General features: G+C 40.8%; 2 protein-coding genes across 6 annotated transcripts; one reads left to right on the forward strand and one right to left on the reverse strand.

Annotated features, from left to right (window-relative positions):
• The first annotated feature begins 12369 nt into the window (after nt 1-12369).
• LOC135511686 (lens fiber membrane intrinsic protein-like) lies at nt 12370-18038 on the forward strand. Its single transcript, XM_064933167.1, has 4 exons — nt 12370-12547; nt 14847-14987; nt 15812-15946; nt 17977-18038. The coding sequence occupies exons 1-4, from the start codon at nt 12370-12372 to the stop codon at nt 18036-18038; spliced, it is 516 nt and encodes a 171-aa protein (XP_064789239.1).
• Nucleotides 18039-20233: 2195 nt separating this feature from the next.
• LOC135512542 (GRAM domain-containing protein 2B-like) lies at nt 20234-87257 on the reverse strand. Of its 5 annotated transcripts, none has more exons than XM_064934673.1 (12): nt 87138-87257; nt 28121-28255; nt 27780-27840; nt 27584-27656; nt 27206-27309; nt 26681-26779; nt 26263-26403; nt 25991-26075; nt 25355-25435; nt 25022-25121; nt 22215-22322; nt 20234-21671 (listed from the first exon to the last, which is right to left on the reverse strand). In XM_064934673.1, the coding sequence occupies exons 1-12, from the start codon at nt 87221-87223 to the stop codon at nt 21632-21634; spliced, it is 1113 nt and encodes a 370-aa protein (XP_064790745.1). In that variant the 5' UTR covers nt 87224-87257; the 3' UTR covers nt 20234-21631. The 5 variants fall into 5 exon arrangements, with proteins under 5 accessions (XP_064790745.1, XP_064790743.1, XP_064790747.1 ...); XM_064934671.1 differs by lacking the exon at nt 87138-87257 and adding an exon at nt 41779-42006; XM_064934675.1 differs by lacking the exon at nt 87138-87257 and adding an exon at nt 35936-36187.
• Between the last annotated feature and the right edge of the window lie 36253 nt (nt 87258-123510).

Genomic DNA, 123510 nt, shown 5'->3' on the forward strand with positions numbered 1-123510 from the left:
GTGTTCTGGAGGGCAGGCATTCGGCATCAAAGCTGGGAGTGAGATACTAAAAAACAGCTTCTATCTCAAGGTGATGCGTTGGGCAGACTGTACCAGTGGTTGCGGACAGTTTCCGTACAAGGCAATGATACAGCCCGACAGGATGTTCTCAATTGTGCATGTGTTAAAGTTTGAGGGTCTTAGGGGCCAAGTCAAATTTCTTCAGTCTCCTGAGGTTGAAGAGGCGCTGTTACGCCTTCTTCACCACACTGTCTGTATGGGTGGACCATTTCAGATTGTCAGTGATGTGTACGCCAAGGAACTTGGCTGAACTCCACTGCGGTACCATCAAAGTGGATAGGGTGGGGTCCTCCCTCTGCGATCAGCTCCTTTGTTTTGTTGACGTTGAAAGAGCGGTTATTTTCCTGGCACCACTCTGCCAGGGCCCTCACCTCCTCCCCGTAGGCTGTCTCATCATTGTTGGTAATCAGGCCTACGACTGTTATGTCATCTGCAAACTTGATGATTGAGTTGGAGGTACGTAGTCATGGGTGAACAGGGAGTACAGGAGGGTGCTGAGCACGCACCCTTGTGGGCCCCCTGTGTTGAGGATTAGCAAAGTGGCGTTGTTTCCTACCTTCACCACCTGGAGGAGGCCCATCAGGATGTTCAGGACCCAGTTGCACAGGGCGGTGTTCATACCCAGGGCCCCAAGCTTAATGATAAGGCTGAGCTGTAGTTAATGAACAGCATTCTTACATAGGTATTCCTCTTGTCCAAATGACATAGGGCAGTGCGATGGCGATTGCATCGTCTGTTGATCTATTGGGGTGGTAAGCAAATTGAAGTGGGTCTAGGGTGTCAGGTAAAGTAGAGGTGATATGAACCTTAACTAGCCTCTCGAAGCACTTCATGATGACAGAAGTGTGTGTTACGTGGCGATATGGACATTGGTCAAGTGTATGTAGACGGGAAGAGTATCAAATGCCAGTGGAGGTTAGATGTTGCAATTGTAGTGAGGAACATGTGCCTGAATTCACGGATTGCCCTGTTAGGGTGAAGGAGACAGGTGGCAAGAGTAAGGGCTCTCCAGTGTGTCTCCTACCTGGAGGTATTGAGAAGAGTCAGAGGAGCGAGTGGAGCTGAAGAAGTCATGGTAGTGGAGCTCACATCAGTGAATGTTTCTCCGCAACTGAGGGATGGTCATAAACTGCACAGCACAAATGGAGAAGAAATCGGAGAAAATTGCAGTAGGGCACTTTTTGGGACTCACTGAGTTCACAGCCGAGGCATTGCAAGAAATCATGTCAAAGGATGTTCCGCCCTCACAGGCCCTTAGCCTGTGAGGGATGTGACTTGAATTGTAATGTGACTGATGGAGTGGGATGGGTTTTTTAATGTGTCTATTTTTTTGGTATTTTGGATGATGACGTTTCTTTCCCCCCCTTTTCTACAATGTTTTTTTTTCTTCTATAGTTTACCACCTGTACAATAGGTGGTGGCATGCACCTCTAATGATTGTTTGCAGTCTGTCACAATACCATAGAAGAAGAATTGGTTTAATGTGGGTGTTATGTCAATGTTGCAAACACAGCTGAAAAGACGAGAACATTTAGCTACTCTGCTTCCAAGCATATTTTTTGTTGAATTAATATCGCCAATTAGGAAGTGTACACGTGTGAGACTAAATTTAGAAAGCAAAAAATTGGTTTGCGCCTTAGCCAGGACCTCCACTAGAGGGTTGTGGCTACTTCTTCTTCTAGCTAGAGAAGTAATGATAACTGTACGTGAAAGTCAGAATATTAGGTTATTGAAATGTTTGTGCTATAAATGTTTGTGCTATAGTTTGCTGACTTTGCTGATAGCTACTATATTGAGGAAAAGTGTACTTACTATGCCTGTGATGTGGTTGTCCCACCTAGATGAATGCACTTACTGTAAGTCATTCTGGATAAGAGCGTCTGCTAAATTACTGAAATAAAAAAAAATAAAAAACCATTATTCACCCCTCTTTTTTTTGTCAGAGTCATTCGGGTGAGAAGTAAGGAGTATGGACTTTACCGAGTCTCACAGCGACACAGTGTCCAGCTTTGCTGTTGCAGCGTGGCAGCACATGAGAGGAATGTCAGGCGTGTGCGCTTACTGATCCGTAGAGGCTGCAGTGTGGACAGCAGTGTTGACAGCAGGGACAACCGTGCCTGGAACGTCCTCCAGGAGACTGTATGTGTGCGCCAGCAACTTAAAAGGCTCTGCATAGTCAATCCGACATCTGAAGTGGCCACACAGAATTTACTGCGATGCAGCCTCTGTACATGTCAGGGCGTTCATAATTATTGTGCTAGTGGAGCAGAGCAGAGCTATTGTGAATGTGATAAAGGAATTTATATGTTTAAAGTAATGAATAAAGGATTCCACCCTGAAATCATGTAATTGTATGAAATGTGTTAAGAGTAATAATTCCATAATGTGTGTGACTAGGCCATTGTGTTACTATTTTGCAATATGAGCTGGGTAGAGTTGAGACATTCAAGGCCAACTGAACTGTCAACTTGTGATAACTCTGAAAACTGACAACAACAGGATAGAGCGCCCTTCCAAAGCCCCTCTAATCTAGGGAGGAGAGGAACGGCTAGAAACTGCCAGGCAGGTAGAAAAGTGATAAACTGTGTGTGTGTGTGTGTGTGTGTGTGTGTGTGTGTGTGTGTGTGTGTGTGTGTGTGTGTGTGTGTGTGTGTGTGTGTGTGTGTGTGTGTGTGTGTGTGTGTGTGTGTGTGTGTGTGTGTGTGTGAGTTATAAAATGACTGTGTTTGCATTTTTGACTTCAGAGTACTCTGAACAAAGAACTAACCTATTGCAGACTGGGGGCTTTGTCTAATTCTTCATTAACCAGGGTATTACAAACTTCTGGGAATTGGTCAAAGCTATAGTGATAGTTGAGTTCAACCATTGGAATAAAAATTCTTGTGACAGAAGGAAGTTGTCAAGTAAGTGAGTTTGTGTTTATACAGGACGTACCACCCCCACCTACCATCAACCAATCATGTCAAAGCTATATGGAGCCCTCTGCATCGTTACAAAATTTGAGAGGCGCATAGCGATACGGTACGGAGCTTGATCGAGCCTCTGCATGCCTCCGGAAGCTCTGCAATTGTGTCACACTCTCCTTATGAAGCCTCCGACCACATTTTTGGATCAAGCATAAGTTGGCATTTAGGCTGTCGTTAAGGATTGTGTAAGTGCACCATCTTTCTCTTTCTATGGCTCTTCCTCAATTGTGAAAGCCAACCTAATGATGAGCAAAGTTGACGACTCACTAAATTATTCTGCTGCTCTGTCGTTCGCTATGTACTTTAAAGCACACAGGTAGGATTGTCAAATCTTTGCCTGCCGACGGAATTTTGCCTGCCGTTCCTAGGTGAGACAAAAAGCAGAACTACAATAGTCCCAGTATGTAAAATTATGTTGACAAGATGTTCCATCAGCAAGGGCATTGAAAATGAAACGTGGTTGGGTCTTTCAGCATGACAATGATCCCAAACACACCGCCCAGGCAACGAAGGAGTGACTTCGTAAGAAGTATTTCAAGGTCCTGGAGTGGCCTAGCCAGTCTCCAGATCTCAATCCCATAGAAAATCTTTGGAGGGAGTTGAAAGTCCGTGTTGCCCAGCAACAGCCCCAAACATCACTGTAGAGGAGATCTGCATGGAGGAATGGGCCAAAATACCAGCAACAGTGTGTAAAAACCTTGTGAAGACTTACAGAAAACGTTTGACCTCTGTCATTGCCAACAAAGGGTATATAACAAAGTATTGAGATAAACTTTTGTTATTGACCAAATACTTATTTTCCACCATAATGTGCAAATAAATTCATAAAAAAATCCTACAATGTGATTTTCTGGAATTTTTTTCTTCTCATTTTGTCTGTCATAGTTGAAGTGTACCTGTGATGAAAATTACAGGCCTCTCTCATCTTTTTAAGTGGGAGAACTTGCACAATTGGTGGCTGACTAAATACTTTTTTGCCCCACTGTATGTATGTATATATGTGTGTGTATATATATATATATATTTTACATTAGTTATCGAAGAGACAGAATCATTAGATATTTTCTTTTGGTACTGTCCATATGTAGCTTGTTTTTGGACACAGGTCTAGGAATGACTGAAGAAGTGCAACATTTTCCTAGAACTAACTCTGCAGACTACTAGGTGATTTGAAATGTCAGACAGTCGATCAATAATATAATAATACTTTTTGAAAACATTTTTATCTTTAATTTAATCTGTAGAAACTATGAGAATAGAAAGTTTCACACCTTTTGTGAAACAGCACAATTAAGTATATGGCAAATAGAAATAAAAATGGACAGTGTTGGTGGATAGATGGGAGGTATTACATGGAGTTGAAGGGTGAGATTTAAAAACATCAAGATAACTAATGTAAAATGTGCTGTGTCCCGTAAATTGTATATGGATTAAGAACTTTTGTGAAACAGCACAGTTAAATATATACGGCAGAGTAGAAAATTAAACTGGATGATCTTCGGAGATGGATGGGAAGGGTTGATGGTAGCTGAAAGATGGGATTAAAAACAAACAAAGGATAATTGTTGAAAGGTGCATTGTGTCCCTTAAATGTATTTAGCATGTATAAACTGGAATTAGAAGCCTAAGTGTTGTTGTCCATTAGTTTATTTGAATTAGGAGAGGGGTGGGTAGGGTTAGGGGAAAATAATTCAGAAAAATATATTTAAAAATACATATGTGTGTATGTATATACAGTACCAGTCAAAAGTTTGGACACACCTACTCATTCAAGGGTTTTTCTTTATTTTCTACATTGTAGAATAATAATAACACACATGGAATCATGTCGTAACCAAAGAAGTGTTAAAGAAATCAAAATATATTTTATATTCTTCAAATAGCCACCCTTTGCTTGATGACAGCTTTGCACACTAATGGCATTCTCTCAACCACCTTCATGAGGAATGTTTTTTAAAAGTCTTGAAGGAGTTCCCACATATGCTGAGCACTTGTTGGCTGCTTTTCCTTCACTCTGCGGTCCAACCCATCCCAAACCATCTCAATTGGATTGAGGTCATCTGATGCAGCACTCCATTACACTCCTTCTTGGTAAAATAGCCCTTACACAGTCGGGAAGTGTGTTTTGGTTCATTGTCCGTTGGCGTATCACTGCGGAATACTGTGGTAGCCATGCTGGTTAACTGTGCCTTGAATTCTAAATAAATGTCACCAGCAAATCACCCCCACACCATCACACCTCCTCGTCCATGCTTCACGGTGGGAACCACACATGCGGGGATCCGTTCATCTACTCTGTGTCTCACAGAACCAAAAATTTCTAATTTGGACTCATCAGGCCAAGGACAGATTTCCACAGTTGGTCTAATGTCCATTGCTCGTGTTTCGCCCCTGATTTATTACATTGCCATGATTATTGCTGAATAAATTTCTCACCTTTGCTGGCATAAATTTCTTTAGGAATGTAGTGAAGGTAAAAGACAGTAAAGATACCCCTTAAAAACGACTTAAGTAAAACCTACTTTAAAGTACTAAAGTACTTTACACCACTGCTTTCAAACAATTTAAAAAGGCCTAAATGCAGCATCCCACACTTCTATGAAAGGACGAATTGTTGTTCAATATTTTGTTAATCAATATATAGAAACACAATCTCCTGCCTTGGTATAGGCTATGATGTAGTGCTCAGCAATACTGTAGTCTACCCATACTGTCAACTATTTTAAATAGGCTACCGTCTATTTACATTTGAGCATACTTGACTATTTAATGGATGAATGGTAATATTTGTTGTCTAGTAGCGGGAATAAACCTGTCAGAAAAGGAGAGATGTACTGGAATATGATTATTAAAAAATAAAATAAACGTGAGGTTATATGCTGCTCCTTACCAATGGCAAATGCACCTGTTTTATCATTAGACCAATGTCTTAATGTTTATTAGCCTGCCCTTATTATAATTCCCATGCATCAAACACCTCCATTTCCCCCTAAATGATATTGATGCCTTAGTTCAATGGTGCCACCTGTCAATGATTTGAGGGACGATTGAAATGTTTGGATAATCCAGATATGTTTACAATTGTAAGATATGTAGATATAACACATTCTGACTACTGATCATAATCAGTTATTCTACATGTACCAGTCTAAAAATGAAGGCACAATCAGAATGTGGACGAGATCTGGGCCCGTATCCACAAAGTGTCTCATAAGGAGTGCTGATCTAGGAACTGTTCATATGATCCAAAAGGCTAAACTGATCCTAGAGCAGCACTCCTAGATTATTTGTGGATACGGGCCCAGGACACATGTTAGGACCAGGTATAAACAGGGCAATGAACTCCAGCTCAAGCTGATGATTAGTGACAGATGACAAAGCTTGCTTGTTTAGCAGAAAGTTAGAAAAAAGTGCATGTCGCAGAGTCTTGTATCAACAGAAACCATGAGCCCTCGTGGCAGTTTGAGTCACTCATCCACCTTAGTCTATTCATGGTGACATGAAGATCAGTGGAACTGACTCATCTCACACACAATACAAATGTACTGTCCATTACAGTGAGAAACAGAAATGTATCTTCTGCTAATTTCTCAGCCCCCGATAGCACACATCACATACATAGTTGAGAGGAGCAGATGGTCAAGCCACAGTGCATATACACTGAACAAAAATATAAACACAACATGTAAACTGTTGATTCCATGTTTCATGAGCTGAAATAAAAGATCCCTGATATTGTCCATACTCACAAAAAGCTTATTTCTCTCAAATGTTGTGCACACATTTTTTTACATCCCTGTTAGTGAGCATTTCTCATTTGCCAAGATAATCCATCCACCTGACAGGTGTGGCGTGTCAAGAAGCTGATTTAAAAAGTAGGGTCATTACACACATGAACCTTGTGCTGGGGACAAAAGGCCACTCATGTTTCAGCAAGATAATGCATGGCCCCACGTCACAGGGATCTGTACACAATTCCTGGAAGTTAAAAATGTCTCAGTTCTTCCATGGCCTGCATATACACCAGTCATGTCACCCATTGACCGGTTTGGGATGCTCTGGATCGACGTGTACGGCAGCATGTTCCAGTTCCCGCTATTGAAGAGGATTGGGACAACATTCCACAGCCACAATGAACATTCGGATCAACTTTATGCTAAGGAGATGTGGCGCGCTGCATGAGGCAAATGGTAGTCACACCAAATACTGACTGGTTTTCCGATCCACGCCCCTACGTTTTTTAAAGGTACACTACATGACCAAAAGTATGTGGACACCTGATTGTCAAACATCTCAAATTATGGGCATTGATATGGAGTTAGTACCCCCTTTAATGCTATAACAGCCTCCACTCTTCTGGGAAGGCTTTCTACTAGATGTTGGAACATTGCTGCGGGGACTTGCTTCAATTCAGCCACTAGAGCATTAGTGAGGTCAAGCACTGATGTTGGGCAATTAGGCCTGGCACGCAGTTGGCGTTCCAATTCATACCAACGGCATTCGATGGGGTTGAGGTCAGGGCTCTGTGCAGGCCTGTCAAGTACTTCCACACCGATATCAACAAACCATTTCTGTATGTACCTCGCTTTGTGCACGGGGACATTATCATGCTGAGACAGGAAAGGGCCTCCCCAAAAACTGTTACCACAAAGTTGGAAGCACAGAATCGTCTAGAATGTCATTGTATGCTGTAGCATTGAGATTTCCCTTCATTGGAACTAATGGGCCTAGCCCGAACCATGAAAAACAGCCCCAGACCATTATTCCTCCTCCACCAAATTTTACAGTTGGCACTATGCATTCGGGCAGGTAGCATTCTCCTGGCATCCGCCAAACCCAGATTCATCCGTCGGACTGCCAGATGGTAAAGCGTGATTCATCACTCCAGAGAACATGTTTCCACTGCTGCAGAGTCCAATGGCGGCGAGCTTTACGCCACTCCAGTCGACGATCTTAGGCTTGTGTGCGGCTGTTCGGCCTTGGAAACCCATTTCATGAAGCACCCGACGAACAGTTCTTGTGCTGACGTTGCTTCCAGAGGCAGTTTGTAACTCGGTAGTGAGTGTTGCAACTGAAGACAGACGATTTATACAAGCTTCAGCACTCAGCGGTCCCGTTTTTGAGGCTGAACTGTTGTTGCCCCTAGATGTTTTCACTTTACAATACCAGCACTTACCGTTGACCTGGGCAGCTCTAGCAGGGCAGAAATTTGACAAACTGACTTGTTGGAAAGGCGGCATCCTATGATGGTGCCACATTGTCACTGAGCTCTTCAGTAAGGCCATTCTACTGCCAATGTTTGTCTATGGAGATTGCATGGATATGTGCTCAATTTTACATACCTGTCAGCAATGGGTGTGGCTTAAAAAGCCAAATCAATTAATTTGAAGTGTCCACACACACGAAAATATATATATATATATATATATATAGTGTATCTGTTACCAACAGATGCATATCTGTATTGCCAGTTATGTGAAATCCATAGATTAGGGCCAAATGAATTTATTTAAGTTGACTGATTTCCTTATGATCTGTGACTCAGTAAAATCATTGAAATTGTTTAATGTTGCATTCATATTTTTGTTCAGTATAGATTGAAACAGCATAGTTGTAGAAACCTCATAGCAGCAATTAAAATCCAACAAGGTGCTTCAGTACACAACAGAAATGAATAAGGAATTTTGGTCGTTCTACGGAAGCTCATATTCCTCTCAAGGGAAGCTCGACAAGCAAAAGCTGGAACGCTTTTTGACAAACTTAAAACTACTTAATTTATCAGAAAAGGACAAAGCAATGCTAGAACAACCCATTGAGTTACAGGAGATCTTACTAGAGGTGTTCAAAGACTCCAACATGTCTTCAACACTTCCGCCCTCGATGCACATAGTCATTATTGCTTTAAATTCACAAGACCAGGACCTCTTGCTCCAGGCAACTATACCCAATTTCTCTCCTCCCCTCTGATAAGGTGCTGGCTAAAGTACTTTCTAGTAGACTGTCTAAGGTAGTGGGTATTATCATTAACCCGGACCAGTCTGGGTTCATACTACAAAGATTTTGTATCGACAAATTTCGACGACTGGTCAACCTACAGTAGCCTATGCAGGACAACTTCTCCAAGTATTGCTCTCTCTATCGATGCCAAAAAGGCTTTTGATGGTGTTGAATGGGAATATTTGATGTAGATAAACATATTTTGATTTTGTAATCATTGTATTTAATGGATTAAGACTTTATATGATGCCACTTCTGCCTCTGTTAACAGCCTCCTCTCAGAGCCCTTCGAGCTTCAACGTGGGACCAGTTTAGGTTGCACATTGAGTCCACTAAATCAAAACCAAATTTTATTTGTCACTTGCGCCAAATACAACAGGTAGACCTTACAGTGAAATGCTTACTTACAAGCCCTTAAACAACAATGCAGTCAAGGGGGAAAAATGTATGGAGCAACAATATAATAACAGTAGCGAGGCTATATACAGGAGGTTCTGGTGCAGTCAATGTGCAGGGGGTCACGGGTTAGTCGCGGTGATATGTACATGTAAGTGGAGGTAAAGTGACTATATATGGATAATAAACAGAGTAGCAGCAGCGTAAAAATGGGGGGTGGGTTGGGGACAATGCAAATAGTACGGGTAGCCATTTACATTTACATATTTACATTTAAGTCATTTAGCAGACGCTCTTATCCAGAGCGACTTACAAATTAGCCATTTGTTTTACTGTTCAAGAGTTTCATGGCTTGGGGGTAGAAGCTGTTAAAAAGCCAAATAAAATAAACTATATATTCAAAATAAAGCAGCAGTGCAGCGCCCCTGGATGGACAGCATGTTCTGATCTCACTCTTAGAATATACTATATTATTAGCCATGCTCCATGTAGAATATGGTACCCTCTACAAAAGTGTTCCTCAGTTCAATGATTAGGCCAGGATTCAATACAACCGCAGTCACTGCGGTCTTAAAGGCAATGTTCCAGCATTCACGGAGATCACGTTCACAGTTAATGCTGCATATGTTGGGTTGGACATTGCCTTTATTAAAAGCCACATTGCCTGTTACCAGTGAGCGGACTTAATCCCTGTTTTACTCAATTTAGCTTGATGTTCAGAACACTGCAGATAGAAATACGCAACTCTCTACTCCACATGATATAGTCCATTTTATGCATTACATTTAGATCTGCAATACTCTGAGCTGCTTTGCATCCTAGCATTACTGCAGAACTGCAGGTGATGGACCATGGCAGGCATAAACCCAATTCATATTCTAACTGGGATATTCTCTGCATTGTCTGTTGGGGCAGTTGAGCCCTCCAAGAGCTACCCTAGTGACCAGAGGGTTACCAATGACTAGTGCAGGGTTAGCCAAATCCGGTCCCGAAGAGCTTCCTGTTGTTCCAAGTGCTCAATCCAGCCCTGTTATAACAAACCAGGTTAAATTATTCCATATGAAACTGTCAATCAGTGTTACTATAGGGCTGGACCCTGGACCAGTGATTGACCATGTACTGTACAGCATGACATGCTGACCCTGGATGGTACCCACTACCCACCATGGCGGTAAGGACATGGTGAACCCAGCCCTGGCATGGCTGAATCCGGGTGGTGTTGTGGTCCTCTATCCACAAAAGAGTCCCGCGACGCCGAGGGCTGCCTGCCAGGGCAACTCAGCCACTCTCTAAGAGGAAGGCAGAATAGGTAAGGAGGAAGAGGCCATGAGTGAAGGTGTAAGAAATGCAGATGGAGAGAGCAAGCAAGTGTACAGCTTAGAGGGAGAGAGTGGAGGCAACGGAGTAATGGTGCACGATAGAGGGAGTGAACGAGAGCGAGAGAAGGGGATTACCATCATTCACGTTGCACTCGATCATTCCAACTATTGTACAGGCAGACAATGGGGGCCATGGGTAGAGGGTTTAAAAAGGATAGACTCACACAGACAGCAAACCACCCAGCAGAGACAGCAACCAACAGGTATCTGCAAACTTTCCTTTTTTTCTTTTTTACTTGGATACAAAAATGGACTATATACAAAAACACATAGCAACAAGAATGAGGGAACTGCTCTTTGGAGAAAACTCACTTCATATCTTTGGTCTGTTATTTAAGTTATTTCAATCAATAGAACAAATATAGAGTATAAATGGGCCAGTTAACATTTGATTTAGCTTTTGGTCTTCGGATGCATTGAGGCTGCTGCAGGAATTCAAATGGCAACTATGGAATATTGTACCCTTTTTCACCATCGTGCTGCTCCGAACGGCTTGGATATTTCTTCACCATCGTGCTGCCCTGAACGGCTTGGATATTTCTTCACACCAGATCTTTTCACATTGCCCTTCCAGCAGGGTTCAAAGCAGCATATGGTGGATGGTTTGGTTCGGCTCAGTAGTTTGGAAAGGGTATTGGTACCCCATCACGCTGGTCACAGAGCAACATGCTGACAGATCTATTGCTCAGCATTAGAAGATTAGTTGTGATGCACTGGGGGAATTAGTTGGAAACAATGGTTTGAAATCAGCCTGTTCAGCACTCTCATTGACATGCAGTCATTTTGGTTAAGTGCTTTGTTTGGTTTGGTAAAATGTGCAGGTTTTTGCTTTTGTTCTTGGTAGCTCTTGATCAGATAGGTGGAAATATGCATTCAATAATGTTTAAATTACATTTTAATGGATTAGAAATGGAGTTAACTTGAGCAATCTTTTTTGCAAAGACTCTTTGCATGGTGACGAGGAGGGCAGTTGTTGTTAGTGTGCTTATATTTGGGTAGGTGTCACAACCACATACCATTAAAACTTGATGCGTCCTCTCTAAAGCCTAAAGGTGTTAGGGTTGACTTCCAAATGAAGGCCCTGCTTGAACTTCAAAAATGCATCCTTCCTTCAGTTCTTCCTTCAAGCCTAATCACAGATTAGACTAAACTGCTTTCGCCTATGAAAGTATGTCAGATAAGACCCAAGTAAAGATGCATTTCATAAAATTGAGCTCAAGCCTGTTTGCAATGCCACTGTTGTAATGTTCACCCCAACACATGTCCACCCGTGCCCCCCCCCAGCGTTTTTGTTGTTGTTACTTCCTCACCCAGTCTTCTATCCAATATATGCCATAAGTTTAAAGCGTGGTTCTTTCCTTCTGATCTGTTCGACAAACAGGTGGTAAAAACTCAACACATGGTACACTTTTTAAAAGTAACAAATGTTATCCTCCACTTCGAGATGATTTTGTTCAAGCTTGTATTGGTTAGAGTGATATAGTGATGAACTCTTTCAAATCTTCATTTATTTTTTCTCAAAACAGTTGCGGTGCATTTAGGAGGATTGTGCTATCCCAGGCTTCTCCTTGATGCTGTACACTTTAGCAGGAGGGGGCACACTCTGTGGTGTGGCCGCCCTCGTGCTCCTCATAGTCTCCACTGCAACCGACTTCTGGATGCAGTACCGCTATTCAGGCGCCTCGGCCAACCAGGGCCTCTGGAGGTTTTGCATCAATCACAAGTGCCATGCCCACACCATCACTGTGGGTGAGTAGTACAATCTACCTTTCACTAATAATGTAGGATCCACTATGAATTTCTTACTTTGAGGGGATTTTGGCATGCAAATAAGAGCATGCTACCTGGGGTCCATTGATTCTCAGTGCTTTTTTGTTGTCAATGCTAATGTGGCTAAGGCAGATAGTGGCTATGGTTATTTATAAGCTGGGTGGTTTTGAGCCCTGAATGCTGATTGGTTGACAGCCATGGAATATGAGACCGCATACCACTGGTATGACAAAACATTCATTTTTACTGCTCTAATTATGTTGGAAACCAGTTTATAATTGCAATAAGGCACCTTGGGAATTTGTGGTATATTCCCAATATACCACGGCTAAGTGCCGTGTCCAGGCACTCCGCGTTGCTTCGTGCCTATGAACAGTTCTTTGCCGTGGTATATTGGACGTATACCACATCTCCTCAGGCCTTATTGCTTAAATATACATTATTTATCTAGGCCCATAAACTACTTTCAAGGTAAGGAACCCACAAGTCATTTTGTTTTTTTGGTGAACTACCCCTTTAACCTCAACTCTTGTGATCAAGAGTCTGTTTTTGGCCTAACCACTAAAACTGACCCTGAACGATAACGATTATGAATAGCCTATAGAGATACTGTAAGGCGAGTCAAATTATAGTTACATAAAACTACTAACTATTTGGATTTTTTGAATCACACATAACTACAATACACATGTTGGCCTACATACCAACCTATAAATAAAAAACACTTTTGATAGCTACGAAGGAGATTTCTTAACAATGCTAATATACTAAAGTATTCAGACCCCTTGGCTTTTGACATTTTGTTACTTTACAGCCTTATTATAAAATGGAATTAAATAGTTTCCCCCTCAGTCTACACACAATACCCCATAATGACAAAGCAAAAATAGGTTTAGAAATATGTGAATGTATTAAAAAAAGTGAAATATCACATAATCACATGCAATAATCAGACCCTTTACTCAGTACTTTGATGAAGCACATTTAGCTGCGATTACAGCCTTGAGGCTTCTTGGGTATGATGCCAGAAGCTTGGCACACCTGTATTTGAGGAGTTTCTCACATTCTTCTCTGCAGGTCCTTTCAATCTCTTGTCAGGTTGGATGGGGAGCGTCGCTACACAGCTATTTTCAGGTTTCTCCAGAGATGTTCGATCGGGTTCAAGTCCGGGCTCTGGCTGGGCAACTCAAGGACATTGAGTCTTGTCCCAAAGCCACTCCTGCATTGTCTTGGCTGCGTGCTTAGGGGTTGTTGTCCTGTTGGAAGGTGAACCTTAGCCACAGTATAGGGTCTTTAGTGCTCTGAAGCAGGTTTTCATCAAGGATCTCTGTACTTTGCTCCGTTTATATTTCCCTCAATCCTGACTAGTCTTCCTGCCACTGAAAAACATCCCCACAGCAGGATGCTGCCACCACCATGCTTCACCGTAGGGATGGTGCCAGGTTTCCTCCAGACGGTTTCATCAGACCAGAGAATCTTGTTTCTCATGGTCAGAGTCCTTTGGGTGCCTATTGGCAAACTCCAAGCAGGCTGTCATGTGCCTTTTACTGAGGAGTGGCTTCTGTCTGGCCATTCTACTACAAAAGGCCTGATTGGTGGAGTGTTACAGAGATGGTTGTCCTTCTGGAAGGTTCTCCCATCTCCACAGAGAAACTCTTGAGCTCTGTCAGTGACCATCGGGTTCTTGCTCACCTCCCTGACCAAGTCTTTCTCCCCCGATTGCTCAGTTTGGCCAGGCGGCCAGCTCTGGTTCCAAACTTCTTCCATTTAAGAAATGGTGGGGGCCACTATGTTCTTGGGGACCTTCAATGCTGCAAAAATGTTTTTTTGTACCCTACCCTAGATCTGTGCGTCGACAATCCTGTCTCGGAGCTCTACAGACAATTCCTTAGACCTCATGGCTTGGTTTTTGCTCTGACATGCACTGTCAACTGTAGGACCTTATACAAACAGGTGTGCCTTTCCAAATCATGCACAATCAAATGAATTTACCACAGGTGGACTCCAAGTTGTAGAAACGTCTCAAGGATGATCAATGGAATGCACCGGAGCTCAATTTCAAGTCTCATAGCAAAGGGTCTGAATACTTATGTAAATAAGATATATTTGCTTAAAAATATAAACCTGTTTTTGCTTTGTCATTATAGGGTGTGTAGAAGGATGAGGAAAATAATTACATCTATTTTAGAATAAGGCTGTAATGTAACAAAATGTGGAATGTCGAGGGGTCTGAATACTTTTCGAATGCACTGTATATGACGTTGTCCTCTCTGCACAGCCTTCTGGGATGCGACGAGGGCCTTCATGCTGCTGGCCGTGCTGAGCTGCTTCGCTGGTGTGGTGCTGGGCCTGAGTGCCTTCGCCAATGGCACCAAGAGCAGGAGGGTCCGGATGGGGGGCATCGCTCTGCTCCTCTCAGGTAAACACCAGGGGCCATATTCATAAAGCGTTGCAGAGTAGGAGTGCTGATATAGGATCTGTTTTGGATTTTAGATCACAATGAATAACATTACATGGACATGGGGGACCTGATCCTAGATCAGCACCTACTCAGATGCTTTATGGATACCGGCCCATATGTGAAGACAGGAAAGGAGAAAGCATGGAAGGCCAAGTGGGGGTTTGCCTTGATCTGTCCAGTTCCTTCAAGGAGAAGACACCAGTTTACACAATGGAAGTAGAAAGTATGGGATAGCGGACCAGTCAGGAAAAAATATATAGTGGGAAGAACAAGAATTTGATAACCTGCAAAAGTCGGCAGTGTTTCCTACTTACAAAGCATGTAGAGGTCTGGAATTTTTATCATAGGTACACTTCAACTGTGAGTGACGGAATCTAAAACAAAAATCCAGAAAATCACCTTGTATGATTTTTAAGTAATTAATTTGCATTTTATTGCATGACATAAGTATTTGAAAACATCAGAAAAGCAGAACTTAATATTTGGTACAGAAACCTGTGTTTGCAATTACAGAGATCATACGTTTCCTGTAGTTCTTGACCAGGTTTGCACACACTGCAGCAGTTGAGTGTACCTATGATAAAAAATGCAGGAAAACCTGCAAAATCGGCAGAGTATCAAATACTTGTTCTCCCCACTGTATATATAATAAATCAGGAATGACATTTTGTAGAATTGTATAGACTTGAACAAACATCAACATTATTTAAAAAAAACTTCTGTCTTGGCCACATCGACATGTTTCTCTCTTTTGCCCCACCACATTTTCTTTCATCCCTCAGGTTTTCTTGCTCTGTTAGCTCTGGCCATCTACACGGGCGTGACTGTCAACTTTTTTGGCAAGCGCTTCCTTGATTGGCGTTTCTCCTGGTCCTACATCTTAGGTTGGGTGGCCATCATCTTAACGTTCGTTGCTGGTAAACTCCTCTAATAAACCCTTTGGTCTTTAAAGGGATAGTTTGAGATTAAAAAACCCTCTGGAGTCTAAGCGGGGTGGGGGGCTAACATGGAATTGTTTTAAGTTGGTCATACCAAGAATCATTTAGCTGTTTGATTTGGAGTTTTCGGACCCCTTAACTTATCAAATTGTTTATTTTATTTGGCCTTACTGCTATTAGCCCATAGAAACGCCAGTGGTGGAAAAAGTACCCAATTGTCATACATGAGTAAAAGTAAAGCTACCTTAACAGAAAATGACAAGTAAATGTAAAAAAAAAAAAAAAACAGTAAAATACCACTTGAGTAAAAGTCATGTTTTAAATAGACTTAAGTATCAAAAGTAAATGTAATTGCAAGAAATAAAAGTATAAATCATCCCATTCTTTATATTAACCAAACTGCACAATTTTCTTGTTAACTTTTTATGGATACCATGGGCACACTCAGACATAATTTACAAACAAATGTGTTTAGTGGGTCTGCAAGATCAGAGGCAGTAGGGATGACCAGGGACGTTCTTTTGATAAGTGCGTGAATTGGACCATTTATGTCCTGCTAAGCATTCGAAATGTAACAAGTACTTCTGGGTGTCAGGAAGTAAAAGTTGTCAAAAATATAAAATGGTAAAGTAATGTACAAATACCCCCAAACAACTACTTAAGTAAACTTTACACTATTGAGCAATGCATTGAATAACAGCTTTGTACATGCATAATCAGATGGTCCCCAAAAACATTTTAAAGGAAGTTTGTTCGAGATCTGAGATATAAGATCAGGATTTTTTTGCGTAATTTACATGCATTTACCCTTTATTTTAGGCACAAAACTATATTCATATATACTTCCATTAATTTTATCTGGTACCGTCTACCTCTTCCTAGGGCAAAACAACCGATAAGTATGTGTTAGTGTGTAGCCCAAATGGTTCAGACGTTACAGACAGATGTTGCAGATCGGAAGTACGGACTTAGAAGAGTCCCGTGTTTGTGAAAGTCTCACCTTTCCATATAGGGGTCATAATAGTTTGTGGGCCACACTGTCCAGACGTTTGTGAGAAGACTGATTTTCGGGACATCTCATGGTCTGACAACACAGCTCTAGCTCTGCAACATTTCACCGCCGATGTGGAGGGTGACGTCGGCGGATGCAGTGGATTGAGACGCAGCCCATGCAACAACATGATGCAACACATGCAAAAAAAAAAAAAAAAAAAAAAAGCTCTAGCTTAAACTGCTGGATTTTGATCTGGATATCTTTGTTATTATGGAAATTGGATTTCTCAGAACCGCAGACAGACTCTAGGGGGTTAAGCACTTTTTTCTACTTGCAGTTTAAAGTATGTTGAAGTTAGCTTCCAGTAGCTGCTCCTATAAACTTCGTCATTGCACCAATGCTAGTTAACAGTGGCTCCAGAAACTACCTTCAAACCGCACGCAGCCAGAAAAATGGTATCCATGTGTTCAAACTTTAATCTCAAACTATCCCTTTGGTGTTTAAGATGTAAAAAAAACCAAAAAAAAACAGCTACATTACAAGCTGGTTGAGAGAATGCCAAGTGTGTAAATCTGTCAACAAGGCAAAGGGTGATGACACTTTTTTGGTTACTAAATGATTCCATGTCTTCTATTATGTAGAAAAATAGTTTTTTTTTTAAACGTTTTTTTATTTAAAAAAAACTTGAATGAGTAGGTTTCCAAACGTTTGACTGGTACTGTACAATCTGGTGTTACTGTTGTAGTGAGGTTAGGATCAGCTGCAATCCATTGATTAGCAACACTCACGATCCTTCAACGTACATACTGTACATCTTCTGTGGTTAGGATGGATCCAACTTTTGCCACCAATGGACAGTGCTGTAGATATTTTGTCTAGGTACCATGGGTTAGCTGGGTTGCAACTAGCTTTTCAGGCTGTCCAAATTCAGACTTTAAAAGTCCCTCTCAGCACAGGCTCTTTGAAACTATTCCATGTTGTGACTCATCCATTTCATTGTTGCTTGATCTTTCAGGTGTGTTCCAACTCTGTGCCTACCAGAAGAACATTTCCGAACCTAACATTCAAGAAAGCTAAATGGAGCACATATTTTACTTGCACAAAACATAACGATCAACCTCTAGCCTTTAGCATTACCATTGATAGCAATGTGACCACAAGGGAAACTACCAGTGTCCTTTGGCAAAATCTACTGAACAGAATAAATAGGAATATTTGACTGTGGCCTGGTCTCTTTACTTCATTGCTTATACATATCTGTTCATCTGTTTTCCGGGTAAATGGACAATGAATTCACCTTCCAGGTCACAGAGTGACATCCATAAACACGATAAACATAAACAACTTACAGACAGTAAGGCCTCTGAAAAACACCAAAAGAAAGATGCCCAGGGTCCCTGCTTATCTGCGTGAACGTGCCTTAGGCATGCTGCAAGGAGGCATGAGAACTGCAGATGTGGCCAGGGTAATAAATTGCATCGCCCGTACTGTGAGAGGCCTAAGACAGCGCTACAGGGAGACAAGACGGACAGCTGATCATCCTCGCAGTGTCGAACCACGTGTAACACCAGCACAGGATCAGTATATCCAAACATCACACCTGCGGGACAGGTACAGGATGGCAACAACTGCCCGAGTTACACCAGGAACGCACAATCCCATCAGTGCTCAGACTGTCCACAATAGGCTGAGAGGCTGGACTGAGGGCCTGCTGTAAGGCAGGCCCTCACCAGACATCAACGGCAACATCGCCTATGGGCACAAACCCACCGTCGCTGGACCAGACAGGACTGGCAAAAAGTGCTCTTCACTGACGAGTCACAGTTGTGTCTCACCAGGGGTGATGGTCGGCTTTGCGTTTATCGTTGAAGGAATGCGTGTTACACCGAGGCCTGTACTCTGGAGTGTGATCGATTTGGAGGTTTAGGGTCTGTCATGGTCTGGGGTGGTGTGTCACAGCATCATCGGACAGTGCTTGTCATCGCAGGCAATCTCAACGCTGTGCGTTACAGGGAAGACATCCACCTCCTTCATGTGGTACCCCTCCTGCAGGCTAATCCTGGCATGACAATGCCACCAGCCATACTGCTTGTGATTTGCTGCAAGACAGGAATGTCAGTGTTCTGCCATGGCCAGCGAAGAGCCCGGATCACAATCCCATTGAGCACATCTGGGACCTGTTGGATTGGAGGGCGAGGGTTAGGGCCATTCCCCCCCCAGAAATGTCCAGGAACTTGCTGGTGCCTTGGTGGAAGAGTGGGGTAACATCTCACAGCAAGAACTGGCATTCTGGTGCAGTCCATGAGGAGATGCACTGCAGTACTTAATGCAGCTGGTGGCCACACCAGATACTCAGTTACTTTTGATTTTGCACCCCTCTTTGTTCAGGGACACATTCAATTTCTGTTAGTCACATGTCTGTTGTTGAATCTTATGTTCATACAAATTTTTACATGTTAAGTTTGCTAAAAAATTAACGCAGTTGAGTGAGTATGTTTCTTTTTTGCTGAGTTTATAACAAACATTGTATAGATGACAAATATGATATGCATGTAACTCTGTGCAACATTTGATTTATTTGTTTAACAATACCAAAACAAAATCTCACAGAGACAAATACTTTGAATTATACAGAATGCAAATAAATACATATGACCATAGAATTAAGGACATTACAATAATTTACACCACTTCAATAGTGCAAAACCACACATACGGCACTCTTCATTGAGATTCTTGCATTGTATCCGTTTGAAGAAGTGTGCTGACTCCTGGTGGGGAAGTACAGGAACTGACAGTACTGCTTTATGGCATGTAGTTGAGCCCAACACCTGACTACAACTACCCAATGATTAGGACATAAGACGTCACTTCAACGCATTTAATGTCTCATCAATAGAGGAAGTGTTTCAATTTAATGGATTTTCTTTCTCATGTTTTTCGACCAATCATCCCATGTCACGAGAGAAGTTCAAACAAATCAGAGACTGACATATTGCAAAGTTCAAAGTGATGCTCAATGAAAAGTAGAGAACATTATCGCTCCGATGGACAAAGTAAATGGCGAAAGAAAAGCAGGGAACCTGAAACTGTGGCAGGTTGCCCCCACCCCTGAGAAGAACAAAAGGCCTTAGCGCCATAAAATACTAAAGAACAAACACCTGCTTCCCCACCATCTGTCGAATGTGATGTCTTTGGATTGACAGGTTCCCAACTTTTAAAGTGCGCTTGCTCGCTCACGAGCCATTCTTTTTGCTTTATTTTTTAAAACAAAAATAAAAAATAAAATAAAAAAACTACAGGTTTGCCAATACATCTTTTTGCCTGCATGTTTTTTTTTGCATTTTGAAATAAATTCTCGACCACATTTATTTCCTTCGTTGGAAATAGGACCTCCGTAACATCGCTTGATTAAAGTGTGCATAATATATCAGTGAAGTATCTGATGTTCCAGACACATGCAATATACACAATACATTATGGCGCTTCTTAATCTAAATAGCCATTGAACAGTCCTGAAACAGCCGAACCGGTAGGAACAAGCGTTTAGTCATTGACAGGCCTGTTGAGAACAGAGGTTTGATTCTTTGCTTTTACACAACATCAGTTCATTCTATACAGTACAGAAGTCATCAGATATTAATCTGAACAAGAATAGTATTGGTATATCAAAAAATACTTTGATGATCAAAGTAATAATAAAATAAAAAAAGTTTAACATTTCTACGGCTACAAACGCGACAACACTCAACCTGATCGTACTTTTTTTTGTGCATTGAAGATGCGTACATCCAGTGAGACTGGAGGGAGTGGCCTCCAAAAGCATTGATCATTAAAACTGGTTTAAATCATGCGAATGCCAGACTAAATACTGCTGATCTTTAAAAGAGAGGAGAGACCTTCAGGAGATAAGCTCAAAATGGCTGCTCGGCTGGCTGATCCGTGGAAGACAAGATAATTCATTGTTATCATTATGGCTGATTACCAGGAGAATCATTCAAGAGTACCCTCAGATGGCTTAGTAGTGAAAGATTAAATACAGATAGACTGAACACCGTGATGAAATGCTGAGATAGGAGGTAAAGAATACAATTTATCTCTGTGTACTCATGCCAAAGACGTGCATCTTTGGTTCTGCATAGCACTTGTACCTTACGGTAGGTGTTAAAAAATATATAAAAAGAAGCAGCAAAACGTTAAGACTACACTCAATTTGACTAGTCTGCACAGACCACATGCTCATGAAGACAATACAGATTGGAAGCGCACGCGCACGTTTCAAAGTTCTCTTGGAAATCAGAGAAATCGCTTCGTCAATATGATCTGAGAGCAGATGGAGTTGACTACCGCCTCCCTTCAGTTTATTCTGTTTGAGAGTTGGCTTTGGTTCCAAGTCACACAGCAGCTTATTTGTGTGCATATGTGTTGGCTTGGCTCCGCTTGCTGCGAGTTGTGGCTGGCCTGGGTCTAGCTCTCTTAAATATAGCCCTTTGAGTTTACCTGTCTGTGTTTGAACTCATACACTGAGGTGCTCCAAAAGTCCTATATGCAAGAGGACGACGGGCCAACTCTGGAACACTTTCAAAATCGCTCCGAGTTCTTATAGGACAGAATATCTTCAACACGAGAGCTCCAGTTGGCGCTATATTGTCACGTCCTCCAAACATGAGTCAATCTCTCCTCTGGCCAATCATGGTTGTGTCTTTGTACCTAAAAAAAGAGAAAGGAGGCCGTTGAGTATACTACGAGAAAGGTTTGAACACAATACACCCCACGTGATACAAAAAAATTTGGCTTCGAGTCAGCTGAGCTGCACCTCTTATGAGAATTTGAAAGTCACAGCTCTGAAAGGGAGGGAGAGGCAATTTGCATAACCACAAAATATCGTAACTGACATCTTAAAATAATCAGATCTCAGTTACGCCTGTATAGAACAGTCACACACACACAGATGAGGCATGTCTTTCAACGTGCAGAAGCCTGGTCCAAGATCTGTATATGGTTTAGGCAACTCCTCTGAATATAGCTGTCCTGCCATGAGCTAAGATATTCAGAGGAGGGCTAAAAACCCATCAGGATCTGTTGGCACGCAATGAAAATGGTTGTTGTTCTTACGTTCATACATCCAAGGATGAGTTTAAATTAAGCAATTGTGGACAAGGCTTGCTTGAGACATGACATGGTTGCTGGTTGTCCCACGGTTGTGACCTGTTATGTGGAGGTTGTATTATGGTTGTTTTGAGGTTGTCATACCTGCTCTGTAGGGAGAATTCAGGGAGGGCGCCCAGAGAGGTCAACTGCTCCTCCAGAGCCACGATACGGAGGCCGATGTACCCGGATGATAGCAGCAGTAGTACCACCCTAAACACAAACAATGTTTAGTCACACCCGCATATGCAGCTTAAATTAAAACTCACGGTAAATATTGTCCAGCATCAAACAAAGTTTGGAACAGTCGGACGCAGGCGCAGTATGCAACGTGGGTTTTGTTTTGTTTGAAAACATGGCGGAAGCCAGTGACAGCGCTCAGGAGATTTTTCAGTCTTCTAAGAGACCCAAATCTGAAGTGTGGTCGTATTTTGGATTTTACAAGAGTGCTGAGGGAAACTTAAATCGAAGATGGTCACACTGTCTGCAGAGCATGCAAAAATAAATATTGCTGCGAAAGGGGGTAACACTTCAAATCTTGAGTCATCTTCGTGACCACCACCCAATAGCGAATGCAAGGTAAGTACACTTTTATCTCAATGCATGATGTGGGGACTTCAGAATTGGGGGGGGGGGGGGGGTCATTGTCTAGCCAACTTGCCGCTTAGCTTGTCAATAATGTAAACAAGCTTTCAGTGTTACCTACTCTTCTAAAAACACTACACGTTGTTTGCGTTGTGTCTGCAGACTATTCGCCCATTGCACATAACACGTTGTAGTTTTAGTCACCCAACCAACATATTTTGTTCATTTCAAAAAATAATCAGTCAGACGTCGACTTGGTTGTAAGTGCTCCAACAGGAGAAACACTATAGACTCCTATACAAGCCTCCTGTATAAATACTCATTGTATTTATGTAAATTGTGCATGGGATCATTGCATATACTCAAATGCAACACAGAAGATTGTGTGTGTAAGTGAATAATAATAATTATAATGTAACACCAATAATACATTTGCTGTTCCCTTGTTTACAGTGGGCGTGCAGCAGGTAAACCCAGTGATGCTACTGGTCCCTCATCTACAGTTGTGACAGACACTCGAGCAAGCGCTTGAAAAAGGCAGGCTGCTTATGCACCCGCATCCAAAAATGCTCGAGACCTCAGTGCAGATCTTTCATATTACATTGCAAAGGACATGATGCCATTTCAAATTGAGAGGCCTGGCTTTCTGAGGCTGTCATGAGGCACGGCAACCTTTATGAAAAGTGAGTGCTGCTAATTTTATTTGTTTATTTATTTGATTTGCTTACTTTAAAAAAAGGTTGTGTTCATTTAAACCTGCACCGGGGAAACTTTTACCTCATGGCCACATGGTGCCATCTTTAATTGTTAATGTTTATGCACACAAAAAATGCATAGTGCTGCTAATTTTACATTTGTTGGTTTTCAATATAAAACTTGGTGAAATGATTTCAGTGTGTGTCAGTACATTCTGATAATTTCCAACGCATTTTAACAATACCCTGATATGAAATGTTCATATCTGCAGAGCATGTTCTACCTGCAGAGCATAAGCCTAGAAACGCATTGAATAACAAATCACTAAATGGAACAGAATCCCAAAAACATTCTAAGGAAGTTTGTTCTGCCGTGTCTAATTCATTCATATATCTATATCTTACAGATAGAAGATCAGGATTTTTAAATATATTTTAAACTATTTAACCCTTTTTTTGGCACTAAACAGTCTCCTTATATATACACAAAAGTATGTGGACACCCCTTCAAATTAGTAGATCTGTCCATTTCAGCCACACCCGTTGCAGACAGGTGTATAAAAAAATAAAGCACACAGCCATGTAATCTCCATAGACAAACATTGGCAGTAGAATGGCCTTACTGAAGAGCTCAGTGATTTTTAACATGGCACCATCATAGGATGACACCTTACCAACAAGTCAGTTCGTCAAATTTCTGTCCTACTAGAACTGTAAGTGCTGTTAAGTTGAAAAGTCTATGAGAAACAACGGCTCAGCTCACAGAATGGGACCGTCGAGAATTGACGCGTAAAAAATCATCTGTCCTCGGTTGCAACTCTCATTAGAGAGTTCCAAACTGCCCCTGGAAGCAACGTCAGCGGTTCGTCGGGAGCTTCATGAAATGTTTCATGTTTCCATGGTCGAGCAGCTGCACACAAGCCTAAGATCACCATGAGCAATGCCAAGGGTTGCTGGAGTGGTGTAAAGCTCATCGCCATTGGACTCTGGAGCAGTGGAAACACATTCTCTGGAGTGATGAATCACGCTTTGCATAGTGCAAATTGTAAAGTTTGGTGGAGGAATAATGGTCTTGGCGTGCTTTTTATGGTTCGGGCTAGGCCTCTTAGTTCCAGTGAAGGGAAATCTTAACGCTACAGCATATTCTAGACGATTCTGTGCTTACAGCTTGGGGAAGGCCCTTTCCTGTTTCATCATGGCAATGTCCCCGTGCACAAAACGATGTCCGTACAGAAGTGGTTTGTCGAGATCGGTGTGGAAGACCTTTACTGGCCTGCACAGAGCCCTGACAACAAGCCCATTGTAAACGTTTGAACCGCTACAGCCGATTTTGTGAGAACGATTTTTGGGATGTCTCATGGACTGACAAACACCATTCCAGCTCTGTCACCTTTCACTGCATATGCGGAAGTGGGACATAAGCGGATGCGGTGGATTGAGACGCATCCAATGCAAAAAAAAGACATCTTTTGCTTAAACTGACAGATTTTAATGGGTCTTTTTATTATGCAAATTAGATTTGTGGGGCACGGACAATCAACCTTAGGGGGTAAACTGAGCAAATACAGAGTAAGTGTAGAGACAGGAAGTAGGATTCGGTAAATGAGTGTGGAGAGGTTAGAGGTCACTTACAGTATTAGGTAGATGAAGAGGAGCGTGTTGAGGCTGCTGGTCTCTCTGTGGATGAGAAGGGAGCGGGCTTTCTCCGTCACACTCCACACCCACGAGCCACCTGGCCAAGGAGAGAGGGAACGACACGGAGTTGGACGCATGGGTGTAATGGGAAGCTTTATATGCATTTTCCGTCGCCAAATAAAAATCAAGCAATCCCACGACTAACTGTGAAACGACTTGCTCGTCAGTGGCTTGCTGTGATAAAGCTTATTTTTGTACGGTCACGTGTTTCTGTTTGAGTGGGAAAAGGAGACAACCAGACGCGTAGGCCTACGTTGTGTGTGTGTTTACCTGAGACGTTCTCTAAGGAGCCGTCACTCTGCTGCGTGTGCGTGCTCCTATGGCTGGAGCTGCTCCCTTGAGGCACTAGGTCTGAAGAGTAGGAGAAATAACATACACATTAGTCACTAAAAAACATTACCTTGGACTTTGCATGTGGAGGTCAGGCACGTACACAGACAACAGATAACGGTCACGCGTAGCCGACTAAAACTTTGTTAGTCTACACAATGGGGGTACTTTCAGGGTAGGTTGAACAACGCACCATATCCCTTTAACCGAGACAATACACCATTCATTAGGAGAGAGCACTCGCATGTAAAACTATATCAGTCTACACATTAGGGACTACAGGAGAGGTTGAACATAGGGCTTAAGATTAAGCACGCTCAAAAGGAAATTCTCCCTTGAAAGGGATTTTTTAATCTAGGACTTGGCTTACTCTGTGTCCAGGAAACCGGCCCCCAATAAAAATACAATTTGATTTATCGCATGTAGTGAATACAACAGGTGTAGACTTTATTGTGAAATGCTTATTTACGAGCCCTTTCCCAACAACGCAGAGTTAAAAAGTACTAGTCCAGAGTAGACCCTCCAGACTAAAGGCTGATCTTCTTCCAGACTACTATTCCAGTTAGGTTCACTCACCTGTGTGTTGGTTGGGTGGGGGCGAGTCAAGGAATAGCTTGGGGTCTGACCCGTCCAGCTGGTCTAGACTGGACTGACTGGAGTTCTGGGGAGATGGAAAAAGACTGGGTTAAAACCAGCTTCAAAAAGGAGGGCAAAACATCTACAGTAGAAATATGAGGCAGTAACGTTAGGTTATGAAGGGCTGTTGTCGTAACTGCAGTATTTTCACTCAGGGATAAAAAAATAATAATTGAACTTTAGGAGGACAAATACTAGTGATTCTAACTCACCACTAGCTTGCCCTGATCAAAGCTATTGTCCGTAGAAGAGAATAAGGGGCTGCTGTTGGCACTTCCATCCTCCAGTCGAGAACAAACGGACCGCAGGAGCTTGTAGCATGCCTCTCGGTTCCGCAAAGACACAAACAGGTACTAAAAATGCACACAGGAGCGAGAGAGAGACAGTTCAGCTCGGATGCCCTTTCGTCAAACTGGAAAGTACAAGGTTGCAAACCTTTGCCCTTAAAATGAGCCCAGTTATTGAACAGATTAAAATTGTATATATCAGAGGTCAATGGGTGTTATTAAGTAACTCATCGGTTGCCCTCTATTGAAGATTGATAATACAACCACCAGTGTAGATCTTATCATTTGATTAAGGGATGGACTATGCAGTGTCAATGTGATAGGTGAGCAAGTGACCCCTGACCTTTTCCCCCTCGATGGTGCGGATAGACAGGGCGTTGGGCACCAGCAGGGCAGTGTTCTGCTTCTTCACAATGTGCACGCTGGTCACCGGGATAACCAACTGCAGAAACACACAGAGGATCAACAGACCTTCACATTACACTAAGAAAAAGGCTTTTCAAATAATAGTCAAGTCAGTAGATGTACCAAGTAAAATGCATATTAAGAAACTGTAGGGTTGGGCGGTATCCAGGTTTCCATACCATACCCCTACAGACAACGTGGTGCAGGGGTGACCCTAACAGGTATTAATAAAAAAATCTGTCCGTTTTTCTAAAAATGTACCGTACACGGGGTATTGCCCAAACCTAATAAACTGTGTGCTCAACTTAACACATAATTGGGAAAGAAAGCAGAGGTACAGGAATACATTTCTCCGTTAGCTACGAATAGGATGGCCAAACCATCTATTCACAAGTAGGACCAAGTTCAAACCATGTTTTCAACTGAAAAGCCTAGTCGCCAATCAAGGGTCAGGTTTGCTTACCTTGGTGTCCTTGAGCAGCACGGAAGAGTGGAAGCACGCGTGGTGCTCGGTGACATAGAGCCTGCCGTGGTAGGGCACCTCCTTCTGCAGGGCACAGATGTAGGCTGGGGAGAAAGGGAGGACATGAGAATGTTAGTTACTTAAGGCCTTGCAGCGTGATGACACAGCAAGCACAGGCTGTCGGTCTGACGGTGATGGCCGAAAAGGCTGCCAGATATAGTTGTGGCAACACGTGCCGCAGCGTCGCCAAACCATGCTATCGTTTTAACGATTAGCTTACAATGTGTCACAGGTCAGGTATGTGATTTGACTGAGAAGCACGAATAGCTGTTTCCCTGACATGGGTATTTCACCAATAACATTCCAAACGTCACTTACCATGTAGCAAGTCTTCACTCTCCGGAATGTCAGGAAACAGCTTGTGGAATGTTTTGTTGTGCTTTATAAAACTCTGTTGAACAGAAGAAAGAAAGCATGAAACTGAAATGTGACGGTGGTTTGAGAAAGCAAGCGCTTCATTATTTACGTAATATTCATAAACAAGGTTTAAAAAAGTCATCACGAGTGAACGTACACTTTGTGAACCACTGCCTTCAGTCTTCTCAAAACTTCTATCCGCGTCGAACGTCTGAGACCTTTGGAAGACAAAGCATCAGTATGACGTTACGTAAAGTCTGTGGGTTTAGCGAATTCTTGACAGATACTGACAGTCAAACACAGAAGCCTTAGGTGTGACAAATTCACAAAAGAGAAAATAAGTGTGTTTAAGCATCTATGGTAAATCTTGAAATCTGTTGGCTGCGTTTACACAGGCAGCCCATTTGATATCCTTTTTCCAATAATTGGGCAAAATATCTGAATTAGGCTGATGGTGTAAATGCAGCCTACGGTTGCACAGTGCGTCTGTGTGGTTACCTGACGGGGGCTTGTCTGGTGAGGTTTCTGTTCTGCTGGAGCTCCAGTTGGGCCTCCTCCAGACTGAATGCTTTCCTGGTCTTCACCTTCTTGCTCTCCTTCTTCACCAATAGTCCCCCACTCTCCACCGGGTAGCTGGAAGAGAGGAAGAGGGGACGAGAAGGGTTAATTGACAGGGCAAAAACAGATAAACCAAAACACCCATCATTCTTACTGCCACTGAAGTTTGAGGAGATAGACTCGGCCAATGTCGAACCACGTATCGAATATGAATATTATGTAAATAATGAAGCACTGCTTTCCAAACACGCCGTGTAGCCTAATGCTTTCAGAGGGCTGCCTTAAGGATACACCATTCAGATGGATATGAATATCACCACTGGCTCAAAGTCAAACCACCATCAGATTTCAGCCCCTGCGATACAAACAAAATTGCAAAAGGAGTGAAAACCCATTATTTTGTCTTGCTGACACTTGTCACCGTGTATAATTGTGTTATTGACTGTTTGTTTGTTTGTTTATTCCATGTGTAACTGTGTTTTTTGTGTCGCACTGCTTTGCTTTTATCTTGACCAGGTCACAGTTCTAAATGAGAACTTGTTCTTAACTGGCCTACATGGTTAAATAAAGATGAAATAAAAATGTTAAAATAACAGATAGAGGTCTGGTCTAATAAGTGGAATAGAGTAGTATGTAAATGGTAGTTTGTGTGGACTCGCTGCAAACGGAGTACATTTCCTCAACTCGGTTAACTGCAATAAAGGATCAATGAAAAAAATGGACAGTTGGAGGCCATAGGCTTATCTCTATGATTCACAGAAAAGGTGACCATTTGAGTAATCTGCCTTATAGTGACTGTAAAAAACTATCAACGCATCCTGTGACAAGGCTGTAAACAGATAGTAAACCACATGCTTTCTTGGCGATTAACTTACGTTTAGGCCCATCACATATACACTACCGTTCAAAAGTTTGGGGTCACTTAGAAATGTCCTTGTTTTTGAAAGAAAGTCATATTCTCTGTCCATTAAAATAACATCAAATTGATAAGAAATACAGTGTAGACATTGTTAAGGTTGTAAATGACTATTATAGCTGGAAACGGCATATTTTTTATGGAATATCTACATAGGGGTACAGAGAGGCCCATTATCAGCAACCATCACTCCTGTGTTCCAATGGCACGTTGTGTTAGCTAATCCAAGTCTATAATTTTAGAAGGCTAATTGATCATTAGAAGACCCTTTTGCAATTATGTTAGCACAGCTGAACTGTTCTGATTAAAGAAGCAATAAAACGGGCCTTCTTTAGACTAGTTGAGTATCTGGAGCATTTGTGGGTTTGATTACAGGCTCAGAATGGCCAGAAACAAAGAACTTTCTTCTGAAACTCGTCAGTCTATTCTTGTTCTGAGAAATGTAGGCTATTCCATACGAGAAATTGCCAAGAAACGGAAGATCTCGTATAACGCTGTGTTCTACTCCCTTCACAGAACAGTGTAAACTGGCTCTAACCAGAATAGAAAGAGTGCACAACTCAGCAAGAGGACAAGTACATTAGTGTGTCTAGTTTGAGAAACAGACGCCTCACAAGTCCACAACTGGCAACTTAATTAAATAGTACCCGCAAAACACGGGGCTCAACGTCAACAGTGAAGAGGCAGCTCCGGGATGCTGGCCTTCTAGGCGCACACACATGTGATGAGCCTGCTATGGTGTAGATGAAAGCATGAAACATTCAAGCCCATGTCAAAACATACTAGACCAAGTCAAATCCAATAATGGCCATTTCTAGGCTACAAAGTGTAAGACATCATTAGACCTTTCACAGGACAAAAACATGCAACATAAAAGTTTAGATTCATTCTGAACTACAAACACTACACAACAGGACAGTCTCAAACCTAGGTATTTAGCCTATTTGCACAGCTGTTCAAAGGACTTGAACCTGAAAAGCAAATCAACCTGAAAAGCAAATCGACAACCAACTTAGCACAAACTGCTGTTTAAAGTCTTACCCGTTCAGATGCAGTCTCCTTGATGGCCGAAAACTCATACCTGTTCATAGTAAGACCTCCTTATCTGAATAAAAACACACTGTAGCAGCACTGATTTCAATCCATAATTTGCAGCCAGTCAAAACAAAACCCAACCCAAAAACAGTTGAACAAAGGCCTTCAAGTCTGAACCTGCTACTGCATAATGATGGGTGCCGAGTGACTTCTGAACTAGTTCAGCTCAGTATGGCCACATCCTTCCAGTGAAAGCTGATTTGTCTATTATCTAAAAGGAAGTGGTTTCGTGTTGAAATAGTGTGACACGTCATAGTGGGTGACGTAAGGGCACACGCCTTCTGCACTAACAGTCAGCGGAGCAATAAATCCTTTTCCCGTATTTAAAAACATGTCCACAAGCTCAGAGTAGCTCGGCTAGACTGAAATGAAAGATACAGATCCTTTACATATGATCGTAGCTTGAAGACATAATTACATTACAGTGCAGAGAAAGTCTGAGAAGCCCATGTGTGTGGTGATGCCAGAGAGCTGCTCAAACCCAGCCCATCGAGTGTTCTCTGACAGGGAGTAGAGGTTCTAACTTCCTATTCCCCAAGGCTATGGATCCACAACAATACAGATCACATGGTATGCCACTTGATGTTCAACACAAGAATATACAAAATCAACACGTCATCGTTTGCGAAAGCTAGACTTGGGCTCAATGCCAATACCCAACCCAAATAAAGTGAAATGCAGACTTCCTATCAAGGGGTTATCAAAAAGTCCCATAAAGCTCTGCGACCCAAGGCTCTAAAGTTGCTTCAGGAAGATGGCTGACAAAAATGTAAGTTATTATAGCTTCATAACAAATCATGTAAAAATTTTTTTTTTAAATGTACAGCTCAGAGGAATATGTTAATTAACGTAAAGAAAAACGATGCATACATGTCAATTTTCCCAAAATCGCCATTTAACAAGCTAACTAGCTTGCTCTTTGGGCATATGCCATTTGTATGAATTGTAATTAGTTTTTGTTTTAGGGACTGCTGAGCAACCCAGCAAGTCATCTTGTGAAACCCAGAGGATGTAAATAATCTAACTAGTTAGCTAAAGGATTTAATGCTAATTGAATGTCCAATTATGTAAGCTTTCCATGCAGTTCATTAAAAAATATTTCAAACTCAATAACTAGTCATGGTTCTTTATTTGTAGTGATGTTAGAGATTGAAGATATTTGCCAATGCAGGTAACGTAGCAGTAGCTAACTATTTTCATGCTTATTGTGCAGAGGTTAAAAATACCTGTATGCTATGGCTGTGTAGCCAATTGGCATATGGACCTGAAAACATTTGGCATAAATATTAGCCTAGTTCAGAAGAGGGGTTTTAATTGTTCTAACTACAATGCTTCCACTGGTTATGACTGAGTGAAGGAAATGTTAATGTTACATGTCAAACAGCTATGGGATGAAAGTCCTGCTTCAGTACTACTCCACACCGAACCACAGCGAGAAGATGGGTACATTGGTACAGGCACATTGTTGTTTTGCTGTTCATTTGTTGCGCATATAGTAAGTACGTATTTGTTCCATGGGAAATAAGGAAAGCTATTATTGCCACCACTACAGGCATTGTGAAAACAAGGCTCGTCATCATTCAATTGTGGTATTCGTTTGTCCCATTAAGCCCAATTTTGCTCTCCCTACCACTAGTTGTTCCGTTTAAGTGCCACTCCCCCACCGAGGGACACTCGAAGGGGGGGAGGAATTGCACCAGAAGAACAGGCTCATGGTGAACAACTATAGTCAAGGTTTTCCTTAGTTAGTCCACTGTTCTATTTGAGATACTGCTGCAACGCTCGTTAAAAAGACACTGGGATCCATTGCCCCTGGCAACAAAGGCAGGGCCACCCCCTTGACGGATACACACTTCATAAATCTAAGCCAATTTGATTTGTCACATGCACCAAATACAACAGGTGTAGACCTTACAGTGAAATGCTTACTTACAAGCCCTTAACATTTATTTTTCTTAACTGCATTGTTGGTTAAGTAAAAAAATAGGAAAAATAAGAAAGAAAAGTAACAAATAATTAAAGAGCAGCAGTAAAATAACAATAGCGAGGCTATATACAGGGGGGTACCGGTACAGAGTCAATGTGCGGGGGCACCGGTTAGTCGAGGTAATATGTACATGTAGGTAGAGTGACTATGCATGCATAAACAGAACAGCAGCAGCGTAAGAGGGGTAACCATTTGATTAGAAGGTTCTATTTTTTGCCAAAATGGTAATGAATACACAAGCAACATTTCGAACTGGGATATGTTTTACGTTACACCAGCAAGTATAACTATTTGCCAGAGATATTTTTTCAATATTGTATTATATCACATGTGGGAAGCTAAAAAGGCTTGCTATCTTGCTATGTTTTTAGCTAGGCTAAAACCAGCTTGCCAGGCTGCCAGCTAGCCACTACTAGCAAGGGAAGGTGACTTCGCAATCGCCCCCTTGTGAATGGGAGTGAGACCGGCGAGAATATCATGTTACCAAAAGGTGTCTGGTATTCCAAAAATCCCACTCCACCCACGTGCACGCAGCTCAACAGATTAGAGCTTGTAGTAACCTTTACATGATATACATGAGCTGTCACTAATTGTCAACATGCCACTCACTGCTGTACGAAGTTCCAATTAAAACTTGGGCCTGGGATATGTCAGATAGGCCAAGTCTCTTCAGAAATAAGGCGTTGTCTAAAACATCAGTCAAGGACGATTGAGAAATTTAAGCGAAGTTGACTGGATAACTACTTGCATCACTCAAGCTGTGTAAGTTACTTCCCTGGATGCCATTATCTCACTTCGGTTGGCAAAACCTTCAAATAAAACACTTTACAGTTTCAGGAAGCCAGGTTAAAAACGGTTTATTGTTTCTCTTTAGGCTACCAAGTGTCTGGGTATGGAGCATGTTACATACAGGCATTAAAAGTGAGAACATGCATTCCAACCTTTGAGTGAGTCGGGAATGAGAAGGTAACCTAGTTGACTGAGGGCTAACTTACACGTTGGGGAAGTGGGTAATACACGTTGGGGGACTGGGTAATCCAGCTAGTAAACAAGGCCCCCCAGGTACAGGTTCTGTATCAGTAAACAGTCCTATTAGTGTGGAGGGTTAGGTGATACATGTCCCAGTCATACTCACATGACTAAGCCTGGGTGGGGGAGGGGCTGATATAGGAGTATAAAACAATGAAAGCAGGGTAATGGGAGCTCTTGAAAGCCCTGTGAAATTCCATTCCTTCCTTTACATGTTAGTGTGCAGACCATTGGGCCTGGGAATACTTTGAGAAAAACTAACATACAGTGCGTATTTAGACAGATCTATAGCCTGACCAAATGTGTTAATGTAAACAGTTGTCTGCATCTGACCAGATCTTACTCTACATTGAATTTACATTTCTTTCATAATACGCCTGGCATTGGGTTTCACCTCATGGAGGCATGTTTTTGATGGTTAGATCATGCCACTGTGCTTTTCTTTAATGAAGAGAATGAGAATCTGATAGGGCCTGTTCTATCTGTCTGTTACAGAAGAGAGAAAGCATGGGATGGAATGTGTATGCTTAGACTGATGGTAGAACTCGCAGGCCCTGCCACGTAGCACACGAATATGCACAGATGTTGTAGTGTGTGCTTTTGAGCATTGCTTGCCAACCAGTCATACAGTACTGCAGGCTATCAGTTCAGTTTGCTTTCCCAAGTAGCGCAGCGGTCTAACACGGAACCCAAACTGGCTGCGCGTGTGCGCCATCGTGCATGAATGTATTTTGTAACCCCCCACACCAAACGTGATCACGACAAGCAGGTTAAAATATCAAAACAAACTCAACCATTTATTTTAATTTGGGGACAGGTCGAAAAGCATTAAACATGTATGGCAATTTAGCTAGCTAGCTTGCACTTGCTAGATAATTTGTCCTATTTAGCTAGCTAATTAGTCCTGGGATATAAACAGTGAGTTGTATTTTACCTGAAATGCACAAGGTCCTCTACCCCGCCAATTAATCCACACATAAAATGGTCAACCGAATTGTTTCTAGTCATCTCTCCTCCTCCCAGTCCTTTTCCTTCTCTTGACATTAGATTGCGATTGGCAACTTTCATAATTGAAGTGCATTACCGCCACTGAACTCGTTCGTCTTTCAGTCACCCACGTGGGTATAACCAATGAGGAGATGGCACATGGGTACCTGCTTCTATAAACCAATAAGGAGACAGGAGAGGCAGGACTTGCAGCGCGATCTGCCTCACAAATAGAACTGACTTCTATTTTAGCCCTTGGCAACACAGACGACTTTGGTGCGCGCGAGCAGTGTGGGTACAATAATTGAATAATATAGATTTCTAAATGTATTTGCAACGCGAGCGGTGTAGTCAGCCTGTAAGGTACTGCATCTCAGTGATTGAGGCGTCACTACAGACACCCTGGTTCGATTCCAGGCTGCATCACAACCCGGCCGTTATTGAGAGTCCCATAGGGCGGCGCACAATTGGCCCAGCGTCGCCCGGGTTTGGCCGGTGTAGGCTGTCATTGTAAATATGAATTTGCTCTTAACCAACTTGCCTAGTTAAAGGTTAAATTAAAAATTAAATCCATCAGGAAAGAATTCTGGACCATCTCACTGAGTCCACTGTACATGTTACATGGGGCTAGTGAGGCCCTTATCACATTTTTCTAATGCAACTGCACATGAAACGCATGGGAATGACTCAAATTCAAGCAACCAATTTGTCGCATGCTAGAAGTTGTTTAAGGGCAATTGTGGTCTACTGAAGTAATTCACATTGTTAGATGACATTGTTCAAGGCCAATTGCCATTGAGGTCTGTGCCAGTACAGATTACATGTTCACCTTATTGCCAACACCGTCAGCCGATATTAAATCAGCTGGAATGTATTGTATAGACATGTGAATATCTGACAATCATGTCAACTCTAAGCAATAGGCCTAAAAACTTTCTATACTATGGGAATGTTTCTCTCCATTGAAAGGGCTCAAGTTAACACTTGTCCCATCCTTTGTACAAACTCGTACTACTGGAACAAGGTCCGGACCCTTTGTGGCAGTGTCCCCACCTAGACAAACAAGGAAGTCAGTGCCCCAATTATTATTATTATATTTTAGTCTCATATCTGCTGGCATAGCAGAGGCCTTGAACCTTGGCCCACTACCTACGTGCTGAGGAAAGTATCCATTTCTTTTCACCCAACTCAGCTCGCCCAGCACTAGAGACAGATTGAAAAGAAAAGACCGGAACAATACCAGCACATCTGTGACATAAGCCTATACAATCTCTTAGGTTGTAAATCGATAGAGTATGATATGATATCGCTGAATGGTGATAGTAACTTGTCATGTTAATCTGTTCTGACCACAATGTACTGTCTATGAGCACAAGTCCACTGAACAAACAGTGATACCCTCAAGTGGTGGTGAACCTGATAATCGTAGGCTAATAGATTGTCCATTTGATAAGCCTCGCAGACAAACATGGTCATGACTCTTGAGACATTGAGGACGTGCTCTACTGACTCCCTCTGGTAATGGGGTTAGACAGAGACCTTGAATGACTAATCCTGATGGGAGTCAACAGCAGGCTAAAAATCAGCAGTCGATACATTGAGGACGTCTTGACGTCATAGTCACAAATGATTCAGTATTGACATTCACTTAGGCCTAAACCCTAATCACTAAAAAAATAGGCACCGAATAGGCTGTGGACAGGTGCAGATAAAAAGCAGTGGAAAGACACGCTTTCCCTACCTTGCCTCATCCCCTGCCCGAGGAGGATCCGCAGGATCCTGGTTGTTCCACTGGCTCTTCCCCCTCTCCATGACCAGCCAAGCTTGTCCTAACCCGCTTCTTCAGTTGCTACAGAGAGTGCTGGTCTGAACACAAGCAGCGTTTGTGAAAAATAAAGAGTGAGCTTTTTGCACTCCGCTCTGGACCCGGGAGCAATGGCAGGCAGTCAAAAGGGTGTAAAGGTCTTTCTAGCTTTTATTGATGCATTTCAAAAAGTGGAAGGGTTAGAAGAGCAGCAGCACACAGAGTGGGTTTGAAAAAAAATAAAAATAGATGGCTGGGTTCCAAGTGTCACTGTCCCTCACGCTGCGTCATCCTCCGATATTTGGTCAACTGGCATTAGCTTGGAAACAGCTGACAGTGGGAAGAGAACAGTGGGAGGTGGGGGAATAACACCAGCCTCTATTCTCACCACAGGAATAACACCTGCCTCTTCTCAAAAGAGCATGAAATCAACTTCAGAATGCCTGAAGGGAAACGGCTACAAAGTAATGGGTACAATGAGCATGTTAAATGGTTGACTTGTCCTCTTTGTGGAGGTCGTACACAGAACCAAAATACACATGGACAATGGCACCGGTTAAAATTGACACCTTTCAGGGTCATGAGGTCAAATTAACCCCATAGGTTCATCCAATTTCAGTGCAAGGTCAATAGGTTAAATGCACTGTGTTTTACGAGACAATTAGGGTCTTAAAATGTAAATGAGGGGGGACGACAACAACATTGTCCAAATGGCAATGAGGATACAAGGAGAGGTAGTTACTTCGGACTATTGAGAGATGAGTGGGGCTATGGGCCGTGGCTATGACTCAATCTCATCCTCCCACGCCGATGCTTAACAGTCAGTCTGCTCCACGGTTCAGCATGCTCAACACCTCCTGACCAGTCAGATTCCACAGCATAAACCCTTATGCAAATGGCCAGCAGTCTTAAATTAACTCCGTATGTAATTCCACATAAGACACCTATAACACAGGAGGTTACCAAACGGGCTGTGAAAGTGTCAAATGCAAAAGGGTCACTTTTTTTTAGCGTGTGTGGTTCACATTTCTTCAGGGTAATTACATAGGCTAAATAACATTGGCATGATCAAGTGAGTCGTCAAGACTTGGTGGTAGTGTGCAACAAAGACACAGATTTGCTAATGAGCTGACAAGGTCTTCCGCATCATCAGGCCCTTTTGCTGACCACGTCAATTCAATGACATTTGAAATTGAAATCACTTCACTTGCATGGCAAAAGGTGGATTAAAATATAGCAGGTTAAAGACATCCAGTCAACTTTGTACTGTAATGCCACCAAGTAGGCAAGAGGTCGCTACCAGCCACTTCTCTGCTGAAAAACCACAGTCCATTATGTCATGTCTGCACACACATTTTACCTGAGCACGCATTGTATGAGCTTGGACCAACAATAACTCCCTAGCCACTTGATGTCTCCCTTTATCCGCTTCAGGTTTAAAAATCACCGGATAACATTTATTTTTTTACCTTTATTTAACCAGGCAAGTCAGTTAAGAACAAATTCTTATTTTCAATGACGGCCTAGGAACAGTGGGTTAACTGCCTGTTCAGGGGCAGAACGACAGATTTGTACCTTGTCAGCTCGGAGATTTGAACTTGCAACCTTTCGGTTACTAGTCCAACACTAACCACTAGGCTACCCTGCCGCTACCCGGCTACCCTTATAGCGACGGCTATGGTCACATGGGGGTGCGAGGGCTTATCGCGAAAAGCTTGTACCATTGCCATTCCTGAAAGAATCCCGACACCTAAAATACACTTCCTAGTATCAAACAAAACACCCAGCGGATAAGAGGCTGTCGTTGAGATGAGCATATCAGTTTGTACAGACGATGTGCGGCTGGGCACAGGAGTTATGGAACTGGTAGTACACTGTACTCACATTGAGCGGGTGTACAATATCATCAAGTCTGCAAAAGCAGCTGCATTGCATAAGCTAAAGGGCATTAATATGAGTGGACTAGATACCCCTCCTTCTATGGTAAACAGAGAGCAGTGGTGGGGAAACGAGTTACCCACTGGTCAATTCTTGTGTTCCCAACATGGCATTTCAGAGCCCCCGGCTGAGAAATGGATCTTACAGCGCAAGGCAGTAAAAAAACAACTTGTGCTCCTGGGCATGACATTGAGTCGTGCGTCTGTAATGCAAATATCTGTTAATGGATATTATTCTAGGCACACGGCTCTGCACAGAATGTGTGCATCTGCCCTATAACTTCAACCTCAAAATGTTCTAACTTTTACATGTGTTATATTCACATGCAAAGACTGGCTTAATTGTTATGGGCCATGACAAATACATCAGTTCAATGAGGAGTATAGTGTCCGGTTATGAACAGCATGAATGCACCATCTAGTGGACAACAGAAAAAGTTGTACAGCCCAGTCAGTCATGTGAACTGCAGATTTTCTATCGTCCAATCATATCGAGTTTAGTCATATGCAAAGATCAGATGACTAAGGTTGGGCTTTTTGGAGCTTTCGAAAAGAAAGACTTTTCAGTGCTCAGATTAAAAACAAGGGAAAGTACAGACTCCAAAGCTTCCGCACGTAGCCGAAACATACGTTAATATTTTGTACAGGGATTTTTCTGCCATATGAAATCCTTAGGTGGGATTTTTAAATTAATTTTAGGGATGGAAAAAGTGTCAATTTAACCACTAAAACCAGATATAAATGTAGAAAAGACAAATGAACATATCCTTTCAGAACTAACAATCACCAAAATAAATGCTAGTGTCAGGGAGAACTGAACATTAAAAAGAATATTTAGCAGTATTTTATTTTTTGAGCAAAAGAACAACATTAGCCATTGCACAATTCAGAGAATTGTAGAAGATTTGCTTAAAAAACACACAATTTCTCTCAGCTCCATAGAAAATGTGTAGAATTGCAGGAAAGTGGCTTAAATGCTTAAATGTCTCTACACCGCCAAGAGGGGGATCTCAAATTCAGACAGGTTTTTTTCTGGATTGTCTGTCAGCCTATTGTACAAAATAACTCCAAGGCTAACAGCAGAATCCAAAAACAAATCCAATATATCAACACAAGTGAACATCTCAGTAACAATTCAAGTGAATATGCCAAATCAACTATAAGTCCCAGCAATTGGCTAGAACAAAATAAAGTCAGACACTCCAAGTGATTTGGCCTGTGAGGGAGTCGCTTTGCTCTGCAGCAGAGTGGTCAAGAAAAGACAAGTCACCAGAGACTGGGGCCAAACAACAACATGCGGCTTGTGGCGTGTCGCCAGGCCCAGGGCTTGCAGAACAGTGTGCGTTTGTGAGAGTCATGTGGCCCATGAATGCAGGGCTCTCGCCACTTCCTTCACGTTCAGCTGACCGAGACAGAAGGCCTTTCTTCCACCGTTGCCTCATGATAGTTCAACAGTAGGAAATTCCCACCTCCAGGCAGGAAATTCTCACCTGGCTCTCACATGTTGGATTAATTCACCAAGTACAATGTGTATATGAAAAAATAAATAGTTAACCCTAGCCTTAAATCTAGATGATTTCTCACAGCAAAAAGAGTGCAAGCTGATTTGAGTTTATGGTTATGGTTCATGTAAATAGACAACATCCTGGGTAAGCCAGTGTCTACCTTAACGTTCAGATGGTACTGTACAGATTAGTCACATGAACAACAGTGTTTAAAGACTTGTGTATAGTTTGGAGAGACAGCTAGAACTATGAGGAATTCACCAGTCCTCTGAAGTGAAAAGGTTCCCAGGTGAAAAAGGAAAGAACATTTCTGGACTTTGAACAAAGTCTGGGAGAGTGCTCATTAGCACTGTGCTGGGAGGCGACACACATGCCCCTTTAACCATAACCTCAGGCTTAACTATAAACCCCACTCAAGCCTGCAGATGTGGCTCTCTCCCTTTAATTTAAAAAGTTAGACCTACTCCCACTGGCATGCAAAACAGCTGGTAATTTAGGCCTTTCTTGGCCACTGGTTGTGCACTCCTTCCAAATGGACGCCAGCACTGCAGCCCCTCCCTGTCTATTCCTAGCTTCAATGTAGTACTACTAGACTTACAAAACTAGGTTTCCTTCAACAAGCTTCTCTTGTAGACAAGTCCGTACATGTTATCACTGTACATTAACAACCTGAGAGACGACCCCCATTAATGTCACATTCACATACCATAGCTCGCTAAGAGCGGAGGAGATAACAGCCCAGGGCCCATTGGGGGGGGGGAGCACGGTTCCTATTGGATGGGGCTTAAACAGCGATATGTTATGGCCTTTATATAACGAGAGACCCCTGTGGGTGACCCAAGGAGACTAAAAATAGAGTTCTCAAAGAAAACGTGTCCCCGACACGTCTCCTCTGCTGTAACACCGGTCCTGCTGTCTGTGGTTATTCTCAGGCAGGATCATCCCTGCCATTAGGAGGATAAGTAAATAGTAGTCTCCTTCTGACCCACATGGAGGAGCAGGAGGACGATGAGGTAACGCATTTTCATCTGCGAGAGGCAATGATGAGATTAAGAACTGTCCAGAAGAACCCAAGCATTGGAACATGAAATGAGTTTCCATACAATGTAAACAGAGTTTCCATACAGCTCACCACACATCACTTTCAGCTAACTTGGTGGTGTAATGCCAACATTCTGGACCTGTTTTGAATGTAAAGAAAACGCCTTTCCTTGACTGTAAGCATGTGTATACAAAAACATTGCCTGGATGTTTACCTAGTTGTTTTCCGTTACTCATAATTGACACATTTAAGAAAAAAAAATTATATATATTTTTTTAAATAACAGCAACTCTGTGAAATTAATTCCTGATCTGTCTCTGTATCATGACGTCAAAGCATCCTCTAGCTGTAGTACAGGAATACACGTGTCTAAATTGCGACCTAATTACAAAGTGTAACTCCCAAAACTAGCTAGCTAATTTTAGAGGAAGTCCTATGCAATAAAATACATTGTTTAAAATTGCCTTAGGTCAAGCTGTATGCACAATGTTCCTATCAGATCAAGTTGATGGAGCATGCAATTGGCATGCTGACTACAGGAATGTCCAACAGAGCTGTTGCCAGAGAATTCAATGATAATTTCTCTACAATAAGCCACCTCCAACATATTTTAGAGAATCTGGCAGTACATTCAACCGGCCTCACAACCACAGACCACATGTAACGACGCCAGCCAAGGATCTCCACATCCAGCGTCTTCACCCCCAGGAGGGCAAGGGGTGCTAAGGAGCATTTCTGTTAGTAATAATGCACATTTCGAGATTAAAACGAATGCTGATTGGCTGGACATGGCTCCCAAGTGAATGGGCCTATACCTTCCCAGGCCCATGGCTACAAACCCTGCCTAGTCATGTGAAATCCAGTCTAATGCAATTATTTCAATTGACTGATTTCCATCTATGAATGCAACTCAGTAAAATCTTTGAAATTGTTGCGTTTATATTTGTGTAAAGTATAGTTCCCTAGTTGTGCTAGGTTTAACGTTAGCTAGTTCAATTCTAGCATGTTAACGTAGTCCCGCAAGAGTGCACAGGGCGACCCATTACAGTAGCCACCACTCGGAAGAACCTTAACGTCTCTTGCAACACAAGTAATAACTATACAAAGTAATTCAGGGCAAATGCTTAATGCAACAATAGAACGTAACTAATTGTATGTTGTATTGAATTCCAAACGTTGTTTTTTATAAGAAGCGAAAAGCCAGCTAGCCAAGTTAGCATCTCTATTAACACATCCACCCACTGCTAGAGGGCTCGTGGCGTGATAGCGGTTTAGGTAGAGAACAGTTATATTTACCTTTCTTTCATGAAGTGCTTGATTCTAAAGATTGCCTTTTCATCTATTTTTCTTATGAAGGTTTTCAACCTCTCTCTCTTGTTTTCGAGCATTCTTCTTCCAACCGGTGTTCGGGTATAAGACTCGAAACGCCGCTCCACCAGAAATATTGCACGCCGAGTCTCTGGATTTGTTTAGCTTCTGCTTTTTTTTCTTTCTCCAACTCCATCTAGCTATGCTGATAGGGGAAATGAGCTCAAATCGGACGAAGCCTATCGACCAATGGGAGGAGGCAACTTCTTTAAAAAAAAATTATCATGTCAGACCAATTCTCCAATCAAATCACGGTACATGACTCCTCGTCTCCGCCCATTGCCTTTTATGGGACACCAAACCTGCGTCCTTCTGTTAATGGGTTATCAAATCGAGAGGGTGTGGTCCCTCGAGAGTTCGCCAGAGTCTTTGATGCTATTCCATCTGGAACTCTCATGTAGTTCAGAGATGTTACCAGACCTCACCTTCTTGACCTTCCCTCGCTTAATCTAATTGACTCTCCAATCAGAAAAATGTGTTTCTCCTTGCTCTCTCAGAACAACATATCTGTATGTGCTTTAGTTCAAAGGGATATTGCATCTATTCCTTAAGTCACAACTTCCTGGAATACATTTGTCAATAATATCTGTTGTGAAAAAAGTCTGGTTGTTAACAAGGTCAAAGTGGTCTCTTTCAGAATAAACAGTTTTGCATTTATTTTGGCATTGTCTAAATTATGGCAAAGATATTTATAGTTTTATAATTGTTAATATTGTAGCGACCCGCACAGACAGCTGTGTGTTATGTGTTAGGCTAGGAGGTGGTTGTGTTGTACTGACCAGTACCCGGTGTTCGCGGGGTCCGACATGTCAATCAACCTGCTATCTGCCAATCACGGGAATGCCTGGAATGTTCTGATGCCGGGCATCCTGGTGGTTGGCGGAGTGGCGTGGAGGGGGGTTGGGCAGGGGGGTGGAGCATTGGAAGTTAAGACCAGGTTCAGCCTTTGTTCTCTCTCTCTTACGTCTGGGCTTCCCAAGAGAAGGTCACGATTGGCTTGTGGGTTATCTGTCATCTTTTTGGCGTGTGCTACGGCCCAAACAGTAGCCTGTGTAAAGTTGGTTTAATAAACCGTCAATTCGCAAACTCAAGCCTCTGTCTGGACAATTGTTCATTTATGATCTAGTCAGGTCATTACAATATTCTTGATGATTTTTTTTTTTTAATGTGCTGCTCGCATAAAGAAAAACAATTTTACCTCGTGAATCTAATTGTGCAATGGCAAAATGTCACATTCCTACATGTAAATTCACTAATAAAAAAAACACTCTTCCGTGTTTTCTATAAGGAATTTGAGCAGTACATGAAGACCATTCTACATTATTCTAATAAGAAAGCTGATAAAACAATCAATGTGTGTGTATCTTTTAAGGTCATGAATAATCTGTAATTTGTTATATCCCCTAGCATATGTTATCATCGTCTGTTTGTATACTTCTTGTATGTATACTGGTGTTAAAATAAATAAACACATGCTGGCCCTATATCCAGCGATTGTACCAGCGAGGTTGCTTCAATTAATAATTTTAAAAGACAGATGTAGCCTAAATATGACAACATAGAGTATATAGCCTAGAAAACCACACTTTCGCTTATCAGCAATATTGTGCTGCACGTGTTACATTTCATACAATTAAGTACATATATTTGGTTGTTAAAAAAAACAAAAAATGTTTGAAAAAAATATCCTGTCAAGAGGACTGTAATTAAAGGTAGGTAGTAAGTAGACTATTTTATGACTAAGTATGACTTATTACTGCTACTAAGGGCTATGAACCTGGGTTGACCAGCGCTGCTACAGGTTGTTTTTTAATGTACAAATTCCCAAAACATTCAAATACATTCGAGAACATACCTGCCCTACAGTATATTATGTGCATCCTATGTAGACTGGCTTCTGCTTATACATTGTTGTGGATGTTATTTAAGGGCACTACAGTGTATTCCGAAAGTATTCAGACCCCTTCCCTTTTTCCCCCTCCAATTTCTTATGTTACAGCCTTATTCTACAATGGATGAAATATGTTTCCTAATCAATCTACACACAATACGAAAACAGGTTTTTAGACATCTTTGCTAATTTAATACAAATAATTTAATACAAATAAAAAACAGAAATACCTTATTTATATAAGTATTCAGACCCTTTGCTATGAGACTCAAACTTGAGCTCTGGTGCATCCTGTTTCCATTGATCATCCTTGAGATGTTTCTACAACTTTATTGGAGTCCAGCTGTGGTAATTTAAATTGATTGGACATGATTTGGAAAGGCACACACATGTCTATATAAAAGGTCTCACGATTGACAGTGCATGCCAGAGCAAAAACCAAGTCATGAGGTAGAAGGAATTGCCCGTAGAGCGCCGAGACATGAGTGTGTCGAGGCACAGATCTGGGGAAAGGCACCAAAAACATCTGCAACATTGAAGGTCCCCAAGAACGCAGTGGTCTCTATTATTCGTAAGTGGAAGAAGTTTGGAACCACCAAGACTCTTCCTAGGGCTGGCTGCCCGGGCCAAACTGAGCAATCTGGGGAGAAGGGCCATGGTCAGGGAGGTGACCAAGAACCCAATGGTCACTGTGACAGAGCTCCAGAGTTCCTCTGTGGAGATGGGAGAACCTTCCAGAAGGACAAGCATCTCTGCAGCACTCCAGTCTGGCCAGACGGAATCAACTCCTCAGTAAAAGGCACAGGACAGCCCACTTGGATTTTGCCAAAGGGCACCTAAAGGACTGTCAGACCATGAGAAACAAGATTCTCTTGTCTGATGAAACCAAGATTGAACCATTTGGCCTCAATACCAAGCGCTACGTCTGGAGGAAACCTGGCACCATCCCTATGGTGACGCATGTTGGTGGCAGCATCATGCTGTGGGGATGTTTTTCAGCGGCATGGACTGGGAGACTAGTCAGGATTTGAAGGAAAGATGAACAGAGCAAAGTACAGGAGATCATTGATGAAAACCTGCTCCAGAATGCTCAAGACCTCAGACTGGGGTGAAGGTTCACCTTCCAACAGGACAACAACCCTAAGCACACAGCCAAGACAACACAGGAGTGGCTTTGGGACAAGCCCTTGAGTGGCCCAGCCAGAGTCTGGACTTGCATCTCTGGAAAGACCTGAAAATAGCTGTACAGCCATGCTCCCCATCCAATTTTACAGAACTTGAGTAAATCTGCAGAGAGAATGGGAGAAACTCCAAATTTACAGGTGTGCCAAGCTCGTAGCGTCATACCCAAGAAGACTCATGGCTGTAATCGCTGCCAAAGGCGCTTCAACAAAGCACTGAGTAAAGGGTCTGAAAACTTATGTAAATGTGATATTTCATTTTTTTATTTGTAATAAATGTGATTTTTTTCCTCGTTCATTATGGAGTATTGTGTGTAGATTGATGAAAACAATTTAATCTATTTTAGAAAAAGGCTGTAACGTAAAAAAAAGAGAAGATTCAAGGGGTCGTAATACTTTCCAAATGCACTGTATCTAACGGGGGCACAACTTTGACTTGGGACGGGGGAATTATGTCCCCCCCACATTCTCAAATTGCATTTTTATCCTCCCCAGTTTTATTGTTGCAATGTGATACAAAAAGCAGCAACGGTGTGCTTTAGGACCATGCAGACTCCTCTGAGCAGTCGGGTAGGCTGTTTGGAGTGTTCCGCAGACTCAATTTAGGACTGCCTGGACACCACAGAGTGGGCTGACAGGCTGTGCGATGGCAAAGCTTCTGGAAGGCTGGCTGGATCAGCACGGTTGAGTTGAGCATAGTTCAGTGTGTATGTGTGGTGCTTTTTCACCGAGCTGTAAAAGCAAGCATGGCAGAAACTGGCTACTTTTTAGTTGGCTGATGTAGCTGGCAAGGTAACTGCTATTTAACTTTAAAAAATAAATAATTTAATAGTATTTATTTGCAGTGCTGAGCTAGTATTGTAATTGATAAGTAACATTAGCTAATGTCTCACCCCCTCTCGAATGATGTGAATGAAAAATATACTCTTACTAGTAGCTACCACAGCCAGGTCAGTGCTAGCCTCTGTCAGGTATCGATATAAGGTGACTATTATTACTATCTAACAGCTGTTTGTAAAGCAATGTTTTGTACTCTTTCTTTTGTCCCGTAAATGAACTTGACTAGCTTTCACCAGTTGATGTACTGTTAGAGAGCTGGCCAAAAGTTGGCTAACGTTAGCTATTCTTTGCCTCAATCACACTAGACCTGAATCAAAACGATTGATATTCTGATGTTTATTTGTGCAATGTGAGTTTTATTCGTCAGTATGGCAAAATAACGTTATTGATCTGTCAGTTTCCCTAGCTAATTCCCTACTTTTCACACTGATATAGTAATAAACAGCTGTTCGAATCCCTCCCTCTACCACAAGAACTTGTCCCAAACCCAACCGTCCTGCAATGTTATTTTAGGCATGTGAGACGCAGCTCACTTGCCAGCCATGGTGCCAGCAATCTTGCACCCTATAGGCAATATCAAATGCGCAAAAATAACTTAAGAAATAGGTTAAATTACCAGAGATTCTCACATGGCCCTTATATTGTATTACTGCTATTTTTATAGCCTACCTTTTAGGAGTGGGAAGATTCTCACACAGAGAAATATGGGTAATCAATATTTAGGCCTATTTCTAGGCAATGTAGTAAACTGTAGCCTAATCATAGGCTTATTTAGGAAGTACATTTACTCGGAAAAATAACTGCCTCGTGCCTCTCCATCCATGCATAGGCTATAGGCCTACTCTATTTAATTGAGACCACATGCGCACCGGATCTCACAGGTATGGCTACTGATCTGGAAGCAGCACAGCAAGAATGATGACAGCAACAGTTGCTATGCATTGGCCTATAGGATGTAGCCTACCTTTTAGGAGGACGATTTGCAGGCAGAGGCACATACATGGGTAATCAATAGTTATTGACATTTAAAACGCTCACTCAGCATAACCTGTTTGCGTTGTGCTTTTTCCTTTTCAATGATAACATTTTTTGATTGCACTTCAAATCACGTTAGTTGGGCACCCTACACTTTTTTCCATTATCAATATTTGTTTACTGTAAGGGATTTCCTCCTCTTCTTCCGAAGAGGAAAGGCGAGAAGGATCGGAGGACCAATATGCGGCGTGGGAAGTGTCCATGGTTCTTTTAATAAGAAATAGTACACATGAACAATTGAATATAAAACACAATAAACGTGGAATGAAGAAACCCAAACCAGTACCGTGTGGTGAAAAACACAGACACGGAAACAAACACCCACAAACACACAGTGAAACCCAGGCTACCTAAGTATGATTCTCAATCAGAGACAACTAATGACACCTGCCTCTGATTGAGAGCCATACTAGGCCGAAACATAGAAATCTCAAAATCATAGAAAAAAAAACATAGACTGTCCAACCCAAATCACGCCCTGACCATACTAAATAATGACAAAACGAAGGAAATAAAGGTCAGAACGTGACATTTACAGACACTGTAGTAAACTACGGTCTAAATCATTTTAAAGTTAATTTCATATTCAAGTTAACTGTCACTTGATTCTACACTCATGTAGGCAGCCTACTCTATTTCAATGTGACCACACATACTCGGCGAACTTGAACTCTCACCTCTAAATAGGAGAGGTAGGCTACTGAATTCTGCTTGAATAATGCAAAAAAGATGAACTTTTAATGAAAATAGGTAGGTCAAAGTATACAAAGAAGAAAGGAGTGTTTCCAAATTATCTGTAATAACCAAATAAGTCGCCTGCATGCCCGACCCCCCACCAGTCTAGTCAATAAGTCAATTCTCTCCCAATACAATTTACTTCCCAATTCACACCTTTCATTTTTTTTAAACTCCCCCACACCCCCTGCCAGGTTATGTCCCCCCACTTCTAAAGACACAGTGGCGCCTCCACTATCTAGTATGTTTAATCTGTATGTGAGAAGTTCAATAGCTTTAAAAGCATTCACTTATGGTAATGTGTTTCAACATAACAACCTCTAAAACAGTGGCTCCAAAAGCAATTACATGATGCCCTAAAAAAGTGTGGCTAAAAGCAAAGAGAGTCAGCTGCATCGAGTCTTAATAGCTCATGAATTCAAATAATTAATTACAATGGTTATGAATGGATCAAAAAGACTAGTGATTCACAAGACTGCAGAGGCAGTCAAAATGTCAGTTGGTGACTTTTGTCTTTCGACCACAGGATATTTACAGCCACACTGGACTGTGGCCAGTGACCACTGTCCATTGCCCTCCCTTCCCCCACTTCCTGTGAGACAGCAATTGCAGCACCAAATGGTCATGATACACTTTTTCTTCTGACCCATAGCAATTCACAGTACTTGCTATTTCACCCTTATTTCTCAACTTTGCAATCCCTTGAGAGCTTTCCTACAGCCTAATACAGGAAGTCCATCTGTCTCCTTATAAAAATGCTGAGACTTTTCACAAAAACTAGCTATGACTCAAACAGACAGTGAAAAGGTTTTCTTGGCAGGCCAGCTCATATGACTGTATTTAGGAACCATCTCCACGGCCAGCATATAACGTTCTGAGAACCATGTTTCTTACAGCTTGGTGAGAGTGTGGCTGTCCTGTGGTTATTTTACATACAACCTTCCCAACTTTCTGGAAATGGTGCAGGATAGTTGCTTGGCTTTGGATCATTCTCAGCATATTTAAGGACTTGACATTTGATTGTTTTATTGGACATGTTCTAGGATCGTTCTCCAAATAGCTTCACCTTGGGAATGTTCTCAAATGGTTCCCAGAACGTTAAGGAAAAACATTCTTTGGTTATCAAAATGGCTACACCTTGGGAATGTTCTCAAAGTAGCCACCATTTGCCTTGATAACACCATTGCCCAGTAATGGCATTTTCTCAACCAGATTCATGAGGTAGTCACCTGGAATGCTTTTCCAACAGTCTTGAAGGAGTTCTTACATATGCTGAGCACTTGTTGGCTGCTTTTCCTTCACTCTGCGGTCCAACTCATCCCAAACCATCTCAATTGGGTTGAGGTCGGGTGATTGTCGAGGCCAGGTCATATGATGCAGCACTCCATTATTCTTGGTCAAATAGCCCTTACATAGCCTGGAGGTGTGTTTTGGGTTGTTGTCCTGTTGAAAAACAAATGATAGTGGGACTAAGCGCAAACCAGATGGGATGGCGTATTGCTGCAGAATGCTGTGTTAGCCATACTGGTTAACAGTGCCTTGAATTCAAAATAAATCACATACAGTGTCATCAGCAAAGCACCCCCACACCATCACACCTCCTCCTTCATGCTTCACAGTGGGAACCACACATGCAGAGATCATTCGTTCACCTACTCTGCGTCTCACAAAGACATGGTGGTTGGAACCAAAAATCTCAAATTTGGACCCATCAGACCAAGGACAGATTTCCACGGTCAGTCTAATGTCCATTGCTTGTGTTTCTTGGCCTAAGAAAGTCTCTTCTTATTATTGGTGTCCATTAGTGTTTTCTTTGCAGAAATTCAACTATGAAGGCCTGATTCACACAGCCTCCTCTGAACAGTTGATGTTGAAATGTGTCTGTTACTTGAATTTTTTTTGGGCTGCAATCTGAGGTGCAGTTAATTGCCGATTTCTGAGGCTGGTAACTAACACACTTCTCCTCTGCAGCAGAGGTAACTCTGGATCTAATTTGCAATCTTTCCAACTTCAGTTTGAAATGATTGTGTTCCTCTAGCTGTGGTTAGTTACTCTGAACAACAGTGTCCTGACGATTGAGTGCATTTTCTATGACAGGTGAATAAGCTCATTGTTATGGATGTATCCAAATAAATAACTTTCACTTGAAAACAACTTAAACAAATGCAAATGCAGCTACTTTGCTGTTATTCTTGCTGCACTTTTTTTGTTGTTTGAATGTGACTAAGTTAGCCGTGGTTGGCTTGATAGCAAGCAAGGGATAAGAGCGTTGCCAGCCAGTATGGCAGTGGAACATTTAGAATGAACGACTGGGTTGCGTCCATAGATACAGAACAAAAATACTGAACGACTGGGCGGCGTCTCTAGCAACCCTAAATTTGTGTCGGTACTATATATTTTGGAAGGATGAAATGGTATGAATAAATGAATCAAAATAAAGTTCAATGAAAATACATCAATCATTATTTGAATGTGTTGGTAACCCGTTGTATAGTGATAATGCCCTCTAAGCCGGGGTTTGGAGGATATATTGGCACGTTTGCCAGCCGTCGATGAACAACACGTGCCAATATACCCTCCAAACACGGGCTTCTCTGGCATTATCACTTAATTTTTGTATATGCATGCAGCCTCCTCAGTCTTACAGAGACTGGAGTCTGTTTATCATGTTGATTATGCATCCTTGTGCTTTATTACAAATGCCAAGTCACTCACCCACTATTGCACCTTGTAACAAATGGTGGGTTGGACCTCACTTTATATGCGCAGAAAGCTACATTTGTATGTGTTCTACAAAGACTACAAAGACCTTCTGGGTAAACTCCCTCTTTACCTCTGTAGTCTAGTCTCCTTCACCACCAGCAATTACCATACCCGGTCTGCTAGGTGGTTGCTACCTAAAGTCCCCAGGACATTTACAGTATTAGGCAAGACTGCTTTCTCATCTTGTGCACCAGAGGCATGCAATAGTCTTCAATCCATGCTTCATCTAGATACGTTAGTATCACGGAATTAATAAAACAATTTGATAGGAGACTGTTACAGAGGAGTGTAAATGCTTTTTTTAGGCTGGATCATGTATTGTTGTATGTTTTAATTATGTATTGTATTGATTGTTGATGCCTACTTGGCCAAGTCTCCCTTGAAAATGAGACTATGGGTCTCAATAGGCTTTTCATGGTTAAATATAAAATAAAAAGAGAACAGAAGATCATAGGTTTGAATCTCACTGATACAATGTCACAATAAAAATGGTTTGCATGATTAATGCCTAAGCAAATACATTACCATGGGTCCTACTGTTTTGGTGCTTGGGGTATTTTATTTTTTTACACAAAATAAAGGAAGTTATTCAAAGACTTCCAAATAACCTTTACATTTACAGTGGGGCAAAAAACGTGTTTAGTCAGCCACCAATTGTGCAAGTTCTCCCACTTAAACAGATGAGAGAGGACTGAACATTTCATCATAGGTACACTTCAACTATGACAGACAAAATGAGAAAAAAAATCCAGAAAATCACATTGTAGGATTTTGAATGAATGTATTTGCAAATTATGGTGGAAAATAAGTATTTGGTCAATAACAAAAGTGTATCAATACTTTGTTATATACCCTTTGTTGGCAATGACAGAGGTCAAACGTTTTCTGTAAGTCTTCACAAGGTTTTCACACACTGTTGCTGGTATTTTGGCCCATTCCTCCATGCAGATCTCCTCTAGAGCAGTGATGTTTTGGGGCTGTTGCTGGGCAACACGGACTTTCAACTCCCTCCAAAGATTTTCTATAGGGTTGAGATCTGGAGACTGACTAGGCCACTCCAGGACCTTGAAAGGCTTCTTACGAAGCCACTCCTTCGTTGCCCGGGCGGTGTGTTTGGGATCATTGTCATGCTGAAAGACCCAGCCACGTTTCATCTTCAATGCCCTTGCTGATGGTAGGCTTTGTTACTTTGGTCCCAGCTCTCTGCAGGTCATTCACTAGGACCCCCCGTGTGGTTCTGGGATTTTTGCTCACTGTTCTTGTGATCATTTTGACCCCACGGGGTGAGATCTTGCGTGGAGCCCCAGATTGAGGGAGATTATCAGTGGTCTTGTATGTCTTCCATTTCCTAATAATTGCTGCCACAGTTGATTTCTTCAAACCAAGCTGCTTACCTATTGCAGATTCAGTCTTCCCAGGCTGGTGCAGGTCTACAATTTTGTTTCTGGTGTCCTTTGACAGCTCTTTGGTCTTGGCCATAGTGGAGTTTGAAGTGTGACTGTTTGAGGTTGTGGAAGGTGTATTTTATACTGATAACAAGTTCAAACAGGTGCCATTAATACAGGTAAAGAGTGGAGGACAGAGGAGCCTCTTAAAGAAGAAGTTACAGGTCTGTGAGAACCAGAAATCTTGCTTGTTTGTAGGTGACCAAATACTTATTTTCCACCATAATTTGCAAATAAATTCATTAAAAATCCTATAATGTATTTTTCTGGATTTTTTTCTTCTCATTTTGTCTGTCATAGTTGAAGTGTACCTATGATGAAAATTACAGGCCTCTCATCTTATTAAGTGGGATAACTTGCACAATTGGTGGCTGACTAAATACTTTTTTGCCCCACTGTAGTTCTTAGAGTTAAGAAAACGTTCCAACATTTAATGTTATTATTTCATTATCGTCAACTAACCTAAAATATCCATTCTCAGAGTATTAATCGCCCAGTGCAGTCGAAAACATGATTTTCCTGTGTTTTATTTACACTTTTTTTATTTACACCAGCCAGTTCATGAAGTACATCACCCCATTCACCAAAATGGATCGCTCCTAGAGACAGTGAGTCATGTGGCCGTGGCTTATTATATAAAGTAAGCAGGCAGGCATGCAGGCAGGCAGGCATCCAGTTACTGTTCGATTGAACGTTATAACGGGCGAAACGAGTAAACTAAGTGACTCAGAGTGGGATAATCGTCGGCGTCAGGCACACTGAATGCAGTGTCTCAGAAACAGCAGCTCTCCTGAGCTTTTCACACACGACAGTATCTAAGGTTTACCGAGAATGGTGCGACAAACAAAACATCCTGTCAGCGGCAGTCCTGTCGGTGAAAACAGCTAATTGATGAAAGAGGTCGAATCAGAATGGCAAGTATCGTGCACGCTAAAAGGCGGGCTGCAAACAGACAAATAACAATAATGGTGTGGTAATGGTAATAATTATGGTGTGAATAATGGCAGCTCGGAACGCACAACTTGTCGATCCTTGTCACGGATGGGCTATTGCAGCAGACGTCCACCCCGGGTTCCACTCCTATCAGATTAAAATAATAATAAGCGACTCTAGTGGACACACGATGACCAACACTGGACAATTGAGAAGTGGAAAAACATTGCCTGGAACATAACAGCGAGTTCAGTTTACTTAGTGGCCTGCGCAGTCCCCAGACCTCAACCCAATAGAGTATCTTTGGGCTGAGATGGAACGGGCTGTTCACAGCATGAATGTACAGCCGTCAGATCTGCAGCAACTGCGTTATGCCGTCATTTCAGCATGGACCAACATCCCTGCGGAACGTTTCCGACACCTTGTAGAATGCCCCAAATAATTCAGATTGTTCTGAAGGCAAAAGGGGGTCCAATCCTGTACTAGATGGGTGTACCTAATGAAATATATTTCCACACTATGAGGTTGGAATAATACTGTAAAATTGTGAAGATTATGACAATGCTCTTATAATTTAGTGTAACATGCTGACCAGAACGCTCACGTACATCCGCGTGCGCCATCACGCTCATGCTGATTTTATCCTCCCACACCAGACGAGATCAGGAGACGCATGTTGAAATATATAAACAAACTCTGTACCAACTATATTAATTTGGGGACAGGTTGAAAAGCATTAAACATTTAAGGCAATTTAGCCAGCTAGCTTACTGTTGCTAGTTAATTTGTCCTGGGATATAAACATTGGCTTGTTATTTTACCTGAAATGTACAAGGTCCTCTATTCTGACAATTAAACCACAGATAAAAGGGTCAACCTAGTTAGTTTCTAGTAATCTCTCCTCCTTCCGGCTTCTTCTTCTTTGGACTTTATATGGCAGTTGGCAACCAACTTTAAGGTGCATTATCACTACCAACTGGACTGGAGTGTGAACCTCACTTCATCTTTCAATCACCCACGTGGGTATATGCTCAACAAAAAAAACTATGAGGAGATGGGAGAGGCGGGAGTTGCAGCGTTTCAAGCGTCACAAGCGTCACAAATAGAACCAAGTTCTATTTTAGCAGTGTGGGCGCAATGATTGAATAACATGTATGTGTACATTTATTTTTGCAACGCTCACGCATGCAACGCGAGTGGTGTGGCCAGCATGTAAGAGTGGTTTGAAAAGACGACCTGAAATTTCAGCCTGTTTTGATGGGATGGCATTTTGACCTAATTTTGGTAAATTAGACAAAAAGAGTTCCAAAGCTCTCTGCCAAAAACAGATCATTTTTCAGTTTTCCCTTCCCACTCAGACCACTCCTAGACAGTTGTAACTAAATTGTTGTTTGAGAAATTGCTCTTTGCTAAAAAGCTATTTTGTTTCTTTTTGACAATTTTTATGAAAAATAATCACAATAAGGTACTTAAAGATACAATATGCAACTTCTTGGGTGACCTGGCCAAATGCACTTAGAAAGGTGAGTTATTGATCTGCCATTATCATTTAAAGCAAGTCTAAGAAGTGGTAGATTTGTTCTGTGAGCGCTATTTCTATGCTTCCCGTTCTTAAGTTTAGGTTTTGCGTATTTTACTTTTCGGTTTTGTACACCAGCTCCAAGCAGCTGAAAATATTGTATTTTAGGTTATGGAAAATATATTTCATGATTTAGATGGTACTATAATTCTCTATACACGATTACTGCTTGTTCTGTTACATAAACTGAAATCAGGCTAACTTTTAGCGACCAGGAAATGGCGGAGCAATTTATGCATATTGCACCTTTAATTGTTACTCGGAAATTATATAATTGAGACAAAAACGACTGCATTGAGCTTTAAATAAAACCTCCCAGAAAAACTTAAGGAACCAGAGTACAAAATTCTCAGAACTCCCTACAACCTAAAAATAAAGTTAGGTTGTAGGAAGACTAAATGTTCACTTCTGTTCTCATAATGTAAAACAATTTAGAAATCAGTTTTACCAGTCAAGAAACGTATGGCTTCATTCCCACAACCAATGTGAAACCAAAAACACATGTTCCCACAACTTCCGACGAACTAAATGTGCTAGCTGTGTCTTCACATAAGGAACAGAGGAGGCACTGTAGTGCCACATGACACAGCAAACACTCCACACTCTCGCAATCTGGATGTCCGGGTGACAGGAAAACAAAGAGGGTGCCTGCAGTAGAGGATTAAGAAACAAGGCTTATAATAGAGCTGGGAGAGGTTGATGGGGATATGTTGAGGATATTGTGAAAGGGGATATAATGAAAATAAAGATCAGTTTTCATATGGGCGTGGTGGGGATTTTTGATAATTGCTCAGTGGAGTGGGTTCTTATGAAACATGGGGATATATTGTAATTTTCATTACATTTATATTCTTGTTCAGTGTTTTGGGACTTACACATTTGATATCTATTTTTCCTACAGCACCAGTCATATTCTAGTAACCGTCAGGGCACAGTTCATCCCAGGCATTTGATTGGATAGGAACAACTGAGGAACTGTGTTGCACCAACATGATAGAAAACAAAATACCATGGTAATAGCTCTATAAGACTTTGTTAGTATACAATAAACTGTATAGTCTATCAATATTGACCATGTGAGTCATAAAAATTAACATGCTCATATGATTTTTGCCTACGCAAATAATATGCACGATTTCAAGGAGGAAATAGCATGGGCACTCAGAGAAGGCCAATAGTTTTTTGAAAATAATTTAAACATGTACATTACATGACCAAAAGTATGTGGACACCTGCTCATCGAACATCTCATTCCAAAACATGGGCATTAATATGGACTTGGTCCCCCCCTTTGCTGCTATAACAGCCTCCACTCTTCTGGGAAGGCTTTCCACTAGATGTTGGAACATTGCTGCGGGGACTTCCATTCAACCACAAGAGCATTAGTGAGGTTGGGCACTGATGTTGGGCGATTAGGCCTGGCTCGCAGTTGGCGTTCCAATTCATCCCAGATGTTCGATGGGGTTGAGGTCAGGGCTCTGTGCAGGCCAGTCAAGTTCTTCCACTCCAATCTCAAGCCATTTCTGTATGCACCACGCTTTGTGCATGGAGGCATGGTCATGCTTAAACAGGAAAGGGCCTTCCGAAACTGTTGCCACAAAGTTGGAAGCACAGAATCATCTAGAATGTCATTGTATGCTTACTTTAAGACTTCCCTTCACGGGATCTAAGAGGCCTAGCCCGAACCATGAAAGACACCACACCATTGGGGAGGCAGGGTAGCCTAGGGGTTAGAGCATTGGACTATTAACCAAAAGGTTGCAAGTTCTAATCCCCGAGCTGACAAGATACAAAATCTGTCGTTCTGCCCCTGAACAGGCAGTTAACCCACTGTTCCTAGGCTGTTATTGAAAATAAGAATTTGTTCTTAACTGACTTGCCTGGTTAAATAATGGTAAAATAAACATATTATTTGATGGTGTGGAAAGGCACCCATGCAGGTGCCCACAAAGTTGTCAAAGCCACTAGTAAGGGGTTCTAAAAGACAGCCACCATGGATGTCCACTAGGTTACCCTCTGGAAAGAAAAACACACAACAACTTAGGAAGTAAAAATAACATGGAGCAAAACGAACAGGGAAAACTCAGGCTTCTTTCAAACTTAAATAGGTTGCGCTTCAACTCTCAGCTCAGCTGCCGTGAAGCGTAGCTTTCCCCACATCTCTCAAGCTCAAATGGAGCACTGGGCCAGCCACTCTTAAATATCACCTGGGCCAGCACAGGTGAAAAACCGTCCGACCAACGAGATGGACAAGCCAGAACAGGTGCAACAAATACTCACCAACGAAGTGAAACCAATCGGTGTGCCCCATGTGCCACCTCGAAATACAAATAGAAAAAACAAAACCTGTTACAATATGACCCTAAAGGGTCTGACATGTAGTAGTCAATGACATTTCAGATTTATATATGTGTCACGCCCTGACCATAGAGAGCTTTTTATACTCTTTGTTGGTTAGGTCGGGGTGTGACTAGGGTGGGACATCTAGGTGATTATATTTCTATGCTGTTCTGGTATGGTTCGCCAATCAGCTCCAATCAGTTCCCAATCAGCTGTTTATCGTTGTCTCTGATTGGGGATCATGTTTAGGCAGCCATTTCCCCTTTGTGGGATCTTGACTATGTATGCTATGTAGACTATGAGAGCCAGAAATCTTGCTTGTTTGTAGGTGACCAAATACTTATTTTCCACCATAATTTGCAAATAAATTCATTAAAAATCCTACAATGAGATTTTCTATATATTTTTTTCTCATTTTGTCTGTCATAGTTGAAGTGTACCTAAGATGAAAATTACAGGCCTCTCTCATCCTTTTTAAGTGGGAGAACTTGCACAATTGGTGGCTGACTAAATACATTTTTTGCCCCACTGTATAGGACTATTTTTTTGAAATTCTGAAACATAGTTTGACATTTGTTCACTTCGAAATATAACAGCCTCATTTCAGTATTATTAAAAATAGTTTAAAACGAAATGTGTCATACTTGCTTCCGGCATAGTAAAACGGTCTGAGCCTTTGCAACGCTTTGAGGGGGATCTCTCATTTCCCAAATTTCCGGAGCATGAATGCTCAAGATTCTCTGCAGTAAAATATTGGACAGCATTATGGCAATTCTTAGTACAATTAGAATACCTTTCCCAAATACATTGATCTAGAATTTAATTAAATTGTACCTTTATTTAACTAGGCAAGTCAGTTAAGAACAAAATCTTATTTTCAATGATGGCCTAGGAACAGTGGGTTAACTGCCTGTTCAGGGGCAGAACAACAGATTTGTACCTTGTCAGATCAGGGGTTTGAACTTGCAACCTTCCAGTTACAAATCCAACACTCTAACCACTAGGCTACCCTGAATAAGGGGTTGTGTGACGTTGTAAAGGGTCCTCCTCACTATAAACACTTGAAGGCTTGCGTGGTGTTTTAGTTTGCCATTTCCCCTCACCACCAATACTTAGTGGATTGCAGGGCGTTTTAGCCTTTTGCTTCTTAGTGGCATTGGCACAGGTTTTCTGGCACTTCAGAGCAGATTTTAGTCGAGGCTTGGGAAGGCCAAAAAAACAGCAACATGCAAGTGTAAAATAACATCCAGCATTTTTCTACACACAAACACAATATAAACACAATATAGTTTCTACCAAACTTGAAACCAAAATTCTAAATGGAGAGTTTCATACTTGCATCTGCCACAGGAAAATGTTCTGATCCTTTGCAATGATTTTGTGAGGGGTAAATCGCTCAATTAAGAAGAGAGAAGGAGCCTTGAGCCTTCATGCTCCAGGGTTAATCCATGTGAGAGACCAAGATGATTATCTGCAAAAAAAGATTGGACATGTAAATTGTTTTTACAATAATGCATTTCTCAAATACAATGATCCAGAATAAGGAGATCGAAGGGTGTTCCTCACCAGCATTAGGCTACTTGGTGGCTTGTGCTGCATTTGAGCCTTTTTAGCCAAAATCATTGGGTACAGAGCAATAAAAAAGTCAGAGTAATCTTAATAAATGGGGGCATTAATTCATTAAGACATTTAAAAAAATGTCTGTAGGGTGAAAATCCCCAAACATATTTTGCTCGGAGCATTATTTAAATCACCTCCCCTGTCAGATATCTTCATTTTCTCTATGCCACAAAATCTAAAAGGTAGAAATGTCATGTTTTGATCATTAAAATGTACCGCCACTGGATAATCCCTGCCGTTTCACCTAATGTAACTTTTATGTTCACAAATTTTCCGCAGAGAAGGAGAGATTTTGACCTACATAACACAGCCCACATGGACATTTAATCACGTAGATAACATGGGTGGTGGAGCACGTAATAATGTAATTTATTTGGCCAGCTGGGGTTTGTCCTTGTTCCATCACGCTGTAGTGACTCCTGTGGCGGGCCAGGCGCATGCACACTGGTGTTTCCTCCGACACATTGGTGCGGCTGGCTTTTGGGTTAAGCGTGCATTGTGTCAAGAAGCAGCTTGGCGGGACTGTGTTTTGGAGGACACACGGCTCTCGACCTTTGCCTCTCCCGAGACCCTACGGGAGTTGTAGCGATGGGACAGGACAATTGAATATAACGAAAAGGGGGTAAAAAGAAAAATTGTGGATGGGTATAATTTGTATGTTTAAAATGTATAATAGTAACTTCGTGTAATTTTGTATACATTTATTGAAAACAATGTACTTGGGCCGATTCTGGGCAGTCACTCATTTTGAACATAGGCCAAACCCGAAACCCGATTCCAGGCCGATTCAATCAGTTCTGGCTGGGTAGGCCTGCTACGCTATGAAACCACACACTATTGCAGAGACTTTGATGTTAACCGCCGCAAATGATATGGTGAAAACAAGGTGTAGGGAGGCAAAGGCACATCAATACCTTTTGTCAGTTAACACTGTTAATCAAAAAATGTATGCTGTTGCTAGTAATCAAAAGGAAAACTCCCCAGCTTAAGCTCTCCAAATGGATGTTAGCTGTGAGGGCCGAAATGCCCATGCATTGACTTTTGTTGCTATACATGTAGGGGGATGCTATTCACAAGGACATATTGTTGTGTTTCATGATTTCCGAGCATGAAATGTCACAGGCTATGTTCAGTGTGCTGCGTATCTATATTGACGGAAAACAGATTCCATGGGATTGAATGGTGGGCGTTTTGCACAGACGGGTCTCCATCTATGGCGGGAAAGTGGGCATGCCTCTGCATGTGAATGTGTCTCCCTCTGCCACATGGACTCATTGTATGATACATGGAGAGAAACTGGCGGCAAAATAGCTAGCATGGAGAACTCGAAGACATACTGCAGCAGGGTAACTTTGATTGTAAACTACATCAAATCACATGTATTGTGCGCACGCCTGTTCGCAAAACTATGTGGAGATATGGGATCAGAGCATGACGATGTTCTATTTCACACCAAGGCTTGGTGGTTATCGAGGGGGAGTGTTGTAAAGATTTTTTCTCATTGAGAGAGGAACCGTTTTCATTCAAAATGGACGTTAAAAAACAGACTTGGTTGACTTTGTGTAATGAAAAGAAAATGTTTCTCATTGCCTATGTAATAGACATATTTGTGAAAATAATGTCAAAATCAAAATTACAAGTCAGTATCTGGCCTCATTAAGTACTGCAGTGCATCTCCTCCTCATGGACTGTGCCAGATTTGCCAGTTCTTGCTGTGAGATGTCACCCCACTCTTCCACCAAGGCACCAGCAAGTTCACGGATATTTCTGGGGGGGAATGGCCCTAGCCCTCACCCTCCGATCCAACAGGTCCTAGACGTGATCAATGGGATTGAGATCCGGGGCTCTTCGCTGGCCATGGCAGAACACTGACATTCCTGTCTTACAAGAAATCACACACAGAATGAGCAGTATGGCTGGTGACATTGTCATGCTAGAGGGTCATGTCAGGGTGAGCCTGCAGGAAGGGTACCACATGAGGGAGGAGGATGTCTTCCCTGTAATGCACAGCGCTGAGATTGCCTGCAATGACAACAAACTCAGTCCGATGATGCTGTGACACACCGCCCCAGACCATGACGTACCCTCCACTTCCAAATCGATCCTGCTCCAGAGTACAGGCCTCGGTATAAAGCTCATTCCTTTGAAGATAAACGCGAATCCGACCATCACCCCGGTGAGACAAAACCGTGACTCGTCAGTGAAGAGCACTTTTTGCCAGTCCTGTCTGGTGAGGACCTTCCTTACAACAGGCCTATGAGCCCTCAGTACAGCCTCTCTCAGCCTATTGCGGAAAGTCTGAGCACTGATGGAGGGATTGTGCGTTCCTGGTGTAACTCGGGCAGTTGTTGTTGCCATCCTGTACCTGTCCCGCAGGTGTGATGTTTGGATGTACCGATCCTGTGCAGGTATTGTTACACGTGGTCTGCCACTGCGAGGATGATCAGCTGTCTTCCCTGTAGCGCTGTTTTAGGCGTCTCACAGTACGGACATTGCAATTTATTTCCCTGCCCACATCTGCAGTCCGCAGATGAGCAGGGACCCTGGGCATCTTTCTTTTTGTGTTTTTCAGAGTCAGTAGAAAGGCCTCTGTTGTGTCCTAAGATTTCACAACTGTGACCTTAATTGCCTACCGTCTGTAAGCTGTTAGTGTCTTAACGACCATTCTACTGGTGCATGTTCATTAATTGTTTATGGTTCAATGAACAAGCATGGGAAACAATGTTTAAATCTTTTACAATGAAGATCTGTGAAGTTATTTGGATTTTTAAGGATTATCTTTGAAAGACAGGGTCTTGAATAAAAGGATGTTTTTTTTATTTTTATGTTTACATTGCCAAAGCAAGTGAAATAGATAATAAACCAAAGTGAAATAAACACAGTATACAGTGTTGTAGCGATGTACAAATAGTTAAAGTACAAAAGGGAAAATAAATAAACATAAATATAGGTTGTATTTAAAATGGTGTTTGTTCTTCACTGGTTGCGCTTTTCTTGGGGCAACAGGTCACAAATCTTGCTGCTGTGATTGCACACTGTGGTATTTCACCCAATAGAATTTATCAAAATTGGATTTGTTTTCAAAATCTTTGTGGGTCTGTGTAATCTGAGGGAAATATGTGTCTCTAATATGGTCATACATTAGGCAGGAGGTTAGGAAATGCAGCTCAGTTTCCACCTCATTTTGAGGGCAGTGTGCAAATAGCCTGTTTTCTCTTGACAGCCTGGTCTGCCTTCGGCGGCCTTTCTCAATAGCAAGGCTATTGCAATAGCAAGGTCGGTCCATAGTCAAAGATGTCCTTAATTATTTGTCAGTCACGTGTACTTTCTGTTTAGGGCCACATAGCATTCTAGTATGCTCACTTTTTTTGTAAATTCTTTCCAATGTGTCAAGTAATTATCTTTTCGCTTTCTCATGATTTGGTTGGGTCTAATTATGTTGCTGTCCTGGGGCTCTGTTTTTGTGAACAGAGCCCCAGGACCTGCTTGTTATGGAAGGTTTGGAAATCACTTCCTTTTAGGTGGTTGTAGAATTTAACGTCTCTTTTCTGGATTTTGATCATTAGCGGGTATCGGCCTAATTCTAGTCTGCATTCATTATTTGGTGTTTTACGTTGTACACGGAGGATATTTTTTGCAGAAAACTGCATGCAGAGTTTCAATTAGGTGTTTTCCCCATTTTGTAAATTCTTGGTTGGTGAGCGGACCCCAGACTTCACAACCATTAAGGGCAATGGGTTCTGTAACTGATTCAAGTTTTTTTTGCGAGATCCTAGTTGGGTGCTGTAGACGGTTCTAGTGCCCTCGCCAATTCGTTGATATATATGTTGAACAGGGTGGGGCTTACGCTGCATCCCTGTCTCACCTCCTGGCCCTGTGGAAAGAAATGTGTGTTTTTTGCCAATTTTAACTGCACACTTGTTGTTTGTGTACATGGATTTTATTTTATTATGTTGTATATTTGTCAACCAACACCACTTCCCAAAAATGTATATAGCAGGCTCTCATTCCATATTGAGTCAAACTTTTTTGAAATCAACATAGAATGAGAAGACTGCCTTTGTTTTGGTTTGTTTGTTTGTCAATTAGGGTGTGCAGGGTGAATATGTGGTCTGCCGTACAGTAATTTGGTAAAAAGGCAATTTGACATTTGCTCAGAACATTGTTTTCACAGAGGAAATGTACGAATCTGCTGTTAATGATAATGCAGAGGATTTCCCCAAGGCTCCAAATATCGGGAAATATGCCAGAGCTGAGGATGATGTTAAAGAGTTTAGGTATAGCCAATTGGAATTTGTGGTCTCTAAATTTTACAATTTATTTTAGGATACCATCAATCCCACAGGCATTTTTTGGGTTGGGAAGGTTTGTATTTTGTCCTGTAGTTCATTCAATATAATTGGAGAATCCAGTAAGTTCTGGTACTCTTTAATAGTTGATTCTTAGATTTGTATTTGATCATGTATATGTTTTTGTTGTTTGTTCTTTGTTATAGAGGCAAAAAGATTGGAGAAGTGGTTTATCCATATCTCTCTGTTTTGGATATATAACTTTTGTGTTGTTTGTTTAGAGTTTTCCATTTTTCCCAGAAGTGGTTAGATTCTATGGATTCTTCAATTACATTGAGGTTATTTCTGACGTGCTGTTCCTTCTTTTTCGGGAGTGTATTTTTGTATTGTTTTAGTGATTCACCATAGTAAAGGCATAGGCTCAGGTATTCTGGGTCTCTATGTTTTTGGTTGGAAAGGTTTCTCAATTTCTTTCTTAGATTTTTGCATTTTTCACCAAACCATTTGTTGTTAATTTTCATAGGTTGTCTGCTTTAATTTTTTTGATTTGATAGGGAGGCTGAGAGGTCAAATATATTGAACTCTCTGACTTCCGACATCAGTGCGTTCAAGACAACAAGGAACTTGGAAATAAACGTGCTCCGACTGGTAAAAATAGTTTTGGATGGTCATCCAACTCGGAATCTCGGGCCTCTTTCTAGAGCGCCGACTTTCCGACCTGAAGATCACTGACGTCATGATTTGACCTCGTATTTTTCTGGGTTCCCAGTTGTCTTGAAAGCACCATCAGTGCTCTTGTCTGCTTTAAAACCAAAAATCAAATCAATCCAAGTTGGATGTGACAGCAGAGATGAGGTGCGCGCTGTCGACCACGCCCCCTGGCTTTGAGAAGCTCAGAGGTGACATGCATCAAGCACATCCATCTCATAAGTGGTGGTGAAATAAGGTACATTATGTCAGACTCATTTACAATTGACTGTCATAGCCCCACATTAAAAGTATGTGATGGTGAGTTGAGAAGACAATCAGAAAGAAATACTGTTAGAATGTCTTTCAATTGACTGCCATAGCCCCAAATAAAAAAAGTTAACATTGGCTGTTAATTACAGAATTGTTTTCACATGGCTGGGGTTGCGAGAATTTTCAGATATCAAAAATAAGTTTGGGAACACCCATGGGATACCGTATAATCAACAAAAGCCAGAGTCATTTGCTGGTATTTCCTGATTCACGAGGGGGATAGAAGACCATTGTGTCTTCATCCCTGGGGACTTGGGAAAAGCCCAGACATGTCAGGGACCACTGGACATGCTGCATCATACAGTGCCTTGCAAAAGTATTCGGCCCCCTTGAACTTTGCGACCTTTTGCCACATTTCAGGCTTCAAACATAAAGATATAAAACTGTATTTTTTTGTGAAGAATCAACAACAAGTGGGACACAATCATGAAGTGGAACGACATTTATTGGATATTTCAAACTTTTTTAACAAATCAAAAACTGAAAAATTGGGCGTGCAAAATTATTCAGCCCCCTTAAGTTAATACTTTGTAGCGCCACCTTTTGCTGCGATTACAGCTGTAAGTCGCTTGGGGTATGTCTCTATCAGTTTTGCACATCGAGAGACTGAATTTTTTTCCAATTCCTCCTTGCAAAACAGCTCGAGCTCCGTGAGGTTGGATGGAGAGCATTTGTGAACAGCAGTTTTCAGTTCTTTCCACAGATTCTCGATTGGATTCAGGTCTTGACTTTGACTTGGCCATTCTAACACCTGGATATGTTTATTTTTGAACCATTCCATTGTAGATTTTGCTTTATGTTTTGGATCATTGTCTTGTTGGAAGACAAATCTCAGTCCCAGTCTCAGGTCTTTTGCAGACTCCATCAGATTTTCTTCCAGAATGGTCCTGTATTTGGCACCATCCATCTTCCCATCAATTTTAACCATCTTCCCTGTCCCTGCTGAAGAAAAGCAGGCCCAAACCATGATGTTGCCACCACCATGTTTGACAGTGGGTATGGTGTGTTCAGGGTGATGAGCTGTGTTGCTTTTACGCCAAACATAACATTTTGCATTGTTGCCAAAAAGTTCAATTTTGGTTTCATCTGACCAGAGCACCTTCTTCCACATGTTTGGTGTGTCTCCCAGGTGGTGTGTGGCAAACTTTAAACAACACTTTTTATGGATATCTTTAAGAAATGGCTTTCTTCTTGCCACTTCCATAAAGGCCAGATTTGTGCAATATACGACTGATTGTTGTCCTATGGACAGAGTCTCCCACCTCAGCTGTAGATCTCTGCAGTTCATCCAGAATGATCATGGGCCTCTTGGCTGCATCTCTGATCAGTCTTCTCCTTGTATGAGCTGAAAGTTTAGAGGGACGGCCAGGTCTTGGTAGATTTGCAGTGGTCTGATACTCCTTCCATTTCAATATTATCGCTTGCGCAGTGCTCCTTGGAATGTTTAAAGCTTGGGAAATGTTTTGTATCCAAATCCGGCTTTAAACTTCTTCACAACAGTATCTCGGACCTGCCTGGTGTGTTCCTTGTTCTTCATGATGCTCTCTGCGCTTTTAACGGACCTCTGAGACTATCACAGTGCAGGTGCATTTATACGGAGACTTGATTACACACAGGTGGATTGTATTTATCATCATTAGTCATTTCGGTCAACATTGGATCATTCAGAGATCCTCACTGAACTTCTGGAGAGAGTTTGCTGCACTGAAAGTAAAGGGGCTGAATAATTTTGCACGCCCAATTTTTCAGTTTTTGATTTGTTAAAAAACGTTGAAATATCCAATAAATGTCGTTCCACTTCATGATTGTGTCCCACTTGTTGATTCTTCACAAAAAAATACAGTTTTATATCTTTATTTTTGAAGCCTGAAATGTGCTAAAAGGTCGCAAAGTTCAAGGGGGCCGAATACTTTCGCAAGGCACTGTAGTCCCATTATATTTGATTCATCTTTAAATAAGGCAATTAAATGAATCAATTGGATACACCACTAATGACAAAAGAAGTGCTATTCTTGTACCAGTCGGGTGTAGTGGAAACATTAACCAACACACATGCCTCCCGGCGAGGGGGGTTCGAGCCCAGCTTGGCCACCGTCGGTGCCCTTCCTTGCTGAGGCTTTCTTGAGATCTGTCTCCCTCTGTACTGACTATCCAGTCAAAATGTATCCTAAAAAAAGTAGATGACTTGTTTCCTAAATTTAGCGAATATCCTGTGCTTTCGGAAGCATACATAATTTTGCAGGACTGGTTCAAGGTTTTGTGAATAAAATGGAAGGTCTTACTGTGATCTATATTTACACCATAATATACAGTGGCAATAAAAAGTATGTGAACCATTTGGAATTACCTGGATTTCTGCATAAATTGGATCATCAAATTTGATCTGTTATTCATCTAAGTCACAACAATAGACAAACACAGTGTGCTCCCAAGCGCCCAAGTATAAAGTCTCAAATTAGTATGATATATTACACAAAGATGTGCTCAAGATCATGTTCAGAATTGGAAGGACTTTGATCATTTTGACTTTTGATCGAATGTTACGTACTAAAAAAGCAAGATTGAAAATAATTCATTCAACATTTCCAGAACATTCCAGGCCTGATTTCTGAGTGACAGATCCTCAGTTTACTGACCTGTCTTGATAGTAACTGTGAATTAATGCTTTTAACATTGAACAACTCCAATGTGTGGATGAACTTCTAGTAATGTCATAAAAACAGCTGGAAGAACATACAAAATGTCCTTGAGAGAAATCTACTAATCTGGCCTAATGGAGAACCGTTTAGTGGGTCACGGCCGTCTACACTGCAACCTGTTGCTGTCTCAATGCCATCACAGATGACATAAAGATATGGATTATCTAAAGGGAGGTGAGTAGAATTATATAATATAGTTTTAAGAACACATTTGATACTATAATATAGAATTTTACTTTCTTGGGCGGTACAGTTTTTTTGTCTTGTAAATGTTCCTAATAATGCTGTTGTTTGTGTACAGTGGGGCAAAAAAGTATTTAGTCAGCCACCAATTGTGCATGTTCTCCCACTTAAAAAGATGAGAGAGGCCTGTCATTGCCATCAAAGGGTATATAACAAAGTATTAAGATAAACTTTTGTTATTGACCAAATACTAATTTTCCACCATAATTTGCAAATAAATTCATTAAAAATCCTACAATGTGATTTTCTGGATTTTTTTTCTCATTTTGTCTGTCATAGTTGAAGTGTACCTATGATGAAAATTACAGGCCTCTCTCATATTGTTAAGTGGGAGAACTTGCACAATTGGTGGCTGACTAAATACTTTTTTGCCCCACTGTATGTGCTATTATAGTGTGCCGTTTGTTCTCAAGTCTTATGAGCGGGAGTACCCTGAAATGTGATGCAGCCAGTCATGTATAGAACAGAACTATCAATGTGGAGTCACAGTTTCACATGGGTTTTCAAATCAAATCACACGGTTTCATGTGATATTGGTGGTATCCGGGGCAAAGCGTCAGAGGCTCGTGAAGATTAGGTCACGTCTATCTAACTAGTATCACACTATTTAAGTCCCATCTGCTCAATCTGTTTTAATGTATGTGGTTCTAGGCATTTATGTCATTTGTCTAATTGTGGAATATTTAAGTAACTGTCTTGTGTTTCCAGGTATCTAGGAAATAAGACCTATAATTATTTACAATATGAGTGAATTATTTTTCCTTAAAAAAAAGAAGCAGCTTTTATGTGTTGGAATGAAGTGGGCATACCCCAACAACAGAACGATGACGGCGTATACTGGTCATTAAAAATATGAAAGCGTGTAGACCGCTGATTGGCCAGCTCATCCTCTTCAGGAGAATGACTTCATCTTCAGGAGAATGACTTCATCTATGAGGAAATAGCAAGCATTTTGTGAACGGTTTGTTTGAGATACAAGTTTGAGGTGGGATTTTTGAAGTGTTTTTTCTCTCTCCAATTTATGCTTTGACCACAAATACAAGTATAGGATGAGCCAACAACATTATTAACAGAATATTAACTTTTAAAAGTGTCAGCTTGGGTGGCAGGTAGCCTAGTGGTTCAGCCAGTAACCGAAAGGTTGCTGGATTGAATCCACAAGCTGACGAGGTAAAAGTCTGTCGTTCTGCCCATGAACAAGGCAGTTAACCCATTGTTCCCCGGTAGGCCGTCATTGTAAATAACAATTTGTTCTTAAATGACTTGCCTAGTTAAATAAATACAAATCATTTCACTAGAAAGTTCATTTAATGTTGTCTTTTACTCAGTGCTCTTGAATATAAAAAAAAATCCCGGACAAATACATTTTCTGATTCTATTTCTAATTCTAGGCCTTTGGATAGCAAGCTGGCAGCATTTCACATTACAACCTGCAATAAAGTTCTAGTGTCACTTGCCAGACAGGCTTATACCTGTCCTTGAACTAGTGTCGAAGACACTAGGCTAGGGAGAGATACAAGAGTTTAAAGGTAACACATTACCTGCAGGTAGCAAATTCAACATTGAGAGAGATTACAGAAGAGAGGTTATTTATTTTCCCAGAAATTGCATTAAACTAACAGTGTTTTAAGGAGGTAAAAATATAAAACTATGATTCGTTGACCACGAGCTGAATCCAGTGTTTTAGTGCTTGGTTGGAGAAAAGGATTGTCCAGTCCAGACAAGATCACAAAATGTTTTCATGAAGTGCTGTCACTTGACTCTGTTACAACACTGCCCTCTGTTGTTAAGATTGAGATTTTTTCTCCTTACTGAACACAATCCTGTTGTCTCTTGATGTTGATGACTCTACTGAAATTTTATATAGATTCATCTTTAGACTTCATTACATTTTGGGGGTCTATTCTTCAAATGTATTTGATTTTGAGGAATAGGCCTATTTACTATTTTGACGAGCCATATATCCATTCATTTGCACCACTTCATTGCGTTCCATACAGTGGTAGCTGTTTGTTTTATTGTTGAATGAGATGACATGTTTTGAACTATACTGAACTAAAATATAAAGACAACATGTAAAGTGTTTGTCCCATTTTTAATGAGCTGAAATAAAATATACCAGAAATTTTCCATGCGTACAAAAATGTTGTTTTTTTTCTGTCGAATTTTGTGCACAAATTTGTTTACATCCCTCTGAGTGAGCATTTCTCCTTTGCCAAGATAATCCATCCACCTGACAGGTGTGGCATATCAAGAAGATGATTAAACATCATGATCATTACACAGGTGCACCTTGTGCTGGGGACAATTAAAGGCCACTCTAAAATGTGCAGTTTTGTCACACAACACAATGCCACAGATATCTCAAGTTGAGGGAGCCTGCAATTGGCATGCTGACTACAGGTATGTCCAACAGAGCTGTTGCCAGATAATTGAATGTTAATTTCTCGACCATAAGCCGCCTCCAACGTCATTTTGGAGAATTTGGCAGTACATCCAATCGGCTTCAAAACTGCAGACCAAGTGTAATCACGCCAGCCCAGGACCTCCACATCCGGCTTCTTCACCTGCGTGATTGTCTGAGAAGGGTGCTGAGGAGTATTTCTGTATGTAATAACAGTCTTTTGTGGGGAAAACTCATTCTGATTGGCTGGACCTGGCTCCCAAGTGGGTGGGCCTATGCCCTCCCAGGCCCACCCATGGCTGTGCTCCTACCCAGTCATGTGAAATCCATAGATTAGGACCTAATGAATTTTTACCAATTGACTGATTTCCTTCTATGAACTGTAACTCTAACTCTGTAAAATCTTTAAAATAGTTGCATGTTGCATTTATATTTTTGTTCAGTGTACCTTCATGTATTTCCTGCTGACCATTGCTCCTCTCTCTTTTCTCTCTGTGGGCATAGATCCACTTCTGTACTCTGAAGTCCCACAAGGTGGACATGCAGAAGCTGTTGGGTGGTCAGATCGGCCTGGAGGAGTTAATCTTTTCCCATGTCAAGGGGGGAGACCAAAGAGGTGGAGGCCACCAAGACAGGACGCCCTTGGACTGACCATCACTGGCAACGGAGCAGGATATGCTTTCATTAAGTTAAAGACGTACATTTGCAAAAATGATGAGGAAAAACAAACAATTTAATCCATTTTAGAATAAGGCTGTAACGTAACAAAATGTGGAAAAAGTCAAGGGGTCTGAATAGTTTCTGAAGGCACTGTAGATGTGAAAGCCAGAAGGAGGGACTAGAGCAGTGTTCCCCAAACTCGGTCCTCAGGACCCAAGGGGTGCATGTTTTGTTTTTTGCCCTAACACTACAGCGCTGATTCTAATGATCTTATAAAAATATATATTTTTAAAAGTGTCAAAATGATTGGCATTCGTTTTCAATACTCCGGCACCCTCCCCTTGCGAGGGTAATGGCACTGAGCCAGCCTTTTTCTAAAATGTTTTATGAGAATAGAAAACACATTGGGAGGGATCTTAGGGCATTCCTCCATCAGTCTGCGCTTATGGACTACCCTCTTCAGTTCAAACCACATGTTTTCAATGGGGTTCAAGTACAGACTGTGAGATGGTCATTGCAACATTTTTATTTTACGGTCAATTAACGTTTTCTTTGTGGATTTTGATGTATGGTTGGGGTTATTGTCTTGCTAGAAGATCCACTTGTGTCCAACTTTCAGCCTCCTGGCAAAGGCAACCAGGTTTTTGGCTAAAACATCCTGGTACTTGGTAGCGTTCATGATGAGGTTAACCTTAACAAGGTCCCCAGGACCAGTGGAAGCAAAACAATCCCATAACATCAAAGATCCACCACTATATTTTATAGTAGGTATGATGTTCTTTCCTGCAAATGCAACCTTTTTGCGACGCCAAACCCGCCACTGGTTTGCGTGGCCAAAACGCTCTATTTTGTGTCATCTGACCAGTCCAAGTGCCGATGCCATTTAGCAAACTCCAGGAGTTTGCATTTGTTGGTTGCTCTCATTAAAGGCCTTTTTTCTGGCAACCCTTCCAAAGACCCTATTGGCATCAAACTGTAGATTTGGAGAGCTGGTGAGCCAAAGATGTGACCAAGTTTTGTAATTCTCCAACTTTGGCCCTTGGATTTTTATTTTCCTCCAGAACCATCTTCCTCACTGTGCGTGGGGACAAGATACATGTAAAATCCCGTTGTCGAGTGTATTTTTACCTCGTTTCTATACCAGAGTAAAAAAGGAAGCCATGGAAGGCCACAAACAGTTCCTTAAACTGAGATTAATAGAAAAAGGTCAAATGTTACAGCAGATTTAATTTTGGTTTTATTTCTAAGAATCTTTAAGGGTGCCAATCATTTTGACACCGATCATTTTTAGAAGAAGAAAATATTACTTGTTAAACAAAATCTAATTGTATTAGTATATAAGAATAGAATTTCCCAATTTTTTGGAATATACAATATAGCTCAGTATTTGTATAATTGTATTTTTTTCTGTTTCATTACATATTTTTACACTTCCCGAATAGGGAGCGATGAGTACTGTTAAGACCTCTTGATTTTACAGCATGATGATAAAAAAGCAGTTGTCTGACTCTGAAGCTATAACCTCTAATGGAACAGACCCACCCACGCACAACACATAATTTCAATGTGGATAATATTTGGTTGAAAGGTTTAGCAAGGAGATTACAACCTATATTCACCCACTCAAAAAGAGTCAAAAGTTAGTTTAACTTCCAATGTTTTATTACCATGCTTTCAACCAAGTGATCAATACTGTTTGAGAATCTTTGCAGATTATTACAGCCACAGACCTGCAACAACCTGCTATTTTGTGCATGCACGACTGTTAAGGGATTTTTTAAAATCTATAATGACTAATCATGTATACATTTCAGTCAGGATGTACTGGTCAGAATACTATAATGTTACTGAATATGTACTAATCAAAATACTAAATGTTACTGTATATGTATGAATTTTCTTATCTGATCCCAGTACTGAAGTGAATGTGGTCAAGAGTTTAGTAGCAATGACGGTCTGTTCCTTGGTACAAATGAATCAGACTGGCTAGAATGCTTATCTACACAAGAAAACCTTGACTCGTAAATTATATTAAATTGGTAGGGAGACGGATGTGGGAAGGCTTGAGACATAACCTTGGTACTGGAACGGAGATGGCACGGGGTAGTGTTGGAACTAATGACGTCATTTTCAGTTTATAACCTGTGGTAACCTGTATTGTGGCAGTACTCTCTTGAATAAAGGCTGTTACTTGACTTTTAAGACCGGGCTCTGTCCATTCCTATAAAATAAGGGTCTTTCATAAGAATTTGTATTGACAGAGTGTTTAATTTTAATTGGGAATTAAAACAGAGGAATTAAAATTCCTTCAACAATTGATCCTTCGAAGCCGGGATCTAAAAATCCGTCCCTGCCATCTGGAGGTCGTACGCCGGAAAAATCGTGCACGTTATTAAAAAGTCCTGGCTTCTGGATTGAGGTTAAAAACAGGCCGGTGTTAACCCAGATGACAGGGAGGTGACAGATCCAAATGAACAGTCCTTTCCCAGTCGGCAGCAGGTCAGTAGCTTTTATTCTTGAATTTGGGAGGGATTATTTAGGATATTTATTGATTAAACTGTTATAAAGGAGTTGGATTTGATCAATAATAGGTGCTTGAATATTCTGAACAAATAAAATGGGTTTCTACCTTGGGTTTTAACCAAAATCGATAGGAAGGAAACAGGTATGAAATTGACCTGTGGTAAGGTGCACTACCATATATAAACTAGAGCTTAATAAATCCTGGTTTTGCAAGCCAGAAGGTTATTAAGGAGAGATATAGTACGCATTGGAGAATTAGGACGCTTGTTCCGTACAAATAGGATAGCCATTAATTCAAAAAACATACCTAAATAAAGTTTGACCCTGAGTAGTCCATCTGTATATGGGAAGTAGTCTGACTATCAAGAAGTAGCAGATAAGATATATATAAAACAGGTGAGGATAAATTAGGCATGGTGAGAAGGCAGGGTAATTCTAGGCGAACAGAATAATTGAACCTGTACGATGCTGAAAGAAATTAATATCCAAAAGGAGAGGTTAACTTAGTCTAGAGTAGTGAGATATGAGATATTAACGTTGAAAGTCCCAAGGAGAATATCCTACGGGTGAAATGTAATGTCCGATCAATAGTCTTCTATAGACGTGGTTCACAGGAAGGAAAATACATACTGACTATCTTTAAAGAGACACACACATAATAAAGTAATTAAGTAACGGTAAATTGCAAATTCGTAGAAAGACACGCACATTGAGATGGGAGTCGTATTTAAATAAATGTATCATAGAAGAGAAAGGCACCTAAAGTTAAATGTAGGGAATAACGGAGAGATACGATACAATTTCATGCTATCCGGATGTTATAGCTCTTTATGAATCGACTGACATACGATAAATTTAGCACAAAACATGGTACGTTTAAATGTTAGGGTATAGAAAGTTGAGAAGTTTGGTTGGTTTTACTTTGATGATTAGAATTTAAAACTGAACTCAATCTGAATAGGGAATATATATTTTACAGGGGCAGGCAGATTTGTGGCGTCGTTTTACGTCGAACAACATGGTTCCTCAAATTTAGCGACATCACGGTACACGTTCCCCAAGGGCACCCCCCCCCAAGCTCAACTCAAAAGATGGCGCACAGAATGCAAAAATATTCTTAGAAATATTTAACCTCCACACATTAACAAGTCCAATAGCTCAAATGAAAGATAAACACCTTGTTCATCTACCCAGCGAGTCAGATTTTTAAAATGTTCTACAGCAAAAACATAGCACATATGTTTAGCAAACCACCACAGACACACAGACGATATGCAGCCATTTTGTCAAACAAAAGAAGCAATCACAAACGCAGGATTAAAATAAAAATAATTCACTAACCTTTTGAAAATCTTCATCAGATGACAGTAATAGGACATGTTACACAGTACATTTATGTTTTTTTCAATAATATGCAATTTATATCCATAAATCTCCGTTTACATTGAGCCATGTTCAAAAAATGCTACAAAAATTTCCTGAGAAATTATAGATAGCCCCGCCAGATAACAGTAATACACATCATAAACTTTGACTAAATATACATGTTCTACATATAGTTAGAAAGATACACTGCTTCTTAATGCAACCGCTGTGTTACATTTATTTTTAACGTTACAGAATTCGTTCACTAGGCAATAATCTGAGACGGCGCTCAGACATAAGCAATATTCCTCCGCTATGTTGGAGTCAACAGAAACACAAAATTACAACATAAATATTCCCTTACCTTTGATGGTCTTCGATCAGAATGTAGTGGAAGAAGTCATACTTATCCATTAGCATATGCTGCAAGTTCCAGCTGAAATGCTACCAAAAATTACTTCTGGTCACGAACAGTTGCGCATCAAAACTTCAAAATTACATATTATATGACGACTAAACTGGTCAAACTAAGTGCAGAATCAAGCTTTAGGATGTTCTAAGCGTACAAAACAATTATCTAATCTATCGGACATTCTTGCTTGCTCTCATGCATTCTGGAACAAAAGGACCTCTCTCCAAATTCCGCGCTCTCCTGACTTGGTATATTCTCGTGACACTTCACTATTTTGCCTGCCAACGGGTCAAAGCTTGCGGGATTTTCCCCATTACTCGCTCTATTGAAAGGACACATCCAGCCGAAGACACGGAAACTGATTCCAGATCCGTAGCTGGTTGGGAAGGGTGGGGGCGATGACGTCAAAGTTGGGACAGCTTTCCTGATGAGAGAGAGAGTTTGGGAGAATGGCTGCCCTGTGAGTTCTGCTTTACATACAGACATAATTCGAATGGTTTTAGAAGCTTTAGAGTGTTTTCTATTCAATAATAATTATTATATGCATATATTAGCAATTTTGGACAGATTTTTTTCTGTTTACTATGGGCACGCAATTCCTCCAAAGGGGGCAGTATTGTGCATAGCCTTAACAGGTTTAAACAGAGAAAATGGGTTGTGGCATTTAGAGGGAAAACACGTGCATTATAGCTTAGAGTTACTTTTCAAAAGTGGCTAAAAGTTCCAAATACATTTTTTTAAAGGAGCTAAATCTCATAAGGATAGTCTGAAAAGATGCTACAGCTAGCAACGGAATTGCTAGACATTCAATGGGGCTATATAGTGCAATGCTTTGGACTATAAAATAGGTAAGAATAGTTTAATCGTAAAAAGTTGTGATTGTTTTCCCGAGTATTGATTTTTGGTAAGGTAACGCCAGGGAATTCGAACAAGAAGTTAACGTATTCTAAAAATACAATCTGTTTTTCATTACTGGGAGCAAGTAAATGTCTTATCTTAAAGGGACAGTGCACGTTTATCACAGTGGTTTGAGTGTATGGCGGTGTATAAAATATTTTGGGACGACAAATTGAAGATAGACTGAATGAGTTACATGAAACATTGAGAGATTTAAAACAAATGATGTGAAGGGATTATCAGAATTATTAGGTTTCATTGTTGTAGTAAAAGTTTGGGTTAAGGGGATTTCCCTGTTCCCAGAGACAAGGTATTTTAAAGGGGTACACTCACATATGGATTATTATGAGTTTTAATTAGACAAGTGAATAACGTATTGGGAATAGAGTCGTAATTAAAATGCTAAGTCAAAGACGAGACAGTTATTTAAATCAAAATGAATTCTAAAAAATAACGAAGAGACAATTACGATTATGCCCATCGGAATGTTTTATAAAGTTAGTGAATTTAGAGATATTGGTTGGTGTTGTAAATTATAATTCAAGATTTGAACAGATGTGATAAATTAGGTTTGGTTTATCGAACCCGTACTACTGTTGTTGCAGACGACCAAAAATTATTTACAATTCATTGAAAATCAGCACGGATTGGGCCGAGGTTGAGCGCTGGTTGATGACGTCACTCGCAAAGCACTTTTGGTCGCCACGGAAATTACGTTGTGACTGGGGGTAATGGAGAAAATGGTTTGTCTTTTAGAAGGAAAATGTGTGCATTATTGTTTTGAGTTACTTTTCAGAAGTTGATAAAAATTACAAAATACATTTTTTTTAATAATTTGAGAGTCGTCAGGATAGATGCTAAAAACTAGCAGCTGATACGCTAGGTGGGCATCATAAGATTTGTGGCGTTTATTTGATTGTATTAGGCTATGAGAAAGGGAGACTGGATGTCTGTATCGTATAACATCGTGATAATGGATTCTGATGGTTGTCGATTCCAGGTTTGATTGTTTATGTAACACCAGTGAATTTGAGCACTGTTTCCATTGTGTGGAACCATGTTAGGGTATTTAATGGTGAAAAGCAACCTCTATAGAAAAACATAACTGCATACGTTTCGGGAAATTAGCTAGGTTGAATTTGGTTACTCGAGCTTTTCCCCTGATACGTAGACATCTGTAACAGGGGCAAGTTGTTGTTTTTTCTTGAGGAACTAACAGATGTAAACATGAGTCTGAGTAATTTTGTCATCTGAAGCATTATAGTAGTGAGTTTTCGTATAGTTAGTTTTTTTGCTGATAAAAGTGGTTTGTTTATTTGTTTACTGGTTATGGTCAATTTTAGGGTTTGATTTAATTTAGTTAAACATTGTATTCTGGCATGTTTAAGTAGGATTCTTTATTCCGGGACGGATGGAAGTGTAACTGTTTTCTGTAGTTTAGGAGAGTCGGACCAAAATGCAGCGTGTAGATTGCGATCCATGTTTAATCAAAAACGTAAACACGAATCAATACAAATACTACAAAAACAAGAACGTAATGAACGTAACGAAAACCGAAACAGCCTATACTAGTAAACTAACATAGAGACAGGAACAAGGACACTAAGGACAATCATCCACGAAACACACAAAGAATATGGCTGCCTAAATATGGTTCCCAATCAGAGACAACGATAATCACCTGACTCTGATTGAGAACCGCCTCAGGCAGCCAATGACTATGCTATACACCCCACACAACCCCAAGACGAAACACACCACAAATAAACCCATGTCACACCCTGGCCTGACCCAATAAATGAAGATAAACATAAAAAATATAGACCAGGGCGTGACAGGAAGTTATCTAAAATAAGTAAATTAAAGGAACCATGGGAGAATGCGACATGCAATTAAATATCTGGGAAATTCCGGGTGGGCGTCTGAGAAATGGTGGCATCCGGCTCTGGCGCGGGACGTGGAATACATTGGATAATAATGTTATCAGGTTAATTGTATCTCGGGTCATAGGATTTAGTAAACATATACGGACCATGTTTAAAACCTATGATTAATGATTTCAGGCAAAGGGGAATCCCACTAGGAGTTTATAGTTCACTTTTGAGTTTCTGATCGGGGTAACATAGTGAATGCTAGTTAGGCGTGTTGGACTTTTAGACATTCCTGGGATTATAATCTTGGGGAGAGTCGGGGAGAGGAAGCCCGGCACTAGGAAGCCCAAATTGAAAAAGGTCTGGAAGTCTTGATTATCCCAGGTTTGAGAGGAAATATAGCACTAAAACATTTGCCCAGGACTATTTGTTTTAGTGCAAGTTTTTATTTTATGAGTTTTAGTTACCAAGTGATCCTTTTTTTTTAGTTCTGGCAGATCCTGGCTGACTGGCAGATCTGGAAGAGTCTGGTTGAAGGCAGATCCGGAAGAGTCTGGCTGACTGGCAGATCCGGGAGAGTCTGGCTGACTGGCAGATCCGGAAGAGTCTGTAGTATGGAACATGACTATAAAAGGGTGGTATGCTGACTGGCAGATCCGGAAGCCATTTGTCTGGTCAGTTGACTAATTTTGGCAGATCACTGAAGAGAAAGTGTTTCAGGATTCTGATTTACAATATTAGCTGCAAAGTTTTTGAATTGGCTATTATGGCAGATTACAACAGAAAATAGTTATATTTATTATTGAGAATAAATGGATAAGAGTCTGGCACACTATGCAGATATATTAAATTTATGTTATTGTCAGATCTGGATACTGAGGATCCCTGAAGGAAAGATCTGGAAAGTCTGGAAGGATTTCAATATGGTTAGCGGATCTGTTTAGGCTCTGGTTAACCATTAGGAGGATCTGGAAATATTATTAAATTTAGATCTGGAATAGTCTGGCTGACTGACGGATCTGGCTGCTCCATGCTGACTGGCGGCTCTGGCTGCTCCATGTAGACTGACAGCTCTGGCGGCTTCTTGCAGACTGACAGCTCTGGCTGCTCCATGTAGACTGGCAGCTCCATGCAGACTGACAGCTCCTTGCAGACTGACAGCTCCTTGCAGACTAGCAGCTCCATGCAGACTGGCATCTCCGGCTGATTTAGGATTATCGTAAGGATTAAGATAGATGATTAAGGAAATGTAAGGATTTTAGAGACAGGTCCATGCAGACCGCAGCAAGCCGGCAGCCCATGCAGATCTTTGACAGCACCAATACTACATTTCCCTGTTCCATGAAGACTGACAGCAGTAGGCTGCTCCATTTCAATATTTATTGGACAGCAGTCGTCAGCATCACATGTAAAATTAAGCTTTCAGATACCCATCAAAAATGGCAGCTCTGGAAGGTGGACACTGAGAACCGGGGTTTCAAACAGGTGGGAGTCGCAGCGTATATGTTCACGGAGGAGGAAGGCTCTGGCTGCGCTAAACAGGCGGGAGACTCCAGCAGCGCAGGAGAGGAGGAAGGCTCTGGCTGCGCTAAACAGGCGGGAGACTCCAGCAGCGCTGTAGAGGAGGAAGGCTCCGACAGCGCTGAACAGGCGGGGAGGCTCCGGCAGCGGAGGAGAGGCGAGGCGCACTGTAGGCCTGATGCGTGGTGCTGCCACTGGTGGTACTGGGCCGAGGACACGCACAGGAAGCCTGGTGCGGGGAGCTGGAGACCGGAGGGCTGGTGTGTGGAGGTGGCACAGGATGGGCTAGACCGTCAAGGCGTACTGGAGACTTGAGAGCAGTGTTGGCACAGGACCTGCAAATCACAAGGGGAGGCTGCACAGGAGTCCTTTATTTGAGGCAGAACTTCACCATCGACTAAACGCAGCCAGGCCATTTATGGAGCGGACCCAGGTGCCATCAAATCCCTGCATGATTAAAGTTTGGCGAAGTTTGCCCATGAAAAAAGCACCAACACAGCAACTCCCTCAGCAGAAACTCTCCTCCAATTTCCCCATTAACTAAAAGAGCAGCTCTGAAACCTCCAACATTTCTGCATCTCCTCCTTGGCTGTCACGATAAACAGGGAGAGTGGGCTCAGGTCTGACTCCTGACTCTGCCACACCTCCATGAGTCCCCCCCCAAGAAATTTTTGGGGCTGATCTCGGGCTTGGACTCAGCCGCGCTGCCTCCTCATACCAGCGCCTCTCAGCTATCATGGCACCAGGGGCATGATTTGGGGCGGCGAAGATTCTAAATGAGATGGAGGCTGAAAATCCCGTGGGTTTGACAACCGACGGAGCACCTCCCATGTGATTCCTCCTTTCGGACTGCACCTGCGAAGTACGGGAACAGATGCTGCTTGGTCCGAAAACAGTGGGTGAGCTTTCATTGTATCAACACCAGGAAGCGTAGTTGAAGGAAAGTTGGACCAAAATGCAGCATGTAATGAGATTGCGATCACATGTTTTTATCAAAAACGGTTTGAATCACAAATACTACAAAAACAAGGCGTTTCTGACGGAGTTAGAAACGGAAATGCCTGATTTGTTAACATAGAAACAGGAACAATGACACTAAGGACAGGGAAAGGTGCGAAACACACAAAGAATATGTACCTAAATATGGTTCCCAATCAGAGACAACCATAATCACCTGACTCTGATTGAGAATTTGTCTGGCAGCCAATGACTAGCACATCCCACACAACCCCAAGACGAAAAACGAGTCATCTGAACACCATGTCAAATAAACCCAAATGACTCACACCTTGAGCCACTTTGAGACCATGAAAGAGAAGCTCTCTACCAATAAATGGAAGATAAAATAAAAAATATTGCCGCTGACTTTCGAAGCCGATTTGCTGACTTTGAAGCAAAAAAGCAGGTTGGAACTGCTCGGTAACCCATTTTTATTAAATATCTGGGATTAAACCAAACCTCCAAATGGAGTTGATTGACCTCCAATGCAATGATGCACTTGGGCAAAATATGCGGTTAATTGTATCTGCGGAGTTAGCATGTTCATTTAAGTAAACAATGCCCCAGCTGCGATCCAGGCTTTAAAACTTATGATTAATGATTTCAGGCAAGGGGAATTATCATTAGGTTTAGTTTATAGTTCACTTTTGAGTTTCTGAATCGAAGTAACATAGTGAATGCTAGTTAGGCGTGTTGTGTCTCACTTTTAGACATTCCTGGGATTATAATCTTGGGGAGAGTGGGGGAGATAGCGGCCATAAACGACCAAATTGAAAAAGGTCTGGAAGAACACCTCCACTCAATTCTCTTCAGAGCCTTACCCCGAACATTGATGATTATCCATTAAGTTTCACCCTCATATCAAATAAAACATTTGTGCAATCATTTGTTTTAGTGCAAGTTTTTACTCAGTTCAAGTTTTAGTTAAAGTTTAATTTTTGTTTTAAGGATGTTACTTCTCCTTAAACAAAGTGTTGTTTTTGATTAAAAGATTTTTGCACTTTATTTTATTGTATTTCAATCCAATTATATTTTAAAAATATTTCAGTTGAGTGGATGATAGAAAATTGCTATTATTGTTTTTTTCTTTGAAGTAAAGTGTTTAGATTCTTTTAAAATAGAAAATATAGGCTACTGATGGTTTGAATACAACAGAAAATAGTTTATTTATTTAATGTTCATGTTAGGGGTGATAAGGTATTTACACTATGCAAATTATTAAATTTATGTTATTGTCAGATAGGATACTGAGGATCCCTGAAGGAAAGAGCTTGTAAAGATTAGGAAGGCCATAAGAAAATGGTTGCATTTATTTATCTGATCATATTGGAATATATTTTTAGGTTTTATTAGGTTTAATTAGGTTCACTAGGACATTTGTGGTGATTTAAAAATTTTCAATGAACATTAAGAGTAGATTGATTAAGGCTAAATGTTTTTATTTGGCCTCCGTCCATTTTTTTTGAAACCCCTGTTTTAGATAGTCAAACAGTGAGACGCTTAGTGGCATTTTGAGAGATAGGAGAGAAAGGAATTACTGTTTAAATCGGTAAATATATATATTTAAGAACATATATAAATAGAACAGATACTTCTTAAACTAGATAAGACATTTGACAGAGAATTGATACAGGATCGAGATGAATGGATGCCCAAGGGAGAATTGGACATACATGATAATGTATGGATAATGTAAGATAATTTACTAATCCTACCTAAGTCATTATTTAGGATAAACAACCAATTTAATCCATTTTAGAATAAGGCTGTAACGTAACAAAATGTGGAAAAAGTCAAGGGGTCTGAATAGTTTCTGAAGGCACTGTAGATGTGAAAGCCAGAAGGAGGGACTAGAGCAGCGTTCCCCAAACTCGGTCCTCAGGACCCAAGGGGTGCACGTTTTGTTTTTTGCCCTAACACTGCACTATATTTTTTAAAGTGTCAAAATGATTGGCATTCGTTTTCAATACTCCGGCACCCTCCCATTGCGAGGGTAACGGCACTGAGCCAGCCTTTTTCTAAAATGTTTCATGAGAATGGAAAACACATTGGGAGGGATCTTAGGGCATTCCTCCATCAGTCTGCGCTTATGGACTACCCTCTTCAGTTCAAACCACATGTTTTCAATCGGGTTCAAGTACAGACTCTGAGATGGTCATTGCAACATTTTTATTTTACGGTCAATGAATGTTTTCTTTGTGGATTTTGATGTATGGTTGGGGTTATTGTCTTGCTAGAAGATCCACTTGTGGCCAACTTTCAACCTCCTGGCATAGGCAACCAGGTTTTTGGCTAAAACATCCTGGTACTTGGTAGAGTTCATGATGAGGTTTACCTTAACAAGGTCCCCAGGACCAGTGGAAGCAAAACAGTCCCATAACATCAAAGATCCACCACTATACGCCAAACCCGCCACTAGTTTGCGTGGCCAAATCGCTCTATTTTGTGTCATCTGACCAGTCCAAGTGCCGATGCCATTTAGCAAACTCCAGGAGTTTGCATTTGTTGGTTGCTCTCATTTAAGGCAAGAAACAGAACAGCACATAGACATGGAACAGAAACAATGACGCCTGGTGAAGGAACCAAAGTGATATATATAGGGAAGGTAATCAGGGAAGTGATGGAGTCCAGGTGAGTCTAATGGCGGCGCAGAGGCGCCTAATGATGGTGACAGGTGTGCGCCATAACGAGCAGCCTGGTGACCTAGAGGCCGGAGAGGGAGGACACATGATATAAATAAATCCCCTTTGCACATAACTATAGATAAATCTGACAGGAGAGTGATGAAAGTTGGACAGGGGATCTCAATCTCTGAGAAAGATATTTTCTGGCAATTGTGCTGTTATTATGTGCAAGATGTTAAGACTATAAACCGTTATAAATGGCCCATTTGCGAGATTGACTAATTTAAATAGGCATAGGCTACAGACTAAAATCTGAGTTCATGATTGCAATTCAACTTTGCCATTGTTTGCTTGGATAAAGGCAGGTAGCCTATAGACCCTGATATAGGCCTACATCTCATTTCAGTCTACAGTAGCCTAGCCAAGATGTAGGCAAGATGTAAACTGAACGATTTAGCAGCTTGCTTAGTTCAAACTAACAGACCCAAAGTACTGATCATGCATAAAACACTTTGCTTAATACCCTTTCCTTTAAACAAAGTCAACATTAGAATGCAGTTTAAACCACCTCAGAGTGAATTTATGTCATGCGTTCTACTGTGTCATGCGTTCTCCATAATTTTTTGAAGTGCATCAGTTCTAGCGTATTAATATATATTGTTTTTACGAAAAAAGGGTTGGAAATAGGTGTCTCCATAATGACAATCTAAATAGCCTACCTACAATTGGTAAAAAAAAGTGTGCCCGCTCCTCTCGCTCAGCTGCCAGCCTTACTTACTGCCTTTAAAAAAAGGTTTCTACTGACAATTGAGATGTACAAACTATGGCATAAGCTAACAATGAGCGGATAGGAGGCAATCCGTAATTTCAATTAAGACATTAATGAGTGAGCTAGGACTAACGTAGTCAATATAACTAATTGTTCAGCACTTTTGAAATGTACAGAGACAGAATTCAGAACATGAGCCGTCCTCGCAGTATTCTCCCTGTACTCCAAGTCATAACAATAGGATAAATAAAGGGGGCTTATAAGTAGACAATGAAATATCATACAATTTGCGATGATGACATTTCTCTAAAACAGGCTATAGGCTACATGTGCACCACCAGAACAAGTCAGAACAGTAGGCTAAGTTACGAGGGGGAAAGGGACCAAATTATTAGTGTGAGGCACTTGGGCTAATAACAACGTACTCCACAACACACACTTAGTATTACTTTCTTTGCTACAGTATACATATCTCCCTGGCATATTACATAATTTATGCAGCATCATACAATACATTTCTGGACACACAGTTGTGCTGTGCTCAATTGAACAGGAAGGTGGCGCGACGGGCCTTGTGGGCAAATTTTGTTATGAAACTTTGTCATCGAAGTCTGGCATTCTCTGGATTTATGGTGCTTTCAAGACAACTGGGAACAAGGTTGAATTATGATGTCAGTGATCTTCAGGTTGGAGCTCTAGAAAGAGGCCTGAGATCCTGACTTGAAATTCTGAGATGGATGACCATTCAAAATGTATTTTCCCAGTCAGAGCTATTTTTTTCAGAGTTCCCAGTTGTCTTGAACTCACTGAAGTCTGAGATTGACAGCATGGCCAATGTATACAACCTTTTCTGGCCCATGTGTGTGAAATGTTTACCCTTTTAAGCTTGGAAAAAAGACCCTTAAACCCAGACTTGGACCACACACCCTCTCCACAGAATAGCAGAGGAAGCAAAATAGTGATTGCTTTGCAATCTTTGCAGTGAGCCACTTATTCCTTCCAAACCACTCATTGTTGAATTTGTGGTTTCCAACTTGTTGTGTAATGTTTATGTCCAATGACCGATGAGCACCGATAAGTTTTATCTATAATTTCTCTTCATATGGCAAGGATTGAAAAGGAATTTCCAATAGATTGTCGACATGATGCATGATGATAACTGCTTGTCTAGCTTCCTTGGCGTTCACGTCACCAACAAGCTAACATGGTCCAAGCACACCAAGACAGTTGTGAAAAGGGCACAACAAAACCTATTCCCCCTCAGGAGATAGAAAAGATTTGGCATGGGTCCTCAGATCCTCAAAAGGTTCTACAGCTGTACCATCGAGAGCATCCTGACGGGTTGCATCACTGCCTGGTGTGGCAGACCCTCTGCCCGGAGAGGGTCTGGCTCCTTGGGAATCTCCTTCCTGATCAGTATGACAGCTGTGCGGTCCCATGGTGTTTATACTTGCGTACTATTGTTTGTACAGATGAACGTGGAAATTGCTCCCAAGGATGAACCAGACTTGTGGAATTTTTTTTACTGAGTTCTTGGCTTATTTCTTTTGATTTTCCCATGATGTCAAGCAAAGAGGCACTGCGTTTGAAGGTAGGCCTTGAAATACATCCACAGATACACCTCCAATTGTTTCAATTGATGTCAGTTAGCCTATCAGAAGCTTTTAAAGCCATGGCATCATTTTCTGGAGTTTTCCAAGCTGTTTAAAGGCACAGTCAACTTAGTGTCCGTGAACTTCTGACCCACTGGAATTGTGATACAGTGAATTATAAGTGAAATAATCTGTCTGTAAACAACTGTTGGAAAAAATACTTCTGTCATGCACAAAGTAGATGTCCTAACCGACTTACCAAAACTACTCGCCTCCCTGCGGACCTGGCATCCTTTCACTCCCTCCTCTCTACATTTTCCTCCTCTGTCTCTGCTGCTAAAGCCACTTTCTACCACTCTAAATTCCAAGCATCTGCCTCTAACCCTAGGAAGCTCTTTGCCACCTTCTCCTCCCTCCTGAATCCTCCTCCCCCCTCCTCCTCCCTCTCTGCAGATGACTTCGTCAACCATTTTGAAAAGAAGGTCGACGACATCCGATCCTCGTTTGCTAAGTCAAACGACACCGCTGGTTCTGCTCACACTGCCCTACCCTGTGCTCTGACCTCTTTCTCCCCTCTCTCTCCAGATGAAATCTCGCTTGTGACGGCCGGCAGCCCAACAACCTGCCCGCTTGACCCTATCCTCCTCTCTTCTCCAGACCATTTCCGGAGACCTTCTCCCTTACCTCACCTCGCTCATCAACTCATCCCTGACCGCTGGCTACGTCCCTTCCGTCTTCAAGAGAGCGAGAGTTGCACCCCTTCTGAAAAAACCTACACTCGATCCCTCCGATGTCAACAACTACAGACCAGTATCCCTTCTTTCTTTTCTCTCCAAAACTCTTGAACGTGCCGTCCTTGGCCAGCTCTCCCGCTATCTCTCTCAGAATGACCTTCTTGATCCAAATCAGTCAGGTTTCAAGACTAGTCATTCAACTGAGACTGCTCTTCTCTGTATCACGGAGGCGCTCCGCACTGCTAAAGCTAACTCTCTCTCCTCTGCTCTCATCCTTCTAGACCTATCGGCTGCCTTCGATACTGTGAACCATCAGATCCTCCTCTCCACCCTCTCCGAGTTGGGCATCTCCGGCGCGGCCCACGCTTGGATTGCGTCCTACCTGACAGGTCGCTCCTACCAGGTGGCGTGGCGAGAATCTGTCTCCTCACCACGCGCTCTCACCACTGGTGTCCCCAGGGCTCTGTTCTAGGCCCTCTCCTATTCTCGCTATACACCAAGTCACTTGGCTCTGTCATAACCTCACATGGTCTCTCCTATCATTGCTATGCAGACGACACACAATTAATCTTCTCCTTTCCCCCTTCTGATGACCAGGTGGCGAATCGCATCTCTGCATGTCTGGCAGACATATCAGTGTGGATGACGGATCACCACCTCAAGCTGAACCTCGGCAAGACGGAGCTGCTCTTCCTCCCGGGGAAGGACTGCCCGTTCCATGATCTCGCCATCACGGTTGACAACTCCATTGTGTCCTCCTCCCAGAGCGCTAAGAACCTTGGCGTGATCCTGGACAACACCCTGTCGTTCTCAACCAACATCATAGCGGTGGCCCGTTCCTGTAGGTTCATGCTCTACAACATCCGCAGAGTACGACCCTGCCTCACACAGGAAGCGGCGCAGGTCCTAATCCAGGCACTTGTCATCTCCCGTCTGGATTACTGCAACTCGCTGTTGGCTGGGCTCCCTGCCTGTGCCATTAAACCCTACAACTCATCCAGAACGCCGCAGCCCGTCTGGTGTTCAACCTTCCCAAGTTCTCTCACGTCACCCCGCTCCTCCGCTCTCTCCACTGGCTTCCAGTTGAAGCTCGCATCCGCTACAAGACCATGGTGCTTGCCTACGGAGCTGTGAGGGGAACGGCACCGCAGTACCTCCAGGCTCTGATCAGGCCCTACACCCAAACAAGGGCACTGCGTTCATCCACCTCTGGCCTGCTCGCCTCCCTACCACTGAGGAAGTACAGTTCCCGCTCAGCCCAGTCAAAACTGTTCGCTGCTCTGGCCCCCAATGGTGGAACAAACTCCTCACGACGCCAGGACAGCGGAGTCAATCACCACCTTCCGGAGACACCTGAAACCCCACCTCTTCAAGGAATACCTAGGATAGGATAAGTAATCCTTCTCACCCCCCCTTAAATGATTTAGATGCACTATTGTAAAGTGGCTGTTCCACTGGATGTCAGAAGGTGAATTCACCAATTTGTAAGTCGCTCTGGATAAGAGCGTCTGCTAAATGACTTAAATGTAAATGTAAAATAGAGTCCAATTTGATGATTTAAAGTGTTATATTTGTATATCTTTTGTTTGTGTGTTAATTAATTTGTATAAAATGTTCTTTGACACTTAGAAAGTGATACTACCACAAACAAGTTCCCCATACAACCACCAGTTAGTGCCACAATGGTGCTCATTTGGGGAAGAAATGTAATGATGTATTGGGTGAATGTTGTGCGTTATTAAAGCCTGTCTAAGTTACTGCCTAGATCCACCAGCCTGGACAACTGGACGACAGGTCCGGAACGACAACTGAAAGAAATTGTATAATATCTGTACATTATAGGAACACCTGAAATTACAAAAGTACAATGATTCATGTTTTGCTTTAGTTTTGAGATTAAGAATCAGTGGTAGACACCTTGCAACTGCATAAAGAGGTCAACTGTACAAAAGTCATATGCCTGTTGTTGAAACTATACTTTCAGTTCCTGTTGATACTATGTTCCAGTCTTACTTCTGCTGGCACATGATAACAATAAGAGGAAGAAGGATTGGGAAATTAACTGCCAATAAGGACATAGCTGAACTCCGCCTTGCAGAGACATCTTTGTATTAGCAACTGATAATTATGAACTTATGAGCTTATATGGTATTAAAGTTAAAGGACATCACCCTGGGCAGGGTAAACCTCAGTAGGGGATAAAAAGGTTAAACCCCATCTTGAGAACTGAGTGTGTTACTTGCAAATTACTGTAAGTGTATACTCTGGGTTGCATTCCGGATTGCAATCGTTATTAAACAAACCTCTGATCAAAGAAGTTTCTTGTTGTCTCTTGTATGGCAAAAATCCCAAGCACGATCCACAACCAGGACATCCCATGGCCATTCATGTGGTGGTCTGCAGCTTGCAGAAATCCTACCAGGTTAAACCACCAGAGGAGGACTGTAATGATGATCCACAAAACAGGACACCACGTGGTCACTCTTGTGGTGGATTGCAACTTGCAAAATCCTTCCAAGAATGAACCCACCAGAGGGGGACTGACACGGCGGTAGGGGAGGGGGGGGGGGGGGTCTGGTTGACAGTTCACATCCTGTTGCAAATCAAACAGTTGCAAATCAAACAGAGATCATTCCTCTCCAATGATCACACAGGAACGTGCATTTGTCTACACAGACGTTTTCCCGCCGAAACTCTAACATGTTCTAAAGCGAATCCTGGAGCAATATTTCTAACATAGAATTTGGGTAATGATCAGTGAACATCTAAAGAATAAAGATGTAATTGCGGTTGTTATTTTATTATGTCAATAAGAAGGAAATACTGTAACTTGAAAAGTATATACACTACAACTATGAAGTCTCAAATCCTCTACGTTGTGTATGAAATAATGAAAAACAATGACAGTGTTTTTGTTGAGAGGGATGTGATCTTAGGGAATTGTTTCTATAACTTTGTACAAGTGAGTAGTCACTGCCCCCTTGAGTGAGGTCTGAGAGTGTGTCAGATTGACAAACCACCCCTTTTGAAGAACTGTATAAAATGAGGGGTTAAGAATGAACAAATCAGACCAGAGAGGCATGTCGCTGCAGCTCACGTCCAAAGTGGTTTGAACTCTGAAATCTCAACACGAGGTAGAGACGATAACGTCACCTCCTGGACAATCACTGATACGGCTGATTAGCTGTCCTAAGTAAAGCATCTAGAAAAGTGAACTTAAGTGGGACCATTCAACCTCTTTTCTCAAATCACTGTAGTACGCTACTCTCATCACCCAATGGGAACCATCAACACGGCTGGCTAGCCTATCTTCAAAGAGGCAGTTTCAGGAGCGAATGGAAGGGAAATCAACTCTGTAGTTCTGTTCAGGACGACACGACGAACCCAGACATTTACACGTAAATACATTAATGATTTCTTACACGAAATGGGCGGCGGTTCGTTTGCAAAGTATATGGTCAATGTGAGAGTAGTTTCTAAAGGTCCAAAAGTATGTCTCTGTCCCTCTCTCTCTCTCTCGTCCTCCCCATCTTTTTTGTAACAAGCTGAAATATTGTGTCAGTCTGCTAGGGATCTGTTTGTAATATATTACGTGTGTATGTTTATCCTGTGTTATCATTTTGTTAGCTAGTAAATAAATAATTATACCAATTTGTGTAGTACTGAATCATAAGTAAGGCTGAGGTTTTTGCAAATGCAGGAGGTTATGACTGTTCAGAATGATGATATGATACGAGGTTATGATTAATGACTGGTTATGATTGACTGTTTATAGATGTAATAGGTAAAGACATTTCAAGTTTAATTCGGGAGATTTAATTCTTTAAAGAACCGCTCTCGTGGTGCCCCAAATTCCTCATGAGGTAATTGTTACATGATTAATTTAATCGGGTAACAATTACACATAATTAGTTGATTAGATAAATAACAGTCATGAGATTAATGAAAGTAAAGTCATGACACTAGTGAGGACGACGAGCATGCAGATGAGCTTCCCAATCAAATCAAATTTTATTGGTCACACTGAGACGTTTTCTGACAGTTTGTGCAGAAATGATTTGGTTGTGCAAACACGCAGTTTTATAAGTTGTCTGGGTGGCTGGTCTCAGACAAACCCGCAGGTGAAGAAGCCGGATGAGGAGGTCCTGGGCTGGCATGGTGACACGTGGACTGCGGTCGTGAGGACGTACTGCCAAATTCTCTAAAATTATGTTGGAGGCAGCTTATGGTAGGGAAACTCAATTCTCTGACCACAGCTCTGGTGGACATTCCTGCAGTCAGTATGCAAATTCCACGCTCCCGTGAAATCTGTGGCATTGTAATGTGAAAAAACTGCACATTTTAGAGTAGCCTTATATTCCCCTAGCACAAGGTACACCCGTGTAATGATCATGCTGTTTAATCAGCTTCTTAATATACCTCACCTGTCAAGTAGATAGATTATCTTGGCAAAGGAAAAATGTTAACTAATAGGGATGTAAAAAAACGTGTGCACATAATTTGAGAGAAATAAGACATTTAATAAGAACATTTCTGGTATCTTTTATTTTAGCTCATGAAACGTGGGACCAAAATTTACATGTTGCGTTTTATATTGTTCTTCAGTATAATATAACCAACTTTGAAAGCACCAGCTACCACTCAAAATCACCCATATTGTGCCATGTTTTTGGATTGTAACTTTGGTGATAGAAGCACCAAATTGCCACACACAGCTAGAACAGGGTTTAAACAAATGTAAAGTGTAAACACATGTAAAGTCTTGGCCCCATGTTTCATGAGCTTAAATAAAAGGCCCCAGAAATGTTCCATACTCACAAACAGCTTATTTCTCTCAAATAGTTTGCACAATTTTGTTCCCATCCCATAGCCTACATTACATATGAATTGTGACTGGATCACGACAACCTTGGATGTACGTAGAAAACACCCGATATTCCTTTATGTCACTCCTGTTGGCTCCCCCATGTGGGGGTTCATTCTCTCTCACACTCAATTTGTGCAAATATGTACAAGTATTTCAGCAGATTTTGTGTGTTTTTGTGTGGCTTAATTCATGTGAAAATACATATATGTTTTGTGCGACTTCATTCATAGGAAAATCATTTTTTGTAGGGCACTTCAGCACAATCTTTTAAAGGATATTAGAGCAATGCATGATGGGCAATGGTGTTTAACACAGCCTTTTTTTGTGTCCCATATTTATTTATATAGAAAAATGTGTTAAAAATCCAATATTGTTAATCAACAAGGTTAATTATAATAGTGTAATAGTAGCCTTAAGTTTTTTTTTTATTCATTCCAATACTATTTTCTATGCTTGTTTTCACTTAATACTTTGTGATACCGGTGAACTCATAGTCAGAAATGCCCTTTTTTCATTTAGGCAACAGTAGGCCTGTAATGTGTATACTGGTAGTCGGAGAAACAAGTACACTGAGTAAATTTAATAAATAAACGAACATGGAACAAAACAAGAAACAAGAGTAGCGTACAGGCATGAATCATAGGAAAATAATCAATAACGCCTAGGGAGTGATAATCAGGTAATCAGGCAGGTGATGGAGTCCAGGCGAGTCGGATGAGACGCTGGAGCACGTAACGATGGTGACAGGTGTGAGTAATAATTAGAGGGAGTATACATGACAAGGCCTACACGATTTTCTTCATAACACATTTCATATTTCATGGAGCCTACATTACACAATTTTCTTCATAATGAATTCAAGGCTCCACTTTTTCATGTACATTACACCATTTCTTTCATAATGCAGTTCATACAAGGATATGTTGAATTTTATGAAGGTTGCCAGATTGTCAGTTTATTTTGCGGTATTGATGAAGGTATTTGATTGGGGAACGAGGATACATTTTTATGATGTGAAATTATAATACACACCATAATACACAAACGCACACAAACACTTACACACATATACACACACTCACTTTGTTTGTACTCATGTTATAGCCAACTCTTGACTTTTGTATGAATTATTTTTAATAAAATATTTGTATCTACTTGTCATGTATTCATTATCTTCAACTGGTTAAATGTTTGTAATCTTCATGGTTGATGATGAAGGAATGATGAACATGGTTAAATAATCGTACATTTCTGCTTGGCGGCAGGGTAGCCTAGTGGTTAGGTTGCAAGTTCAAACCCCCGAGCTGACAAGGTACAAATCTGTCGTTCTGCCCCTGAACAGGCAGTTAATCCACTGTTCCTAGGCCGTCATTGAAAATAAGAATTTATTCTTAACTGACTTGCCTAGTTAAATAAAGGTAAAATTAAAATTGGTTTAGCTTTTGGTATATTTGGCATTTTTAAACATATTCTATATTTCTATTGTAGAAAGCAGTTATTAATCAACACACTACATTAAATAAATGTTTACTACCTGTCATAAAGCGGAAATGACTCTCTGTAAATAAATGGTGAGAAATGCTCAGTCGGAAGCCATTTGGCTATGGGTTTCACAGAACCCTATTTATTTAACCTTTATTTAACCAGGAAGGGCTCATTGAGATTTAAAATCTCATTTTCAAGAGCGTCCTGCCCAATATAGGCAGCACCAAGTCATTACAAAAAATATATAATATATAATAATTTATAATAATGATACAAGTTATATCACCTTATCACCTTCTGACATATAACCCCTAACTTGAGTTCAGTCTTTGCAAATGAGAACCAAGAGGGGCCTAGCTTCGTCCTTCTTGACTAGGAAAGGCCTCGATTCTAGGCCGCAGAAAATCCTACATCCATCTCATTAGATCAGAATAGGACGGATCAAAGAGTTATTCATAATACTGGTTTGCATCCTAAAAAAGGGATAGCTGTGTTTTGCTGCATAACACACATTATTTGTCTACCCATATGATGTGGATCATTGTCAGGTTATTAGATACAGTCAGAAGTTTACATACACTTAGGTTGGAGTCATTAAAACGTGTTTTTCATCCACTCCACACATTTCTTGTAAACAAACTACAGTTTAGGTTAGGACATCTACTTTGTGCATGACACAAGTCATTTTTCCAACAATTGTTTCAGACAGATTATTTCACTTATAACTCACTGTATCACAATTCCAGTGGGTCAGAAGTTTACATACACTATGTTGACTGTGCCTTTAAACAGCTTGGAAAATTCCAGAAAATGATGTCATGACTTTAGAAGATTCTGACTGACATCATTTGAGTCAATTGGAGGTGTACCTGTGGATGTATTTCAAGGCCTACCTTCAAATGCGGTGCTTGATATCATGTGAAAATCAAAAGAAATTAGAAGTCGACCGATTAATCGGAATGACCGATTAATTTGGGTATTTTTGGGCACCGATTTGGCAGATTATTTATTTATTATATATATATATTTTTACACCTTTATTTAACTAGGCAAGTCAGTTAAAGAACACATTCTTATTTTCAATGAAGGCCTAGGAACGGTGGGTTAACTGCCTTGTTCAGGGGAAGAACGACAGATTTTTACCTTGTTTTTACCTTTACCTTACTAGTCCAACGCTCTAACCACCTGTCTTACATTGCACTCCACGAGGAGCTTGCATGGCAGGCTGACTACCTGTTACACGGAGGCAGCAAGTAGCCAATTTAAGTTGCTAGCTAGCATTAAACTTATCTTTAAAAAAAATCAATCTTAACATATTCACTAGTTAACTACACATGGTTGATATTACTAGTTTATCTAGCGTGTCCTGCGTTGCATATAATCGATGCGGTGCCTGTTAATTTCTCATCTAATCACAGCCTACTTTGCCAAATGGGTGATGATTTAGCACTGTCGTTGCACCAAACCTAACCATAAACATCAATGCCTTTCTTTAAAATCAATACACAAGTATATATTTTAAAACCTGCATGTTTAGTTAATATTGTCTGCTAACACAAATGTCTTATAATTAGGGAAATTGTGTCACTTCTCTTGCGTTCCGTGGAAGCAGTCAGGGTATATGCAGCAGTTTGGGCCGCCTGGCTCGTTGCGAACTGTGTGAAGTCCATTTATTCCTAACAAAGGCCGTAATTAATTTGCCAGAATTGTACATAATTATGACATAACATTGAAGGTTGTACAATGTAACAGCAATATTTAGACTTAGGGATGCCACGCGTTAGATAAAATACGGAACGGTTCCGTATTTCACTGAAAGAATAAACGTTTTGTTTTCGAAATGATAGTTTCCGGATTCGACCATATCAATGACCAAAGGCTCGTATTTCTGTGTGTTATGTTATAATTAAGTCTATGATTTGATATTTGATAGAGCAGCCTGACTGAGTGGTGGTAGGCAGCAGCAGGCTCGTAAGAATTCATTCAAACAGCACTTTCGTGCATTTGCCAGCAGCTATTCGCAATGCTTCAAGCATTGAGCTGTTTATTGACTTCAAGCCTATCAACTCCCGAGATTAGGCTGGTGTAACCGATGTAAAATGGCTAGCTAGTTAGCGAGGTGTGCGCTGAGAGCGTTTCAATCGGTGATGTCACTCGCTCTGAGACTTGGAGTAGTTGTTCCCCTTGCTCTGCAAGGGCCTCACGTTTGTGGAGCGATGGGTAACGATGCTTCAAGGGTGGCTGTTGTTGATGTGTTCCTGGTTCGAGCCCAGGTAGGGGCGAGGAGAGGGACGGAAGCTATACTGTTACACTGGCAATACTAAAGTGCCTATTAGAACATCCAATAGTCCAAGGTTAATGAAATACAAATGGTATAGAGAGAAATAGTTCTAGAATTCCTATAATAACTACAACCTAAAACGTTTTACCTGGGAATATTAAAGACTCATGTAAAAATGGAACCACCAGCTTTCATATGTTCTCATGTTCTGAGCAAGGAACTTAAACGTTAGATTTTTTACATTTCTTCTCCAACACTTTGTTTTTTATTTATTTATTATCTTTGATTCATTATTTATTTGAGGCTAAATTGATTTTATTGATGTATTATATTAAGGTAAACGAAAAGTGTTCATTCAGTATTGTTGTAATTGTCATTATTACAAATACATTGAAAAAATGTTTTAAAAAAATTGTCTGATTAATCGGTATCAGCTTTTTTTGGTCCTCCAATAATCAGTATCGGCGTTGAAAAATCAAAATCGGTCGACCTCTAAAAGAAATCAGCCAAGACCTCAGAAACAAAATTGTAGACCTCCACAAGTCTGGTTCATTCTTGGGAGCAATTTCCAAATGCCTGAAGGTACCACGTTCATGTGTACAAACAATAGTATGCAAGTATAAACACCATGGGACCCCTCAGGAGGGAGATGTATTCTGTCTCCTAGAGATTAACGTACTTTGGAGTGAAAAGTCAAAATGAATCCCAGAACAACTGCAAAGGACCTTGTGAAGATACTGGAGGAAACAGGTACAAAAGTATCTATATCCACAGTAAAATGAGTCCTATATAGACATAACCTGAAAAGCCGCTCAGCAAGGAAGAAGCCACCGCTCCAAAACCCCCATAAAAAAGCCAGACTACGGTTTGGAACTGCACATGGGAACAAAGACCGTACTTTTGGAGAAATGTCCTCTGGTCAGATGAAACAAAAATAGAACTGTTTGGCCATAATGACCATTGTTATGATTGGATGAAAAAGGGGGAGACTTGCAAGCCGAAGAACACCATCCCAACCGTGAAGCACGGGGGTGGCAGCATCATGTTGTGGGTGTGTTTTGCTGCAGGAGGGACTAGTGCACTTCACAAAATAGATGTCATCATGAGAGAGGAAAATTATGTGGATATATTGAAGCAACATCTCAAGACATCAATCAGGAAGCTAAAGCTTGGTCGCAAATGGGTTTTCTAAACGGGCAATGACACCAAGCATACTTCCAAAGTTGTGGCAAAATGGCTTAAGGACAACAAAGTCAAGGTATTGGAGGGGTCATCACAATGCCCTGACCTCAGTCCTATAGACAATTTGTGAGCAGAACTGAAAAAGCGTGTGCGAGCAAGGAGGCCTACAAACCTGACTCAGTTACACCAGCTCTGTCAGGAGGAATGGGCCAAAATTCACCCAACTTATTGTGGGAAGCTTGTGGAAGGCTACCCATAACGTTTGATCCAAGTTAAACAATTTAAAGGCAATGCTACCAAATACTAATTGAGTGTATATAAACTTCTGACCCACTGGGAATGTGATGAAAGAAATAAAAGCTTAAATAAATCTCTCTACTTTTATTCTGACATTTCACATTCTTAAAATAAAGTGGTGATCCTAACTGACCTAAGACAGGGAATTCATATTTGAATTTAATGTCAGGAATTGTGAAAAACTGAGTTTAAATGTATTTGGCTAAGGTGTAAGTAAACTTCCGACTTTATCTGTATGTTCAGCTTCATTAACAAAATAACACCATTGTTGTAATAACACTTTAAACAGGTAGTTTGTCAATGTGTAGAATGTGTTTGTTTTGGGTCCACACTGGTAAGTTAAGTTAAGTTAACTCATGTAAATTAAACAGTCACAGAGGATTTTCTACTGAATGACTGGTCAGGGCATAGGACTTTCCATTCAGCTTCAGACAACTTTGATGTAAGGCTTGATCCCACCTGTAGTGACTAATTCTATCCGTCACGCACATAGTTGCTAATCCATTGTTCTCTAGATATATCAATGTAATTACACCCAGCACAATGTTGAAAAACAGAATGCTTCCCTACACTAGATCACATAACTAGATGAGAGCTGGATGTGATCCCAACGCTTCCACCAATGTAATAATAACCCATAATGACAAAGCGAAACCAAGTTTAGACATTTTTGCTCATTTATTAAAAATGAAAAACAGAAACATCTTATTTATATAAGTATTCAGACCCTTTGCTATGATACTCGAAATTGAGCTCAGGTGCGTCCTGTTTCCATGGAAACAGCTTGACTTGATCCACCTGTGGTAAGTTCACTTGATTCGACATGATTTGGAAAGGCACACACCTGTCTATATAAGGTTCCACAGTTGACACTGCATGTCAGAGCAAAAACCAAGCCATGAGGTTGAAGGAATTGTCCCTAGAGCTCTGAGACGACCCTAAGCGCAAAGCCAAGACAATGCAGGAGTGGAATTTAATGTCCTTGAGTGGCCCAGAAAAACCTGGACTTGAACCCGATCGTACATCTTTGGAGAGACCTGAAAATAGCTGTGCAATGACGCTCCCCATCCAATGTGACAGAGTTTGAGAGGATCCGCATAGAAGAATGGGAGAAACTCCCTAAATACAGGTGTACCAATCTTGTAGCGTCATACCTAAGACTTAGGTATGATGTGCTTCAACTGGTGCTTTGTTAACAAAGTACTGAATAAAGGGTCTGAATACTTATGTAAATGTGATATTTCAGTTGTTTTTTTTACTTTGCAAAAAAGTCTTAGAACCGATTTTTGCTTCTTCATTATGGGATATTGTCTGTAGGTTGATGAGGGGGAAAAAACGATTTAATACATTTTAAAATAAGTCTAATGTAACAAAATGTGGAAAAAGTGAAGGGGTCTGAATACTTTTTGAATGCACTGTATAACATGATTGACACGACTGTAATAATCATCATGAAACGGCCTTGGAAAAGCCATGTGTAAGCCATCATAATTCATTATTTTACATTATTTTTTTGTCTTTTAGATCATAATGAGTATAATACATGGACAGGGGGGACCTGATCCTCGACCAGCACCCCAACTCTGAGATGCTTTATACAGCTAGGGGTCCTGGAGTGCTACAGGGTGTGACTGGGAAGCTAACCGTCTTAGATGATGTATGTTTATTAGAACATTACAACACCAAATACCTGAAAACAGAAACATGCACGTCTATTGCCCACTAGGGTTAAAAGGGTTTATCAAGGGTTTATCATTTCTATATTTATACTTCTATATTTATATCCGGCAATTGTTTTGTTCTCTCGCACCATCGGACGCACAGATGGAAGTCCCCCACACTGCAACCAAACCCACACATAAACACAGACCCAATATCAATGTCTATGTACCCCTGGGACTTCGGAAAACAAATTTCATTTCTTGACAAGTTTTACCGGTGAATGAGGACATATTTACTTTATCTCGTCCTGTCACAAGGAACGAGGAAGGAAAGGCACATGGCTTCGTCTTAACTCATGAGGGAAATGCCCTCTTCAGATGAACAAGAGACATCCAGAGATCTGGAGCCATCACCTGATTACATTTAATGGCCTCTTTATCAACTGGTTTCCACTAGCTACCACAGCCACAGAGTCAATAAAGGTTAGGCATGAAATTAGCAGTGTGGTTAAGGTTAACATTAACGCTAGGGTTAGGGTTAGGTTTAAAATCACATTTTAGGAATAGGTAGGATTTATTACTCTGTGGCATTGGTAACTAGTGACGACCTTATCAACTTCCTGTTCAGACAGGAAATAAACCCTAAAGCCATGTACTGACTTCCTGTGAGTGATCAGTATCACTCAATTACTCTGTAGGAGTAAACATTGCATATCCATGATCAACAAAAAAAGCTTTGTAGTTAAGAAACATAATTACTGTGAAGGTAACTTGAACTTGTTGCAACGGGCAGCTGTTTTGGAATACATTAGTGTGTTGCACAGTGTATGTGAGTGTTGTACAAGCTCTACCAACGGCCCAGTCTGTCGTGGTACATATGGTTAGTCTGCACCACAGGATCATATGATCGAAGGATGTTCAGCTGCTCTCACTTACAAGAGTAAAACACCTCTCCATCCAAAGGTTTAAGGGATCATTCAGCAATTTTATATTTCAATATTTGTTTCCTTATCTTGAAAGCAGTCTATGGACAATGAGGGACAGCAATCCATACTTTTTCTGGTTTTGTAAACGAGCCACTGCCAACAAATGCTATTATTACACTGAAAATAAATATAAACGCAACATACAACAATTTCTAATATTTTACCTAGTTACATACAGTTCATATAAGGGAATCAGTCAATTGAAATAAATTCATTAGGCCCTAATCTATGGATTTCACATGACTGGGAATACAGATATGCATATGTTGGTCACAGATACCCACAGAGAACCAGTCAGTATCTGGTGTGACCACCATTTGCCTCATGCAGCTCGACACATCTCCTTCGCATAGAGTTAATCAGGCTATTGATTGTGGCTTGTGGAATGTTGTCCCACTCTTATTCAATGTCTGTGCGAAGTTGCTGGATATTGGTGGGAACTGGAACGCGGTGTCGTACATTTCGATCCAGAGCATCCCAAACGTGCTCAATGGGTGATAATGTAGGCCATGGAAGAACTGAGATATTTTCAGCTTCCAGGAATTGTGTACAGATTCTTGCGATATGGGGCCGTGTATTATCATGCTGAAACATGACGTGATGGTGGCAGATGAATGGCACAACAATGGGCTTCAGGATCTCATCACATTATCTCTATGCATTCAAATTGCCATCGCTAACATGCAATTGTGTTCGTTGTCCGTAGCTTAACCACACCGGCACCGGCACCATGAGGCACTCTGTTCATGATATTGACATCAGCAAACCGACGCCATCTGCACGGTACATATGAAACTGAGATTCATCCGTAAAGAGCACACTTCTCCAGCATGCAAGTGGCCCTCAAAGTCAGTTACGACACCTAACTGCAGTTAGATCAAGACCGTGGTGAGAACGACGAGCACGCAGATGAACTTCCCTGAGATGGTTTCTCACAGCTTGTGCAGAAATTCTTTGGTTGTGTAAACCCACATTTTCATCAGCTATCCGGGTGGCTGATCTCAGACAATCCCACAAGTGAAGAAACCGGATGTGGAGGCCCTGGGCTGGCGTGGTTGGACGTAATGCAAAATTCTCTAAAATGATGTTGGAGGCGGCTTATGGTAGAGCAATTAACATTAAATTATCTGGCAACAGCTCTGGTGGACATTCCTGCAGTCAGCAGAACAATTGCAAGCTCCCTCAAAATTTGAGACACCGAGTTGTGTGACAAAACTGAGAGTGGCCTTTTATTGTTCTCAGCACAAGGTGCACCTTTGTAATGATCATGCTGTTTAATCAGCTTCTTGATATGCCACACCTGTGGATGGATGTGGATGGATGGATGGATTTTCTAGGCAAATATAGAAATGCTCACTAACAGGAATGTAACAAATGTGTGCAAAACATTTGAGAAAAATAAGCTTTTTGTGTGTATGGAACATTTCTGGGATCTTTTATTTTAGCTCATGAAACATGCGACCAACACTTTACATGTTGCATTTATATTTTTGTTCAGTGTAGATTTTTTTTTTTACCATGTACTGTAAGTCAATCACAGGAGGTTGCTGGCAGCTTAATTGGGGAGGACGGGCTCATGGTAATGGCTGAAGTGAATAAGTGGTGTGGTATCAAACACATGGTTTTTATGTGTTTAATGCCATTCCATTAGCACCGTTCCAGCCATTATTATGAGCCATCCTCCCCTCACCAACCCCCACTGGAGTTAATGTACCCTGTTAAATTTGGAATCAGCATTAGGAGAAACAGCGCCACTGTTCGCCCCCCAGTGCCTTTGTTATTGTTTTTGTTTTGTTGACTAAACAGAGGTGAGCAGTGTGGGGGGAAAAAATCTGTACATATAACGCTGTTCTATCGCACATGCAATGAAAAAAAACAGTGTTTATTGTTTGCAGTAACTTCTTTATTGTTCTAATATCCCAAACAGACGTGGCAGTTTCACCGATAAGGATTCCAGCTTTCATCATCTCTTAAAATGATTCAGTCACTCCTTGTCCATAGCCTGCTATTACGGTAAGGAAACAATATCTAAATACATACAAACGCTGAACTGTCCTTGACAATGTTACTTAGGTCACCCTACCTGGTCGAGAGGGGAAAATAATGTAATGAAACAACAGGGAGCACGTCTCGAACCCGAGGTCCGGACCGTGCCACAAAAGCATTCTCAAGCGGCAGTCGATTTCCGCACTTATGAACCCAGGGTCGTTACAATAATAACAATGGTTTCAATAAGGATTTAATAATAAAACCATGTATTTTGAAATCACCCCAGCGTGATTTGTAACATGAGAAATAGGTGCCAGAGAAAATAATTAATTAACTTTATGATTATTACTGTACCTTTGTGTTCCCATCATGTATTTGAGGCAGAATAACTCCATTTCTCTTACAGGCCTAGTGTACACTTGATCACTATGGCTGACAAACTAAGAAAACATACATGCATATCATATGAGGCGGCTGCCAGTACATTTTTTTCATTGTCTGAGGCAGTAAATGGGTCGTTCCCAGAGCCGAAGCCAGGCTCTGGGTTTTAGTGAGGTCCGGACAGTCATTTGTTGGTTGCTGTTGCTTCATTCACGACAGTCGATCTACAAACACATAGCCTATAGCTATACAATTAGCTCAAAACACATTAACTCACAACCGGGATTCAAAATTGTAATTTAATACAATTTTGTAGACACTCGTATCCAGAAGAAATTAGGGTTAAGTGCCTAGGATACAAGGAGTTTTCCTATGACTTTGGCAGTGCATGGCCGGACAAACCATGTCTCAGGCCCTGGGATTGTAATTTTCAGAGAGACCTTTTGTTGATGCAGCTTTAAAGGGAATGTCTTGCAATTTGGCAAATTGTGCCATGAACCAGAAACAATTGCAGTTTTGAATAACAGTGCATTTATGTTCAAAAACATTTTAAGGAGAATACAAGAAGTATTGGTTTTGAAAATGTATAATTGGTGGAGTACTGTGACCCTCCCAGGCCCATGTGGCCCAGGGTTAACCTTTTAATGCAGTGGGCTAAATCAGGGTCACACAGAGTGTTTCCTGGTAGTCTTAAACAAATCTACTTTGAAACCTCACACACATGGTTATGGGCTTAAAAAAAAGAAGACACCTGAGCCATGTCAGATATAGAGTTGAAATGTATTCAAGTTTGCATCCTAATGTTACACTTGATATACATTACTGAAGACTGAAATCCAACAAAACCGTTTGACATAGAAACAACAGATTTTCGGCAGTTAAAAAAAGAAAAAGTTAACTAATTACGAATTTATGACAAATATAAATAACATTCCACCCATGAGGTCACTAGAGGGGGACTTGATGATTTGACTGCAGGAAAGGGAACTATGAACATATATTGTAGATGAAAGGAAATGTAATATTTTTGTATTGTAATTTCATAAAAGGTCCTTAATATACCTACAGTAATAGTGGAATGATAGTGTTTTACAATATCCTTTCTCCCAAAAATGTATTGGGCACAGACAAAATTGTATTCTAATGGTGCAGCCTTCTAATTGGTCAACTTGTCATGTCTTGTCATGTCTGTTCCTGTCCTTTCTCTTCTCTCTGTCTCTCTCTGCTGGTCTTTTTAGGTTACCTTCTCTGTCTCTCATTCTTCAGCTGTTCTACATCTCCCCTAACTAGCTCATTCACTCTTTCACACCTGTTCTCTCTTCCCCCTCTGATTAGGTCTCTATTTCTCTCTCTGTTCCTGCTACTTTCAGTGTCTGATTCTTGTTTGTGTTTTTGATGCCAGAAGCAAGCTGTCGTCTCGTTTGCTTCCACCTTGTCCTATCCTGTCGGAGTCTGCCTGGCAGGTGCATCCTGCACTATACTACGTTCTTTTTGTTCCATTGTCAACGTTGGAAGAGGATTTATGCCATTCCTGTTTTTCATTAAAGAACTCTGTTTTCTGTTAAAACCGCTTTTGGGTCTTCACTCAAGTACATAACACAACTAAAGAAAGACCGTCTCATGTTGTCAAATTGACAATTTCTACACGTTTTACGCTTGCCTTTTGCTGGCCTCAGCCAACCTGACAACAAGAGATTTGCTGGCCCCAGTCAATTTGACAAAAAGACACGGACCAATAAGGCTGCAAATTTAGAATACAATTTTCTGTGTGCCCAAAAATCTGGCCGAAGACCCCACTTTGAGAACCACTGACCTAATTTACCAATGTTTTTAACTGACATGAGCTAATTCAGTGACTGTCATTAACCGTGTTTCTATCCACAGTGTTTATGCTAGTAAAGTCATATCGTATAAAACAAAAAGTCACAACAGCTGTGATGGAAACAGGATGTTTCGGTGTAATTTTATAAATGCAGACAGGTCATTTGTTCGTTCGACATGGTGGGATTTGTTTGTGTCTGTAAAATTAATTAAACGGGGAATGGCGGTGGAAATGGAGTTATGATATGGTATGTAGTCCTCACACTACGGCTCAGGAATCAATGCAGTTTGTTAGGCTACAGATTAAATAAATGATGATGAATTTCACAGGGTGGTGAAAGTGCACGGTGATGAGTTTGATGCTGCTTTCCAACAAATACAGAGGGTTTTATTCTGGTGGCATGATGATCGATGCGTGACTGCCGTTTGACAAATATTCTCGTTTTTATGAGTTTTATGCATAATAATCTCATGTAGTCTAGCCAACCCACACAGCCTACCCGCACTGTATCTGCAAACTTGACTAGAGTGCAGGTGCCAAGACTAGAGTATGCACATTTGCTATTCGACGCAACAGTTTTTGTGACAAAACTATCCGTAGAGTTAAAACCTGCGATAACCGACAAATGCATAGCATAATCATTGCTTTGGTTTAGGAGATGTTGGAGGTGTAATAGCATTGGAGCTGTCAAATCGGTGAGCGGCTGCTCTTGTGGTTATTGTCAAACACAAAAAACACCCATCCCTAAATCCCACCCGTGTTAGAAGTTCAGAAAGAGAAAGGATTGAAAATCTTGAAACGAAAGGATTTATATCAGCCTAACCACATTCCAGTGATTTAATTTGTAACAAGGCTGCATGGGATTTCTACTAATGTGACTTGGTGCATCCAGTGGCAATGTCCGTGATATGTATATTGTCTTCAGAAGGTATTCACACCGCTTGAATTTGTTTTACAAAGTCTTGCCATAGATATTCAAGCCGATGTTAAGTCAAAACTGTAACGAGTCCACTCAGGAACATTCAATGTTGTCTTGGTAAGCAACTCCAGTGCCTTCGGAAATTATTCAGACCCCTTGACTTTTTCCATTTTGTTACTTAACAGCCTTATTCTAAAATGGATTAAATAAAAACATTTCCTCAGGAATCTAACACTACACAATAATGACAAAGCAAAAACAGGTTTTTAGAAATGTTTGCTAATTTATTTTTAAAAAACAGATACCTTATTTACATAAGCATTAAGACCCTTTATGAGACTTGAAACTAAGCTCAGGCGCATCCTGTTTCCATTGATCATCCTTAAGATGTGTCTACAACTTGATTGGAGTCCACCTGTGGTAAAATAAATTGATTGGACATGATTTTAAAGGCACACACCTGTGGTCCCACAGTTGACAGTGCATGTCAAAGCAAAAACCAAGCCACGAGGTCGAAGGAACTGTCCGTAGAGGTCTGAGACAGGATTGTGTCGAGACACAGATCTGAGGAAGGGTCCCAAAAAATGTCCCCAAGAACACAGTGGCCTCCATCATTCTTAAATGGAAAAAGTTTTGAACTACCAAGACTCTTTCTAGAGCTGGCCCCTCGGCCAAACTGGGCAATCGGGCAGGAAGGGCCTTGCCAAAGCGCACATAAAGGACTCTCAGACCATGAGAAACAAGATTCTCTGGTCTGATGAAACCAAGATGAAACTCTTTGGTCTGAATGCCAAGCATCACGTCTGAAGGAAACCTGGCACCATCCCTACGGTGAGGCATGGTGGTGGCAACATCATGCTGTGGGGATGTTTTTCAGCGGCAGCGACTGGGAGACTAGTCAGGATTGAGGGAAAGATTAACAGAGTAAAGTACAGAGAGATCCTTGATGAAAACTTGCTCCAGAGTGCTGAGGACCGCAGACTGGGGCGAAGGTTGAACTTCCAACAGGACAATGACCTTAATCACACAGCCAAGACAATGCAGGAGTGGCTTCGATACAAGCCTCTGAATGTTCTTGAGTGGCCCAGCCAGAGCCCAGACTTCAACTTAGTTGAACATCTCTGGAGAGACCTGAACATAGCTGTGCCGCAACACTCCCCATCCAACCGGACAGGTTTTGAGAGGATCTGCACAGAAGAATGGGAGAAACTTCCCAAATCCAGGTGTGTCAAGCTTGTAGCTCCATACACAAGTAGACACAAGACTGTAATCGCTGCCCAAGGTGCTTCAACAACGTACTCAGTAAAGGGTCTGAATACTTATGTAAATGTTTTTATATTTTTATAAATTTGTTCAAATTTTGCTTTGTCATTATGGGGTATCATTTGTAAATTGATGAAGGGAAATAAACTACTTAACACATTTTGCAATAAAAATAATAACGTTACAAAATGTGTCAAGGTGTCTGAATGCTTTCTGAATGCATTGTATATGTTTTAAGTTATTGTCCTGCTGAAAGGTGAATTTGTCTCCCAGTATCTGTTGGAAAGCAGACTGAACCAGGTTTCTGTCTGAGCTGAGCTACATTTTTTATCTTAAAAAACTCCCTAGTCCTTGTCAATGACAAGCATACCCATAGCATGATGCAGCCACCACCATGCTTAAAAATATAAAGAGTGGTACTCAGGGATGTATTTTGCTTGATTTGCCCCAAACATTACACTTTGTATTCAGGACATTAAGTTAATTTCTTTGCCATATTTTTGCAGTTTTACTTTAGTGCCATATTGCAAACACAATGCATGTTTTGGAATATTTTTTATTCTGTACAAGCTTCCGTCTTTTCACTCTCATTTAGGTTAGTATTGTGGATCAACCACATTGTTGATCCATCCTCAGTTTTCTCCTATCACAGCCGTTAAAACCCCCAAGAGTCGATGTCCATGCCCCCGCGGAAATCTAATGAGCTTAAAAGGATCCTCCCCCTTTTTATTTTTTTTTCTCAAAATGACATACTCAAATCTGACTGCCTATAGCTCAGGACCCTCAAGCAAGGATAGGCATATTATTGGTACCATTCAAAAGTAAACACTTTGAAGAACTGAACCCTTTCAGTTCCAGGTAGAACACGTTTAGTTAAATTTTTACATGTGTCCCAACTCAGCAAATCTAGCTAGCTAGCAAGCTAATGTTAGCACTAGCTAGATTACTTACTATATAGATAGCTAGCCAGCCACTTGCCATCATCAAAGTGAAAACATTCTGATTTTCATCTCGAGGTTGGACCCCAAATAGGAATATTATTGTCTTACTAGCTAAATAAAAATAGCAAATTGTTAATACTGTAGCTGAAAGCTAAATTGGCTGACGTTAGCTAGCTAGCTACCTTACCAACTGTTCCAATTTTGAAGTAATAACTGGCTAAGTCAGCTAGCTACATTTGAAGTCAGAAGTTTACATACACTTATGTTGGAGTCATTAAAACTCTATTTTCCAACCACTCCACAAATTTCTTGTTTGTAAACTATAGTTTTGGCATGTCGGTTAGGACATCTACTTTGTGCATGACACAAGTCATTTTTCCAACAATTGTTTACAGACAGATTATTTCACTTATAAATCACTGTATCACAATTCCAGTGGGTCGGAAGTTTACATACACTAAGTTGACTGTGCCTTTAAACTTCACTAGGGCAGGGGGCAGCATTCGGAATTTTGGATGAAAAGCGCGCCCAAGTTAAACTGCCTGCTACTCAGGCCCAGAACCTAGGATATGCATATAATTAGTAGATTTGGATAGAAAACACTCTAACGTTTCCAAAACTGTTAACAATGTCTGTGAGTATAACAGAACTGATATGGCAGGTGGAAATCCGTGGAAAATCCATCCTGGAAGTACTATTATTTTGAAAGGCTGTGCTTCCATTGAAAGCCTATCCACCATACAAAGACTTAGAACCCAGTTTACGATCTCTATGGCTTCCTCTACATGTGGCCAGTCTTTAGGCATTGTTTCAGGCTTTTACTCTGAAAAAAGCGTGTAATCGGGAGCGCGCCTTTCTTGTTACTCCTTTTCTATTGACAAAGCTTTTGTCTGGTTTAAATATAATTTATTATTTATGACAAAAACAACCCGAGGATTGATTTTAAACATTGTTTGACATGTTTCCACAAACTTTTATTGTACTTTTAAAAACTTTTCGTCTGAATGTTGAGAGCGTGCATTGTGCCTTTGGATTACTGAACTAAACACACCAACAAAACTGAGGTTTTTGGACATAAAGAGGGACATTATCAAACAAAACAAACATTTATTGTCTAACATGGAGACGTGGGAGTGCCACCAGATGAAGATCATCAAAGGTTAGTGATTAATTTAATTGCTATTTCTGACTTTTGTGACACCTCTCCTCGGTTGGAAAATGGCTGTATGGTTTTCTGTGGCGAGGCGCTGAACTAACATAATCGCATGGTGTGCTTTTGCCGAAAATACTTTTTGAAATCTGACACAGCAGCTGGATTAACAAGATGTTTATATTTAATCCTATGAATAAAACTTGTATTTTTCATCAATGTTTATGATGAGTATTTCTGTAATTTGATGTGGCTCTCTGAAATTTCACCAGATGTTTGTTAGAGACAATGATTACTGTACATAACGCTCCAATTTCAACTGAGATTTTTGAACATACAGATTAACTTTATCAAACAAAACACACATTTATTGTGTAACATGAATTCCTGTGAGTGCCATCTGATGAAGATCATCAAAGGTTAGTGATTCATTTAATCGCTATTTCTGACTTTTGTGAGCCCTCTCCTTGGCTGGAAAATGGCTCTATTGTTTTCTATGACTAGGCGCTGACCTAACATAATCTTGTGGTGTGTTTTCGCCGTAAAGCCTTTTTGAAATCGGACACTGTGGTTGGAGGTTTATCTTTAAAATGGTGTATAATACTTGTATGTTTGAGGGATTCTAATTATGGGATTTCTGTTGTTTTGAATTTGGCGCCCTGCAATTTCACTTGCTGTTGTCGAGGTGGGACGCTACCGTCCACTGGTGCCAGAGAGGTTGGGAAATTGCTTGGAAAAGCTTGGAAAATTCCAGAAAAGTATATCGTGGCTGTAGATAAAAGCTTCTGATATGCTAATTGACATCATTTGAGTCAATTGGAGGTGGCCCTGTGGAATTATTTCAAGGCCTACCTTCAAACTCAGTGCGTCTTTGCTTGACATCATAGTAAAATCTAAAGAAATCAGCCAAGACCTCAGAAACAAAATTGTAGACCTCCACAAGTCTGGTTCATCCTTGGGAGAAATTTCCAAACTCTTGAAGGTACCATGTTCATCTGTACAAACAATAGTACGCAAGTATATACACCATGGGACCACACAGCTGTCATACCACTCAGGAAGGAGACGTGTTCTGTCTCTTTGAGATGAACGTACTTTGGTTGCAAAAAGTGCAAATCAGTCCCAGAACAACAGCAAAGGACCTTGTGAAGATGCTGGAGGAAACAGATACAAAAGTTTCTATATCCACAGTAAAACGAGTCCAATATTGACATAACCTGAAAGGCCACTCGGCAAGGAAGAAGCCACTGCTCCAAAACCACCATAAAAAAAGCCAGACTATGGTTTGCAACTGCACATGGGGACAAAGATTGTACTTTTTGGAGAAATGTACTCTGGTCTGATGAAACAAAAGTAGAACTGTTTTACCATAATGATCATAGTTATGTTTGGAGGAAAAAAGGGGATGCTTGTAAGTCGAAGAACACCATCCCAACCGTGAAGCACGGGGGTGGCAGCATCATGTTGTGGGGGGGCTTTGCTGCAGGAGGGACTGGTGCCATTCACAAAATAGATGGCTTCATGAGAGAGGAAAATTATGTGGATATATTGAAGCAACATCTCAAGACATCAGTCAGGAAGTTAAAGCTTGGTCGCAAATGGGTTTTCCAAATGGACAATGACCCCAAGCATACTTCCAAAGTTGTGGCAAAATGGCTAAGGACAACAAAGTCAAGGTATTGGAGGGGCCATCACATAGCCCTGACCTCAGTCCTATAGAAAATTTGTGGGCAGAACTGAAAAAGTGTGTACGAGCAATGAGGCCTACAAACCTGACTCAGTTACACCAGTTCTATCAGGAGGAATGGGCCAAAATTAACCCAACTTATTGTGGGAAGCTTGTGGAAGGCTACCCAAAACATTTGACCCAAGTTAAAAAAATGTAAAGGCAATGCTACCAAATACTAATTGAGTGTATGTAAACTTCAGACCCAATGGGAATGTGATGAAAGAAATAAAAGCGGAACTCATTCTATCTACTATTATTCTGACATTTCATATTCTTAAAATAAATTGGTGATCCTAACGGACCTAAAACAGGGAATTTTTACTAGGATTAAATGTCAAGAATTGTGGAAAACTGAGTTTAAATATATTTGGCTGTAACGATTGTCTTCGGGTGAAAGAGAGGAGGACCAAGATGCAGCGTGATGATAATCCATATTTAATGGGAATACATAAACACCGAACAAAACAACAAACCGACAAAAGGAACAAAGACGAAACAGTCCCGTAACGTTAACACTAAACACTGGAACAATGTAACTGGAACAATCACCCACAAAATACCCAAAGAATATGGCTGCCTAAATATGGTTCCCAATCAGAGACAACGATAGACAGTTGCCTCTAATTGAGTACCAATCTAGGCAACCATAGACTTACAAAAACACCTAGAACAGTGTACACCCCCATAAACATACATACAAAACCCCTAGACAAGTAAACACATAAAGTGCCTTGCGAAAGTATTCGGCCCCCTTGAACTATGCGACCATATGCACATTTGCTATTCGACGCAACAGTTTTTGTGACAAAACTATCCGTAGAGTTAAAACCTGCGATAACCGACAAATGCATAGCATAATCATTGCTTTGGTTTAGGAGATGTTGGAGGTGTAATAGCATTGGAGCTGTCAAATCGGTGAGCGGCTGCTCTTGTGGTTATTGTCAAACACAAAAAACACCCATCCCTAAATCCCACCCGTGTTAGAAGTTCAGAACGAGAAAGGATTGAAAATCTTGAAACGAAAGGATTTATATCAGCCTAACCACATTCCAGTGATTTAATTTGTAACAAGGCTGCATGGGATTTCTACTAATGTGACTTGGTGCATCCAGTGGCAATGTCCGCGATATGTATATTGTCTTCAGAAGGTATTCACACCGCTTGAATTTGTTTTACAAAGTCTTGCCATAGATATTCAAGCCGATGTTAAGTCAAAACTGTAACGAGTCCACTCAGGAACATTCAATGTTGTCTTGGTAAGCAACTCCAGTGCCTTCGGAAATTATTCAGACCCCTTGACTTTTTCCATTTTGTTACTTAACAGCCTTATTCTAAAATGGATTAAATAAAAACATTTCCTCAGGAATCTAACACTACACAATAATGACAAAGCAAAAACAGGTTTTTAGAAATGTTTGCTAATTTATTTTTAAAAAACAGATACCTTATTTACATAAGCATTAAGACCCTTTATGAGACTTGAAACTAAGCTCAGGCGCATCCTGTTTCCATTGATCATCCTTAAGATGTGTCTACAACTTGATTGGAGTCCACCTGTGGTAAAATAAATTGATTGGACATGATTTTAAAGGCACACACCTGTGGTCCCACAGTTGACAGTGCATGTCAAGCCAAGCAAAAACTGTCCGTAGAGGTCTGAGACTGAACCAGGAGAGGGGCAGCAACTCAGCACCCCAACCCTGTCGAAGCTCTACTCACCTGCCAAAAGAAGGCTGAAGCTCCACGGCGACGGTCATTGTTTAGACAGGATTGTGTCGAGGCACAGATCTGAGGAAGGGTCCCAAAAAATGTCCCCAAGAATACAGTGGCCTCCATCATTCTTAAATGGAAAAAGTTTTGAACTACCAAGACTCTTTCTAGAGCTGGCCCCTCGGCCAAACTGGGCAATCGGGCAGGAAGGGCCTTGCCAAAGCGCACATAAAGGACTCTCAGACCATGAGAAGCAAGATTCTCTGGTCTGATGAAACCAAGATGAAACTCTTTGATCTGAATGCCAAGCATCACGTCTGAAGGAAACCTGGCACCATCCCTACGGTGAGGCATGGTGGTGGCAACATCATGCTGTGGGGATGCTTTTCAGCGGCAGAGACTGGGAGACTAGTCAGGATTGAGGGAAAGATTAACGGAGTAAAGTACAGAGAGATCCTTGATGAAAACTTGCTCCAGAGTGCTGAGGACCGCAGACTGGGGCGAAGGTTAAACTTCCAACAGGACAATGACCTTAATCACACAGCCAAGACAATGCAGGAGTGGCTTCGATACAAGCCTCTGAATGTTCTTGAGTGGCCCAGCCAGAGCCCAGACTTCAACTTAGTCAAACATCTCTGGAGAGACCTGAACATAGCTGTGCCGCAACACTCCCCATCCAACCGGACAGGTTTTGAGAGGATCTGCACAGAAGAATGGGAGAAACTTCCCAAATCCAGGTGTGTCAAGCTTGTAGCTCCATACACAAGTAGACACAAGACTGTAATCGCTGCCCAAGGTGCTTCAACAACGTACTCAGTAAAGGGTCTGAATACTTATGTAAATGTTTTTATATTTTTATAAATTTGTTCAAATTTTGCTTTGTCATTATGGGGTATCATTTGTAAATTGATGAGGGGAAATAAACTACTGAACACATTTTGCAATAAAAATAATAACGTTACAAAATGTGTCAAGGTGTCTGAATGCTTTCTGAGTGCATTGTATATGTTTTAAGTTATTGTCCTGCTGAAAGGTGAATTTGTCTCCCAGTATCTGTTGGAAAGCAGACTGAACCAGGTTTCTGTCTGAGCTTAGCTAAAAAAATTTATCTTAAAAAACTCCCTAGTCCTTGTCAATGACAAGCATACCCATAGCATGATGCAGCCACCACCATGCTTAAAAATATAAAGAGTGGTACTCAGGGATGTATTTTGCTTGATTTGCCCCAAACATTACACTTTGTATTCAGGACATTAAGTTAATTTCTTTGCCATATTTTTGCAGTTTTACTTTAGTGCCATATTGCAAACACAATGCATGTTTTGGAATATTTTTTATTCTGTACAGGCTTCCATCTTTTCACTCTCATTTAGGTTAGTATTGTGGATCAACCACATTGTTGATCCATCCTCAGTTTTCTCCTATCACAGCCGTTAAAACCCCCAAGAGTCGATGTCCATGCCCCCGCGGAAATCTAATGAGCTTAAAAGGATCCTCCCCCTTTTTAATTTTTTTCTCTCAAAATGACATACTCAAATCTGACTGCCTGTAGCTCAGGACCCTCAAGCAAGGATAGGCATATTATTGGTACCATTCGAAAGTAAACACTTTCAAGTTTGTGGAAATGTGAAATTAATTTATGAGAACATAACACATTAGATCTGGTATAAGATAATACAAAGAAAAAGTATAGGTATTTTTTTGTACCATCATCTTTGAAATGCAATAGAAAGGCCATGTATTATTCCAGCCCATAAGCAATTTAAACTTGGGCCACTAGATGGAAGCAGTGTATGGGCAACGTTTTAGACTGATCCAATGAACCATTGCATATATGTTCAAAATGTTGTATCAAGACTGCCCAAATGTGCCTAATTGGTTTTTTCATACTTTTTAAAGTTCCTAATTGTGCACTCTCCTAAAACAATAGCATGGCATTATTTCACTGTAATAGCTACTGTAAATTGGGCAGTGCTGTTAGATTAACAAGAATTTAAGTTTCCTGCCCATTTCAGATATGTAAAACCTGATATTTTTTGTTTTGTTTCGTACAACCTCGTGCTAATCACATTAGCCTACGTTAGCTCAACCGTCCCAGACACCAATCGTGTAGAGGTTAATAAAAAATCCCCATAAAAATCTATCAGTTTAAACTCCTGATGTCGCACTTCCGCACCTGCGGTGAAAGGTGACAGAGCTAGAGCGGTGTTTGTCAGACCATGTGACATCCCGAAAAATGGCCTTTTCACAAAATTGTCTGTAGCTTCAGAACAATTTGTGCTAATAACTATTATGACCCACCTATGGAAAGATGAGACTCTCACAAACACGTACATCACACTACCCAAAATGCTCTCTACAAACCTTAGGAGAACCCTTTAAATAGCTTTTTTTTGGTTGCAGATTGAACCCTTTCAGTTCCAGGTAGAACACTTTAGTTAAATTTTTACATGTGTCCCAACTCAGCAAATCTAGCTAGCTAGCAAGCTAATGTTAGCACTAGCTAGATTACTTACTATATAGATAGCTAGCCAGCCACTTGCCATCATCAAAGTGAAAACATTCTGATTTTCATCTCGAGGTTGGACCCCAAATAGGAATATTATTGTCTTACTAGCTAAATAAAAATAGCAAATTGTTAATACTGTAGCTGAAAGCTAAATTGGCTGACGTTAGCTAGCTAGCTACCTTACCAACTGTTCCAATTTTGAAGTAATAACTGGCTAAGTCAGCTAGCTACATTTGAAGTCAGAAGTTTACATACACTTATGTTGGAGTCATTAAAACTCTATTTTCCAACCACTCCACAAATTTCTTGTTTGCAAACTATAGTTTTGGCATGTCGGTTAGGACATCTACTTTGTGCATGACACAAGTAATTTTTCCAACAATTGTTTACAGACAGATTATTTCACTTATAAATCACTGTATCACAATTCCAGTGGGTCGGAAGTTTACATACACTAAGTTGACTGTGCCTTTAAACTTCACTAGGGTAGGGGGAAGCATTCGGAATTTTGGATGAAAAGCGCGCCCAAGTTAAACTGCCTGCTACTCAGGCCCAGAACCTAGGATATGCATATAATTAGTAGATTTGGATAGAAAACACTCTAACGTTTCCAAAACTGTTAACAATGTCTGTGAGTATAACAGAACTGATATGGCAGGTGGAAATCCGTGGAAAATCCATCCTGGAAGTACTATTATTTTGAAAGGCTGTTCTTCCATTGAAAGCCTATCCACCATACTTAGAACCCAGTTTACGATCTCTATGGCTTCCTCTACATGTGGCCAGTCTTTAGGCATTGTTTCAGGCTTTTACTCTGAAAAAAGCGTGTAATCGGGAGCGCGCCTTTCTTGTTACTCCTTTTCTATTGACAAAGCTTTTGTCTGGTTTAAATATAATTTATTATTTATGACAAAAACAACCCGAGGATTGATTTTAAACATTGTTTGACATGTTTCCACAAACTTTTATTGTACTTTTAAAAACTTTTCGTCTGAATGTTGAGAGCGTGCATTGTGCCTTTGGATTACTGAACTAAATGCACCAACAAAACTGAGGTTTTTGGACATAAAGAGGGACATTATCAAACAAAACAAACATTTATTGTCTAACATGGAGACGTGGGAGTGCCACCAGATGAAGATCATCAAAGGTTAGTGATTAATTTAATTGCTATTTCTGACTTTTGTGACACCTCTCCTCGGTTGGAAAATGGCTGTATGGTTTTCTGTGGCGAGGCGCTGAACTAACATAATCGCATGGTGTGCTTTTGCCGAAAATACTTTTTGAAATCTGACACAGCAGCTGGATTAACAAGATGTTTATATTTAATCCTATGAATAAAACTTGTATTTTTCATCCATGTTTATGATGAGTATTTCTGTAATTTGATGTGGCTCTCTGAAATTTCACCAGATGTTTGTTAGAGACAATGATTACTGTATATAACGCGCCAATTTCAACTGAGAGTTTTGGACATACAGATTAACTTTATCGAACAAAAAACACATTTATTGTGTAACATGAATTCCTGTGAGTGCCATCTGATGAAGATCATCAAAGGTTAGTGATTCATTTAATCACTATTTCTGACTTTTGTGAGCCCTCTCCTTGGCTGGAAAATGGCTCTATGGTTTTCTGTGACTAGGCGCTGACCTAACATAATCTTGTGGTGTGTTTTCGCCGTAAAGCCTTTTTGAAATCGGAAACTGTGGTTGGATGTTTATCTTTAAAATGGTGTATAATACTTGTATGTTTGAGGAATTCTAATTATGGGATTTCTGTTGTTTTAAATTTGGCGCCCTGCAATTTCACTTGCTGTTGTCGAGGTGGGACGCTACCGTCCACTGGTGCCAGAGAGGTTGGAAAATTGCTTGGAAAATTCCAGAAAAGTATATCGTGGCTGTAGATAAAAGCTTCTGATATGCTAATTGACATCATTTGAGTCAATTGGAGGTGGCCCTGTGGAATTATTTCAAGGCCTACCTTCAAAGTCAGTGCGTCTTTGCTTGACATCATAGTAAAATCTAAAAATCAGCCAAGACCTCAGAAACAAAATTGTAGACCTCCACAAGTCTGGTTCATCCTTGGGAGAAATTTCCAAACGCCTGAAGGTACCATGTTCATCTGTACAAACAATAGTACGCAAGTATATACACCATGGGACCACGCAGCTGTCATACCACTCAGGAAGGAGACAGGAAGGAGTTCTGTCTCTTTGAGATGAACGTACTTTGGTTGCGAAAAGTGCAAATCAGTCCCAGAACAAAAGCAAAGGACCTTGTGAAGATGCTGGAGGAAACAGATACAAAAGTTTCTATATCCACAGTAAAACGAGGCCACTCGGCAAGGAAGAAGCCACTGCTCCAAAACCGCCATAAAAAAGCCAGACTATGGTTTGCAACTGCACATGGGGACAAAGATTGTACTTTTTGGAGAAATGTACTCTGGTCTGATGAAACAAAAGTAGAACTGTTTTACCATAATGATCATCGTTATGTTTGGAGGGAAAAAGGGGATGCTTGTAAGTCGAAGAACACCATCCCAACCGTGAAGCACGGGGGTGGCAGCATCATGTTGTGGGGGGGCTTTGCTGCAGGAGGGACTGGTGCCATTCACGAAATAGATGGCTTCATGAGAGAGGAAAATTATGTGGATATATTGAAGCAACATCTCAAGACATCAGTCAGGAAGTTAAAGCTTGGTCGCAAATGGGTTTTCCAAATGGACAATGACCCCAAGCATACTTCCAAAGTTGTGGCAAAATGGCTAAGGACAACAAAGTCAAGGTATTGGAGGGGCCATCACATAGCCCTGAACTCAATCTTATAGAAAATTTGTGGGCAGAACTGAAAAAGTGTGTACGAGCAATGAGGCCTACAAACCTGACTCAGTTACACCAGCTCTATCAGGAGGAATGGGCCAAAATTCACCCAACTTATTGTGGGAAGCTTGTGGAAGGCTACCCAAAACATTTGACCCAAGTCAAAAAATTTAAAGGCAATGCTACCAAATACTAATTGAGTGGATGTAAACTTCAGACCCAATGGGAATGTGATGAAATAAATAAAAGCTGAACTCATTCTATCTACTATTATTCTGACATTTCATATTCTTAAAATAAATTGGTGATCCTAACGGACCTAAAACAGGGAATTTTTACTAGGATTAAATGTCAAGAATTGTGGAAAACTGAGTTTAAATATATTTGGCTGTAACGATTGTCTTCGGGTGAAAGAGAGGAGGACCAAGATGCAGCGTGATGATAATCCATATTTAATGGGAATACATAAACACCGAACAAAACAACAAACCAACAAAAGGAACGAAGACGAAACAGTCCCGTAACGTGAACACTAAACACTGGAACAATGTAACTGGAACAATCACCCACAAAATACCCAAAGAATATGGCTGCCTAAATATGGTTCCTAATCAGAGACAACGATAGACAGTTGCCTCTAATTGAGAACCAATCTAGGCAACCATAGACTTACAAAAACACCTAGAACAGTGTACACCCCCATAAACATACAAAACCCCTAGACAAGGGAAAACACATACATCACCAATGTCACACCCTGACCTAACCAAAATAACAAAGAAAACAAAGAATACTAAGGTCAGGGTGAGACATTGGCTAAGGTGTATGTAAACTTCCGACTTCAACTGTGTAGCTATAGCTTTCAGTGATTGAGTACAATACTAAAACATGACTGTGTAGCTATACAGCTATACATGGAACAACAGATAAGTTTTCAAATGTCTGTTTCCATAGGCTGAATGGAGAGAATGTGCTGCCCTGAAGACATTATCATGTAATTTAAAGCAGAGCAAGCTTTGTAATTGTGTGGGTCAATGTTAGGTAACATTTTATTTTGGAGAAAATGTGTCAAAAGTTGTTTTGCTTTCGGATGCCCACAGGCCTCGATCACACTTCGGGAACTATCTGTTGTTCCACGTAGCGAATCTATTATTCAATTTGAAAGGAAACACGAAAATTTGTGAAAATGTGAAATTAATGTAGGAGAATATTAATGTATATAGGAGAACACATTAGATCTGGTAAAAGATAATGCAAACATAAAAACGTGTTTACATTTTTATTTATTTAAAATGCTTAATGTATTATTGCAGTTTAGGCTCAATTTAGATTTTGGCAACTAGATGGAAGCAGTGGATGTGTGCAAAGTTTCAGATTGATCCATTACAATATTTTGTAACAAGTCTGTCAAGTTTGCCCAAATGTGTCGAATTGGTCAATTTATATTTTTCAAGTACATAACTATTGAGAACATGCAAAAATGATAAGCTTACACACTCCAATGAATGACATACATGATGGATCATTAGCTTATACACTAACTTTCACACATCTAGATGGCCAGGCGGGGTGGGTATGGAGCCAGACACAGCAGGGGTTCAAACTGTCAAACCCAGTTCCTACATTTGAATATAAAAATTGATTTTATCAAACAAAAATATGCGACATTTTATCTCTGGGACCCTCAGGGTGACAAATCAGAGCAAGATTACTGAATTTAAATACATTAAATATCTATCTATACTGAAGAAAAATATAAACGCAACATGAAACAATTTCATTTTTTTTACTGAGTTAGAGTTCATATTAGGGGTGGGTCTGGGAGGCAATAGGCCCACCCACTTGGCAGCCAGGCCCACCCACTGGGGAGTTACATGTGGTCTGCGGTTGTGAGGCCATTTGGATGTACTGCCATTTGGATGTACTGCCAAATTCTCTAAAACGACGATAGAGATGGCTTATGGTAGAGAAATTAACATTAAATTATCTGGCAACAGGTCTGGTGGACATTCCTGCAGTCAGCATGCCAAATGCACACTCCCTCAAAACTTGAGACATCTGTAGCATTGTGTGTGTCACAAAACAGCACATTTTAGAGAAAAAAATGCATTTTGTGCGTATGAAACATTTCTTGGATTTTTTAAAATTTCAGCTCATGAAACATGGGACCAACACTTTACATGTTGCGTTTATATTATTTGTTCAGTGTAGAACCTTAGGAGAACCCTTATGGTTCCAGGTGGAGCCCTTTTGGATTCCATCTAGAACCCTTTCTACAGAGGGTTCTACATGGAACCCCAAAGGGTGTTACCTGGAACCACAATGGGTTATTCTATGGGGAAGGCTGAGCCAGAGAACACTTTTGGATCCTTTTTTTCTAAGCCTGTATTGGTGGAACAACCCAAATATGGGCTGTTAATAATTGAATAGCCTTTGCTTGTCGTTAAAACATTAGCTAATTGGATCGTTGAATATGATGTATTATGTTTCATGGTCAAATTCCCTAATTACACTCTTGAGTGCACTCAGAACATCTCAGAGAGCACCCAGGAAAAACAGATCAGAGTCACATGGCGGCTATATTTGACAGCAAGCTGGCTCACTTTCAGGACAGAGTTTATGGCTAAGGGTTCTAAACGATGACTGAAAGACTGTGTCATTATCCACAAATAGATATTTGGTCAACTTTCTCAGAACATATTCTGGTCAACTCTTCTGGCCTTCCTCTACTAGGCAGGTGTTTTGAGGATTTTCATTGGGACAATTTTGTTAGATCCCATACAAAACAAAAAAGCACCGTCAAGTAAGTTTTTATTTTATTTTAAAATGAACACATATGCCTACATTTTGCCAGCTGACGCTATTATCTTCTAAAGGCAATTAGTAGTTTCTCAAGTTACAATTTGACATGTGTGCAAACTCAGCAAAGTTAGCTAGCTAGCAAGCTAATGTTAGCGCTAGATCTTTTTTTTGCTACAAGCTATGATAGCTATCTAGCTAGCCATCCACTTGCCATCATCAAAGTGAAAATATTCAGATTTTCATCTCAAGGTTAGACACCAATTAGGAGTATTGTGATCTAGCTAGGTAGGTAAAAATAGCATATTGTCAACACTGTAGCAGAAAGTTAAACTGGTTAATGTTAGCTAGCTATCTAGCTACCTTACCAACTGTTACAATTTTTAAATAGTAGCTAGCTAGACACTGAACCAATCACTGAAAGCTATAACTACTAACTCTCAAACATGACTGTGTAGCTATGCCGATCAGCTAGCTAGCTAGATACTTCAATAACTCTTCAAATGTGTGTTTCCATAGGCTGAATGGAGAAAATGTGCTGCTATGAAGACATTAACATGTAAAGTAAAGCAGAGCACGCCTTGAAATTGTGTGGGTCAATGTTAGAAAATAATTTTATTTACAACAAAATGTCTCAAAAGTCGTTTTGCTCTAGAATGCTCACATACTTCACAAGATTCATCTGAATGTCCACCGGTACCAGTTGAAACAATTAATGGAAGTATATATGGAGAATATTTAGTGCCAAAAATAAGGGGTTAAATTTGTGCACAACATTTGAGAGAAATTAGCTATGTGTGGGTATGGAACATTTCTGGGATCTTTTATTTCAGCTCATGAAATATGGGACCAACACTTTACATGTTGCGTTTTGTATTTTTCTTCAGTATAGATAGCTATGATAGCTAGCTAGCTAGCCAGCCACTTGCCATCATCAAAGTGAAAACATTCAGATTTATTATGGTGCAGCTAGCTAGGTAAAAATAGCAAATTGTCAATATTGTAGCTGAAAGCTAAATTGGCGAACATTAGCTAGCTACCTTACCAACTGTTCCATTTTCGAAGTAGTAGCTAGCTACTTCAATCAATCTTCAAATGTGTGTTTCCATTGGCTGAGTGGAGAGAATGTGCTGCCCTGAAGACATTATTATGTAAGTTAAAGCAGAGCAAGTCTTGTAATTGTGTGGGGCAACAACACTCAAAAACAGGTTTTAACACACACACACACACACAGAGGTATCCTGAAGAGGAGACCTTACAGTTTATCATAACATAACTTATTAAACCTTTAAAAGGTATACTGCCTTGGTTTAACCCTCTTTAGTGTCCTAAAGATAGCAGCATAATTTTTTAAAGAAAGATTTAACTTTTGCTAATTAAGGTGTTCAATAAATAATCAAGCAATGTACATTTATTTGAAATTTGATTCACCATTTCTCTTTTCTTCACAGAGGTAAGATATGTATAGCTGGATGGCTTTGTAAACTTGGAATGTCATGTTTCCAACTAATTACTTTAAGAACTTAAAATGTGTCTGTGCTCTTTTTGTTTCCATAAACTGAAGTTAATGGAGAATGTGCTGTGAAGCCCGGAAGATTATAATGTAGTAAATGTAAGCAGAGATTAGTAAGACTTGGAATTATGAGTCAATTCCAAATGTGGAAAAAACACCCTAATTTCAGATTCCACTGTTCACAGCAATGTTGATGGTGCAAACTGATGGTGCCTGCCTGATTTGTTAATGATATCAGGGTCATTTTTAAAGGTAAGTTTCAATTTAAAGGTTAGGAAACACAGTGTGGTCAAAGATTTAGTAACTTAGTTGTAGCCACGATCTGGTTACCTACAGTGCCTTGCAAAAGTTTTCATCCACCTTGGCATTTTTCCTATTTTGCTGCATTACAACCTGTAATTTAAATGTATTTTTATTTGGATTTCATGTAATGAACATACACAAAATAGTCCAAATTGGTGAAATGAAATGAAAAAAATAACTTGTTTCAAATAATATATTTTTTTTAATGGAAAACTGGTGCGTGCAAATGTATTCACCCACTTTGCTATGAAGCCCCTAAATAAGATCTGGTGCAACCAATTACCTTCAGAAGTCACATAATTAGTTAGATTGCATACAGGTGGACTTTACTTAAGTGTCACATGATCTCAGTGTATATATACACACCTGTTCCAAAAGGCCCCAGAATCTGCAACACCACGAAGCAAGGGGCACCACCAAGCAAGCGGCACCATGAGGACCAAGGAGAATTCCAAACAGGTCATGGACAAAGTTGTGGAGAAGTACAGATCAGGGTTGGGTTATAAAAAATAACAGAAACTTTGAACATCCCACTGAGCACCATTAAATCCATTATTAAAAAATGGAAAGAATATGGCACGATAACAAACCTGCCAAGAGAGGTCCGTACCTGAAAACGTATGGACCAGGCAAGGAGGGCATTATTAATCAGAGAGGCAACAAGGAGACCAAAGATAATCCTGAAGAGCTGCAAAGCTCCACAGCGGAGATTGGAGTATCTGTCCATCGGACCACTTTAAGCCGCACACTCTACGGAAGATTGGCCAGTTAAAGTCCATTGCTTAAAGAAAAAAATAAGCAAACACATTTGGTACATTTGGTGTTCGCCAAAAGGCATGTGGGAGACTCCCCAAACATGAAAGAAAGTACTATGGTCAGATTAGACAAAAATGTAGCTTTTTGGCCATCAAGGAAAACGCTATGTCTGGCACAAACCTAACACCTCTCAACAACCCGAGAACACCATCCCCACGGTGAAGCATAGTGGTGGCAGGATCGTGGTGGTGACTCAAAGCGAAAGAGAAAATCATACCTGCTTGATTGAATTGTGTATTACCTCGTCTGTTCTCTTTTTTGTTTTGTCAACTTTTCGGTATGTTCTGGTAGGCTACTGGAGTTTTGTAACTTTTTCCACCTTGGCTTAGTGCTAATGCGCTAGCTGTCTAACATCCCACTATTGGATTTCTCTCACCGACTCTCCCTCGGACCAGTGAAGCACCCACCTCTCCATCGCTTTGGTAGCTAACTCAGCTTGTTAATCTTTTACATAAACTTTTACCCAGTCGTCAATCTGTAAGCCTCTGCTCTGTCTTTGCTTTTAATCTGTGGTTATGTTGTGCAACAGGGCCTCCCACTCCTCTTTCTATTCAGGTTAGAGCCCGTGAAGGGAGTACTACAGTTTCAGAAGAAAGTTCTTTGTTTCTGGCCATTTTGAGCCGGTAATCGAACCCACAAATGCTGATGCTCCAGATACTCAACTAGTCTAAAGAAGGCGATTTGTATTGCTTCCTTAATCAGGACAACAGTTTTCAGCTGTGCTAACATAATTGCAAAAGTGTTTTCTAATGATCAATTAGCTTTTTAAAATGATAAACTTGAATTAGCTAACACAACGCGCCATTGGAACAGAGGAGTGATGATGTAGATATTCCATTAAAAATCTGCCATTTTCAGTTACAATAATAATTTACATTAACACTGTATTTCTGATTAATTTGATGACATTTTAATGGACAAAAATGTGTTTTTCTTTCAAAAACAAGGACATTTCTAAGTGACCCCAAACTTTTGAACGGTAGTGTATAATATCAGCAGGAAAAATTGAGATGACATGCCTTTTTTCTCTACGCTGACGCCAGCCAGAACATCTGCAGAGGGCTAAAACAAAGCCTTCATGCCAAGTCATGAGTTAGAGAGTGACTCAATATCTTAATTCATACCAGAGACACAAGTTAGCTTTTTTTCTATTAGCGCCAAGTTAAAAAGACCTATGGCCGTTGGATCCTAATTTATCTACAGTATATGTAGCAGTGCTTTTTGGTATTTTTGTACTTTTCCTTGGGACATCTTCTTGTCGCAGTAAGCTATATCAGAGAGAATTGGAGGGCTTATAAAGGCCCAGTACAGTCAAAAACTTTGATTGCCTGTGTTTTATATACTATATTTCCACACCATGAGATTGGAATAATATAGTGAAATTGTTAAAATGATGAATGCCTGTTTCATGTTAGAGCTGTTTGAAAAGACCACCTACATTTTAAGCCCGTTTGATGGGATGGAGTTTTGGCCTGCCTGGTGACATCGCCGGGCGGTAAATTGGCTAATAAAAAAAGAGTTCCAAACAGCTAATTTTCACTTTTCCCCTCCCCACTCAGACCACTCACAGATAGTCCTAGCAAAATTCTTGCTTGAGAAATTGCTCATAGCTAAGAAGGTATTTTAGTTTTTTTTAAACTATTTTAATTGAAAACAATCACACTAAGGTACTTAATTGTTACCCAGAAATGATTTGAAATTGAGAAAAAAAATGTCCCTAGGGCCAATACATTTTCCTGACCAAGTGACCTGCAAAGAGAACTCTGGGCCCTAGTTAGGCCTATATTTCGAACCTCGATTTCAGGTTTTCTTACATTCATTCAGAAATAGACAAGTTTCAATAGCCGAGTCAATTAGACTTGGAAGTGAAGCAACGCGTGTATCTGATAACTGTGAGAAACCAAAAGGAGACTCATTAACATTTTCCACTCATGAGAGAACTCTTGCAGCCTTATGAGCTTAGTTTAACTGTAGTACAGAACCCAAAATATAAGCTTTGCAAAAAATGCAATTGTCAACAAAGATTGTATAGCCTCAAAACATGCTTAAAACTATAATTTGGAACAATATATTGGATTATGGATGGTAAATCCTTGTATTCATAGCGCTGTCTATGAATTTGAGAGTGGTTACATTTATCCAGCCTCATCCCTCAGCTGTTGACCAAATCAGTGTTGGGGTGCCCACTTTGTTGTTTGAACTGCAGATTGACCCTTTAATCAGTACAGAACCCAACCACTGTTGTGCATGCACACAAGCAAGTGATTATTCAAGTACACAGACAATAGTGGAAGTTTGAAGGTTCAATTCATATCTGAAACCAGGAAGTGATAAGAGCTTGTTTGTTTCAGACACAGAGATCACCACGGTTGTCATTAATTTGATCCAAAGGGAAGAGTGCCTTCTACAGACCCACCCACAATATATCTCCAGCAACAGGTAAAATGAAAGTAAATATATTGATATTCTTGTCATCTGAGAAAGAGTATATTTCAAGTGTATGAAAAGATCTCTAAATCAGATATTGGTATGCTATAATTCCGTAAAGTCATGTTGTTTGGCCATACCAAGCATTCCAATGTCTCCTTAAATCCCTATAATTGTCAAACAGTAATTTTCCCAGTGAAGGAACTTGAGTCAAAATAATGGGGAATAGACAGGCTACTCACAACCAGTAAATTCATTGTGTATACCTTACAATACTAATGGAAAAACACAACATGATTTCAAGATGATTCATTGTAATTAAAGTAAATGAAAAACATGTTCGAAAGTCCCTCTTTCATTGCCTAGTATTTGTCCATTACTGTACCTTGTTTGCCTGAAAAAATAAGGTTATCATATTTTTTGTACGTTATCATTTGCTGTCATAGGCTTTTGAATTAATTTCAAATATTCATTTTCTTCATCAAATAAGACTTATATTATAAATCAGTGTGGGTTGTTTTAAAAACAGAATGTAAATAAGTTACTTGAATTGTCAAATGTGTGGAAAGTTATAACTGTTTTGAATCATAAATGTATAAACTTGTTTGTGTGTATTTGTAAAAATGACATCATATAACCTTTACTTGACCAGAACACTAGTAAAGTTGCGTGTGATAGTTTGACTTACAGTATCATTTAATGTCTGATGCATATTGTTATATCACTCTATGGAGATCTGAAAATATTAGGGTTTGTTTTTACAATTGGTAATAAAAATGTTATAAGTCATTCTCAAGTTCTTCTGTGCTTCCTAGAGCAACGACA

Source organism: Oncorhynchus masou, chromosome 24, assembly GCF_036934945.1.
Source record: "Oncorhynchus masou masou isolate Uvic2021 chromosome 24, UVic_Omas_1.1, whole genome shotgun sequence".
Lineage (NCBI taxonomy): Eukaryota > Metazoa > Chordata > Actinopteri > Salmoniformes > Salmonidae > Oncorhynchus > Oncorhynchus masou.

Coding starts and splice junctions, on each gene's coding strand:
- LOC135512542 (XM_064934671.1), bottom strand. CDS start 41,870: ATGCTCGAAAACAAGAGAGAGAGGTTGAAAACCTTCATAAGAAAAATA. Junction 27,841..28,120: donor ACCAGACAAGCCCCCGTCAG/GTAACCACACAG, acceptor TGTCTTCCAAAG/GTCTCAGACGTTCGACGCGG. Junction 25,436..25,990: donor CCCACCCAACCAACACACAG/GTGAGTGAACCT, acceptor CCTACTCTTCAG/ACCTAGTGCCTCAAGGGAGC.
- LOC135511686 (XM_064933167.1), top strand. CDS start 12,370: ATGCTGTACACTTTAGCAGGAGGGGGCACACTCTGTGGTGTGGCCGCC. Junction 12,548..14,846: donor TGCCCACACCATCACTGTGG/GTGAGTAGTACA, acceptor CTCTCTGCACAG/CCTTCTGGGATGCGACGAGG. Junction 14,988..15,811: donor CATCGCTCTGCTCCTCTCAG/GTAAACACCAGG, acceptor TTCATCCCTCAG/GTTTTCTTGCTCTGTTAGCT.